The following is a 127,776-nucleotide window of genomic DNA, read 5'->3' on the forward strand; positions in this document are numbered from 1 at the left end:
GTGTTTGTGCGCACCAGTGGCAGTCGGTGCCGTTTAAGATTAGGGAGGACGTTTTTTGTTGTCGATAGGTTTAGGCTACTACATGATACTTGAATTTGCCCTATACCCATCACAAATTAAAGTTTATAATACAGGTGCGTAGGTCGAGAGACAAACTGGAGTAATCAAGGTGACACATTCAATACTGCTTTGCAGTCTTGCCTGCATCTAGCTGATCTGGCAGTAATCATTAGTCCAAACAGTTAGTCCAAACACTGCAAGTTCATACTAAAACGAGAGTTTCAAATGGAGAAATTCAGGTAGGTCCCTCCCGGTTTCGTTCCGTTTGCTTCTATTTAAGAAATGTTTTGCAACAGAACCTGCGGAATGAATACAGCCTGATCACCCGCACGCAGTTCACTTTCATAGCAGCCACACACCATTTGTCTACACCATGGTGCTACCTTCATGTGTTTTAATCAGTTAGTTTTATCTAAGAAGGATCATTATTTCATTTTTTGTATTTTTATTAAATTCACTGAGTAGGATGGTCCTCCCCTTACCCCTCTGAGGAGAGCCTACACTGGTCTCCACCTGTGTGTGTAATGTATGCGTTTGTGCATGTGTGTACGTGTGAAAACCTCAATCCCTTCACTCAGACTGACAGAACTGAGACCGCAAGGCTTTGGACCGAGCCGCAGCAGGGTATCCTCCAGATGGGCCAGGGAGAGCCGATCAATCACCCCTGGGCTGCCACGATGCCGCTCCACATCCAAGACCAGAGAAAACACTTACAGAGCATCTGTGGTGAAATTGATAGCAATGACAGGAGATGGTGTTCCTTCCGACAGGTTACACCACCTGCACTGCTGGAAGGTTCTGACATGAAAATACACACCGGATCTGAGAACAGAACAACCGCTGAATTTGCACATCTCAGTACTGTCTACATTGTATAAAACATTATTTAAATGAGCCATAAGCCAGCACATATCGCATTTGTCAGTCAGATTTTTAGATGGAAATATCCTTGGATCTTAGTTCTTCTGCAGATGGGATATTTGACACACGCACCTCCTCTGTAATAACCCTTTCTGATGTGCCTCCACATGGCGCTGTACAACCACTACTGCAATAATACATGACGCATGGTGCCCCACACTGACTACTTGAACGGTAAGAGTTAAAAACGTTGCACTGGCTGAGGTGCTCTGGCTCTTGGATCGAAATGTCCCAAACTGCCCCCTGCTCTACACCCAACCTTTAAGGCAGTCTACAGAGGCTGCATTGCTACTGGTTAGAGCGTTGGACTAGTAACCGGAAGGTTGCAAGTTCAAGCCCCCGAGCTGACAAGGTACAAATCTGTCGTTCTGCCCCTGAACAGTTAACCCACTGTTCCTAGGCCGTCATTGAAAATAAGAATTTGTTCTTAACTGACTTGCCTGGTTAAATAAAGGTTAAATAAATAAACACTGGGGTTTGCTGAGCAGGAATGCAGCAGTGGATGTTTCATGTGACATCCTGGTTATCATTTAGGCTACTACTGGGGGGAGGGTGAGGTGTTCTACTAGTAGGCTACTACTGTAGTGCTGCATTTCCTTCCACCTAACACACCAGGGTGTCTGTCGCTAGTGTTGTATGTTACTGTCAGCTCTAGTGTAATTGTGTTTCCATCAGCAGTGTGACACTAAAGACTTGGGTAGTAGAATCAACAACCTCTGCATTATGAAGCCAGTTACTTTGTGAGAAGGTTTTCAAGTGCACAGTTATCCATTGTTATATATATGCCTGCTGAAAAGTACCAGTGGCCTGACTTTGGCCCCAAGTAAGACCAGGTCTGCCGGAGCCATGGCCCAGTAAGTCATGGGTGCCGGCCTGCGTAGATGGAAACAGAAAAGTCTGAGCCTTTTCGGTAAAAACACTTTGGTATACCTCAGATGGAAACTCGACATACTGTGTCGCTCATTTACAGTACCTCACCTCAAGCTCCCCTGTCCTCACTTTAGTAGACCTGCACTGCCCCCTGGTGGTGGAAACGTGCAAAAACATATTTTTTTTAAGTAAGCACTTGCAAAAAAACTTGACAAATGACAATAATAGAAAGATAAAGGTGTATGGATGATGAACCAATCCAAGGGATGAAGGTAGCATATGGAACTCAGGTGGAGAAGGCAGGAAATAAGCTCTGGCATCTGAGAGGGAGGCCAGTGTCTAAATAGGAAAGCAAAGAATACATGAATTGAGAGGGTAAAGTGTGGTGGAGCAGCATATATGCCAAGTCAGTTGAAAGAATTCAATCTGAGAAACAGAACAGAAAGATTAGGAGTTAGAGTTTCACACATTAGTAGAATTACATACTGTTGACATTTGACAAGCAACTATGGAAAAATATACATAGTAGTAAAAAAAATTTAAGTTACTCTCAGATAATGTACATACTGTACCTTTTCTGCCATATGCTCATGCATACTCTGTGAAGTCCTCTGTGATATTCTCTGTGAAGTCCTCTGTGACATTCTCTGTGACGTACTCTGTGAAGTCCTCTGTGACATACTCTGTGAAGTCCTCTGTGAAGTCCTCTGTGACATACTCTGTGAAGTCCTCTGTGACATACTCTGTGAAGTCCTCTGTGACATTCTCTGTGAAGTTCTCTGTGAAGTCCTCTGTGACGTACTCTTGCTGTTGGTCTTCACACACCTAGCCAATCTCTCAGACCATATTGTTATCTTTTGGCATCCCACCTCTCATACCTCTCCTCCCTGCTCAGTTCGTTTTGGTCTTTCTTTCTGTCCTTCTTCTCAGCTCTCTCCCGCTGAATTTTTTTGCCAGGCCTTTTCCCATTTCTGCCTCTTCTCCTCCTCCCTTATATGCTACTTCCTCTTCTCCCTCTTTCATTCCACTCTTGTTTTTCTGTTGATTCCTGACAGGGGAAAGAAACGGTTGATATACAGTACCAGTCAAAAGTTGTGATACAAATCAAATCAAATTATATTTGTCACATGCGCCGAATACAACTGGTGTAGGCCTTACAGTAAAATGCTTACTTATGAGCCCCTAACCAAAAATGCAGTTTAAAAAAAATACAGATAAGAATAAGAGATAAAAGTCACAAGTAATTAAAGAGCAGTGAAATAACAATAGCGAGACCATATACAGGGGGGTACCGATACAGAGTCAATGTGTGGGGGCACCGGTTATTTGAGGTAGTATGTACATGTAGGTAGAGTTATTAAAGTGACTATGCATAGATGACAACAGAGTAGCAGTGGTGTAAAGAGGGGGGGGGGGGGGGCGGCACTGCAAATAGTCTGGGTAGCCATTTAACTAGATGTTCAGGAGTCTTACGGCTTGGGGGTAAAAGCTGTTTAGAAGCCTCTTGGACCTAGACTTGGTGCTCCGGTATAGCTTGCCGTGTTGTAGCCGAGAGAACAGTCTATGACTAGGGTGGTTGGAGTCTTTGACACGTTTTAGGGCCTTCCTCTTACACCGCCTGGTATAGAGGTCCTGGATGGCAGAAAGCTTGGCCCCGTTCGCACTACCCTCTGTAGTGTCTTGCGGTCGGAGGCCGAGCAGTTGCCATACCAGGCAGTGATACAACCAATCAGGATGCTCTCAATGGTGCAGCTGTAGAACCTTTTGAGGATCTGAGGACCGTTGCCAAATCTTTTCAGTCTCCTGGGGGGGAATATGTTTTGTTGTCCTCTTTTTCCCTGCAGTCCACAATCAACTCCTTTGTCTTGATCACATTGAGGGAGAGGTTGTTGTCCTGGCACCACACGGTCCTACACCTACTCATTCAAGGGTTTTTCTTTATTTTTACTATTTTCTACATTGTAGAATAATAGTGAAGACATAAAAAATATGAAATAACACATATGGAATCATGTAGTAACCAAAAAAGTGTGGCCATCCTTTGCCTTGATGACAGCTTTGTACACTGTTGGCATTCTCTCAACCAGCTTCATGAGGTAGTCACCTGCAATGCATTTCAATTAACAGGTGTGCCTTGATAAAAATTCATTTGAGGAATTTATTTCCCTCTTATTACGTTTGAGCCAATCAGTTGTGTCGTGACAAGGTAGGGCTGGTATACATAAGATAGCACTATTTGGTAAACAGAAGTCCATATTATGGCAAAAACAGCTCAAATAAGCAAAGAGAAATGACAGACCATCATTACTATAAGAAATAAAGGTTTTTATTTATCCTTTATTTAACTAGGCAAGTCAGTTAAGAACAAATTCTTATTTTCAATGACTGCCTAGGAACAGTGGGATAACTGCCTGTTCAGGGGCAGAACGACAGATTTGTACCTTGTAAGCTCGGGGATTTGATTTTGCAACCTTCCAGTTACTAGTGCAATGCTCTAACCACTAGGCTACCCTGCCGCCCCAAGGTTAGTCAATCAGGACCATTTCAAGAACCTTGAAAGTTTCTTCAAGTGCAGTCACATAAGCCATCAAGCGCTATGATGAAACTGTCTCGCATGAGAACCGCCATAGGAAAGGAAGACCCAGAGTTACCTTTGCTGCAGAGGATAAGTTCATTAAAGTTACCAGCCTCAGAAATCGGCAATTAACTGCACCTGAGATTGCAGCCCAAATAAGCTTTACAGAGTTCAAGTAACAGACACATCTCAACAACTGTTCCTGAAGAGACTGCATGAAACAGGCCTTCATGGTCTAATTGCTGCAAAGAAACCACCACAAAAGGACACCAATAAGAAGAGTCTTGCTTGGGCCAAGAAACACGAGCAATGGACATTAGACCGGTGGAAATCTGTCCTTTGGTCTGATGAGTCCAAATTTGAGATTTTTGGTTCCCAACCGTCGTGTCTTTGTGAGACGCAGAGTAGGTGAATGGATGATCTCTGCATGTGTGGTTCCCACCGTGAAGCATGAAGGAGGAGGCGTGATGGTGTGGGGGTGCTTTGCTGGTGACATTGTCTGTGATTTATTTAGAATGCAAGGCATACTTAACCAGCATGGCTACCATAGCATTCTGCAGCGATTCGCCATCCCATCTGGTTTGTGCTTTGTGGGACTATCATTTGTTTTTCAACCGGACTGTCACGTTCATCGTAAGGCTCGAACCAAGGCGCAGTGTGGTATGCGTACATATTCCTTTTAATAAATATACACCGAAGAAACCAACTAAATAGAACAAATGTAACGCTATACAAAATAGTGCTGACAGGCAACTAAACATAGACAAGATCCCACACCAGAAAGTGGGAAAAAGGGCTGCCTAAATATGATCCCCAATCAGAGACAACGATAAACAGCTCTCTCTGATTGGGAACCATATCAGGCCAACATAGAAATACAAAACATAGAAAACTAGAATACCCACCCTAGTCACACCCACACCCTGACCTAACCAAAATATATAGAAAAACAGGGATATCAAAGGTCAGGTCAGCATGACAAGGACAATAACCCAAAACACATCTCCAGGCTGTGTAAGGGCCAAGAAGGAGAGTGATGGAGTGCTGCATCAAATGACCTGACCTCCACAATCACCCGACCTCAACCCAATTGAGATGGTTTGGGATGAGTTGGACCGCAGAGTGAAGGAAAAGCAGCCAACAAGTGCTCAGCATATGTGGGAACTCCTTCAAGACTGTTGGAAAAGTATTACAGGTAAAGCTAGTTGAGAGAATGCCAAGAGTGTGCAAAGCTGTCATCAAGGCAAAGGGTGGCTACTTTGAAGAAGCTCAAATATAAAATCTATTTTGATTTGTTTAACACTTTTTTGATTCCACATGTGTTATTTCATAGTTTTGATGTCTTCATTACTATTTTACAATGTAGGAAATGGTCAAACTAAAGAAAAACCCTTGAATGAGTAGGTGTGTCCAAACGTTTGACTGGTATTGTATATTGAAACAATACCTAAGTCATGACATTTTTACGTCCTTTCTCAAAAAAGGAACGTAATTAACTATTGTTAGGTTCTTCTTTTTCAGAGTAAATAACTCAAGGACACTAGAGAAGCTTTAACCAAGTTGAATTCTTCCCAAAGGTTCTGTACAGCTGTAATTCAGACAACCCAACATTTCTCCCATCCAGATATATATATCCCACTTAAGACACTCCTCCTTCTCTCCAATCCTTACATCTTGTGGTTTAATAACAGGAAAAGAGTAACAAAATACTAAACCCTTATTACTCCCTTCAGGGGACTTGTCCTCACCTCCTGACCTCAACTAATCCACAGATGTCCATCTGTCTCCCCTGTATTAACACATTGCTCTCCTCTTGTCCACCCAACACATTCCACAGCTATCTGTCTTTCTACAGAGACTCAGTCTCTTTCACTCCTTAATATACTATGCATCTGATCTATCATGTCTTTAATATCTCAATGTTCAAAATGTCGAATCCAACACTATAAAGTATTTATACAACGGGTGGTTCTAATCCTGAATGCTGATTGGTTAAAACCGCATTCCAGACCGTGTCTATTCCACAAGTTACCACCGGCTAAATCTATGACGTTAAAATGCCTATTTACTCTGTTCCATCTGACAGCGCAATCCACTGTCTCATCAGCCCAGCCAGGCAATTTATAAACTTGATCTCCACTATAAAAAGCATCTAGACATTATCTCACATTTCTTTTAGACCAACATTTCGTTTTCAACAGCGGAGATTTGTATAAATCTTGCTGTCTGTCTCAATATTCAAATTCAATCTCCAGCTGTCTCATAGTAATGAATGTGTCGGTATGAGACAGACAGGCAGGCAGCGTTTCTCAGCCAGTCGAAATCATGAATCAGCTGGCATAATTTGCATGGATGTATACAAAAAAATGTCAATTGAAAAATGGTCAAACGAAACGAAGTGCAGCTCATTTGCAGTCTTTCCAGCTTCACTTTGAAGTGATTGTGTTAGCTGTGTTGTTGGCTAGCTCCTCTGAACAACAGTTTCCTGACGAGAGAGCACATTTTCTGTGCCAGGGCGAAATCGCGCCTCAGCTCATTGTTATGGATGTATCCAAATAAATGTCACTAGAAAACAGGTTAAACAAATGCAAATTCAGCTACTGTTGTTATTCTGGCTGACTGTAAGTTATCCGTAGTTGGCTAGCTAGCAAGAAAGGGATGAGAACGTTGCCAGCCAATACGGCAATGGACCATTTAGAACAAATGACTGGGTCATAGACACAGAACAAAAAGAGTGAACGACTGGGTCGCATCTCTGGCAACCGATCCGATAGAACGAACGACTAGCCAGCTTGGGTAGCAACCCTAGATTTGTGTCGGGACTATATGTTGTGTAAGGATGAAATAGTATTAATAAATTAATCAAAATTAAGTTTTTTATGAAAATATGTAAATCACTATTTAAATATGTTGATCACCCGTTGTATAAAATTGATAATGCCCTCGAAGCCAGTGTTTGAAGGTATATTGGCACGGTTTGCCGGTCATCGACTTCATCTCGGGCCAAACAACACCCATGCCAATATATCCTCCAAACACCAGCTTCTCTGGCATTTTGACTTCAGTGGAAGAGATGGAAGCAACTAACTTACCTATGCTGTATTACTTAGTGTCATGACGTTGGCCTGGGGGTAGGTTTATGACAGTCATAAATACCTCTTCCCCCCTTTTTCCTCTCTCTACCCTACTGATGTTACATTTGCAAAACCCTTGGTTAACATAGAGATTCTGGGAACATCAGAAGGTGGGGGGAAATTAACTATATTCTGGTAATCCGACCAATTGAACATATGCGGTGGTACTTAATGAATATGATGTCAGTTCGGTTGTCATCTGAGACATTCTCATCAATGATAAGATGACAAAAACATTACAGTGGAAAGTCTACACATCAGAGTTATCGGATTCACATGGAATTGTTGTTCAATATAAATGTTTGAATATGAAATTATTCGTGATGGGATGAAATGTGATTTTAGCTTCTAAAATGTGAGATTTGGGTTTTCATAAGGTAGGGAGGGCTCTGCTCAATCAGTGGCCCGTCCCTGTGAAGGCTATAAAACTTTTCAAACACGCCTCCTCTCCCTTCCTATATAAAGCCTTGATGACAATGTAACCTCCTGTTCTGAGGATGTGAGGACAACGGCCCGATGTCAGAATGGTTCAGATAATAACTACAGAACGAAGCCAACATCAGTGTGAGCTTTGGTTGCAAATGGTATGAACTTTTAACTCTTATTCACTACAGAAGTGATACCTCCTAGCCGTTGAGTTAGCAACAGCCGCTGCAAACGAGGGTTAGGAAGGAACAGACAGAGTATCCCGTCTATCACACAAAGACGTTACTACAACGTATCCAATTGACAACCAGAGACATTCTTCAAAGGACAAAGGACTTGGTTGGGCAACACGGCCTTCCATCTACCACCAACCTACCGAAGCGCAGCTCAGAGTAAATATTTATTGCATTTTCTTTTTCCAAATGGGCGGTAATTTAGAATGCATAAGATACTGTATTTACGATAGCACAGCTTCGCCCATTATTCCTCAGTCTTCCCGCTCTTTCACTCAAACCCAGCCCTTTTCTTTTGTGTAACCAGCTGTCATATCTGTTCCGCCCACTAGGGATGTTTTCCTTTATGACGTAATTTGTAATCAAGTTATGATTTAATTATGTGTATGTGTAATTCTGTGTGATTAGTTAGGTATTTAGTAAATAAATAATTAAACCCAATTTTGCATTGCTGATTCAACTTTTTAGCCAGGGTTCATGCAGATAATCAAGAATTTACAACTTTCAGATGAGACTGAATTAAGATGACGATTAATATTGACTGCTATTGATGTAAAATATTACTAGGTCTTTAAGAGTATATTCGGAAGATAACAGCTCTATAAATATTCCTTTGTGGTGCCCCGGCTCTCTAGTTAATTACATTTACATGATTAGCTCAATTAGGTAATATTAATTACGGAGAAATTATTTTATAGAATAGCATGTCATATCACTTAATCCGGCATAGCCAAAGACACGACATTAGTTATCACCTTCCTCCTCTGAAAAGTTCTCTCGATTCTCAGTTTGTTTCTTTTTTCGATCTAATAATTTCCCCAGCTGATTATCCTCCTGACGCTTTTTCTTTTTCTCTTTATTATTGTTTCCCTCAACATCTTCCTTACTCTCTTCTGTCCTCATTTCCTCTTTGCTCTGCCACTCCATTTTCTTTACTCTTTTGTCTTTCAATCTGTTCTTGTCTTTCTTCCTTCTCTCTCTCCATCTTCCTCGCTTTCTCTAATGCTCCATGTTTCTTTGCCTCTTGCCTGTCTTGCCCTATTCAACTGTTCTTCAAACTGTTCTTCAAACCTTTTAACTCTGCTATTTTTTCCCCATCTCTGTCTCCATCTTCCTCTGCTGTTTTAATACCAGTGTTAAATAATACTGTTTTTCTGCCTCTATACACAATTGAATTGTATTGCTAACTGTGTAACCTCTGCTCTCCAATTCCCCTCCTCTCTGATTCATTTTGCACCACTTTCTCTCTCTTTTCTCTCCATCTATTTGTTACCCTCATCCTCACATCCTTTTATTTTCCTCCTGTACTCGCTCTCTCGTTCTCTCCCTTGCTTTTTTTAGTTCTGTCTGGGTTTTTTTTCTTCATGACCAATCTGTTGTTGTCTTTCCTGCATTTCCACGTCAGTTTCTTCTCCACTTTCTGGATTTTTCCTTTTCTCTTCATCCATTTGCTGAGTAGTTACCTTCCACCTTTCTTCCTCTCATTGGCTTGACTCTGCTGTTCCCCACAATTTATTTAGCTTGTTCTCTCTGTATTTTGAATTATAATACTCTCTGTTTCGTCCTTTACCCTTGCCATCCATGTATCCTCCTTTCTCTGGACTGTCTCCCTCTCTATCTGTTTTTGCCTGTCATCCAGCTCTCTTTGGACTTCCTTTGTTCTTCTACTATTTGTCTTGACTCTTCTCTTTTCCTCTCCAAGTAAATGAGCTTTTCTTGTTCTTTCTGTTTGTTTCTCCTCCTCTTTCTGGATTCTCACTCACTCTCCATTGCCTTCATTTTCTTCCGCTCTATCTCCCTGTCTTTGTCTATTTTTTGCATCTTGAAAGCTTTTAAATTCATGTAGCCATGCTGTCTTTTCTGTTATTCTGTCTGTCTTTATCGCTCTTTCCTCCCTCCTCTGTCTCCAATTTCCCCCCGTTGTCATCACAAGATAGCTCTTAAGTGGTTTGTCCCTTTTTCTTTGTTCCCTGATGTTTGAAATTGTTTCCCTCTCTGACTCCATACCTCCTCAATTATCAATGTATCTACTGTTGTATCTTCCTTGTCCAGGCTGTATCACATCTAGCCGTGATTGGGAGTCCCATAGGGCGGCGCACAATTGGCTCAGCGTCGTCCGGGTTTGGCCGTCATTGTAAATATGAATTTGTTCTTAACTGACAGCCCTAGTTAAACAAGCTTTTCATTAAATATGTATGTTTTACTCTCTTCTCCTGTCCTCTCTTTCCTGCCCAATTTCTCTTCTATCCGCCATTGTTGTCACTTCCTTCTGTCTTTGTGTCAATGACCCTCTCTCTCTCTCTCTCTCTCTCTCTCTCTCTCTCTCTCTCTCTCTCTCTCTCTCTCTCTCTCTTCTTGTCACTTTCATTCAGTTTGATCTGTCTTTCCTCCTCCTCTCTCTCCTCTTTCCCTTTTGTTGTCATGACTTTGTCCACATCACTTTTCACTATTGTTTTTAGGTAATGCTCAAGTGTTATCTCTGTTTCTTTTTTCTCTGATATTCTATATTTTCAATTCTCATTGTTGTTTCTTTGTCATCGTCCCTAAACATGCTTTGTATTAGATCGTTTTTTTCTCTCTTTTATATCTTACTGTGCCTTCTGTTTTTCTGTCTCTCTTTCCTCCCACAATTTCCTCTCCTCCCCCCCGACATTTTAGTCTTTGTGTCATTGAACCATTGTCATTCTCTCTCTCTCTCTCTCTCTCTCTCTCTCTCTCTCCCTCTCTCTCTCTCTCTCTCTTCGACACTTTCATCCAGCTTGTTTGTTATGTTTTAATTCTGTTTCTCAGTTGTTGAATTTGTATTTCTCTCTTTCTCCATGTTTTGCCTCACCTCTCTAATCTCCTGTCTTTCCTATAATTTATTTTGTTCTTGCATCTCCATGTTCCATCTTTCTTTGCGTTTTCAAATCCATCCTATATCTCGTGCCTTTGTCTCTGCACCTTCCTCAATAATGGATTAAGTCTATCTCCTTCTGCATCACTTCCATCTCTCTTTCTGTTCTGGCCAGTGTCTCCATCCCTTTCTGTTTCTCTTCATCACCCTTTCTCACCTTCTCTATGAGTCCTTCCATCTCCCTCTCCATCTCCCTGGTTTCCCTCTCCATCCTCCATGGTTTTTTCTGACTTTCCACCATTCTCTAAACCTCTTCAAGCGGAGGCCTCAATGGGTATGGCGGTCGCCATAACCTAGCTCAACACCAACCATTTAAAATAGGCTACTAAAATCATTCCAATCCCGATTGAAAGGCAAACCAGTGTAGCAATATTAGTAGCATGGCTTTAGGACCATGCGGGCGGTTCAGAGCAGGGCGGGAAGGCTGGACTTTGTTACTCCTTAAATACACACCACTTTGATACAGCTACGAGCGGAGTGACTTTTAATAGCAGGTTAGAAGTGCATTTTCCTAACCTTAACTTCATTTTCCTAACCTGCTACGTTAATTCTCCGAACCTGCTACGTAAGTTCTCCTAACCTGCAACGTAAAAATGGAACGTCCGGTCGTAGCTGTATCGAAGTGGCATGTGTTAAGGGAATATCGACTATGGACAGCCAGAGAGGAATAGGCGAAGTGACAGGGTTTACTCAAAATCTGTCCACAATAAGCAGACCAATAACCAGACTGCCTGTCTTCCCGCCTTTGGGACAATGACTCCCATTGTTTGGGCAGAGACAAGACCGTCTCGTCATTATATACAGTATCTCTGGGACAGCGCATCGATGCAGCTCTGCAGTGAACAGCGCAACTTTTCTCTCAGTGCAGAGGTGGAAAATGGCTGTAGATAGGTAACTGTTGTTTGACTTGACATGAAACTAACCTAGAGTTTTTGATCCCGGTGCTGAACTAGCGCGTAGCAGTTAATTGCTGTATGACTTGGTTACCGCAGCCAAGGTGATAAGGGCGGGAGTAGGAATGCAGTAAATGGGCTTCACTTTGCCCATCCCTACGTATAGCTGAAATGACGCCCCTGTCTCCAAGTCTCTCAATCTCTCTCTGCATATCTTCCTTCTCTCTCTCCATTTGTAGCAGTCTATCTATCTCTTTCTGCATATCTTCCTTCTCTCTCCATTTGTAGCAGTCTCTCTTTCTGCATATCTTCCATCTCTCTCTCCATTTGTAGCAGTCTCTCTATCTCTTCCTGCATATCTTCCTTCTCTCTCCATTTGTAGCAGTCTCTCTATCTCTTCCTGCATATCTTCCATCTCTCTCTCCATTTGTAGCAGTCTCTCTATCTCTTCCTGCATATCTTCCTTCTCTCTCTCCATTTGTAGCAGTCTATCTATCTCTTTCTGCATATCTTCCTTCTCTCTCCATTTGTAGCAGTCTCTCTATCTCTTCCTGCATATCTTCCTTCTCTCTCTCCATTTGTAGCAGTCTCTCATTCTGCATATCTTCCTTCTCTCTCTCCATTTGTAGCAGTCTCTATCTCTTCCTGCATATCTTCCTTCTCTCTCCATTTGTAGCAGTCTCTCTATCTCTTCCTGCATATCTTCCTTCTCTCTCCATTTGTAGCAGTCTCTCTATCTCTTTCTGCATATCTTCCTTCTCTCTCCATTTGTAGCAGTCTCTCTATCTCTTCCTGCATATCTTCCTTCTCTCTCTCCATTTGTAGCAGTCTCTCTTTCTGCATATCTTCCTTCTCTCTCTCCATTTGTAGCAGTCTCTCTTTCTGCATATCTTCCTTCTCTCTCTCCATTTGTAGCAGTCTCTCTATCTCTTCCTGCATATCTTCCTTCTCTCTCTCCATTTGTAGCAGTCTCTCTTTCTGCATATCTTCCTTCTCTCTCTCTCCATTTGTAGCAGTCTCTCTTTCTGCATATCTTCCTTCTCTCTCCATTTGTAGCAGTCTCTCTCTTTCTGCATATCTTCCTTCTCTCTCTCCATTTGTAGCAGGCTCTCTTTCTGCATATCTTCCTTCTCTCTCTCCATTTGTAGCAGTCTATCTCTTTCTGTATATCTTCCTTCTCTCTCCATTTGTAGCAGTCTCTATCTCTTTCTGCATATCTTCCTTCTCTCTCTCCATTTGTAGCAGTCTCTCTTTCTGCATATCTTCCTTCTCTCTCTCCATTTGTAGCAGTCTCTCTTTCTGCATATCTTCCTTCTCTCTCTCCATTTGTAGCAGTCTCTCTTTCTGCATATCTTCCTTCTCTCTCCATTTGTAGCAGTCTCTATCTCTTTATGTATATCTTCCTTCACTCTCTCCATTTGTAGCAGTCTCTATCTCTTTCTGCATATCTTCCTTCTCTCTCTCCATTTGTAGCAGTCTCTATCTCTTTCTGCATATCTTCCTTCTCTCTCTCCATTTGAGGCAGTCTATCTCTTCCTGCATATCTTCCTTCTCTCTCTCCATTTGTAGCAGTCTCTCTTTCTGCATATCTTCCTTCTCTCTCTCCATTTGTAGCAGTCTCTCTTTCTGCATATATTCCTTCTCTCTCTCCATTTGTAGCAGTCTCTATCTCTTTCTGTATATCTTCCTTCACTCTCTCCATTTGTAGCAGTCTCTCTTTCTGCATATCTTCCTTCTCTCTCTACATTTGTAGCAGTCTCTATCTCTTTCTGCATATCTTCCTTCTCTCTCTCCATTTGTAGCAGTCTCTATCTCTTTCTGCATATCTTCCTTCTCTCTCTCCATTTGTAGCAGTCTCTCTTTCTGCATATCTTCCTTCTCTCTCCATTTGTAGCAGTCTCTATCTCTTTCTGCACATCTTCCTTCTCTCTCTCCATTTGTGGCAGTCTCTCTTTCTGCATATCTTCCTTCTCTCTCTCCATTTGTAGCAGTCTATCTCTTTCTGCAAATCTTCCTTCTCTCTCTCCATTTGTAGCAGTCTCTATCTCTTTCTGCATATCTTCCTTCTCTCTCTCCATTTGTAGCAGTCTCTCTTTCTGCATATCTTCCTTCTCTCTCTACATTTGTAGCAGTCTCTATCTCTTTCTGCATATCTTCCTTCTCTCTCTCCATTTGTAGCAGTCTCTATCTCTTTCTGCATATCTTCCTTCTCTCTCTCCATTTGTAGCAGTCTCTCTTTCTGCATATCTTCCTTCTCTCTCTCCAATTGTAGCAGTCTCTCTATCTCTTTCTGCATACCTTCCTTCTCTCTCCATTTGTAGCAGTCTCTCTATCTCTTTCTGCATATCTTCCTTCTCTCTCCATTTGTAGCAGTCTCTCTATCTCTTTCTGCATATCTTCCTTCTCTCTCTCCAATTGTAGCAGTCTCTCTATCTCTTTCTGCATATCTTCCTTCTCTCTCCATTTGTAGCAGTCTCTCTATCTCTTTCTGCATATCTTCCTTCTCTCTCCATTTGTAGCAGTCTCTATCTCTTTCTGCATATCTTCCTTCTCTCTCTCCATTTGTAGCAGTCTATCTCTTTCTGCATATCTTCCTTCTCTCTCTCCATTTGTAGAAGTCTCTCTTCCTGCATATCTTCCTTCTCTCTTTCCATTTGTAGCAGTCTCTCTTTCTGCATATCTTCCTTCTCTCTCCATTTGTAGCAGTCTCTCTTTCTGCATATCTTCCTTCTCTCTCTCCATTTGTAGCAGTCTATCTTTCTGCATATCTTCCTTCTCTCTCCATTTGTAACAGTCTCTCTATCGCCTTCTGACTTTGGCCATTTCTTCCCCTCTCTGTTAGTCTTTATCTTCCTCCGCATGTCTTCCATTTCTCTCTCCATGTGTATTAGTCTCTCCGTCCCTCTCAGACTCGCCCCCTTTCTCACCGTCTCTCTAAATATCTTAATCTCCCAGTGCATCTCCTCCATTTTTCCCTCATGCATCCCATCTATCCTCTCTGCCGATGTCTTTAATTCCTGAATGTCCTTCCCTGTCTCCTGATGTTCTCGCAAAACTGCTTCCATTATCGCCATCTCTCTCAGTCTCCCCTGTTGCCTCTCTGTAGACCTGTGTTTTTCTTCCCCTCTCTGTTAGTCTTTATACACATGGAGAGAGAAATGGAAGACATCTATTTGTTCTTTCTCTTGGTCTGAATGTCCCACTCTCGCAGGATAGATTCATTAGTTTGAGTTTTCAATCCCTTGCCTTTGTTCTGAAATACAAAGTGAATGTGCTCATAAGATGCACTACATGACCAAAAGTATGTGGACACCTGCTCCTCGTGCATCTCATTCCAAATCATGGGCATTATGGTCAGGTACTGATGTTGGGCGATTAGGCCTGGCTAGCAGTCAACGTTCCAATTCCTCCCAAACATGTTCGATGGGGTTGAGGTCAGGGCTCTGTGCAGGCCAGTCAACTTCTTCCACACCGATCTCGACAAACCATTTCTGTATTGACCTCGCTTTGTGCACAGGGGCATTGTAATGTTGAAACAGGAAAGGACCTTCCCCAAACTGTTGCCACAAAGTTGGAAGCACAGAATTGTCTAGAATGCTGTTGTATGCTGTAGCGTTAAGATTTCCCTTCACTAGTACTAAGGGGCCTAGCCCGAACCATGAAAAGCAGCCACAGACCATTATTCTTCCTACACCAAACTCTACAGTTGGCACCATGCATTAGGGCATGTAGCGTTCTCCTGGTATCCAAGAAACCCAGATTAGTCCGTCGGACTGCCCGATGGTGAAGCGTGATTCATCACTCCAGAGAAAGTGTTTCCAATGATCCAGAGTCCAATGGCGGCGAGCTTTACACCACTCCAGCCGACGCTTGGCATTGCGTATGGTGATCTTAGGCTTGTGTGCGGCTGCTCGGCCTTGGAAACCTATTTTATGAAGCTCCCAACAAACGGTTATTGTGCTGACGTTGCTTCCAGAGGCAGTTTGTAACTTGGTAGTGAGTGTTGCAACCGAGGACAGATGATTTTTACGTGCTTCACCACTCAGTGGTCCCCTTCTGTGAGCTTGTGTGGCCTACCACTTCACGTTGTTGATCCTAGATATTTCCACTTCACAATAACAGCACTGACAGTTGACCGGGGAAGCTCCAGCAGGGCAGACATTTGTTGGAAAGGTGGCATCCTATGACGGTGCCAAGCTGAAAGTCACTGAGCTCTTTAGTAAGGCCAGTCTACTGCCAATGTTTGTCTTTGGAGATTGCATGGCTGTGTGCTCGATTTTATACACCTGTTAGCAACGGGTGTGGCAGAAATAGCCAAATCCACCAATTTGAAGGGGTGTCCACATACATTTGTAGATATAGTGTACTTATGGCTACAGAATTGAATAGATCAAATAATTATAGGATCCTCCGTGCTTATGACTTTCTATACATCAATGGTATTGATTATACAGAACTTGTCACGCCCTGGCCTAAGTTATCTTTGTTTTCTTTATTATTTTGATCAGGCCAGGGTGTGACATGGGTGATTTATTGTGTTTCGTCTTGTCTAGGGGTTTTATTAGATTAATGGGGTTGTGTTCAGTTTAGTTGTCTAGGGAAGTCTATGGTTGCCTAGAGTGGTTCTCAATCAGAGGCAGGTGTTTATCGTTGTCTCTGATTGGGAACCATATTTAGGCAGCCATATTCTTTGGGTATTTTGTGGGTGATTATTTCCTGTGTCAGCGTTTGTGCCACACGGGACTGTTTAGGGTTTTCACGGTTCTTGTTTTGTAGTTGTGTTCATGTTGAGATTTTCTTATTAAAAGAACCATGGACACTTACCACGCCGCATATTGGTCCTCCGATCCTTCTCGCCTCTCTTCAGATGAAGAGGAAAACCGTGACAGAACTACTGAAACTGTGTCAATCACTCTCAACTTTCTCACAGGATGTTCCTGTCTCCAACTGCAAACTTTCTTCTTTGAACCCTTCGTCTCTTTTTGCCTGTCCTCTTGAGATCTCATCTCTTTTTTTAAATGTTGTACCTCCTGAAAGTCCAAACAAATAACTCTAACCTGCTCATATTTTATCACAGCTCAGCCAGCATTACATCAAAGTCATAGCCCATTTGTTCTGAAACAACAACCACTCAAATTAAAACTTGTAAATGCGTCCCCAATACTTATTTGGTTCCTGGATCGGTAATGTAAACACTATTAGGTTGTTGCACAACTAGTTGATTCAGGAACCAATGATAGAATTGTTCTGCTCCAACCCAAGTGGCTCGTCTGCCGCTGAGAAACAAACATACTGCATCATGTTTTTAATCCCAATGCCTGATTATAGACCAATAAACCATTCAGTCCTCCTGTCCCAACATACTCATACCTTTGTTCAATGAAACTATTGGGCTAGCCCATTCCCCTCTGCCATGCTCGTTCATTGTCATGGCAAACAGACTGTTATCAATGTAAGTTAATACAGTTGAAGTTTACATATACTTAGGTTTGAGTCATTAAAACTAGTTTTTCAACCACTCCACACATTTCTTGTTAACAAATGATATTTTTGGCAAGTCGGTTAGGACATCTACTTTGTGCATGACACAAGTAATTTGTCCAACAATTGTTTACAGACAGATTATTTCACTGTATCACAATTCCAGTGGGTCAGAAATGTACATACACTAAGTTGACTGTGCCTTTAAACAGCTTGGAAAATTCCAGAAAATGAGGTCATGGCTTTAGAGGCTTCTGATTGACATAATTGAGTCAATTAGAGGTGTACCTGTGGATGTATTTCAAGGCCTACCTTCAGACTCAGTGCCTCTTTGCTTGACATCATGGGAAAATCAAAATAAATCAGCCAAGACTAATAGTATTGTAGACCTCCACAAGTCTTGTTCATCCTTGGGATAAATTTCCAAACGCCTGAAGGTACCACATTCATCTGTACAAACAATAGTACGCAAGTATGAACACCATGGGACCATGCAGCCGTCATACCGCTCAGGAAGGAGTCGTGTTCTGTCTCCTAGAGATGAACGTACTTTGGTGCGAGACGTGCAAATCAATCCCAGAACAACAGCAAAGGACCTTGTGAAGATGCTGGAGGAAACAGGTACAAAAGTATCTATATCCACAGTAAAACGAGTCCTATATCGACATAACCTGAAAAGCCGCTCCAAAACCGACATAAAAAAGTCAGACTACGGTTTGCAACTGCACAAGGGGACAAAGATCGTACTTTTTTGGAGAAATGTCCTCTTGTCTGATGAAACAAAAATAGAACCGTTTGGCCATAATGACAATTGTTATGTTTGGAGGAAAAAGGTAGAGGCTTGCAAGCCGAAGAACACCATTCCAACCGTGAAGCACAGGGGTGGCAGCATCATGTTGTGGGGGTGCTTTGCTGCAGGAGGGACTGGTGCACTTCACAAAATCGATGGCATCCTGAGGAAGGAAAATTATGTGGACACATTGAAGCAACGTCTCAAGACATCAGTCAGGAAGTTAACCTCTCTGATCTCCCAAACCCGGATCCGGTATCGTGACTACAGCCTCAAGCTCATTACCATAACGCAACGTTAACTATTCATGAAAATCGCAAATGAAATGAAATAAATATGCCATCTCGCAAGCTTAGCCTTTTGTAAACAACACTGTCATCTCAGATTTTCAAAATATGCTTCTCAACCATAGGAAAACAATAATTTGTGTAACAGTAGCTAGCAAACAAAGGATTTAGCGTTAGCATTAGCGTTAGCATCAAGCACGCAACATTTCAACAAAAACATAAAAGCCTTCAAATAAAATCATTTACCTTTGAATAACTTCTGATGTTTTCAATGAGGATACTCTCAGTTGGATAGCAGATGCTCAGTTTTTCCAAAAAGATTCTTTGTGTATTAGAAATAGCTCCGTTTTATACATCACATTTGGCTACCAAAAAAAACCCGAAAATTCAGTCCTCAAAACGCGAACTTTTTTCCAAGTTAACTCCATAATATCGACTGAAAACATGGCAAACGTTGTTTAGAATCAATCATCAAGGTGTTTTTCACATATCTCTTCATTGATACATCGTTCTTGGACACATGCTTTCTCCCCTGAATCAAATGGTAAAGTACAAGCAGCTGGCAATTGCGCACCGAATTCCACGCAGGACACCAGGCGGACACTTGGAAAATGTAGTCTCTTATGGTCAATCTTCCAATGATATGCCTACAAATACGTCACAATGCTGCTAAGACGTTGGGCGAACGACAGAAAGTGTAGGCTCATTCCTTGCGCAATCACAGCCATATAAGGAGACAATGGAAAACAGAGCTTCAGAAATTCTGCTAATTCCTGGTTGATGCATCATCTTGGTTTCGCCTGTAGAATGAGTTCTGGGGCACTTACAGACAAAATTTGCAGATTTGCAGATTCTGAAACTTCAGAGTGTTTTCTTTCCAAAACTGTCAAGAATATGCATAGTCGAGCATCTTTTCGTGACAAAATATAGCGCTTAAAACGGGAACGTTTTTTATCCAAAAATGAAATAGCGCCCCTAGAGATCTAACAGGTTAAAGCTTGGTCGCAAATTGGTCTTCCAAATGGACAATGACCCCAAGCATACTACCAAACTGGGGCAAAATGGCTTAACCTTTCTGATCTCCCCATCCCGGATCCGGGATCGTGAATACAGACTCAAGCTCATTACCATAACGCAACGTTAACTATTCATGAAAATCGCAAATGAAATGAAATAAATATGCCATCTCTCAAGCTTAGCCTTTTGTAAACAACACTGTCATCTCAGATTTTCAAAATATGCTTCTCAACCATAGGAAAACAATCATTTGTGTAAAAGTAGCTAGCTAGCGTAGCATTTAGCGTTAGCATTAGCGTTAGCATCCAGCACGCAACATTTCAACAAAAACATAAAAGCCTTCAAATAAAATAATTTACCTTTGAAGAACTTCTGATGTTTTCAATGAGGAGACTCTCAGTTAGATAGCAGATGCTCAGTTCTTCCAAAAAGATTCTTTGTGTATTAGAAATAGCTCCGTTTTGTACATCACATTTGGCTACCAAAAAAACCCGAAAATTCAGTCCTCAAAACGCGAACTTTTTTCCAAATTAACTCCATAATATCGACTGAAAACATGGCAAACGTTGTTTAGAATCAATCCTCAAGGTGTTTTTCACATATCTCTTCGATGATATATCGTTCGTGGAAGTGTGCTTTCTCTCCTGAATCCCAGGAGAAAATGCCCGCACCTGAAGATTACGCACAAATTTAGACAAAGGACACCGGGCGGACCCCTGGAAAATGTAGTCTCTTATGGCCAATCTTCCAATGATATGCCTACAAATACGTCACAATGCTGCCGACATCTTGGGGAAACGGCAGAAGGTCTAAGCTTATTCCTGTCGCATTCACAGCCATATAAGGAGACATTAGAAAACAGAGCTTCAGAAATTCTGCTCATTTCCTGTTTGACGTATCATCTTGGTTTCGCCTGTAGAATGAGTTCTGGGGCACTTACAGACAAAATCTTTGCAGATTCTGAAACTTAAGAGTGTTATCTTTCCAAAACTGTCAGAATATGCATAGTCAAGCATCTTTTCGTGACAAAATATCACGCTTAAAACGGGAATGTTTTTTATCCAAAAATGAAATAGCGCCCCTAGAGATGCAACTGGTTAAGGACAACAAAGTCAAGGTATTGGAGTGGCCATCACAAAGCCCTGACCTCAATTCTATAGAAAATCTGTGCGAGCAAGGAGGCCTACAAACCTGACTCAGTTACACCAGCTCTGTCAGGAGGAATGGTACAAAATTCACCCAACTTATTGTGGGAAGCATGTGGAAGGCTTCCCGAAATGTTTGACCCAAGTTAAACAATTTAAAGACAATGCTACCAAATACTAATTGAGTGTATGAAAACTTCTGACCCACTGGGAATGTGATGAAATAAATAAATCATTCTCTCTATTTTTCTGACATTTCACATTCTTAAAATAAAGTGGTGATCCTAACTGACCTGAGACAGGGAATTAAAATTAAAATTAAAATGTCAGGAATTGTGAAAAATGAGTTTAAATGTACTTGGCTAAAGTGTATGTACACTTCTGACTTCAACTGCATATTGCTCAGTAGAATAGAATAAATATTTTAGCCTAAGCATAATACAGGAAGGCACAATTTATAGTCCACAACTTACACGTGTTTTGGGGAAGGGGGGATTGAGGGGCAAGTGTTTGAAGTAGTGTGCAGTATTTAGCAATCATAATCGGAGTCCTCGATGGAGTCCAGTGATGTTCGGGGCCGTCTTCACCACTCGCTGAAAGGCCTTGCGGTCATGGACGGAGCTATTCCCCGTACCAGGCCGTGATGAAACCGGTCAGGACGCTCTCGATGGTGCAGCGGTAATATTTGGCGTGGACCCAGGGTTGCATGACAAATTTCTTCACCCGCCTTAGGAAGTGGAGGTGCTATTGCACCCTCTTGACAAGAGTGTTGGTGTTGGTGGTCCATGACAAGTCCTCGCTGATGTGGACATAGACAGCAGAGGAATTTAAAACTGCTGACTCTCTCTACTACAGTCCTGTTGATGTGGATTGGGTCATGTTTCCTCTGCTTCCTGAAGTCAACAATCAACTCCTTTGTTATATAATGCATGCATGTTCAAGATATCATGCATAAGTCATCGCAGGTCTGTGGAGATATTCAGAATTTCTGTAATAATCTGTGCAGAATCTCAAACGGCATTGATCACTTGCACCATGTACTTTTAATGTAATCTCAACTGAAATCCAGGTCATTCGGTTCTGCTATTTGAGCTTTGCTGTGCTTATAAATGTTTGAAACCATAGTGACAACATGTTGGAAATTCAACTAACTTTTGGCTGTCTTTTTGAGTGTATGAGGCTTCAATTGTACCCACATTACACAACACACAGCCAATAAAGCCAATGTTTTGTGATCAATAAGTGCTGTAACAAACAGCTAATGTGTTTTAAGCTTAATGATGCAGCCATATGACATTACTGCGTTTTATTTAATAGCCTATATTGGACAGTGTGACCATCCATGTAGCCTATTGTAACATTGCCATTACCACTTCTAACTAGCCTAATTATGAAGTTCCATCTGAGAATAATGAAGCAATGCTCTATTCAGTATTCAATTAAATTCTAATCTATTCTATTGTATTCTATATCTCACGTCCAAGACATTCGGAGCCATGACTAAATATTTTAGGCATATACACTACCGGTCAAAAGTTTTAGAACACCTACCAATTCAAGGGTCTTTCTTTATTTTTACTATTTTCTACATTGTGGAAAAGTAGTGAAGACATCAAAACTATGAAATACTTTGGGAAATTTGAATACAATCCAATGGTAGGTGCATGTTTTACTCTGTTCACACTGGCGTAATGCAGTTTCTCTGGACCCCCGCAAGGTTGGAGGCCAGAGACCTCGAATGTGTCAGCCAGACAGACAGCCACTCACAAAGTATATACTACCGATCGCTATCCATGGCGCTGAAATTGTGACACGTCTATGTATGTGGTTGCATGCCTATCGAATTGATGGTAGGCTTTCTGTAGTGCTAGCAGGGTGCAAATTACGGGGGAGTCAGGGGGGGTTAAGCTCCCCTGAATTAGACATTAGCTCCCCTAAAAGCAACAAAGTCCAACTTTGGAGGATCTCTAAAAAATGCACATTTATCCATTCCCTATTTGTTTAAACTATAGTGGTAAATATGTTTTACAGTGGTAAATATAAAAATAAAAGCTTCCAAATTAAACAAACACCCCCACCTGTCTGTTATGGTTTAAACCATGTATTTCTATGTGGCAGTTGCTGTCCATTTAGTAGTGTTGAATTTCGGCCTCGAGCTGAACTCCTTTATGCATAGATTTCCTTTGTACCTCGTCATTTTCACCATTTGTTTTCCATGCATCCTTGATTAAGGGCCTTGGTTTCTCTAATGACTGCCTCGCCTGGTTCACCAACTACTTCTCTGATAGATTTCAGTGTGTCAAATCGGAGGGTCTGCTGTCCGGACCTCTGGCAGTCTCTATGGGGGTGCCACAGGGTTCAATTCTTGGACCGACTCTCTTCTCTGTATATATTAATGATGTCGCTCTTGCTGCTGGTGAGTCTCTGATCCACCTCTACGCAGACGACACCATTCTGTATACTTCTGGCCCTTCTTTGGACACTGTGTTAACAACCCTCCAGGCAAGCTTCAATGCCATACAACTCTCCTTCCGTGGCCTCCAATTGCTCTTAAATACAAGTAAAACTAAATGCATGCTCTTCAACCGATCGCTGCCTGCACATAATTTGATATACAGAAGAATATACATAACTGTCTTATGATTTATATTATCTTGTTTGATATTGTAAATTGAATTACTCTACTCTGGACGGCTCTGACTTAGAATACGTGGACAACTACAAATACTTAGGTGTCTGGTTAGACTGTAAACTCTCCTTCCAGACCCATATCAAACATCTCCAATCCAAAGTTAAATCTAGAATTGGCTTCCTATTTCGCAACAAAGCATCCTTCACTCATGCTGCCAAACATACCCTTGTAAAACTGACCATCCTACCAATCCTAGACTTCGGCGATGTCATTTACGAAATAGCCTCCAATACCCTACTCAACAAATTGGATGCAGTCTATCACAGTGCAATCCGTTTTGTCACCAAAGCCCCATATACTACCCACCATTGCGACCTGTACGCTCTCGTTGGCTGGCCCTCGCTTCATACTCGTCGCCAAACCCACTGGCTCCATGTCATCTACAAGACCCTGCTAGGTAAAGTCCCCCCTTATCTCAGCTCGCTGGTCACCATAGCATCTCCCACCTGTAGCACACGCTCCAGCAGGTATATCTCTCTAGTCACCCCCAAAACCAATTCTTTCTTTGGCCACCTCTCCTTCCAGTTCTCTGCTGCCAATGACTGGAACGAACTACAAAAATCTCTGAAACTGGAAACGCTTATCTCCCTCACTAGCTTTAAGCACCAACTGTCAGAGCAGCTCACAGATTACTGCACCTGTACATAGCCCACCTATAATTTAGCCCAAACAACTACCTCTTTCCCTACTGTATTTATTTTATTTATTTATTTATTTAGCTCCTTTGCACCCCATTATTTTTATTTCTACTTTGCACATTCTTCCACTGCAAATCTACCATTCCAGTGTTTTACTTGCTATGTTACGATCAACTAGGAGTGGTGGGTGGAATCAGGCGCAGAGAGCAGGGTTCAGTTGTTTGTTAAATTTATTCACCAGCGCAACAAAAACAGTCACGCCAACACAAGTTGCACAATACAAGTTGCCAGTCCAAACAACAGGACAAAATAGTCCGGAGAATAAAGACACGAACAAATCACACCATCCAACACAGAGTAACAAAGACAAGCCCGCACAAATACCCAGCGGGCCTAGTGCCCTTAAACACCCTACAAACAAACCCTAATACAAAACAGGTGTACCCAATTACCCAATAACCAAAAACAAACGGAAAGGGAATCGATGGCAGCTAATAGGCCGGCGACGACGACCGCCGAGCGCCGCCCGAACAGGAAGAGGCACCATCTTCGGCGAGGTTCGTGACAGCTATATTGTATTTACTTCGCCACCATGGCCTTTTTTTTGCCTTTACCTCCCTTATCTCACCTCATTTGCTCACATCATATATAGACTTGTTTATACTGTATTATTGACTGTATGTTTGTTTTACTCCATGTGTAACTCTGTGTCGTTGTATGTGTCGAACTGCTTTGCTTTATCTTGGCCAGGTCGCAATTGTAAACGAGAACTTGTTCTCAACTTGCCTACCGGGTTAAATAAAGGTGAAAAAAATAAAAAATAATAAATAATAATAAAAAACAACCTCTGCCTTTATTCCAATGCATTAGATTGATCTGTTGCTTTATCATTGGTTGCTGTTGTCAGTCAGCTGTTTAGAGCGTTCAGGTGTGCGCATATGTTCTCTGTGCCATCCGTGGCCAGAAGTAGTAAACCCCTTATTTAGCTCTATTTGTTTTCTTTCCCAGATCAGCTGATGATGGTCCACAATATCACTAGACAACTAGCCTACAGCTAGACACCGATGCGCATCCAATCCATCCAACAAGTAGCCCATACATAATGACAGTAAGGTGACTCTTTCAGGTTAGAAGAATTTAAAGTTAGGTTAGAAGCATTCGATTTTGTAATGGCATAGGACTACATTATTTTAAATTTGTGTGCCCATGAGAACTGTTTCCACGGTGAAACATAATGAAATGATACATTGCCATAGTTACATTCACAGTGTATTTTTCGAGATCTCCAAGGTCCATGACTCATACAGGGTTTAAGTTCAATGTTCTAATTCAATTGTTAAATGCTTGATAATGACAATTATACAATGGGTGGGTCTAATCTTGAATGCTGATTGGTTAAAACCGCATTCCAGATGGTGTCTATTCCACAAGTTACCACCGGCTAAATCTATGATATTATTAAAATGCCTATTTATTCTGTTCCATCTGACTACGCAATTCACTATCTCATCAGCCCAGCCATGCAATTTATAAACTTGATCTTCACTATAAAAAGCATCTAGACATTATCTCACACTTCTTTTAAACTAACATTTAGATTTGTATAAACTTTGCTGTCTGTTTCTCCGACATTTGCAACATTGTTTCAATATTCAAATTTGATCTCCAGCTGTCCAATAGTAATGAACGTGTCGGGAGTTGGGACGAGACAGACAGGCAGGCAGCGTTTCTCAGCCAGTCGAAATCATGAATCAGCTGGCATCATTTTTATGTATATATATACAAAGGAATGTCAATTGAAAAAAGGTCAAACGAAACGAAGCTAGTTTGCAGTCTTTCCAGCTTCAGTTTGACGCGATTGTGTTAGCTGTGTTGTTGGCTAGCTCTGAATAACAGTGTCCTGACGAGAGAGCACATTTCCTTTGCCAGGGCGAAAACGCGCCTCATTAGCTCATTGTTATGGATGTATCCAAATAAATGTCACTAGAAAACAGCTTAAACAAATTCAAAATGTGGCTACTTTGCTGTTATTCTTATTCTAGCGGCACTGTTTGACATGACTGTAAATTAGCTGTAGTTGGCTGGCTAGAAAGGGATAAGAATGTTGCCAGCCAGTATGGCAATGGAACCTTTAGAACGAACGACTAGGGCGTATCCATAGATATAGAACAAAAAGACTGAACGACTGGGTCGGGTTCATAGATACAGAACAAAAAGACTGAACATCTGGGTTGGGTTCATAGATACAGAACAAAAAGACTGAACAACTGGGTTGGGTTCATAGACACAGAACAAAAAGACTGAACAACTGGGTCAGGTTCATAGATACAGAACAAAAAGACTGAACAACTGGGTCGGGTTCATAGACACAGAACAAAAAGACTGAACAACTGGGTCACGTCTCTAGCAACCGAGCCAATAGAATGAACGACCAGCCGGCTTGGGTAGCGACCCTAGATTTGTGGCCGGACTATATCTTGTGGAAGGATGGAATAGTATGAATAAATTCCTCAATATAACGTTTCTAATGAAAATATGTCAATCGTTATTTGAACCTGTTGTATAAAAGTGATAATGCCCTCAAAGCCAGTGTTTGGAGGACATATTGGCACGGTTTGCGTTTCGATCTGTGAAGACTCCAAGCATTAATTCATGAATTATGGACAACTCATAAACCAGGGTGTAAAACATGTTTTGAGTAAACTCATGTAGGCTATTATATTGTATGTAGGCTACTTGTTCTGTGTGTGTTCATGTGTGTTACAGCGTGTGTAAAATTACCTCGGCTGAGAGGGTAGGCTATCGGCAGTGCTGTAGACCTACTGGAGGGTAAGCGCAAGTTTTACTCACCTTTTTCAGAAAAATGCATTGAAAGTACAGGGAGCATAACTTCTTCTTTTTTTTTACCGTGACCGTCAATAAGAGTTTACCTACCAATTGTTTTACCACTACATCACTGGTTACCAGTATGCCTATTAGAAGTTCATGGTAATACGCATTGTAGCCTGGTCTAGTAAATTGACCTAAATTGATCATGTGTGTTAGGGTGACCATCACGTTTTTCCCAAGACAGTTTCAGCCCCATTTCAGATGTCCCAACTTTTCAGGCTGCAAAAAAGGTCAATTTGTCAGCAAGATGCATCAATTAATGTAGGCCTAATCAATGGCAATCGCCGAAAGTCATTAGGCACAATTTTTGTTTGTATAGCTTTGCTACAGCTAATGGATAAAGGTTTATTTGGTCGTCATTTTCTCATGTTAAGCCTAACATTTCACGAAGCTATATACAGTGTCCTAATGCTGCCATTTTTAGACTGCCGGCTGGTGGCAATAATGCCATTACTTGTTCAGTAATTAAAGTTGCTATTGTAATAGCATACTAATCAGTTACAAATTGATTTTTTTAAATTTACAACTGTCCTGTATAGGCTACCTGAACCTATACACCCTCAAGCCGATACCACGATAGCCCTCAAGGAACTACAATGGACTTTATGCAAACTGGAAACCACATATCCTGAGGCAGCATTTATTGTAGCTGGGGATTTTAAGAAAGCAAGTTTGAGGAAAACGCTACCGAACATTGACTGTAGTACTCACACTGGTAAAACATTGGACCACTGCTACTCTCCCTTTCAAAATGCCTACGTGGCCCTCCCACGCCCTCCCTTCGGCAAATCAGATTATGTCTCCATTTTCCTCCTTCCTTCCTATAGGCAGAAACTCAAACAGGAAGTACCAGTCCTAAGGTTTTTCAATGCTGGTCCGACCGTATACATGAACACGGTGACTGAGTTCATCAAATCCAATTTTATTGGTCACATACACATGGTTAGCAGATGTTAATGCGAGTGTAGTGAAATGCTTGTGCTTCTAGTTCCGACCGTGCAGTAATATCTCACAAGTAATCTAACAATTTCACAACTACCTTATACACACAAGTGTAAAGGAATGAATAAGAATATGTACATATAAATATATGGATGAGCGATGGCCGTGCGACAGAGGCAAGATGCAGTAGATGGTATAGAGTACAATATATACATATGAGATGAGTAATGTAGGGTATGTAAACATTATATAAAGTGGCATTGTTTAAAGTGACTAGTGATACATTTATGTGGAGATGGTTGTCCTTCTGGAAGGTTCTCCCATCTCTATAGCACTCCACCAATCAGGCCTTTATGGTAGAGTGGCCAGATGGAAGCCACTCCTCAGTAAAAGTCACATGACAGCCCGCTTGGAGTTTGCCAAAAGACACCTAAAGGACTCAGACCATGAGAAACAAGATTATCCCATCCCAAAACCCCAACAAGGAACAGGTGAAAACAATTAGACAAAAACAAACGAAAAGGAAAAAGGGATCAGTGGCAGCTAGTAGACCGGCGACAACGACTGCCGAGCGCCACCCGAACAGGAAGGGGAGCCACCTTCGGTGGTATTCGTGACAATGGTGGTGGCAGCATCATGCTGTGGGGATTATTTTCAGAGGCAGGGACTTAGAGACTAGTCAGGATTGAGGGAAAGATGAACAGAACAAAGTACAGAGAGATCATTGATGAAAACCTGCTCCAAAGCGCTCAGGAACTCAGACTGGGACAAAGGTTCACATTCCAACAGGACTACGACCCTAAGCACACAGCCAAGACAACGCAGGAGTGGCTTCGGAAAGTCTCTGAATGTTCTTGAGTGGCCCAGCCAGAGACCAACCAAGTTCAATGTTAGCTAGCTAACATTAGGCTATAACTAGCAAGGAAAATCTGACAAAATTAGAAATGTGTATTATCTGAAAATGTATGCCTGTGCAGAATCATATTTCAGACACATCAGATGATATAGTGTCCCGTTAAGCAGAATAGGCATCTTCTAAAGTAAACAATCCCAGATCCCCTTTCTTGTAATCTAATAATTTTGACCTGTTGCACTGACATAATATGTCCTGTACTGACTGTCCCTGTGACATAAACTAGCCAAAATATGAAACCTGTTGTTTAACTAATGTGCTAGGTCCTTCAAAAAGTTGGTGCTGGCTTTATTCGGTACTAAAAACATTTACTTGGATCTAGTTCAATTTTGGGCACAGTTCCACATAATGGAAACAGATTATTGTTTAAGATGACGTTACCTTCAGTAATAATAGTTGGAAATGGTCAAAAACGTCTCTTATTCAATTATTTATACCTCTGCCTAAATGTCCCACTGTGTCCCTTAGAGCCTGTTTGAGTTCAGTGAGTACCACTCATTTTCACAGGCTGCTTATCTATTTGTCCACAGGAAGCTTATATCTAACCCAAACACCAGATGGCAGCCTCTAATATAATCAGTCCCAAGGCTCAATCCCTCTGTTCTTCATGTGACCTTATATTGAAACATTTACTTCTTCAAATTACTAAAGTATTGCATTATTAGAGTGTTATCTGAAAGCCACGGATATTACCATTCAATTTGTTACCTTCACTATTGTCCATATCTGTTTCCTTCAACTAGGAGTCTTTCTTCCCAGTAGGCAGACCCTCTCAATCACTACTGCTATTAAACACGGATCACTCTCAAACGATGTTCTTCTTTTACCCTTATTGTAATGTCAAATAACTAAACAAACATGATAACATTATCATTTCTGTAAGGCATTGTTTTCATTTTAGTCTACCCTAACAATATTACTCTATATATTTATTACAAATCTCTGTTGGATATCCACTTTCTGCTTCACACTTATTAAAAACCTCTATGGGATTGGTGTCCCAATACTGGGACGGTTGTTGTTCAATTTGTGTAGTGGGGTTATCTTCACTGGATCAGTCTGAAACTTTGCATACACACTGCTGCCATCTTGTGGACAAAATCTAAATTACACCTATGATCCTATCTTAATTTTTTATTTTTTTTAAATTCCACAACACAAGTCAGATAATAAGTTACATGGACTCACTCTGTGAATCACACTTTGGATGGTGTATCAATACACCCAGTCACTCAAAGATACAGGTGACTCAGTGTACAGAGAGGAAGGAAACAACTCAGGGATTTCACCATGAGGGCAATTGTGATGTTAACCCAGTTACAGAGTTAAATGGCTGTGATAGGAGAAAACTGAGGATGGATCAACAGCATTGTAGTTACTACGCAATACTAACCTAAATGAAGGAAACCTGTACAGAATGAAAATATTCAAAAACATGCATCCTGTTTGCAATAAGGCACTAAAGCAATACTAGAAAAAATGTTTTGTTCTGAATAGAAAGCATTATTTTTGGGGCAAAGCATGGCGGTGGCTGCATCATGTTATGGTATGCTTGTCATCGGCAAGAAACAAGGAGTTTTTTTAGGATGAAAAGAAATAGAATGAAGCTAAGCACAGGCAAAGTCAGAGAGGAAATCCTGGTTCAGACAGTGGGAGACAAATCATTGGACAGTTGGAGACAAATCCACCTTTCAGCAGGACAATAACCTAAAACGCAAGGCCAAATATACACTGGAGTTACTTACCAAGACAACATTTGAATGTTCCCGAGTGGCCTAGTTACAGTTTTGACATAAATCGGCTTGAAAATCTATGGCAAGACATTAAAATGGCTGTCTAGCAATGATCAACAACCAACTTGGCAGAGCTTCAAGAATTTTTTAAAGAATAATGGGCAAATATTGTACAATCCAGGTTTGCAAAACTCCTATAGACTTACCCAGAAAGACTCACAGCTGTAATCTCTGCCAAAGGTGATTCTAACAAGTATTGACTCTGGGGGTTGAATACTTATCTAATATATTTTCCATTAATAATAATATAATTTTTAATTTTTCTTCCACTTTGACATAAGAGAGTATTTTTTTGTAGATCGTTGACAAAAGGGGTGTGAATCATTTCTGAATGCACTGTTCATGTGACCACCACAAAGTTCAAACTTGCTTTACTGACCATGTTGATACTTTTACACAAATGTGCTTATGAAACGAATAAATAATGACAAGACAGGCTAATGAGATAATTTAGTAGAAGCCTGAACTAGATAATTAGGCCTAGATCATTATCGTCATTAATAACCACACTGCAATTGAGCTCATTCTACTTAAAATGCTTCCACATTCCATTTAGTAGCTTATCTTTTCATCACCCTTGTACTGTATGCGTTGAATCGCACATCCAACTTGCTGTGCTGAGATGTTCATTTGGTTAAGATTGACAGCAGGAAACTCATTTCAGGACATTAGGTTACTGTAATGCGTCATGTTGTAGGTAGATTCTGACTGTGTCCTCTAAGCACCCATAATAAGTAGCCTAGCCTTTTGTTTTTTTATGTACAAATAAAGATTCTTAACCAATCCATTATTTGTCTCGTAAGTGGTTTCCACTGGGCACACACTGGTTGAATCAACGTTGCTTCCACTGGTTGAACCAACATGGAATAGACAGTGAATTGACATCTGTGCCCAGTTGGTTGTACTTTCTGGTGTTTGAAAAAAAAACAATGTTTTTAAAAGAATGGCAAACAATATCAACATGAGCTAACCTTATCCGCTGTAAGCCGCTGTTCTTGATGTTTTGTTCTCTATGTCCTGCCCTCTATGTTATTTTAGTCTGTATTGGCTTCTAAAAATTCCCTCAAGGGAAAATACTGTACTTTGCATCGAATTGAAGTACTGTCTGTTAGTCAGTTTGTCCCTCGATTTAGAAACACTGCCCAATCTACTGCAGAGTAGACAACATTATATTCTCACATTCTATTCTATTGTGGTGTCAAACCTCATTATTAGCCTACATGTTTTGTAGCCATGATAGAACACTCAGGACAACACATTCTTATATTTTAATAGGCATGCAGCTAGTATTCAGAGTTTCTTACATGTTCTAATTCAATATTCATATTATAAACTATAATAATTAGGCATAATTCACATGCACACGCGCACAGACAATGTGGGAGATGTGTCAGGTAGCCTAGCGGTTAGGAGCATTGGGCCAGTAACCGAAAGGTCACTGGTTTGAATCCCCAAACTGACTAGGTGAAACATCTGTTGACATGGCCTTAAGCACAACCTGGTCTCAGAGGATTTTGGGTTATTCTGTACATAAATCCGAACACTCCATTTAGTATTCGTTTGTGGATATCCATTTTGTATGATATGTCATGTTTTACAATTCGCACAATGTTTGCAAAACGTACAATATGTTACGAATTTGCAAAACACATGATTTGTTGCGCTAGGTGGCCAACGCTAACATTAGCTAGGCGTTAGGGTTAAGGTTAGGAGTTAGGTTAAAGGGCTAAGGTTAAGGTTAGGAGAAGGGTTAGCTAAAAGGGTTAGGATTATGGTTAGCCAACATTCTATGTAGTTGCAAAGTAGCTATAAAGTAGTGAGTAGTTGCTAACTAGCTAAAATGCTAAAGTTGTCCTTGATGAGATTCAAACACGCATCGTTTGCAACTTCTAGCAATCCAAAGGTTGCATATTAAAATCTTATTACAGACAATGTTATCTAATTAGTAACTTTGCAACTACTTACTACTTTGTAGTTACTTTGCAACTTCTTAGCATGTTAGCTAACCCTTACCCTAACCCTTTTAGCTAACCCTAACCTTAACCTGTTGCTGTATGTTCACATTATATGCACACTCATCCACCTTGACCAACCACCCTCCTTTCATTTTTGCCTCAAGTAACCTTCTGTCTTGTGTAACATATCATACTAATTTTAGCATCCCGGATTTACATGTAATACATCTAGTCTATGAGACCAGGCTTTTGAGCAAGGCCCTTAACCCCAATTGCTCCTTGTAAGTGTCTGCTAAATGACAAAAAAAAATTGTGTTGTGTCTGGTCTGCCGCTTGCATGACCCTCATGCAACACTGATTTACAACACATGGTGCCAGTAGAGAGATGTAAACTTAGTTTTAACTAAAGACAGTTAATTATTGACTCAGCCCATACCTGTTCTTATGAGAACATCATAAAAACACACATCATGTTATTTCACTTCACCAAAAATGTGTAGAGGCTATAAAAGATTCTATACAATTTGTGCTTGGGTCATAATAACACCCTACATCAGTTATGCTATCAAAGATAGCAGGCAATTTCTGTTGATGTCAGACAATTATTATAGGTTAGGTTACTGTTCTTTACTTTGCTGTCCAGGTAATATATCTAGTCTAGGTGGTTGCATGCAGAAAAGTGGGCAAACAAAAACAACAGCACACTTGATGTGACACCACCCTAGTTTGACGTAAAAGAAAATACAGCTGTAGCTCTGTGCGCGTGCGCAAAATTGCGGGACTTAGAGAGCAACTGAAGGCGTGCACTAACCTTGTTGAGACCATAATCGATACGAGGGTTCCTCTGGGGGGGAACTATTAGCCCATTGAAAATATTACGAGATGCCGCTTGCATAAATGTTATGGACTTGCGTTGGAACAAATTAAAACACATTATTGAACGGGTTGCAACGGAGCCAACGATATCCTCTGTATACCAACAAAAACACCCAGGCGTGCCTTCTGTTTTTAAGGTGGATATGTTTTGCTAGCAGCTAGCTTACATTGGGGCATTGTGTCTTTGTAAACACTGCGTCAGTTGTGTAAGCTAGCTAGCTACCAAAACAAAAAAAACATGGGACTCGCATATTGTTAAAAGGAGGCTGACTCCTTTCCATTCTTTACCTAAACATGAGAGAAGAAAGTCGTTCTTTCTTAAGAAGGCAGTTCATGGCAATTGAAAGACGGGGTGAACTTTCCTGCTGCCCCGACTTCACGGAGGAGAAAGGGACTTCCGAGAGAGGAGATATGCGACCGTGCAACGCTTGTAATTTTACTTCAAAATAAAACCCCGAGGTTCTGGAGCGATGGAGACCGTGGGGAAATTCGAGTTCAGCAGGAAGGACTTGATAGGACACGGTGCATTTGCGGTGGTGTTCAAAGGCAGGAATAGAGAGGTGAGGGAACGATGTGGCAGTGTCATTGTGTCAATCTAGATTGTGTAAATGTAGCTATTATCCAAATGAAATAGTTACGTCTGAATTGTTATCATTTTTATGTTATCGTACGACCTTAATTTGGACATGGCAGCTGAAAGATGCAATCATCGGGTTTGAGGATGAAAAATATGAACAGCCATTTGCAGATGAAATATGAGTAATAATTTATTACAAGTGAATTATGAACCTAAATTACAATATTTGCCTTTCACAGTTTTGGTGGGTGTGTTTGTGATGGGGATGGTCGAACATCTAGCCTATTATAATTCTATGTTGGGGGGGGGGGGGGGGGGGGGGGGGGGCTTTTGTCTATTTCAAAGGTCTAAACTTGACCATTGATCACAATGGCATGTTGAGACATGTTTGTCCAACAACAACACACTTTATGCTGAGGAGGGAGAATTCTGGTCCCATGGGGAAAATGGAAAGCCAGGCAGGCCTACCTTATTCATTCCACTGTATGTTGTTACTAGTGATGGGGGGAGATACAGTTACATATTGGGATATTATTTTTTGATGATATTGTATCGTTTTGACTATATCGCCAGATTATTTTAGCGCTAGTTGGCTGCACCTGTACCAGTATTTTGTTTAATTCATAGCTTGTTCTCCATATTCTTTTTAATAGGGAGACAATTTGTTAAGTAATTTTCTTATTTCCATGCTTTATAAAAACGTGTTTTCGCATGGCTCTCTCCTGTCCCTCTACAGCAGATATATGGTGCGCAATATGTTTGGAACATCAAATCGCAATAAAATCACAGTATCGAATCCCTGCCAATTCCCAGCCCAAGTTGTTACCAATGTTCCCTCAAAAAAATTCAGCACTGAGCAAATTTCAGGTCTGCTGAGCCAAACTTGAAAGTTGTGAAAATTCTGTGCAACTTCCAGTGTGCATTTACTGTGAACACTGAGGCTGTACCTACTTTAAGTTACAGTTTTAACAGTGGCCATGCAGACTACTGTGGCTATTTGATCAGAGTGGCCTACCATCAAAAACAATGGAGATAATGCATTCAATAACAATTTAACATGGCAATCAATAGCTGTTCTGTCATTCAGCCTACAGTAGCAGCCAATGTGGGGTGTTCAATGTAGGCCTACATTCCATGATACTTTTTCATTCTCTCATTCACAACTTGACAAACACTTGATAATGCCTCAAATTCCCTGGCGGCATCTTCTTTGTGTGGCCTTAATGTCCCTTAAAAAAATCCATGCCTTTTGTAGCCAGTGGTCGTTGTGACCTTGGGCTAAACATAATAATGATAATTCCCTGCTGCGTGCTCCAAAGCTCCTCTCACTCAAATGGCTCCTTCACGTGATTGGGTTTTTCTCACGGGCTACAAGTAAAGACTGACACATCAGGGACGAGGCGCATATTAAGGATCTTGGAAGAACTGTCCACATTTAATTTTCGTCAGCCAACAAGATGAGTAGGCCTAACTAACAGCAAAAGCACTAGCCTATTCCCCATAGTACAAAGGTTTAGCTATTATATTCTGTGCGAGAAAGAAATTCCAAACAGTCTGGGATAGTTGTGGGATAGATCCCAAATGAATTCAACCACTAGCATCAACTTTTTGTGAGGCTGACACAGATCAGAACATTTAGCTTAAAATATTGATAAACTATTAGGCTATTTCTTCACATTATGCAGAAATGCTCACATGACAGCAGGCTATAAGTGCAAATGTTCCACAATGCGATTTATGTATGTAATGCTTTTATTCTAAAGGTGCATTTTTATGGTGAAAATTATCTTCCCCAAATGTAAAATTCACGTGCTGTGTATGTATGCCAGTTAGGCTCTAAACCTGTTGTAAAGCTGATTTAATGTGCTTAAGTTTAAGAAGTTATTTGGCCACTTTAGTTGTGATGCAAACCTTATCAAAACATATAGGCCTATTGGCTAGACTTCATGAGGAGTGCGGCTATGATTAGAAAAGGAATGCTTTACTTGCATTACTACACACAATCTGGGCATTATTCACAAGCTATAGGCTAATTTTGTCACCCATCGGACTAATCTTGATGTCTTTACATATACTAAATAATATACAGTACCGGTCAAAAGTTTGGACAAACCTACTCATTCAAGGGTTTTTCTTTATTTCTTTTTACCTTTTTCTACATTGTAGAATAATAGTGAAGACATCAAAACTATGAAATAACACAAATAACACAGCTTTGCACACTTGGCATTCTCTCAACCAGCTTCATGAGGTAGTCACCTGGAATGCATTTCAATTAACAGGTGTGCCTGCTTTGCTTGAATTGCATTGTTGTTTGGGCCATTAAAAATATATATTTCTGGCCTCCCGGGTGGCGCAGTGGTTAAGGGCGCTGTACTGCAGCGCCAGCTGTGCCATCAGAGTCCCTGGGTTCACGCCCAGGCTCTGTCGTAACCGGACGTGACCGAGGTCCGTGGGGCGACGCACAATTGGCCTAGCGTTGTCCGGGTTATTGGTCGGTGTTGGTCGGGTATTGGTCGGTATTGGTCGGGTTATTGGTCTTTGTCTCCAGCGACTCCTGTGGCGGGCCGGGCGCAGTGCGCGCTAGCCAAGGTTGCCGGGTGCACGGTGTAGCCTCCGACACATTGGTGCGGCTGGTTTCCGGGTTGGACGCGCGCTGTGTTAAGTAGCAGTACGGCTGGTTGGGTTGTGTATCGGAGGACGCATGACATTCAACCTTCGTCTCTCCCGAGCCCGTACGGGAGTTGTAGCAATGATAGTAGCTACTACAACAATTGGCTACCACAAAATTGGGGAGAAAAAAAATACATATATACATATATATACATATATACATATTGCCTTGCCTTGCGAAAGTATCCGGCCCCCTTGAACCTACAAAGTGTTGACAGTGCTGAGTAAGAACTTTAAATTTGAACTTACTCATTACAGCATCTGCTGTATTCGTTGACTGTCTTTCTTTAGTCATGAATTTTCACATTTCAGGCTATAAAACTGTATTTTTTTGTGAAGAACAAGTGGGACAAAATCACATTTATTGGAAATTTCAAACTTTTTTAAAAAACTGAAAAATTGGGCATGCAAAATTATTCAGCCCCTTTACTTTCAGTGCAGCAAACTGAAAGCAAACTCTCTCCAGAAGTTCAGTGAGGATCTTTGAATGATCCTCGTGTCGTTCCACTTCATGATTGTGTCCCACTTGTTGTTGATTCTTCACAAAAAAATACAGTTTTATATCTTTATGTTTGAAGCCTGAAATGTGGCAAAAGGTCGCAAAGTTCAAGGGGGCCGAATACTTTCGCAAGGCACTGGCAAAATGATCACACTTGTAGATCTGTTGTTGTATTACTTGTGAAGCACAGCTAAGTGAGAATACATTTAAATAATGTACTTTTTATTTTACTGGGCTGATGGTGCCGCCTCTCAACATCCCTCCGCTCTCCCTTTGCTCCACTGACACTGACCAAAAAAGGACACTGTCTTCCAGCTGATGGCCAAACTCAAGTCGCACCACATAATTTGCGCATGAGGCAGAAATAATCTTTGTTACTCCTATGAACAGAGAAAGTGAAATATTCCACAATATTAAAAAAGACCCAAGCCGCTAATAATAATAATAACAATGCAAGCCTACAGATCCACTTTCCTACTCATTCATTACTGCTGCAGTGCTTGTTGTAGCGCTCAGTGGAAATAGGAAGAACGTGCATTTTATGGCTTATACAAGTGTTGAATAGCCTACAAAGTGTTGACAGTGCTGAGTAAGAACTTTAAATATGAACTTACTCATTAAAATAGCATCTCTTTGCTGTATTCGTTGACTGTCTTTCTTTAGTCATGGTTTTATACATTTTGAAATCTCACAGTATCAACTTTGCTGTAGCTTTCTTTTATGCCTGCTACGTTACCTCGGACACGGTAATCTGAGCCATCCGATTAGCCAGCAGTAGACCTAATATGGCACTTGATTTACTCTCTGGACCGACCGGTAAGGCAGAGTTTGTACCCTCAGACACATGAAATGGTTACAAATGGAAATAGTTCTCCTACCCTGCATGCAGGGCAGCTGAATCGATTGCACCTAAAGTCAACAGCCCGACACCAAAACAATTAAAGTAGGAACACAAGGTTTTATAGTTAGTTTTTTTTACAGAAATGTTTGCAGATTGACTAGGAATGCCTTGGCTGATATTTCTGTGGGCTGTCCCAGGGACCTGGCCGCGCAGGGGCGCAGTTTAGAAGGAACATAGATTGTTACCGTGGTTACGGTCCAAACACTTAAGACACACCCTATCCCCTCAGCCCTCAATTAAGGGGACACTTCTGAAGACGTATCAGGACGTCTAACGAGTATACACTGGCTGGAAATTGGACAACCTTTGGCTGGAAATTCTTCACTCGTTCATCCCGCGATGATTGTGTTTTCAGCCACCAGTAGCTTGTGGGTGCTTTGCTACAGTCAATTATGAGTGCATGTCTACTTATATTGAATATGTAATTATTAATATATGCCTACTGTATTATAGCTAGCAAATTAATTCGCTAACTAACGTTAGCCTGCCTAGCTGGATCTTCTGAAGAAAAATGTTTTCTTTCTGCAATTTCCAAAGGATAACCAAACAAAGTAGCATAGTAGCAACATTTCTAACTTATTTGCATTCGTTTTTACTTAAACTTGTATGTTGACTTCTCCAGCGATTTTGTTTTGAACTTTTCGCTGACTTTTCTTAGCAGATGTGCAATCGTCGCGAATTGAATTATGGGGAGTTTCAGGCCCCGGAGTGTACATAATTGTACACTCGCAAAGCCGACTAAAAACGAGGCCTGAGGGGCTTACGTTGCAAACTTTCCTTGCATGGCTAATCATTTGGACCACCCTCCAAGATGGCGAGGGGGATTCCCCCAAGGGCATAATGCGAGGGTAAGTGGACGAGGGTGTGTCTTTAAGTGTTTGGACCGCAAGCCCATGTCTTAAGGCGTCTGCATGCTTTGCTTTTCATCCGGAACAGTTTGCATATATTATGACGCCAATTACATTTTGTGAGGTTTTGGTTTTCAGCACGGGTTTTTGCGGCTGTTCGTGCACACATTTTTTTCACCGAGGTAAGTCGAAGTCTGTAACCGAAGTCTATGCCCCTTCGTTGGTGATTGGTTAACATTAGGGATTATTCAATGAACTGTTTATCATACAACGAGAGACGAATAGTTTTCACTTCGTTTTTTTTCACTTGAGATATACTGCACCAAAGATGTTAGATGTAAAATTGCGCGACTAAGAGCTCCTCTGCAAAAAAAACGTCAAAATGAATTATATTTCTTGAGTTATCTTAGATTGATTCAGACTATTTTGAGGAAGTATATACTGGCTACGATGTCTCAAGAATGTCAAACAGTACTATTCCTGCTTTTTTCTCATTTTTCAAACAAAGGTCTTTTAAGGGAGTATGCAAGTCATACTCATTCGGTTTGCCTAGCCACCAGCCGAACCAAAGCACGCATAAGGCTTTATAGTAGGCTACCTTTCCACTTCCTTATGTTCCATGCTTTTTAACGATAAGCATTCATTAAACGGCAGCCAGAAAACATTGGGAAAAATGTGTATTATAATTTTTCATAATTATTTTTGTTTGTCTATAGAAACACGACTGGGAGGTGGCTGTGAAATGCATAAATAAGAAAAACTTGGCAAAATCTCAGACCCTTTTGGGAAAAGAGATCAAGATACTCAAGGTAAGACAACCAGTTTTATTATCGATAGTGTATACAGTAAGACTTTCAATTTGAATAGCTGTAAACTTGCATTTCCCATTTATTTTCCCCAGGAACTAAAACATGAGAACATTGTTGCATTACATGACTTTCAGGTATGTATTAAGCCAAATCCTTAAAGGTGCAATATGCCGAAATCTCTCCACCATATCATGTTTGCAAAAATTTGAATAGTTCACCTAATTTCAGTTTGTGACAAGTGTAGAGAATTATTGTACCATCTACTGTGAAAGACATTGTCAATAACCAAAAATATTGTATTTTCAGCTGTATGAGAAGCAGGTGTACAAAACCAAAACTTGAGAACTGGAGGCATAGAAATAGCGCACATAGAACATATCTACCCCTTCTTAGACTTGATGAGAATGACAACTCTATAACTCAAATTTGATTGTCAATTTGGAAGCAACAACATGTCATTTTTTGGACAGCCTGACCAAATTCACACAAATGTCAGTTATAGATCTGTCATTCTCATTGAAACCAAGTCTGAAGTGGTAGATTTGTTCTATGTACCTATTTATATGCTTCCTGGTCGTAAGTTTTAATTTTGGCTTCTTTTACTTTCATTTTATTACACCAGCTTCAAACAGCTGAAAATACAACATTTTGGGTTACTGAAAATATATTTCACAGCTGTTTAGATGGTACAATGATTCTCTACACTATACATTGCTTGTTTTGTCACATAAACTGAAGATAGGCAATCTATTCATTTTTTTTGCAAGGGGGAGGGGTGAAATGCATATTTTGACCCACTTTTGTTTCATGTTATCTTTGTTGCATTACTTGCTGGTTGTTACACAAGTTTGTTGTTCTGTACTGAGCTTCTCTGTACAATTCATTTATCAATCATTATACGACAGGTGGCACTAATCCTGAATTGGTTAAAACCGCATTCCAGCTGGTGTCTTATCTCACATTTCTTTTAGACTAACATTTAATTTTCAACAGCGGATGTTTGTATAAACCTTGTTGTCTGTCTCTCCGACATTTGCAACATTGTTTCAATATTCAAATTCGATCTCCAGCTGTCCTGTAGTAATGAACTTGTCGGGATGAGGCAGGCAGCGTTTCCCAGCCAGTCGAAATCATGAATCAGCTGGCATAGTTTTTATGGATACACAGTGCCTTCGGAAAGTATTCACACCCCTTGACTTTTTCCACATTTGATAGGTTACAGCCTTATTCAAAAATGTATTGAATTGTTTTTTTTTTCTCATAAATCTACACACAATACCCCATAATGACAAGGCAAAAACACGTTTTTAGAAATGTATAATTGATTGAAAATAAAAAAACATAAATATCATATTTACATAAGTATTCAGACCCTTTACTCAGTACTTTGTTGAAGCACCTTTGGCAGCGATTACAGCCTCGAGTCTTCTTGGGTATGACGCTACAAGATTTGCACACCTGTATTTGGGGAGTTTCTCCCATTATTCTCTGCAGATCCTCTCAAGCTCTGTCAGGTTGGATGGGGAGTGTTGCTGCACAGCTATTTTCAGGTCTCCATAGAGGTTAGATTGGGTTCAAGTCCGGGCTCTGGCTGTGCCACTCAAGGACATTCAGAGACTTGTCCCAAAGCCACTCCTGCGATGTCTTGAGAGGAACCAGGCTCTGACGGGTGGCCAGTCCTCTTCTGGCTGTGCCAGGAGGAGATTATAACATTACATGGCCAAGATGTTCAAACGTTCATAGACGACCAACAGGATCAAATAATAAAAATCACTTTGGTTGTAGAGGGTGCAACAGGCCAGCAACCCAGAAGTAAATGTCAGTTGGCTTTTCATAGCCGATCATTCAGAGTTAGAGACAGCAGGTACGGTAGAGGGAGAGAGTTGAAAACAGCAGGTCTGGGACAAGGTAGCACGTCCGGTGAAAAGGTCAGGGTTCCATTACCTACAGTGCCTTGCGAAAGTATTCGGCCCCCTTGAACTTTGCGACCTTTTGCCACATTTCAGGCTTCAAACATAAAGATATAAAACTGTATTTTTTTGTGAAGAATCAACAACAAGTGGGACACAATCATGAAGTGGAACGACATTTATTGGATATTTCAAACTTTTTTAACAAATCAAAAACTGAAAAATTAGGCGTGCAAAATTATTCAGCCCCCTTAAGTTAATACTTTGTAGCGCCACCTTTTGCTGCGATAACAGCTGTAAGTCGCTTGGGGTAAGTCTCTATCAGTTTTGCACATCGAGAGACTGAAAGTTTTTCCCATTCCTCCTTGCAAAACAGCTCGAGCTCAGTGAGGTTGGATGGAGAGCATTTGTGAACAGCAGTTTTCAGTTCTTTCCACAGATTCTCGATTGGATTCAGGTCTGGACTTTGACTTGGCCATTCTAACACCTGGATATGTTTATTTTTTTAACCATTCCATTGTAGATTTTGCTTTATGTTTTGGATCATTGTCTTGTTGGAAGACAAATCTCCGTCCCAGTCTCAGGTCTTTTGCAGACTCCATCAGGTTTTCTTCCAGAATGGTCCTGTATTTGGCTCCATCCATCTTCCCATCAATTTTAACCATCTTCCCTGTCCCTGCTGAAGAAAAGCAGGCCCAAACCATGATGCTGCCACCACCATGTTTGACAGTGGGGATGGTGTGTTCAGTGATGAGCTGTGTTGCTTTTACGCCAAACATAACGTTTTGCATTGTTGCCAAAAAGTTCAATTTTGGTTTCATCTGACCAGAGCACCTTCTTCCACATGTTTGGTGTGTCTCCCAGGTGGCTTGTGGCAAACTTTAAACAACACTTTTTATGGATATCTTTAAGAAATGGCTTTCTTCTTGCCACTCTTCCATAAAGGCCAGATTTGTGCAATATACGACTGATTGTTGTCCTATGGACAGAGTCTCCCACCTCAGCTGTAGATCTCTGCAGTTCATCCAGAGTGATCATGGGCCTCTTGGCTGCATCTCTGATCAGTCTTCTCCTTGTATGAGCTGAAAGTTTAGAGGGACGGCCAGGTCTTGGTAGATTTGCAGTGGTCTGATACTCCTTCCATTTCAATATTATCGCTTGCACAGTGCTCCTTGGGATGTTTAAAGCTTGGGAAATATTTTTGTATCCAAATCCGGCTTTAAACTTCTTCACAACAGTATCTCGGACCTGCCTGGTGTGTTCCTTGTTCTTCATGATGCTCTCTGCGCTTTTGACGGACCTCTGAGACTATCACAGTGCAGGTGCATTTATACGGAGACTTGATTACACACAGGTGGATTGTATTTATCATCATTAGTCATTTAGGTCAACATTGGATCATTCAGAGATCCTCACTGAACTTCTGGAGAGAGTTTGCTGCACTGAAAGTAAAGGGGCTGAATAATTTTGCACGCCCAATTTTTCAGTTTTTGATTTGTTAAAAAAGTTTGAAATATCCAATAAATGTCGTTCCACTTCATGATTGTGTCCCACTTGTTGTTGATTCTTCACAAAAAAATACAGTTTTATATCTTTATGTTTGAAGCCTGAAATGTGGCAAAAGGTCGCAAAGTTCAAGGGGGCCGAATACTTTCGCAATGCACTGTAGCTCCCCGACACATAAACTATTGCAGCATAGTTACTGGAGGCTGAGACATGAGGGATCAGGAGACACTGCCACTGTCCGACGATAACCCGGACGCGGCCAACCAGGTAGGATATAACCCCACCCACTTTGCCAAAGCACAGCTCCCACACCACTAGAGGGATATCTTCAACCACCAACGTATTACCCTGAGACGAGGCAGAGTATAGTCCACGAAGATCTCCCCCACGGCACGAACCCGAGGTGGGGCGCCAACCCGGACAGGAAGATCACGTCAGTGACTCAACCCACTCAAGTGACGCACCCCTCCTAGGGACGGCATGAAGGAGCACCAGTAAGCCAGTGACTCAGCCCCTGTAATAGGGTTAGAGGCAGATAATCCCAGTGGAGAGAGGGGAATCGGCCAGGCAGAGACAGCAATGGTGGTTCGTCGCTCCAGTGCCTTTCCGTTCATCTTGACACCCCTGGGCCAGACTACCCTCAACCATAGGACCTACTGAAGAGATGAGTCTTCAATAAAGACTTAAAGGTCGAAACAGAGTCTGCGTCTCTCACTTGGATAGGCAGACCATTCCATAAAAATTGAGCTCTATAGGAGAAAGCCCTGCCTCCAGCTGTTTCCTTAGAAATTCTAGGGACAATAAGGAGGCCTGCTGCGTCTTGTGACCGTAGCGTACGTGTAGGTATGTATTGCAGGACCAAATCGGAAAGATAGGTAGGAGCAAGCCTATGTAATGCTTTGTAGGTTTGCAGTAAACCCTTGAAATCAGCCCTTGCCTTAACAGGAAGCCAGTGTAGAGAGGCTAGCACTGGAGTAATATGGTACATTTTTTATGTTCTAGTCAGGATTCTAGCAGCCGTGCTTAGCACTAACTGAAGTTTATTTAGTGCGGGTAGCCGGAAAGTAGAGCATTGCAGTAGTCTAATCTAGAAGTGACAAAAGCATGGATACATTTTTCTGCACCATTTTTGGACAGAAAGTTTCTGATTTTTGCAATGTTACGAAGATTGAAAAAAAAGGTGTCCTTGAAACAGTCTTGATATGTTAGTCAAAAGAGAGATCAGGGTCCAGAGTAACGCCGAGGTCCTTCAGTTTTATTTGAGATGACTGTACAACCATCAAGATTAATTGTCAGATCGAACAGAAGATGTCTTTGTTTCTTGGGACCAGAAACTAAGATCTCTGTTTTGTCCAAGATTGCCGCCATCCACTTCCTTATGTCTGAAACACAGGCTTTGCGGGGAGGGCAGTTTTGGAGCTTCACCATGTTTCATCGAAATGTACAGCTGAGTATTGTCTGCATAGCAGTGAAAGTTAACATTATATTTCCGAATGACATCACAAAGAGGTAAATATATAGTGAAAATAATAGTGGTCCTAAAACGGAACCTTGAGGAACACCAAAATGTACTGTTGATTTGTCAGAGGACAAACCATCCACAGAGACAAACTGATGTATTTCCAACAGATAAGATTTAAACCAGGCCAGAACTTGTCCATGTGGACCAATTTGGATTTCCAATCTCTCCAAAAGAATGTGGTGATCGATGGTATCAAAAGCAGCACTAAGGTCTAGGAGCACGAGGACAGATGCAAAGCCTTGGTCTGACTCCATTAAAAGGTGATTTACCACCTTCACAAGTGCAGTCTCAGTGCTATGATGGCGTCTAAAACCAGACTGAAGCATTTCGTATGCATTGCTTGTCTTCAGGAAGGCAGTGAGTTGCAGCGCACCAGCTTTTTCTAACATTTTTGAGAGGAATGGGAGATTCGATAGAGGCCGAAGGAATTTTAAATTTTCTGGGTCAAGCTTTGGGTTTTTCAAGAGAGGCTTTATTTCTGCCACTTTTAAAGAGGAGACCGTAATTTGCTTTCTAATGATCATGATCTTTTCGTCAAAGTTCATGAATTTATCACTGCTGAAGTGAAAGCCATCCTCTCTTGGGGAATGCTGCTTTTTAGTTAGCTTTGTGACAGTATCAAAAATACATTTTGGATTGTGCTTATTCTCCTCAAGTTGGAAAAATAGGATGATCGAGTAGCAGTGAGGACTCTTTGATACTGCACGGTACTGTCTTTCCAAGCTAATTGGAAGACTTCCAGTTTGATGTAGCGCCATTTCCGTTTCAATTTTCTGTAAGCTTAATTCAGGGCTCAGGTATTTTCTGTATACCATCGAGCTTGTTTCTTATGACAAATGTTTTTTTTAGGGGTGTGACTGCATCTAGGGTATTACGCAAGGTTCGATTTAGTTCCTCATTTAAGTGGTTAACCGATTGTTGTACTCTGACGTCCTTGGGTAGGTGGAGGGAGTCTGGAAGGGCATCTAGGAATCTTTGGGTTGTCCGGGAATTTATAGCAGATTATTTGTTGCAATAGCAAATGTAATAAAAAGGTGGTCCGATAGTCCATGATTATGAGGAAAAACATTAAGATTAGTGATGCACCGACATTACATTTTTGGCCGAAACCAATATCTGATATTTTCCTGTTCTGGCCACCCCTCAAAGGTTTCTAGGTTTCTTCCTAGGTTCTGGCCTCTAGGGAGTTTTTCCTAGCTACTGTGCTTCTACACCTGCATTGCTTGCTGTTTTGGGTTTTAGGCTTTGTTTCTGTACAGCACTTTGTGACATCAGCTGATGTAAGAGGTGCTTTATAAATACATTTGATTGATTTGTGACATGCGCCGAATACAACAAGTGTAGACTTTACCGTGAAATGCTTACTTACAAGGCCTTAACCAACAGTGCAGTTCAAGAAAAATAAAATAATGTAAATGTAAATTGTCCGGTGGCGATTTTATGAATTGTTCAGCAGTCTTATGGTTTGGGGTAGAAGCTGTTGAGGAGCCTTTTGGTCATAGACTTGGCGCTCCGGTACCGCTTGCCATGCGGTAGCAGAGAAAACCGTCTATAACTTGGGTGACTGGAGTCTCTGACAATTTTATGGGCTTTCCTCTGACACCACATATTATATAGGTCCTGGCAATGCTGAGCAGTTGCCATGCCAGGTGGTGATACAACCGGTCAGGATACTCTCGTTGGTGCAGCTGTATAAATCATTTTCAGGATATGGGGACCCATGCCAAATCTTTTCAGTCTCCTGAGGGGGGAAAGGTTTTGTCGTGCCCTCTTCATGACTGTCTTGGTATGTTTGGACCATGGTAGTTCGTTGGTGATGTGGACACCAAGGAACTTGAAACTCTCGGCCCGCTCCACTACAGCCCCATTGATGTTAATGGGTGTCTGTTCGGCCCACCTTTTCCTGTGGTCCACGATCAGCTCCTTTGTATTGCTCGCATTGAGGGAGAGGTTATTGTCCTGGCACCACACTGCCAGTTCTCTGACCTCCTCCCTATAGGCCGTCTCATCGTTGTCAGTGATCAGGCCTACCACTGTTGTCGTCAGCAAACTTAATGATGGTTTTGGAGTCGTGTTTGGCCACGCAGTCGTGGGTGAACAGGGAGTACAGAAGGGGACTAAGTACACATGCATGAGGGGCCCCAGTGTTAAGGATCAGTGTTGTTGCCTACTCTTACCACCTGGGGGTGGCCCATCAGGAAGTCCAGGATCCAGTTGCAGAGGGAGGTGTTTAGTCCCAGAGTCCTTAGCTTAGTGATGAGCTTTGTGGGCACAATGGGGTTGAACGCTGATCTGTAGTCAATGAACAGCATTCTCACATAGGTGTTCCTTTTGTCCAGGTGAGAAAGGGCAGTATGGATTGAGATTGCGTCATCTGTGGATTTATTGGGGCGGTATGCGAATTGGAGTGGATCTAGGGTGTCCGGGAGGATGCTGTTGATGTGAGCCATGACCAGCCTTTCAAAGCACTTCATGGCTACCAACGTGAGGGCCGTGGGGTGGTAATCATTTAGGCAGGTTACCTTTGCTTCCTTGGGCACAGGGACTATGGTGGTCTGCTTGAAACATGTAGGTATTACAGACTCGGTCAGGGAGAGGTTGAAAATGTCAGTGAAGACACTTGCCAGTTGGTCTGTGCATGCTTTGAGTACACGTCCTGGTAATCCGTCTGGCCCAGCGGCTTTGTGAATGTTGACCTGTTTTGTTCACATCTGCTACCGAGAGGGTTATCACACAGTCATCCAGAACAGCTGGTGCTCTCGTGCATGCTTCAGTATTGCTTGCCTCGAAGCAAGCATAAAAGGCATTTAGCTCATCTGGTAGGCTCGTGTCACTGGGCAGCTCGCGTCTGGGTTTCCCTTTTGTAGTCCGTAATAGTTTTCAAGCCCTGCCACATCCGACGTGCATCAGAGCCGGTGTCGTAGGATTCAATCTTAATCCTGTATTGACGCTTTGCTTGTTTGATGGTTCGTCTGAGGGCATAGCGGGATTTCTTATAAACGTCCGGATTAGTCTCCCGCTCCTTGAAAGTGGCAGCTCAAGCCTTTAGCTCGATGCGGATGTTGCCTGTAATCCATAGCTTCTGTTTGGGATATGTACGTACAGTCACTGTAGGGACAATGTCACCAATGCACTTATTGATGAAGCCGATGACTGAGGTGGTGTACTCCTCAATGCCATTGGATGAATCCCGGAACATGTTCCAGTCTGTGCTAGCAAAACAGTCCTGTAGTGTAGCATCCGCATCATCTGGACACTTCTGTATAGAGCGAATCACTGGTACTTTCTGCTTTAGTTTTTCCTTGTAAGTAGGAATCGGGAGAATAGAATTATGGTCATATTTGCCAAATGGAGGACGGGGAAGAACTTTGTATGCTTCTGTGTGTGGGAGTAAAGGTCTAGGATTTATTTTCCTTGGTTGCACATGTGACATGCTGGTAAAAAGTTGGTTAAACTGATTTAAGTTTGCCTGTATTAAGGTCCCCGGCCACTAGGAGTGCCGCTTCTGGGTGAGCATTTTCTTCTTTGCTTATGGCCTTATAGAGTTGGTTGAGAACGGTCTTAGTGCCAGCTTCGTTTTGTGGTGGTAAGTAGACGGCTACGAATAATACAGATGAAATCTCTCTTGGTAGATAGTGCTGTCTACAGCTTATTATAAGGTACTCTACCTTAGATGAGCAAGACCTCAAAACTTTTTAAGATTAGACATCGCCCACCAGCTGTTATTGACAAAAATACACACCCCCACCCCCATACCAGAGGTAATGTCTCTGTTCTGCCGGTGCATGGAAAATCCTGCTAGCTCTGTATTGTCCGTATCTTCGTTCAGCCGCGTCTCGGTGAAACGTAAGATGTTACAGTTTTTAATGTCCCATTGGTAAGATAATCTCATTTTATTGTCCAATGATTGCACATTAGCAAGAAGAATGGAAGGCAGTGGGAGTTTACTCGCTCGCCTCCGGATTTTCAGCAGGATGCCCGATCTGCGAACCCTTTTCTGGAGTCTTTTCTTCACGCAAAAGCCGTTGATCTGGGCCTGTTCCAATGCAGGCAGGATATCCTTCTCGTTGGACTCGTTAAAGGAAAAAGTTTATTCCAGTCCGCGGTGAGTAATCGCTTTTCTGATGTTCTTTTCGGTCATAAGAGGCGGTAGCAGCAACATTATGTACACAATAAGTTAAAAAGTAAGTAACACAAAATGCCAAAAAAAATAAAACAAAATAGCACAAGTGGTTGGGAGAATGTAAAATGTCAGCCATGTCCTTCGGCACCGTCCTTTACACATAACACTACACAACACATAACCCAGTCCGGTCGAGCCTCACTAGCCAGATGAAGCTAGCTGGCTGCTTATAAATTTAGCTTTGAGAAACAGGGTTAAGTAGCTGGCTAGCTATTTATTTTCATGAACTGAAGTTCCATTTCAATAGGCAAACAACAAGTGGCAACCTAGCTAATACTTACTCACAAGGATTCCTAAATCATTGCTAAGAATAATGAAAATGACTGCAGTTTCTACTGGTCATTGTTTTTAGGCTGGGCAGCTAGGTACCAAGCTAAAGCTAGCTACCCCAGAAGTTGCGGTGGAACAAATGATGCTTATTACCAATGCAGTATTGTAAACCCATCAGTGTTTGCTTGTTTGCAGACTTTTTTTGTACAGCTTTGACAGTGCTACTGTATCTTTTTTGACACGCAAAGACCCAAACAATGTTCCATTGAATGTATGTTGTGAAGCTCATGGCAGTGGCACTATTACTTTGTTACTCCGGTAGGGCAACATCTGAAAAATAGCGCACTTGGTAGTGTGTACCGGTGCTCAACCAGTCGGCGAAAGCCAACATCACCCACGACAGAGAACGATTGATCGTCAAGGGAAATTAATTCCATTATCTTGGCTTTAATGGATTTCGCCTTTGAGTTGTGTCGCTGAAATTTTCTTACTCTTTCAAATGACTGCTCGACTTGTTGACTGCTTGATCTACACAGCAGACGTTGAAGGCTGGAATGCTGTGTTGCACATGTAGCGCAAAAGTTTACGTGGCGTCATTACGTCACATAGGTATGCGCGGTAGCTTTGACATCGGTTTTTAACATCCGCGTTAAACTAGACATCGGGCCGATACCGATGTTGGCATTTTTAGCTAATATCGTCCGATTCTGATAAAAAAAAGTCTGTGGACTTTTCCATGTGAATATTAAAGTCACCAAAAACTTGAATATTATCTGCCATGACTACAAGGTCCGATAGGAATTCAGGGAACTCGGTGAGGAACGCTGTATACGGCCCAGGAGGCCTGTAAACAGTAGCTGTGAAAAGTGATTGAGTAATGTGTGTAGACTGATGAGGACATTGTTTTTGTTTAATCCATTTTTAGAATAAGGCTATAACGTAACAAAATGTGGAAAAATTGAAGGAGTCTGAATACTTTCCAAATGCACTGTATTTGAAAAAATATAAATTTTAGAAACAAATGAATTGGTTGAAAGAACAGACGACTTTCAGTTTACCAATATTTTTTCCCGCCGGACAGAGTTCCCACACTCTTGCAAGGGTACGAACTAGGCTAGGGTAACAGTGTTGTGCAACGGGAAGCTAACCAAAATCATGAGGCCTACTTTGTGGGCAAACAGAGTGAGACCTATTTGGAAGGGTCCAATTAGAGGGGTAGTGTATTGTCCTACTCTACACTCCAGTTGGTGAGCTCTGTCAATCACTAAAGTGTTAATATGTCCTGTTATCTTGTGTACAGTATCTCAGCCCCTGCAGGATTTTAGAGCAGGGCAGTTTTATCACCTCCCTGGCTGGCATGTAGGCCTACACTTTTCTCGGCACGTAGCATTGGGGAGGAGCGCTGCTTGATTTTACACAGCTGACACTGTTCGTGCTCTGTTATAGGCTGGTCGTCATAAACAGGAGATGTTACCAGGTCAGTAAGCCAAAACCACCTCGGGTAGACAAGTATGTCTGGCCCTGCCTGCCTGGCAAAGCACAATGGAAACCAGACGGCTGGCTTGCTGGCTGCAATCACCAACATGGCCAAAAAGACAACTTCAGAAGCGCTGACTCTGCAGTAGTTAACTCTAGGATGAGCCATTACTCAGCTCTGATTGGCTGTTGAAAGAGACCTAGAGAGGGAGAAAGAGCAGAGTCATCTGTTGCTATTTGATAAGAGGGCGTTTAAGTGGGCTGCACTGTCTTGTTTTTGTAAGGCCTGTGCTATGGCTGACATGCTGTTGGTAAAAATGAGAGAGACACAATGGTTGTTTGGGCTCAGTAATGCCCAATTGTTTTCAGTGGCAAAAAGCAGCCTAGCTTCTGAGGTTGGCATAATATGGTGTGTGACTCAGGTTTATGACTCTGTTTGTTTATGCTCTCTCGAAGAGCATTAGTTGTGGTTTCAGAGAACAGACTTGTACCCTCTCTTAAACAGTGAACCTCCCTGGTGATCCAATATTTTGCCTTTGTCAGCCAAGTCGAGCTGTCCCCCCCCACCCACCACAAAATCCAATTAGTTGTAATGCAGACTCAGCCTGATGTGCCAACTTGTAGCTATGGGCGACGACTGGCCTATTAGTTCTGAAAGTGTCATTTTCCTGTTTGTCATGCACCCCCCCATCTTGTTTGCTCTTGATATGGCTCTGTGGCCTAATCCTTGCTCTCAGTATGATGTGCGATGAGCTCAGTTCTATTGTTGTAGAGAACCCTGATATTGATCCTCTTTACATTTAGCTGAGTGAGTGTGAAGACTCAGACAATCCCTTTAGCTTTAGCATAGTTCACACTTCAGCCGGCACAGCGGGGAGGTTTTGTGGCCTCTTGACCACTCCTGTTCAGCGCTAACCTCCGTGACTTCCGAGCAGACATGGCCCATACCTTAACCCTGTTGACTCAGCATGGATGACCCAGAGATTTAGGCTAGCGAGTAGCGACGTGTCATTAACTCTTTACCTCCGGGTTGAGCTCAAACCACTTGAAAGGTCAGTAGTCATTATAGTGGATGATTTCAAATAAGATGGGAACATAAGTTCCAGTGAGGTAGACTTTTATTTGACGAACATCAACTTCTAACTGAACATATCTTTCTCCTGAAGTGTCCCTGTTCACAGTAGTCATCACTTTTCATTTACCTCTCCTACTTCAGGGAAACGGTAACCATCTAGTTATGTCACCGAGCACAAGTATGTATGTGCCTTCAACACCTCCTGCTCTATAACACACAGTCACAACATTCCTATTGTAAGTGTTGACATGCTAAAACCCCAGACACCTGTATTGTTGTTTTTCTCTTGTCGTCTGCCACAACCCTGACTTGCGTTTGTTTCTCTCTCTCTAGGAAACGGCCAGTTCTGTGTACCTGGTCATGGAGGTAAGCTACTGGTGTCAATTCTGTCTTTGGCCCTTGTTTTGGTGTCAGGTTCAACACACACACTCCTGCTCCAACTCAGTGGTTCTCATCCTGGTGGCCGCAAGAAGGTTTTGATAGAGGTCGCAAGTGTGAAGCTATATATGTTAATAGGCTACATATACCTATTTTATATTTATGTCTTTGCCTATTCTATTTGGTAACTAACATAAGCCTATGGTATTGCACCAAATTCTTGTCTCAAAGACATAACTTGCTTCAGAACCAAAATGTGTGTCTTGACTGTTGACCAATGACCAGTCATCAGCATTGGCGCGCAAAGGCACTTATGCAGAAAGCACTTGTTTTATTTTCTCCGGTTTTGTCTGGCAAAAACAGAGTAGGCCTACACTTATATTCTCCATGTAAAATACAGTTTAGCAATCTGCTACTGACGCATCTTTACCAGAACAATAGGCTACCTGTTGATTTCATTGATTATTTTCATATTTCAGATAGGCCTTGTTTGGGAGGCTACTGGCTATATACAGTGCATTTGGAAAGTATTCAGACCTCTTGACTTTTTCCACATTTTGTTATGTTACAGCCTTATTCTAAAATGTATTAAATTGTATTTTCCCCTCATCAATCTACACACAATACCCCATAATGACAAAGCAAAAACAGGTTTTTAGACATTTTTGAAAATGTATTAAAAAACTTAAATATAGCTTTACTAGGTAAAGCTTTGTTGAAGCACCTTTGGCAGCAATTACATTCTCAAGTCTTCTAGGGTATGAAGCTACAAGCTTGGCACACCTGTATTTGGGGAGTTTCTCTCACTCTTCTCTGCAGATCCTCTCAAGTGTCAGGTTGGATGAGGAGCGTCGCTGCACAGCTATTTTCAGGTCTTTCCAGAGATGTTTGATCGGGTTCAAGTCCAGACTCTGGCTGGGCCACTCAAGGACATTTAGAGACTTGTGTCGAAGCCACTCCTGTGTTGTCTTGGCTGTGTGCTTAGGGTCATTGTCCTGTTGGAAGATGAACCTTCGCCCCAGTCTGAGGTCCTGAGCGCTATGGAGCAGGTTTTCATAACGGTTCTCTCTGTACTTTGCTCCGTTCATCTTTCCCTCAATCCTGACTAGTCTCCCAGTCCCTGCCGCTGAAGAATATCCCCACAGCATGATGCTGCCACCACCATGCTTCACCGTAGGGATGGTGCCGGGTTTCCTCCAGGCGTGACGCTTGGCATTCAGACCAGAGAATCTTGTTTCTCATGGTCTGAGAGTCCTTTAAGTGCATATTTGGCAAACTACAAGTGGGCTATCATGGGACTTTTACTGAGGAGTGGCTTCTGTCTTTTTTACAAATATTTTTAGGCACCTCAGTTAAGAACAAATTCTTATTTACAATGACGGCCTACCCCGGCCAAACCTGGATGACGCTGAGCCAATTGTGCACCACCCTATGGGACTCCCAATCACGGCCGGATATGTCACTCTACCATAAAGGCCTGATTGGTGGAGTGCTACAGAGATGGTTGTCCTTCTTGAAGGTTCCACAGAAGAACTGTGGAGCTCTGTCAGAGTGACCATCGGGTTCTTGGTCACCGCTCCCTTCTCTCCCGATTGCTCAGTTTGGCCTGGCGGCCAGCTCTTGGTGGTTCCAAACTTCTTCCATTTAAGAATGATGGAGGCCACTGTGTTCTTGGGGACCTTCAATGCTGCAGATGTTTTTTGGTATCTTTGCCCAGATCTGTGTCTCAACACAATCCTGTCTCGTAGCTCTTCGGGCAATTCCTTAGACCTCATGGCTTGGTTTTTGCTCTGACTTGCGCTGTCAACTATGGGACCTACAGTTGAAGTCGGAAGTTTACATACACTTTAAAACTCGTTTTTAAACCACTCCGCAAATGTCTTGTTAACAAACTATAGTTTTGGCAAGTCAGTTAGGACATCTACTTTGTGTAAGACAAAAGTAATGTATCCAACAATTGTTTACATACAGTGAATTCTAAGGGAAATAATCAGTATCACAATTCCAGTGGGTCAGAAATGTACATACACTAATTTGACTGTGCCTTTAAACAGCTTGGAAAATTCCAGAAAGGGATGTCATGGCTTTAGAAGCTTCTGGTGGGCTAATTGACATCATTTGAGTCAATTGGAGGTGTACCTGTGGATGTATTTCAAGGCCTACCTTCAAACTCCGTGCCTTTTTGCTTGTCATCATGGGAAAATTAAAATAAATCAGCCACAACCTCAGAAAATAATTGTAGACCTCCACAATTCTGGTTCATCCTTGGGAGCAATTTCCAAACTGCCTGAATGTACCACGTTCATCTGTACAAACAATAGTATGCAAGTATAAACACCATGGGACCACGCAGCCATCAAACCGTTAAGGAAGGAGACACGTTCTGTCTCCTAGAGATGAACGTACTTGTGAAGATGCTGGAGGAAACAGGTACAAAAGTATCTATATCCACAATAAAACGAGTCCAATATCGACATAACCTGAAATGCCGCTCAGCAAGGAAGAAGCCACTGCTCCAAAACCACCATAAAAAAGCCAGACTACGGTTTGCAACTGCACATGGGGACAAAGATCATACTTTTTGGAGAAATGTCCTCTGGTCTGATGAAACAAAAATAGAACTGTTTGGCCATAATGACCATCGATATATTTGGAGGGAAAAGGGGGATGCTTGCAAGCCAAAAAACTCCATCCCAACCGTGAAGCACGGGGGTGGCAGCATCATGGTGTGGGTGTGCTTTGCTGCAGGAGGGGCTGGTGCACTTCAAAAAATATATTTTATTTATTTAATTTTTACCTTTTATTTAACTAGGCAAGTCAATTAAGAACAAATTCTTATTTTCAATGATGGCCTAGGAACAGTGGGTTAACTGCCTTGTTCAGGGGCAGAACGAGAGCTTTTTACCTTGTCAGCTCGGGGGTTTGAACTTGAAACCTCTAACCACTACGCTACCCTGCCGCCCCAGATTGCATCATGAGGCAGGAAATTCTGTGGATATATTGAAGCAACATCTCAGGAAGTTAAAGCCTGGGTCTTCCAAATGGACAATGACCCCAAGCATACTTCCAATGTTGTGGCAAAATGGCTTAAGGTCAACAAAGTCAAGGTATTGGAGTGGCCATCATGAAGCCCTGACCTCAATCCCATAGAAAGTTTGTGGGCAGAACGGAAAAGGCGTGAGCGAGCATGGAGGCCTACAAACCTGACTCAGTTACACCAGCTCTGTCAGGAGGAATGGGAAAAAATTCACCCAACTTATTGTGGGAAGCTTGTGGAAGGCTACCCAAAACGTTTGATCCAAGTTAAACAATTGAAAGGCAATGCTACCAAATACTAATTGAGTGTATGTAAACGTCTGACCCACTGGGAATGTGATGAAAGAAATAAAAGCTGAAATAAATCATTTTCTCTACTATTATTCTGACATTTCACATTCTTAAAATAAAGTGGTGATCCTAACTGACCTAAGACAGGGAATTTTTACTCGGATTAAATGTCAGTAATGGTGAAAAACTGGGTTTAAATGTGTTTGGCTTAGGTATATATAATCTTCTGACTTCAACTGTATATAGACCGGTGTGTGCCTTTCCAAATCATGTCCAATCAATTGAATTTACCACAGGTAGACTCCAAGTTGTAGAAACATCTCAAGGATGATCAATGGAAACAGTATGCACCTGAGCTCAATTTCGAGTTTCATAGCAACGGTTCTGAATATTAATGTAAATAAGGTATTTCAGTTTTTTATTTGAAATACATTTTCAAAAACGTCTATACACCTGTTTTCGCTTTGTCATTATGCGGTGTTGTGTGTAGATTGATGAGTAAAAAAATATATTTTTATCAATTTTAGAATAAGGCTGTAACGTAACAAAATGTGGGAAAAGTGAAGGGGTCTGAATACTTTCCGAATGCACTGTATGTCTCCTAATGTCTTTTTTATTATTTTTTATCTCCCTCTCTCTCTAGTACTGCAATGGTGGGGACCTGGCGGACTATCTGCACTGTAAGTGGACTGTGTCATTGGTCAAACGCCCAGGGAAGCTCTTGGGTCTTTCTTGAATTAAGGTGGCATTTGTGCATGGCATTTTGGAGAAAAAATTAACTGTCGTCTTCTAAATCAACTTATCTGGTAGCTCAATGACTTCAAATAATATGTTCCATTATGATTACATTGTGTCACCAGTAGGAGTACTAACTCCAATGAGACGTTTTAGGTTTGTGAGAATTTTCTGAAATGGAGGGAATGTTCTAAGGTCATTAGTGAGATGATTAATCATTTTACTCACAATGTTATTTACTTTCATTTAAATGGAGTAACGCCAAGTGACACTTTGGATTTAGACACCAAATTATCAATGGAATCTTACAAATAATGACATAATAAAAGGGTTGTGATTAGCTAATAATTTTCTTTAATGTAGACCCCTCCCCCAATACGTTTGCCACAGGAGAGAATACTCAAGGTCCTAAATGTTTGTAATGAGTGATTTTCAAGGCGGTAACACCAATGACACATTATACTAGTAAAATAAATAGGTATTTGAATAGCCTTTTTTTCTTGATCTATACAATATATTAAATACTTTTTTTCACTTTCTAGCATTCAAGATAAACAGATAGCTCTCAAGCAGGACACACACGCATAGGATTGTCTACCAATCGCCAGCCAAGGGTAATTAGCACCACTGAACAGTGTCAGCAGTCAATCTCTTTTGTGTTCACACAACAAAGACCTTGAAGTCGTCAGCCACAAAGCTGTGTTAAAATACTCCAAACCATAAGGTGGCAGAAGCGTTGTTTGGCAATGCATGTCTGTGTTTGGCAATGCATGCACGTGTTGCTTAGTTTATGGTCTAGATTCCAATGTTGGCTAGCTAGCTGAGCTAATGTTGCTATTTTGTAGAAAGCCCTTGTTGAGACTAGCCAGATGGCCACAGCTAGATAAATACCTAGTAAAACGAAGAAGAAACTTTTTTGAATCACTCTCCATAATCCCATACTCCCAGTGCCAGGCCATTGCCAAATGTTTAAATAACTAGCTAATGTTAGCATATTCACTTGCTACCACAACATTATGTACTAGCTAGCTAGAAAATGTGTTTACTTCCCTGTTACTGAGTATTTTTCCTTTGCCAAGATAATCCATCCACCTGACAGGTGTGGCATATCAAGAAGCTGATTGAACAGCATGATCATTACTCAGGTGCACCTTGTGCTGGGGACGATAAAAGGCCATTCTAAAATGTGCAGTTTTGTCACACAACACAATGCCACAGCTATCTCAGGTTGCCCAGTAATCTGAAATCAATAGATTAGGGCATAAATTAATTTATTTCAATTGACTGATTTCCTTATATGAACTGTAACTCAGTAAAATCATTGAAATTGTTGCATGTTGCGTTGAAATTGTCGTAGGGCTCCCGAGTAGCGCAGCGGTCTAAGGCACTGCATCTCAGTGCCTGGTTCGAATCCAGGTTATATCACATCCGGCCGGGATTGGGAGTCCTATAGGGCGGCGCACAATTGGCCCAGCGTCGTCCGGGTTTCGCCGGGGTAGCTTCAGCTTGGAGAAAGTATGTGTGTTTTGTGCATTGCGTCTGTGCACCATCACATAGCCTACATTGCATATGAAGTGCGACTGGCTCATGAAAATGCCCTATTTTTTTTCCCCCTTTTTGTTGTCACTCCTGTTGGCTCCCTCACCTGGAGCGGGTTGGTGTTCTCTGATTGGCGCAAAATCAATTTTTTACCCCACTGACAAGCATTGCAGAATTTGCACGTTTGTCGCTACAACCGGGTCGGCACACAGCATGGACCAATTTGTTTTAACAAGAGAAGGAACGGAGGCCGTTCTATGTTTTATGCTTAAATGCCCAAAACATATCACGACAACTCTACATATCACTACAGGGACCCTAAGTACCTTAAACAAAGCATTGTTACGTAATGTTTTGCAGTATAAAGGACTTCCATTATGTTTTATCATTGATAAACAGTTCAAAATAAAAATATGCCACTGTAATTCAAGGACAACCCTCCCATTAGAATTGCTTGCTAGACATTCCTTAATTTGGGCCTCTGTGGCACATAGTGGGGCAAACTCAATGGGGGAAGGTTTCAGAGCGCACCATGACTGGAGCTGGCTTGTGTGGTTAAAGCCTCGGTCAATTGAAAGTCACCTAGAGCATTGAGGCAAACTATCAGAATAAGGGTATGTTAGCAAAGTGAAAATGAAAGCCAGGATAATGTAACATTGGATAATGAGGGTGTGGGTTGAACCAACCAGGTCCTGAATTTACCACAGAAAGTTTAGGCCTTGTCTCCATGGGCTGCTTATTTATTTAGACTACAGTCCCAGGCTTCAGAGAAGCTGTGTTTTCATAGGTTGCCGTGGAACAGGAACAAGTCTAATGTTTCTGTTAGTATAGTTTGTTTTATTTTCCTTTACTGACTGTCCTGTCCTACCCCTCCACCCCTGTTTCTCCCCTAGCCAAGGGCACCCTGAGTGAGGACACCATCCGGGTGTTTCTGCAGCAGATAGCTGGAGCCATGAGGGTGCTGCAAGTCAAGGATATCATCCACCGAGACCTCAAACCCCAGAACATCCTGCTCTCCTACCACACAGGACGCAAGTCCCACTCCACCAACACCTGCATCAAGATAGGTGTGTGTGTGCGCGCAGTGCATTCGGAAAGTATTTAGACCCCTTGACTTTTTCCACATTTTGTTACGTTACAGCCTTATTCTAAAATGGATTTCATTTTAAAAACAATCTATCAATCTACACGCCATGTCACATAATGACAAAGCAAAAACTGTTTTTAGAATTTCTTGCAAATGTATTAAAAATAAAAAAACAAATACCTTATTTACATAAGTATTCAGACCCTTTTCTGAGACTCGAAATTGAGCTCAGGTGTATCCTGTTTCCATTGATAGTCATTGATGTTTTTACAACTTGATTGGAGTCCACCTGTGGTAAATTCAATTGAATGGCACACACCTGTATATATAAGGTCCCACAGTTGACAGTTTATGTCAGAGCAAAAACCAAGCCATGAGGTCAAAGGAATTGTCCGTAGAGCATCAAGACAGAAATGTGTCGGCACAGATCTGGGGAAGGGTATCAAAAAATGTCTGCAGAGGGCCTCCCGAGTGGCGCAGTGGTCTAAGGCACTGCATCACAGTGCTAGAGGCATCACTACAGACCCGGGTTTGATCCCGGGCTGTATCACAACCGTTCATGATCGGAAGTTCAATAGGGCGGCGCACAATTGACCCAGCGTTGCCCAGGTTAGGGGAGGGTTTGGCCAGGGGTGCTTTACTTTGCTCAATGCACTCTAGCGACTCCTTGTGGCGGGCCGGGCGCTTGCAGACTGACCTCGGTCGTCAGGTAAATGGTGTTTTCCTTCCGACACATTGGTGCCGCTGGCTACCGGGTTAAGTGAGTGGGTTTTAGGAAGCGGGGTTTGGCGGGTCATGTTTCGGAGGACACATGACTCGACCTTTGCCTCTCGAGCCCATTGGGGAGTTGCAGCGATGAGACAAGATCAAAATCGGGGAGGAAAAAGGGGCTGGTAATAATAATAAAATGTCTGCAGCATTGAAGGTCCCGAAGAACACAGTGGACACATCATTCTTAAATGGAAGAAGTTTGGAATCACCAAGACTCTTCCTAGAGCTGGCCGCCCAATCGGGGGAGAAGGGCCTTGGTCAGGGAGGAGATCAAGAACCTAATGGTCATTCTGACAGAGCTCCAGAGTTCCTCTGTGGAGATGGTGGCCAGACCGAAGCCACTCCTCAGTAAAAGGCACATGACAGCCCGCTTGAAGTTTGCCAATAAGACACCTTAAGGACTCTCAGGCCATGAGAAACAAGATTCTCTGGTCTGATGAAACCGAGATTAAACTGTTTTTGGCCTGAATGCCAAGCATCACGTCTGGAGGAAACCTGGCACCATGGTGGTGGCAGCGTCATGCTGTGGGGATGTTTTTCAGCGGCAGGGACTGGGAGACTAGTCAGGATCGAGGGAAAGATGAACGGAGCAAAGTACAGAGAGATCCTTGATGAAAACCTGCCCTGGAGCGCTCAAGACCTCAGACTGGGGCGAAGGTTCACCTTCCAACAAGACAATGACCCTAAGCACAAAGCCAAGACAACACAGGAGTGGCTTCGACACAAGTCTCTGAATGTCCTTGAGTGGCCCAGGCAGAGCACGGACTTCAACCCAATCGAACGTCTCTGGATAGACCTGAAAATAGCTGTGCAGCGACGCTCCCCATCCAACCTGACAGAGCTTGAGAGGATCTGCAGAGAAGAATGGGAGAAACTCCCCAAATACAGGTGTGCCAAGCTTGTGTAGCATCCTACCCAAGAAGACTCGAGGCTGTAATTGCTGCCAAAGGTGCTTCAACAAAGTACTGAGTAAAGGGCCTGAATACTTATGTAAATGTAATATTTCAGTTTTTTTTTTTATTATTTTATATATATATATATATATATATATATATATATATATATATATATATATATATATATATATATACATACATACATACACATATATATATATATACATACATACATACATACATACATACATACATACATACATACATACATACACACATATGCAAACATTTCTAAATACCTGCATTATGGAGCAAATTGATTAAAAAACAATTGAGTCAATTTCAGAATAAGGCTATAATATAACAAAATGTGGAAAAAGTCAAGGGGTCTGAATACTTCTCGTGTGTGTGTGGTGGTGCATGCACGTGCACTAATGCATCATATAAATTATAGCGACAAGAGTTCCATCTTTCCACCGAATTAATTGACACTCATGTAATAGCTGATAATCACACTTGTGTGAAGAATGAATTAGTGCAGGGCTGAAGACAAAAGAGCAGTATTTTTTTGTATGGGTTTAAAACTCAAACAGATATCTCTCAAGGTGGCATTTATCCTGCAGACAGAATGTATTGCCTTTGTGAAGGCTGAAGCATACCTCAGTGTTATAATCCTCATGCCGCTGTTGAAAGTTCCTCAGCTCCAAGATCACCCACACAAACTCTTAGAGCTGCAATAAGTTTGTTTTTGGGCGACCCAACAAAAAGCACATAGAAATGTGAGTTATTGGTCTGTCATTCTCATTGAAAGCAAGTCTAAAAAGCGGTAGATAACCAACAAAAGTAATTTATTTTGTCTCTTGGTTTTGTACACCAGTTTCAAGTAGCTGAAAATACAATATTTTTGGTTATGGAAAATATATTTTACAGCTGTTTAGATTCTCTACACTATACTTGCTTGTTTTGTCACATAAACGGAAGTTAGGCAAGCTATTAGAATTTTAGCAACCAGGAAATGGCAGAGGGATTTCTGCATAGTGCATCTTTAAACAGTTGTGTGTGTATCACTCACTTTGAAAGGAAGTTAACAGTGCAACACTGTAGTTAGTTAGTGGTGATGATGACGACATGTGTTTTTGTGTGGATATTTCTCATTGCCCATTGATCTTGAATGTTAGCTAAAAAGGCTATCACTGGTGATTTGTTTTCCCTGTGACCGTGTGATATTCTGAAGTAGGACCGTTACTAATATAATTTAAAGGTGTTCCAGTGCCTGTCAATTAAGAGTAAGATGACAGGTTTCAAAAATCTCTTACAAAACTTCCAGTCACTGGTCCTCTTGGTGGCTCAGTGGAAAATCAATTGAGTTCTCTCTCCACTGTAACCTCTCCAGTCGTTCCCAGCTGGTATTACATTTTTCCACTCATTGCAAACATTTTGTGATCGCCCCAAGGTTTTGCTGAGTATCTGAGGGCACAGCTGTGGTCTCCACTTGTACATTGCTATTTCATCTTATTTTTTTACCCCCCCCCCCTTGCTGTTCTTCCTCTATCCCTCTTTCCAGCTGACTTTGGGTTTGCCCGCTACCTTCAGAACAACATGATGGCTGCCACTCTGTGTGGGTCCCCTATGTACATGGTGAGCACCTCTAGTTACAGCCTGACCATAGGCAGGCAGAGGGTGTGTATCTGTCCCATTAGGTACCGTGTCTGACATGTGTCGTGTGTGCATCTCTGAAATGTTTCCCCCATATCCACCAGGCACCTGAAGTCATCATGTCTCAGAACTATGATGCCAAGGCTGACCTGTGGAGCATCGGTACCATTTTGTTCCAGTGTCTGACTGGGAAAGCCCCGTTTCAGGTGAGCACCATAGTCCTCATGATAGAGGACTCAAATCATACCCATATATACCGATCTCAAATGCTTAATCAAAGGGGCTGTGTTTGAATTTTTAAAATGAATCCACTCGATGCAGAAAGGGGTCATTCAGCGAGAGAGTTTGTTTTTGACTTGTCATACAATATTTAAGACTGGCGTGACGGCAATCAGCTTTGGTTTTCTCTTAGGTTTAGCCCGAATAGACTGGCTTTTCTTTCCACATAATGTGAGAGATCGCAAACTGTAGACAAGCTAGAGTTAAAACAACAAGACTATTTATCCAGCCTTTCCTAAGGCTCTTAGGAAAGCAAGTAACCCAAACTGGCCAGACAGGATCAGCTGACTGTGTTTCTTCTTCAGATCTTTACACTCCCTTTTTAAACTAACTTGCGTGCATGCGAACACTGAAGTTTGCACAGTTCATTTGTTCTGTTAACATTTGTGTGTATCTGTCTGTGTGTGCTACCCACAGGCTAGCAGTCCCCAGGACCTCCGGCTGTTTTATGAGAAAAACAAGAACCTCAGCCCCAAGTCAGTGTTGATCAGCTCTCATAGTTGTGTGTGTTTTTAGAGATAGAGAGTACAGATTCCTTTCACATGAGTGTGTATTGAATGGTGCTTCCATGTTAATTAACTAATGCTGTGGTAGACTGGATTTGACCACAGGATATGTTACAAATGACTTATGATTATCATAGTCTCACGCACTGCTTTTAACATTTGATTAGGATCAGCTACCACAATCCTAACACGAACCATTTGTGGGGAAATGCAAAACAGGCCCCCGATCAATTGTTACAGCAGGAATGAAGTGTGCAGTACCATCATGCATTCATGGTGACTTTTGTCTCCCCACCCAGCATCCCCAGAGAGACCTCCTGTCACCTGAGGAATCTGCTGCTGGGTCTTCTGCAGCGCAACCACAAGGACCGCATGGACTTCGGTCAGTGGGGCCACACTCACAGGGGTCATACCAGTGCTCATTATTTAAAATTGAGGAGCAAGTTCCTCACTTTCAATCTTTATCTCTTGTCATTGTAGAGGAGTTCTTCTGTCACCCCTTCCTAGAGACGAGCTCGTCCATGAAGAAGAGTGAGTAACGGTCCTTATGCAGCCATCTTCTCAACCCTAATTGAAACATCCGAACCAATCTGTCATATGACGAGGACAGTGTGAGAAATTAATGAATGTATTTATTATTTAGAGAATTTATATTGATATGTTTCTTTGATACAGCTCCTGCTGTGACCATGACATGCTTTCCCAGCTCTGCTTCAGCAAGCTCCTGTAGCAGCTCTTCCAACTCACATTTAGCCTCCCCACCGGTGAGTGTGTGTGTGTATACATGCTTGTGTGCATGCTATACACTTTCCTAATATTAATTTGCATCCCCTTTTTCCCTCAGAACAGCCTCGATTCGTCGGGACATGGACTCCACAAGGTGTCGAAAGCATTCCACAGGGATGTTGGCCCATGTTGACTCCAATGTTTCTGACATGTGTGTCAAGTTGGCTGGATGCTCTTTGGGTGGTGAACCGTTCTTGATACACACAGGAAACTGTTGAGTGTGAAAAACCCAGCAGCGTTGCAGTTCTTGACACAAACCAGTGCGCTTGGCACCTACTACCATACCCCATTAAAAGGCACTTAAAACTTTGGTCTCGCCCACTCCCCCTCTTAATGGCACACATACACAATCCATGTCTCAATTGTCTCAAGGCTTTAAAAGTCCTTCTTTAACCTGTCTCCTCTCCTTCATGAAGTGGATTTAACAAGTGACATCAATAAGGGATCATAGCTTTCACCTGGTTAGTCTACAGCAGTGGTTCCCAAAGTTGATATAGTCCCGTACCCCTTCAAACATTCAACTTCCAGCTGCGTACCCCCTCTAGCACCAGGGTCAGCACACTCTCAAATGTTGTTTTTTGACATCATTGTAAGCCTGCCACACACACACACACTAAACATTTATTAAACATAAGAATGAGTGTGAGTTTAGTCTCAACCCGGCTTATGGGAAGTGAGAAAGGGCTCTTATAGGAACAGGGCACAAATAATAATAATCAATAATTTTGCTCTTTATTTAACCATCTTACATATAAAACCTTATTTGTTCATCGACAATTGTGAATAACTCACCACAGGTTAATGAGAGGGGTGTGCTTGAAAGGATGCACATAACTCTGCAATGTTAGGTTGTATTGGAGAGAGTCTGTCTTAAATAATTTTCCACACACAGTCTGTGCCTGTATTTAGTTTTCATGCTAGTGAGGGCCGAGAATCCACTCTTACATAGGTACGTGGTTGCAAAGAGCATCAATGTCTTCACAACGCGATTTGCCAAGGCAGGATAATCTGAGCGCAGCCCAATCCAGAAATCTGGCAGTGGCTTCTCATTAAATTCAATTTTCACAGAACCGCTTGTTGAAATTTCGATGAGGCTCTCTTGTTCAGATATCGATAAGTGGACTGGAGGCAGGGCATGAAAAAAATTACAGGCCTCATCTTTTTAAGTGGGAGAACTTGCACAATTGGTGGCTGACTAAATACTTTTTTGCCCCACTGTACAAGTGGTACTTCATGTCTTGCATAGTAACGTGAAAAATTGCATCAAAGCGTTGTTTTTAATTTATCACATCGAAAACATATTTACATATTCAAATGAATAGAATTGAATTCACAAATTGTTCACAAATTCAACAAACATTTCACCTAACAACAACATGTCTTATTTTTATGGTGCAGATAAAACAATCTGGTAATAGAAAAAAAAGTACATGAGACTTGAAAGATAAAAAGTAACATACCTCCAGGACAGTGTTGGGCTTCTTGTCCTCCCAGGTATTCACAGCGGCATCCCAGTGCAGAGTTGTCATCAGTAGCACGTTCTTCTTTTTCTTTGGCAGTAGGACACAAGAGTGTGTGTATCGGTGAAGGCACATTTAGAGGAAAAAAGATCCCTGTCTTTGGTAGTGAGTAAGGCAGGAGGCAACTCAGGCGTGTTCCTTCTGACCGTCCCCACCATGGTCATTTTCTTCTGGAGCTGCTCCTGACCAAAACCATATGAGGTGACGAAATTGTCACATGTTATGTTGTGCCCCTGGAGACCTGCAGTCATTTCCAGGACTACCCGCTTCCCCTGGTTCCTTTTGGGAACACCGTCAGCAGGTTTCCTGGTGTAAACCTGCATGTTCCAGGCATAACTTGTCCTGGCATTACATGCTGCCCATATCTTTGGCTTGGCATGTACTGTTTGAATGGGCAGCTTCCCCTAAAAGCGACCAGATGCTCATCCACTGTGATGTCTGGACTTGGGTTATAGATGAGTGGCAGGCGCTCCACCCACTTGTGCCAAACCCCTCTGATCGCTGCCAGCTGTCTTGTTGATGGCTGGCCTGGTCTTGCATCACAGTTGTCGAAGCGAATCACCCATGAAAACACGTGAAATGTCTGGAGACTCCGGGATGCTGGCCTTCTAGGCAGAGTTGTAAATCAAAAGCAATTTCACTGGCCAATAAAAATAAAAAATTAAGATGGGCAAAAGAACACAAACACTGGACAGAGGAACTCTGCCTTGAAGGCTAGCATCCCGGAGTCGCCTCTTCACTGTTGACATTGAGACTGGTGTTTTGCGGGTACTATTTAATGAAGCTGCCAGTTGAGGACTTGTGAGGCGTCTGTTTCTCAAACTAGATACTCTAATGTACTTGTCCTCTTGCTCAGTTGTGCACCGGGGCCTCCCACTCTTTCTATTCTGGTTCGAACCCGTTTGCTCTTCTTTCAAAAACAAGGACATTTCTAAGTGACCCCAACCTTTTGAACGTTAGTGTACTACCGGTAGTGTACTATATAGTGGGTTGTTCAGTGTCAGTGCTGTGGTCATAGCTTCTCTCGCTCTCGCTCTGCAGCAGTCTCTGGCTGAGGTCCAGCAGCTCCGCGCCAAGACCCTTGCCTCCCCTACCGAGGATGCCCCTGGCCTTCTCCTCAAGGACTCGTCTGGAGGTGGCTGCAGCAGCAAGAACTCCTCTTGTGACACAGACGACTTTGTAATGGTGCCCGTCCACTTTCCCAGTAAGCGCATCCTCATTCCTCAACCACTAAGTGGTGTTCTTGTTGCTCTTCAGTCTGTAATGTGTATAGAATCCAGAGGTTGTGAGAGAAGTTGTTTTGATAACTTTCATTCTGAAGGTATAATAGCAGTGTAGTCCACTTTCTGAGATGATTATGAGGTTCATCAGTTTGGCTGTATGGTCATTCCTCTTTGACCTGTTGCTATGGTTTCTCAGCAGGTGAGCTCACCTGTGACGGGCCTACTGGGAAGGTGTTCCACGACAGTCTGATGAACAGCGGGTGAGTTTAATGGGCATGGTCTTTAGAGATGGGGGCAAAAATCGATACAGTTACACATCGTAATATTATTTAGGATGATTTTACACTGAACAAAAATATAAACGCAACCTGCAACAATTTCAAAGATTTTACTCAATCAAGTCACTTGAAATAAATTAATTAGGCCCTAATCTCATGATTTCACATGACTGGTAATACAGATATGCATCTGTTGATCATAGAAACCTTTAATAAAAGGTAGGGGCGTGGATCAGAAAACCACTCAGTATTTTGTGTGACCACCATTTTCCTCTTGCAGCACAGCACATCTCCTTCACATAGAGTTGATCAGGCTGTTGATTGTGGAATGTTGTCCCACTTCTTTTCAATGGCTGTGCAAAGTTGCTGGATATTGGCTGGAACTGGAACACGCTGTCGTACACATCGATACATAGCATCCCAAACATGCTTAATGGGTGAGTATGCAGGCCATGGAAGAACTGGGACATTTTTATTTTTTAGGAATTGTCTACAGATCCTTGCGACATGGGCCTGTGCATTATCATGCTGAAACATCACGTGATGACGGCGGATGAAAGGCACAACAATGGGCCTCAGGATCTTGTCACGGTATCTTTGTGCATTCATATATGAAATCGGTTTCATATTGCCATCGATAAAATGTAATTGTGTTCGTTTTCCGTGGCTTATGCCTACCCATACCATAACACCACCACCATGGGGCACTCTGTTCACAACTTTGACATCAGCAAACCGTTCGCCCACACGCCACCTGCCCGGTACAATTGAAACCAGGATTAATCTGTGAAGAGCACACTTCTCCAGCGTGCCAGTGGCCATCAACAGTGAGCATTTGCCCTCTGAAATCGGTTTCGAATTACGATGTTGAACTGCAGTCAGGTCAAGACCCTGGTGAAGACAACGAGCGTGCAGATGAGCTTCCCTGAGGCGGTTTCTGATAGTTTGTGCAGAAATTCTTCAGTTGTGCAAACCCACCGTTTCATCGGTTGTCAAGGTGGCTCGTCTCAGGCAACCCCGCAGGTGAAGAAGCCGGATGTGGAGGTCCTCGGCTGGCGTGGTTACATGTGGTCTGTGGTTGTGAGACCGGTTGGCCGTACTGCCAAATTCTCTAAAACGATGTTTGGTAGAGAAATTAAATTATCTGGTAACAGCTCTGGTGGACATTCCTGCAGTCAGGGTGCCAATTGCATGCTCCCTCAACTTGAGACATCTGTTTCATTGTGTTATGGCCTTTTATTGTCTGTGTAATGATCATGTTTTTTAATCAGCTTCTTGGTATGCCTCACCTGTCAGGTGGATAGGTTATCTTGGCAAAGGAGAAATGCTAATGTTAACAAATTTGTGCCTAAAATTTGAGAGAAATAATATTTTTGTGCATATGGAACATTTCCGGGATCCTCTGCTCATGAAACATGAGACCAGCACTTTACATGTTGCGTTTCTATTTTTGTTCAGTGTATATTGATACTTTTATTCCAACTATCGATTTGTTAAAAAAAATATATAGATATAAACTCAGCAAAAAAAGAAACGTCCTCTCACTGTCAACTGCGTTTATTTTCAGCAAACTTAACATAAATATTTGTATGAACATAACAAGATTCAACAACTGAGACATAAACTGAACAAGTTCCACAGACATGTGACTAACAAATGGAATAATGTATCCCTGAACAAAGGGGCGGTCAAAAAAAAGTAAGTCAGTATCTGGTGTGGTCACCAGCTGCATTAAGTACTGCAGTGCATCTCCTCCTCATGGACTGCACCAGACATGCCAGTTCTTGCTGTGAGATGTTACCCCACTCTTCCACCAAGGCACCTGCAAGTTCCCGGACATTTCTGGTGGGAATGGCACTAGCCCTCACCCTCCGATCCATCAGGTCCCAGACCTCAATGGGATTGAGATCCTTCCTGAAGACATTCCTGTCTTGCAGGAAATCATGCACAGAACGAGCAGTATGGCTGGTGGTATTGTCATGCTGGAGGGTCATGTACCACATGAGGGAGGAGGTAACGCACAGCGTTGAGATTGCCTGCAATGACATCAAGCTCAGTCCGATGATGCTGTGACACACCGCCCCAGACCATGACGGACCCTCCACCTACAAATCGATCCCGCTCCAGAGTACAGGCCTCGGTGTAACGCTCATTCCTTCAACGATAAACACGAATCCGACCATCACCTCTGGTGAGACAAAACCGTGACTTGTCAGTGAAGAGCACTTTTTGCCAGTCCTGTCTGGTCCAGCGACGGTGGGTTTGTGCCCATAGGTGACGTTGTTGCCGGTGATGTCTGGTGAGGAGCTGCCTTACAACAGGCCTACAAGCCCTCAGTCCAGCCTCTCTCAGCCTATTGCAGAGAGTCTGAGCACTGATGGAGGGATTGTGCGTTCCTGGTGTAACTCGGGTAGTTGTTGTTGCTATCCTGTACCTGTCCCGCAGGTATGATGTTCAGATGTACCGATCCTGTGCAGGTGTTGTTACACGTGGTCTGATGATCAGCTGTCCATCCTGTCTCCCTGTAGCGCTGTCTTAGGCGTCTCACAGTACGGATATTGCAATTTCTTACCCTGGCCACATCAGCATTCCTAAGGCACGTTCACGCAAATGAGCAGGGACCCTGGGCATCTTTTGGTGTTTTTCAGAGTCAATAGAAAGGCCTCTTTAGTGTCCTAAGTTTTCATAACTGTGACTATAATTGCCTACCGTCTGTAAGCTGTTAGTGTCTTAACGACCGTTCCACAGGTTCATGTTCATTAATTATTTATGGTTCATTGAACAAGCATAGGAAATGATGTTTAAACACTTGACAATGAAGATCTGTGAAGTTATTTGGATTTTTACGAATTATCTTTGAAAGACAGGGTCCTGAAAAGGGGACTTTTCTTTGCTGAGTCTATCTATCTATAGCTCAGCTGTTCCTGCGCCAAAACTCAGGTATCTTTCATTCTGTAGCTTTTTCTTCTTTTTAAATAGTAAGCCATGTTTTCAGCACTTTTATTTCCTGACTGATCAAAATGTTTTTTCCCATGCTATCTCTTGTCTCTCTGCAGCAGGCTTATACTGAGCAATATGTTTGGAACATCAAATTGCAATAAAATCGCAGTATCGAATTGCTTTACATATGGAATCGTGGGAATCGCAATACATATCCTATTGGCACCTAAGTATCGCAAGGTCCATGGCAATTCCCAGCCCATTGGTCTTATGTGGGCACCTGTACACAATGCTGTTGGGAAATGCCAATGTGAAACCGGCTTAAGAACAATCCTACTTATTAATAATATATTAGAGCCACTAAACTCTTGTCTCCTCCTCCTCAGCTCTCTATTGGCCTCTGGTGGCCTGGGCAGTCAGGGCAAGACCCCACCCCACTCCCCCTCCTACAGTGGCTCCCGCAGTCCCATCAGGTAAGTTCTGATCACACTCTTACTGGAAAGGGATTCACTTATTCTCAGTGTTCAGACATACTAAAGCCATGACATGCTAATGCCAGTTCCCTCACTCTGGCAGCTGGGTGAGTCAATGTGTATTGTGCACTGGAAGCCCAGGCCAATGATACCCTTCTAGAGTAGGGGGATTCGTTTGTAAGGCTTGATGACAAAAATATGTTAGGTCAGTAGTAGTGATGGGTGACCAGATTACCGCCACACCGGCGGTCACAAGTCATGACCGCAGTCAAATTCCACGTGACCGTTTAGTCTCTGATGCTGCTGATGGTCAATTAGTAGCCTACCAAACTTGCTAATTGCCTGGTACTCAGCTCTCTGTTGCTCTAATCACTCTGACATCAGCAAATGTAGTCTTATCAAACACTTCATGTAAGCCCATGAGCTCATGTTGCGCAACATTTCTATAGGCAATGCATTTGTGTGAGAGAACAGAGTTTTGATGGCCTTAATTAAAAAGAGCAGGATCCCATCTCTACAGGCTAGGCCTACTACAGTGCATTAGGGAAGTATTCAGACCCCTTGACTTTTTCCACATTTTGTTACGTTCCAGCCTTATTCTAAAATGTATTAAATTATTTGTTTTCCTCATCAATCTACACAGCAAAAAATCTATATATTTTTTAAATAGTGAGCCAATATTTCAGCTCTTATTTCCATGACTGATTTAAAACTACTTTTCTCTCTGCAGCTGTGAGCAATATTTTTGGAACATCAAATAGCAATAAAATTGCATTATCAAATCGGAATCCATATAGAATCCATATAGAATCCATATAGAATCCATATAGAATTGTGAGAATCGTGAGAATCACAATACACATAGTATCAGCACCTAAGTATCGTGATAATATTGTGTCATGAGGTCCCTGGCAATTCCCAGCACTATTCAGTAGGTCAATCTCCCCTCTCTACCAAAGCAATCACAAATCAAGGGCTCTATCTTTCACTCTCACTATTACATAATGTTTTGTCTGTTAATATTCTCTCAGTATTTTTGCTGTTTCACTCTCTTTGTTAATGCATTGATTAGACAGGGAATGGTTAAACGTAGCTCCCGCTTTCTCTCTTCTTTCAGTCGGCCAAGTGAGTTCTCTGGCAGTAACTGTGGTAACTATGGCAACTACGGTCAGTCGGTGCCCATTCCCGTTCCCACTCAGGTCCCCAACTACCAGCGCATGGAGCAGAACCTTCATTCCCTCAGCCATGATGGCTCCCCACAGTCAGTATATACATACACTGAGTGTACAAGACATTAAGGACACCTTCCTAATATTGAGTTGCACACACCCCCTTTTGCCCTCAGAACAGCCTCAATTCGTCAGGGCATGGACTCTACATGGTGTCGAAAGTGTTCCACAGGGATGCTGGCCCAAGTTGTCTGGATGTCCTTTGGGTGGTAGACCATTTCTGATACACACTGAAGCTGTTGAACGTGAGCAAACCAGCAGCGTTGCAGTTCTTGATGGCGCCGGAGGAGATGGCTGCCGTTTTACGGTCCCCTAACCAATTGTGCTATTGTGTGTGTTTTTTCGCGTTATTTGTAACTTATTTTGTACATAATGTTTCTGCCACTGTCTCTTATGACCGAAAAGAGCTTCTAGATATCAGGACAGTGATTACTCACCTCGTACTGGAAGAAGATTTTTTCTGTAACGAGTCTGACGCAAAGGATTTATTTCAGACCCCGACAAGGCCCCCGTCATTCGCAGGAGAAAGAGACAGATATCGGGGACGTAGGCCCAGGTGCCTTGTAAGGATCCGACGGCGAGTGGGTAATCTGCCTTTACCGTCAATCTTATTAGCCAACGTACAATCATTGGATAATAAAATAGACTAACTACGATCATGTATTTCCTACCAACGGGACAATAAAAACTGTAATATCTTATGTTTCACTGAGTCGTGGCTGAACAACGAGATGAATAACATACATCTGGTGGGTTTTACGCTGTATCGGCAGGATAGAACAGCCGCCTCTGGTAAGACAAGGGGTGGCGGTCTATGTATATTTGTAAACAACAGCTTGTGCACAAAATTTAATAGTAAGGAAGTCTCGAGGTTTTGGTGGAGTATCTCATGATAAAGATCTCATTCGTCCTCCATTTTTGGCAAATCTGACCATAATTCTATCCTCCTGATTCTTGTTTACAAGCAAAAACGAAAGGACGTGTACTCCGAGCATGCGCTGACCAACTGGCAAGTGTCTTCACTGACATTTTCAACCTGTCCCAGACTGAGTCTGTAATACCAACATGTTTTAAGCAGACCACCATAGTCCCTGTGCCCAAGAACACTAAGGCAACCTGCCTAAATGACCACTGACCCATAGCACTCACGTCTGTAGCCATGGCTCACATCAACAACATCATCCCAGAAACCTTAGACCCACATAATTTGCATACTGCGCCGACAGAACCACAGATGATGCAATCTCTATTGCACTCCACACTGCCCTTTCCAACCTGGACAAAAGGAACACCTATGTGAGAATGCTATTCATTGACTACAGCTCAGCGTTCAACAGCATAGTGCACTCAAAGCTCATCACCCTGGGACAAAACACCTTCTGCAACTGGATCCTGGACTTCCTGACGGGATGCCCCCAGGTGGTAAGGGTAGATAGCAACACATCTGCCACGCTGATCCTCAACTCAGGGGCCCCTCTGGGGTACGTGCTCAGGCCCCTCCTGTACTCCCTGTTCACTCATGACTACATGGCCAGGCACGACTCCAACACCATCGTTAAGTTTGCCAATGACACAACAGTGGTAGACCTGATCACCGACAATGATGATCAGAGACCTGGCTGTGTAGTGCCAGGACAACAACCTCTCCCTCAACGTGATCAAGATTGTGGACGACAGGAAAAGGAGGACCGAGCACTCCCCCATTCTCATCGACAGGGCTGAAGTGGAGCAGGTTGAGAGTTTCAAGTTCCTTGGTGTCCACATCACCAACAAACTATCATGGTCCAAACACACCAAGACAGTCATGAAGAGGGCACACCAAAGCCTATTCCCCCTCAGGGGACTGAAAAGATTTGGCATGGATATTCAGATCCTCAAAAAGTTATACAGCTGCACCATCAAGAGCATTCTTACGGGTTGCATCACTGCTTGGTATGGCAACTGCTCGGCCTCCAACTGCCTGGCACTACAGAGGGTAGTGCATACGGCCTAGTACATCACTGCGGCCAAGCTTCCTGCCATCCAGGACCTCTATACCAGGAGGTGTCAGAGGAAGGCCCTAAAAATTGTCAAAGACTGCAGCCACCCTAGTCATAGACTGTTCCCTCTGCTAATGCACGACAAGCGGTACCGGAGCATCAAGTCTATGTCCAAAAGGCTTCTTAACAGCTTCTACCCCCAAGCCATAAGACTCCTGAACAGCTAATCAAATGACTACCCGGACTATTTACATTGCCCCTCCCCTCTTTTACTCTGCTGCTACTCTCACTTTGTACACTTTGTACATGTACACATTACCTCGACTAACCGGTGCCCCCGCACATTGACTCTGTACCGGTACCCCCTGTATATAGCCTCGTTACTGTTATTTTACTGCTGCTCTTGAATTATTTGTTACCTTAATTCTTTCTATTTTTTTTTTACTTAAACGTTTTTCTTAACTGCATTGTTGGTTAAGGGCTTGTAAGTAAGCATTTCACTAAGGTCTACAGCTGTTCTATTCGGCACATTTGACACAAACCTGTGTGCCTGGAACCTACTAACATAGCCCGTTCAAAGGCACTTAACTCTGTGCTAGAGGCGTTACTACAGGCCCTGGTTCGATTCCAGGCTGTAACACAACCGGCCGTGATTGGGGGTCCCATAGTTCGGCGCACAATTGACCCAGCGTCGTCCGGGTTAGGGTTTGGCCGGGGTAGGCCGTCATTGTAAATAAGAATTTGTTATTAACTGATTTGTCTAGTTAAATAAAGTTTAAATAAAAAATACAATTCATCTACACTGATTGAAGTGGATTTAACAAGTGACATCAATCAGGGATCATAGCATTCACCTGGTCAGTCTGTCATGGAAAGATCAGGTGTCCTTAATGTTTTGTACACTCAGTATACATTGCCATGCATTACTTACACACACAAGCTTATATAAACACACAGTCTCTTCTGTGGCATAGTAGTAACATTGCTAGCTTGGAGATAACAGGGAATATTGTCTTATTTTGTGACTATGTTCCTCCTCCCGCCACAGGCTGTGTACGCTGGTGCGCGGCTGCAGCAGCAATAGTTCACTGGGATTCGGAAGGACTGGCCCATCGCCGCCTTACCCAGGAGGCCACGGGACCTTAGCTGGCCCCTGCAGGCTGTTTGTAGGAGGGGCCAGACCCTTCCAGCTTCCTCATCAAGGTATGTCTGCCAGAGTGCATTGATGTGTCAAAATGTCCCCTCTTCTTTCTTTCCCCTCCTTTTTTGTTGTTCCCCTCTCTCATCTCCCTCTGTGTCTGAAGTGGGCACCATCCCTGAGCTGCCAGGGCAGCGGGGGGTCGCGGGGCGGAGGTGGGAATCCGGGGTTGCCCTCCCTCCTTCCCTGTCCGTCGCACCAACTTTTGGGCTGACTGTTTTAGTGTTTTGTTAGTGGTGGAAATGGTTAAACGGGTCAGTGGCATTGGGGAGTTGCTCTGTGGTAGACCAAGACTATTCACTTCCTGTTGTCTTGATCAGAGGGGTTTTAACCTGACTTAAAGGAACCATCACCTTTAGATGTTTTACTTCCCTGTGTCTTTCCTTCAGCTGTATAGTTATACTCATCTTGATAATGTAAAGATAACATTGTGCTGTAACTTTTAACCCCTGTCCATCTCCAGCTCTCCAATTCCCCGACACACGGCCTCCCCCTCAGCAGCAAGGCCTGGGCACCCGGCTCCACAGCGCCCCCTGTCTCCTGGAGGCCACGAGTGGTGGCGGCAGGCAGAAGATCAGGAAGCAGCACTCTGACCCTGTGGTGGCCAACCTGCAGGCAGGCATGATGGCTATGCGGCCCCTGCACTCCTCCCCCAGGCTGAGTGAACTCATGCAGCGCAGCCCCCTCCCCACCATCCTGGGATCCCCCTCTAGAGTGAGTTCATGTTTTGGACACAGCTAGTACAACGCCTGTGTTTTAGAGGAAACTGAACTATTCAGCAATTGTACTATTGCTTTAAACAATCAATTCCACTGTCTATAGTCTCTCGACTCTACTTTGCATCTGACACTGATACCCTGTCCACAGGCCATACCACCCTTTGAGTTCCCCAAACCTCCCAACTCCCCCAACCTGGTGACTTTCTTGGCCCAGCAGGGTCTGGTTCTGGCCCCGCCCGGCAGCAAGGCTGCCTCAAACCACAGGTACCCAGGACAGCCTCCTACTGTCCAGCTTGGGCAATACAGCCAGAGGACTACAGAAGACAACAAAAGCTTCGGCAGGTCTCAGAGTGCAGGTCGTCTGTCTGACATGCTGCTGATGGCTGCATTTGGAGGACCGCTGGGGGAGCACGGCAGCAGTGAGAACCTCAGCTCAAACAGAGACATCACAGGTGAGCATAGTAGACCTATTCACCAAGTTTTACCCTTCAGTCATTGTCTACCTGCATGACTAAAGCATAAAGAGCTGTTCTGTTCACCAGCCGAGGTTGACTAGATAGGAAAAACCGAGTCAGTCACTGTGATATTAACTTTGTATGGATGTGGGTCACTCCGTATAGATCTGTTTGGGGGTTAGAATTTGGAGCTTCCAAGGTCAGCAGAGCTGTGCATATTTCCTTATTTTTTAGACTGGGGTCACAGTATCAATTGGGTGAAGTTCCACAGGAGTCAATTCCAACACAAAAACGTTTTAATGGGTGACTGCGCTTCCTGATTTGACCTTGTGTTGATGGTTCATTAAGAAACGCGGCCATGACTGAATGCAAACAAGTTGTCTTGGGGATGTGGTTTGATGTGGGTGTGTTATGTTCGAATATCGTATCATGGCAGGTACTGTTGTTTGTCCCTACTGAATCACCGTAGCAACAACATGGCCAGCCACTTCCTCGAAATAATAACTTCCTTCAAATCTATCATGAAGGGAAAGTCTGGCTGCGAGCTGAAAAACTGTTTTCTGAGAACAATAACATGTCTACAACTTCATCTGCAAGCTGCCAAACTATCTTAAATAAAGCACAAGCTGCGCACTGTTTATCAGTGCCCAAAATCAAGTTCCAGCTAGCTAAGTTCCAACAGACTCGAGTGATTGGCACTATCAAACATCAGCAAGTGAGCACTCCATAAAGGGCTTATGGGTTCTTTCAACATAACATTGGTGAGGTGTTGTCTTATGTAAACAAGCCTGAGGCGTCGTGTATTGGGCAGGTCTGTCTCACTGTCTGGAGGTTCTGGCTGCTATGATTGGATAGAGCACGCACAGCGCAATCAGCACAGCTGATTATCTCATATTAGTGGGCATGGGCAAATGGGCATGATTGTAATCCATACCCACCCCTCCAATAAGTCGTGACAAACTCACTGACAAAACTCAGTTTTAGATGAGACTGACTTTATGACCAAAATTAACCTATGTACACTTTGTCGTCAATTTTGACACTATTTTCGGACTCATATCGATGCCATATAGAACCAACTTCTCTGGTTTTAAATGGCCTAAGGTGCTGAGGACTGTTGTATTATTTAAAGAATTATGTATTCTTTTTTGTTTTCGCTCAATCTGATTGGGTGGGCCTGGAAGGGCCCCATTTGGTGGGGCTGTGTCCACCCAGGCCCACCCAAGCCTGCTCTGCTCTAATGGAACATTCCCTTTTTCTATAGGAACTGAAATGTGTTTCTACAGCTCTGGACTTTTTAAAGCAGTAACACTAACTACCAGGGTAAATTACCAACTTGCTCCACTGCATGTAGCTAGGTCATTACTGTGATTCATCCTCCCTGTGTTCTGTCTCTCTGTCCTCAGCACCCTCTGGTGGTGGAGCCATGGCAGCAGGCTCAGCCCTCCCAGCTCAGGTGGTGTTCACTGTGGGCTCCCCACCCAGCGGCAGCATCCCTCCACAGCCCTCCAAAACCAGACAGTTCTCAGGTGAGTTGATTGACTCAGCAGCTAGGTGTCATTGCTCCGCACAGCATCCAAATACATTATAGTGTCCTAGGGATGCTGATCTTAGTGGCAATGATATTCACAATACACTACTCTGTGTCAGTTGAACGACTGTCAGTTTAGACTAAGTGCCATCAAGGGCCTGTTCTGAGGTACTTTCCATGCTCTAACCACAAAACACTTATTTCTATAGCAGGCTCCTCCAGCTCCATAAGCCCAGTGGGTTCTTTTACCAGCCGATTTCAGACAGGCACCTATCTGGACGGCTTTGAGGGTCCTTCCAGACCATGCTACAGCTTCACAGACCCAATTACGGCCAACATGGGGGGACCTGTTAGCTTCCTGGCCCCTGAGCTGCCAGAGGAGACACTGATGGAGGTGAGAGTAGGGGTTGGGATGTGGGGTTGCTGCTGTCTGTTTCTCTGAGTTTGTCTCTGCATGTTTTTTTCTGTCCATCTCTGTCTCTGTTTTGAAGAACACCCATCTCCCTGTAGGCTATATTTTATGACGTCCGATGTGCGTGACCTTGTCTCTCTCCCTCTGTCTGTCTGAGTGCAGCAGGAGCACACAGACACCCTGAGGAGCCTGCGCTTCACCCTGGACTTTGCCCGCTGTCTGATGGAGGTGGCAGGGGTCAGGGGGGCTGGGGCGAAGCACGGGGACACCTCTCCGCCCTCTCTCCTGCAGCAGCAAAGCCTAGTGGCTGACCAGATCAGCTCCCTCAGCCGGGAGTGGAGGTGAGAGCCACCAGCTAGTGAAGCTATTCCATTGTTACTGAAAGAACTTTGTCTAGAGTCTTTCCTTTTCATGGAATATGAGATCTTTACAAATGGATGATAAAAGCGAGTCAGACTTGGTTACTGTTCACTTTGAGATTGAGAGACACTTTGCAATGACTGTAGCGTCAGCTACAAAATCATGACTCTGATCTGTGTGTGTGTGTGTGTCAGCTATGCGGAGCAGCTGGTGTTGTACATGAAGACTGCAGAACTTCTGTCGTCTGCCTTGCACACAGCCATGGAGCGCGTCAAACAGGGAAAACTGTACCCCTCTGCTACTGTCAAACAAGGTGAGACCCAACAACTTAAGAACACGCTTGATTAAAAGCCAACGTTTACAGAAGGATATAACATTACACTCATCTGGCAGATGTATCATGAAAAAAAATGTATTGAGCCCAACCCTGCTGTGGAGTAGGACTTCTCTCTCTCTCTCTCTATTTCCAACGTGAACACTGCTCCACTCTCAGCCCTCTCCTCTGTGACTGTGTGTTTAGTGGTCAAGAGGCTGAACGAGCTGTACAAGTCCAGCGTGTCGTCCTGCCTCTCCCTCAACACGCGGCTGGCACATTTCTTCTCCCGCAAGCACCGTCTCATGGACCACGTCAATACCATCACCGCCGAGAGGCTGCTGTTTAGCCACACTGTTCAGATGGTGAGGGAGACACTGTGTTTAGCATCTTGGGCCATGTGTATCAAGCTTCTCAGAGTAGGAGGGCTTATCTAGGATCCGGTCCATGTAATCTTATTCATTGTAACCTAAAAGGCTAAACTGATCCCAAATCAGCACTCCTACTCTGAGATGCTTTATACGGCCCCTGATCTCTTCTTCGCCCTCTACTCGGCTTGCAGGTGCAGGCTGCTGCTCTGGATGAGATGTTCCACCAGGGAGAGGCGTCGGTGCTGCGCTACCACAAGGCCCTGCTGCTGATGGAGGGCCTGTCCTTGCTCCTTACCGAGCAAAACGACATCCTCAGCGTCAGCAAGTGTGAGGCACCTCAGAACTTTCACCTCTGTCCCACCACATCCATTAAGCCTGAACTGCAGTAGCGTATCTGTTGTTGTTTTTTACATTTTACAATGTAGTAATTTTGCAGACTCTTATCCAGAGCGACTTACAGGAGCAGTTAGGGTTAAGTGCCTTGCTCAAGGGCACATTGCCAGATTTGTTCACCTTGTCAGCTCGGGGATTTGAACCTGCGTCCTTTATGTTAATCTGTGTGGCCTAACACTCTAACCACTAGGCTACCTGCCTCTAGGCTACCTGCCTCTAGGCTACCTGCCTCTAGGCTACCTGCCTCTAGGCTACCTGCCTCTAGGCTACCTGCCTCTAGGCTACCTGTATAAAGCATGACTTTATTTCCATGACTACACAGGTAATTACAAGGTAATTGGACACTTTTGGCTGTTCTTTTTTACTTACTGGTAGCTTAGTGAGTTGTCCCTTTCACAACATCAATCAATCAATGAATAATACTACTTCTACTTTCTCTCTCGGCAGGTAAGGAATGCATTGAGCGTCGCCTCACAGCTCTACAGTCAGGGCTATGTGTTTGAGGACTCAGCTCAGCACCCTTGATGCTGCTATGCTATGATGTCACTCATTCTGGACCGGCACCACCATGCCCATTCAACCTCCCAACCAACTCTGTATCTTTCCCCCACCCTCTAGTTTCCATGGAGATGTCAGCCGGTGGGGGGTATGTGTGTTAAGAAGGGCCTATAGTCTGGACAGGGTAGACTCTGGACTGGTGGTTTCTGTGTCTGCCCCACCACCAAGCACTCTTAGGTGAACTGATGTTGGAGATGAAGGGCTTGTGGGGGGGCAACTACACACTCCTCTGTGTGTCAGACAGGACCCCACTAAACGGACTGACTCTCTGCAGAGCCACACACACACACAGCCCCTTACCGTCTGGAACGATACCCTGACCAATCACAGTCAAGCTGTCTGCAGGACGATGCTACTGCAGTCACAGTCTCGCTCCATTTAATCCTGTCAGTAATTCAGCGCAAAGCAATCACAAATGAAACTTCACTCCTAAGACATGAAGTCTTACTAAATAAGAAGCCACTCAGTGTAAAAATATAATATAGATCTTTTTTTGGTGTGTTTTTCAGGGAAACCACAAGAGTTTAAGAACGTTATCCCAATTGCATGGCCTGTCACAGCCCACTGGCCTGTTTGTGTACATTCTGAGTTGTATGTAGAAAATAAGTCATTTTAAGTTATGGACCTTACCTGTGATAGATAGAACAATATATAGGTGCTGTTACAGAAGTGTTTTACCTTATTTATCCCTGTCTGACACTTTATTGATGCTTCATTTGCCATATTAAGAATGAGAATGTTGCCCAGTAGGTAGATTGTTGGACCATAGACAGGAGAATCTAGAAAGGTTTGCTGTCTGTGCCACTGGGCCTTTGACAGGATGTTAAATATGGACAGGAAATGGGCCTCGCTGAGCATTTCCTTTTGACCAGCCATGTTGGAAGAACAGCTGGAACCACATACTCCCCATTCAGCTTTTTAGTCAGAGTGCTTGAGATGAATCATCATCTTATTATTATTTCCTAAAGTTGTTCTTAACCAGTAAAAAGCCAGGAATATCACTTTGTAGACAAATTAGACAAAGGAATATTACCCAAATTGGAAAAGAAACCAATTGCCACTGATCTCTAACCAAATAGGTGAGATTTAGTTGAGCTTAATTTCTTTCATATTTTCCCATTCAAACCTCTTTGTCACAATCAGTTTCAATGTAGGTCTGCTTGTAAAACTTGCAGTAGAGTTGCCAGACTGGACTACACCTGTCAATGACTACTGGTGTTATTGCACTGTGTTGAGGTTTATCAGTACTGTACAGAAAGAACAAGGCGGGGGGGGGGGGGGGGGGGGGGTGAGTTATAAGATGTACATGAAACATATATGTTCTGTTTTTCATGTACATGCTTGGAGACAATCTTGTTTTGGGAGTTATTTCTATGGTTTTTATTGTAGTTTTAGGCAGTTTTGTGTTTTGTTTATTCGTTGTCAGATGTTGAAGTGTGATGGTTGTCTTAATCTTGACAGGGAAATGTCATAAGCTATTAAACTTTGAAAGGTGCCTTTTTGAAGAAGAAGGAAAAAAATAAGAAAAATGCTAAATGTGTAACTGAAAAAATATTTTTGTTGTATTGAGTAGCCAAAATGAGGACTGATGCTTGTGTTGAATTTTGAAAAGCAGTACAGTTTATTGAATTGTAGTGGATCGGTTGTGGAATTTATATTAGAGGTGGGTGGATATTTCCCTAACCATAGCTTGTATCCTCAGTAATAACCAATAGGGGATGGACAAAATATCTCACTGTGCAATGGACCGGTGGTTAGAGGCAACCTCTACCCACTCGAAGAAGCGTGTGTGTTTTGTGTATGCATTTGTGTGAAACTGTTTCAAAGAGTGAATGAATGACTTTTATTTCCTCACTACAGGGAACTAACAGAAACAAGAGCAGGGGAGCATTTTCCCCTGTGGAGATTGTCTGAATATTCTGGTTTGCCCATAGATGCTTTCTTGCCTTTTCACCAGTCAGCAAAATGTACAACAAGCATACAGAGTAAATGTCTAGTTTATATCATACATCCCAGATGAATGATGTGGTCAAGTCTAGTGACTCAAAATGTACAACAAGCATACAGAGTAAATGTCTAGTTTATATTATACATCCCAGATGAATGATGTGGTCAAGTCTAGTGACTCAAAATGTACAACAAGCATACAGAGTAAATGTCTAGTTTATATTATACATCCCAGATGAATGATGTGGTCAAGTCTAGTGACTCAAATGGCTTTCATCACCTGATCAGTTGTTATAAAATGGGAAATGTTCAATGAGTGGCAGGTAGCAAGGCAATGGTAGACCTTTTATTTTATACGTGTCACTTGTTTAGTTTCTTACGACCAGTAGCCTAGCAGCCATCCTAATGTTGTGTAAGAATCTAAAGCAACCTATGTCATGTAAGTCACTCTGAAGAAGAATGACAACTTCTTGACAACAAGGCGGGTTGATTGAAAAGGCCCATGAAGTAAAAGCTTGATCTGCACTCCAGTGCTTATGTGACACTAATGATACCCACTATTTCCATAATGGATATGACTGAAAACAAGGTTTTGCCAACTTAAAGACGTTTGCCGTTTTTCTTTTGGCTTTATAAATGCAGTACACCTGAAAGTTTCTTCCACACTGCTGATTTGAATATTGACCATACTATCGCAGTATCACTTGTACATAAGGATAGTAAATGAAGTTATTTCTCTGAATGTGTGTATATTACAAAGCATGGACAGAATTTCCCCACCCATCCAAAGAAAAGTATTAGAAATAGAAACTTTCCCTACTATCAGTTTTAGACTGTTGTTGGAGCTATATCTCTGACTGTACATTTAAGCCTGTAAAAAGGAGGAAAAAACGACACACTATTATTACAATGTCTGTGTGAACATTTCTGGTTTGAAAGGCACTGCAGAAATAAAATTGTGAAAGGAATTAGATTGTGTATGTTGATTTTTACTGGTGGTTCTTTCTTGAAAATAAGAGTTTCATACTTCTGGAGGCGAGGTACAAAATGTCATTTATTTGAAAGGATGTTAATAGCTTACTTCTACAATTATTATGTTGATATGCTAATTGTAACCATTGGCATGTTACAATTTCAAGGTGTCTTTAGTGGTAGCCATGCAAACAGCACTTGTTTGCGCTTGCACCAATGACCGTATGGCAGAGTTCATCAACTACAGTAGATTCAACTGCGGGACGCTTTTTTTTTTGTGGCATATTTTCAGGGGGCCGGAACATAATTACAAATTATACAAATTGACCACAAAAAGGCCAAACAGATATACACTGAACAAAAACAGAAACACAACATGTGAAGTGTTGGTTTCATAAGTTGAAATAAAATTTCCCAGAAATGTTCCATTTGAACAAAAAATGTATATCTCTCATGTTGTGCACAAATTTGTTTACATCCCTGTTAGTGAGCGTTTCTCCTTTGCCAAGAAAATCCATCCAGTTGACAGGTGTGGCATATCAAGAAGCTGATTAAACGGCAGGATCATTACACAGGTGCACCGTGCAGTTTTGTCACACAACACAATGCCACAGATGTCTCAAGTTTTGAGGGAGATGATGAAACTGGGTTTGCACACCCGGAGAATGTTTGCACAAACTGTCAGAAACCATCTCAAGCAAGCTCATCTGCTGCTCGTCGTCCTCACCAGGTTCTTGACCTGACTGCAGTTCGGTGTCATGACCGTCTTCAGTGGGCCTTCGATGGATTAATCCCAGTTTTAACTGTACCGGGCAGATAGTGTGTATGGCGTCATGTGGGCGAGCGGTTTGCTGATGTCAGCATTGTGAATGGTGTGCCCCGTGGTTTCTGTGGGGTTATGGCATAAGCTACAGACAACGTACACAATTGCATTTTATTGACGGCAATTTGAATGCACAGAGATAATGTGACGAGGGTGAATGGGCAGAGACAAAAATATAAATGCCTTTGAACAGGGTATGATAGTGGGTGCCAGGTGCACAGGTTTGTGTCAGGAACTGCAATGCTGCTGGGGTTTTCATGCTCAACCGTTTCCTGTCTGTATCAAGAATGGTCCACCATAGAGACTAACATGGGAACAGGATCAACAGTCTACAGTCTACAGTAGGGATCATCAACTACATTCCGCCGCAGGTCATTCTTTTTCTTGAGAGGATTGTCAGGGGGCCAGAACATAATGAAATAATAATTTGTAGACAAAAAATTGACCACAAAGTCCAAAAAGATAAATCTTGCTTACATTTGTATAAGATCACATATATCTCTCTTGTGTGTGGGAATACTTTGGATGAGATTTCCTAAATTAAAGTGTTTTAACAGTCCTTTCTGTCTACCATTTTATTTTAATTATAAAAAAAAAGAAGTAGTGTTTTGCCCAGAAAATGAGGGGCCAAATAAAATGACCCTTGGCCCAAATTCAGGCCATGGGCTGCCAGTTGGAGAACCCTGGTCTAAAGGAACAGGCAGTACAGTATCAAATACGTTTTTGGGGCGGAAATATGTCATGTGTGGAGCATTATTGGTTGCTCCACGAATGATCAAATAGGCTACAGCTGGGGGAAAAGCGACCTGAAGCGGCATAGCAAGCCCACTTGTTCGCATATTTAGCTAAACCTAAACCTAAGCCATCTGAGGTGAAGAGTGAAATAAAACCAGACTGACATGTATTTTTTATGTTCATGTTGTTAATGTATTGTAAATGTTCATATGTGGCAATACTCAGCTGTAGGCTACAGATTTATGCCGGTGCTGTGCTGAGCAGACCATCCTGCTGGGGTCTCTGTCCTCATCCAGCCTTAATCGATATACATTTAGGTAATTTATAATGACCAAAAATGTAAAGGCAACATGCAACAATTTCAAAGATTTTACTGAGTTACAGTTCATATAGGGAAATCCATCAATATAAATAAATCCATTAGGCCCTAATCTATTGATTTCACATGATGCATGGATGCAGCCATGGGTGGGCCTCGAGGACATAGGCCCACCCACTGGGTAGCCAGCCCCACCCACTGGGGAGCCAGGTCCAGCCAATCAGAATGAGTTTTTCCCCACAACAGTGTTTTATTAAGGACAGAAATACTCCTCAATTTCTGGGATTTTTTATTCCAGCTCATGAAATGTGGGACCAACACTTTACATGTTGTGTTTATATTTTTGTTCAGTGTATAATACCCTCTTATCCAAAGTGACTTAGACCTACAGTCAGTGCATTTAACTAAAATAGGTGAGACAACCACGTATTACAGTTGCATATGGCATTACTGAAATTATTTTAAATACTTCCTAAACCAACAGCCTACATATTTCTACGTGCAAAAATGAGCACGGGATGGGACTGGATTGGTTTTTATCAGGAAGGAACAAGAAAGTTCTGAAGTTATAGAAATGTTGCGGGATCAGGACAGAACAGGAAAACAATTGACAGGACAGTAATGAATTTTCACCCCGTGTCAACCTCTACTCCACCACCCAAAGGACATCCAGCCAACCTGACACAAGTGCATTCGAGTCAACATAGGCCTGTGGAGCGCTTTCGACACCTTGTAAAGTCCATGCCCCCCAACCAATTAAGGCTGTTCTGAGGGCGAACTGATGGTGAACTCAATATTAGGAAGGTGTTCCTAATGTTTAGTGTACTTGGTGTATATCTATATTAGGTGTGGGAATACTTTGGAACCGATTTACAACATTACAATCACTTGGAGATTATTTGCTTGTGTTTTTTTACAGTCTTATGTACAACAATAAACCACATCATAAACAATTTGTTTTGCTCAGAAAATGTTCGGTCAAAATAAAATCACTCGCACAGTTGGGTAACCCTGATGTAGGCTTGCACCTCCCTCTCTCTTGACGAGTAGGGCGCATGCGGTGTATGGGGATGTTGCTAGCCTAGCTGTCGGAAGCTGTGCCTCTCTGTGTGAAACGATCAACTAATAAGGCCTTGTTGAAACATCGGTAACAAGCTAGCTAGGTCTCTCTCTCTCTCTCCAATTCTTTGTTCTGTTATATTTTATGTTAGAGGCAGTTCAGGTCGTTGTCTTTATAGGTAGGCTAATCCACATAAAATGACCGATCAATCATCCCTGTTGCTTCGAAAACAACTGGCAGGTAAGCAAGCACCTAACGTTAGCTAAATTAAGCCGAGTTGAACAAGTGTAGTAGTTACCTGTAACTTGGCTAGCTTGTAGTCAAATAATGTTTGTTTTACTTGTATTTAAAATGTCAATGTAGCTACGGCTAGTACGCAATGCAAATTCCCAGCTGGTGTATGTTTAGCTAGCTAACGCGTGACATACCATTTTGCTAGCTAGTTAACTAGCGAAACACAGCAGTGGTGGTAACGTTATGTTCGCTAGCTAAGATTTGTAGAAGTGTGCCATTTATTTTAATCGTAGCCACACGTCTAGGTAATTTCCTCAAGCTAAATAACATCCCATGTTCATTTTCACTGGTCCGTTAGCTGAATTCTAGCTTGACAACACGCATGACATGGCATCAAGTAGATCACACGCTCAGGGGTGGGTATTGGGTAATAATGTCCGCGTGTTTGTTTACCCCTTTTTAGAGCTCAACAAGAACCCTGTGGAGGGATTTTCTGCCGGTCTCATAGACGATGATAACATCCATCAGTGGGAGGTGGTTGTTATTGGCCCTCAAGATACATTATTGTGAGTGTTTTACAAATCTCCTCTGTTTGTTGAAGGAATAACCTGGAGACCCCACGTTGAATTGCATTGGATGCAACGTTGTTGGGGGTAAATTAGCGTTAGGATCAGCAAAGTTTCCTCTCACGACCTCTACAAGCCAGAATATACTTTTTAATGTACTTTACCAGTTGTCCATGTGGTTGGTCCTTTTGCATGTAAGAATGAGACAATATATCCACATGAAAGAATAATTCCAACTTTTGTAAATGTGTTCAGATTTTCTATCACCTGAAGCATGTGCACAAGATGAAAAATACATGCACTAGGCATGCATACTTGCTGAGCTGTGCACTTTGTTTACATGATTCTGCCACATGCTTCTTCAGGTGATGTAATTCTGAACTCACTACCAGCCCATACAGTGCATTCAGAACGTTTTCAGACCCCTTCACTTTTTCCAAATTTTGTTACCTTACAGCCTTATTCTAAAATTGATTAAATAAAATAAATGCCTCATCAATCTACACACAATACCCCACCTTATTTACATAAGTATTCAGACCTTTTGCTATGAGATTTGAAATTGAGCTCAGGTGCATCCTGTTTTCATTGATCGTCCTTGAGATGTTTCTACAACTTGATTGGAGTCAGCCAGTGTTAAATTCAATTGATTGCACATTATTTGGAAAGGCACACACCTGTCTATATAAGGTCCCACAGTTGACAGTGCATGTCAGAGCAAAAACCAAGCCATGAGGTTGTTGGAATTATCTGTAGAGGTCCGAGACAGGATTGTGTCGAGGACCAGATCTGGCGAAGGGTACCGAAACATTTCTGCAGCATTGAAGGTCCGCAAGAACACAGTGGCCCCATAATTCTTAAATGGAGAAGTTTGGAACCCCCAAGACATTTCCTAGAGCTGGGCGCCCGGCCAAACTGAGCAATCGGGGAAGAAGGGCCTTGGTCAGGGAGGTAACCAAGAACCCGATTGTATTCTTGGTCCAACAGGACAATGACCCTAAGTACACAGCCAAGACAAGGCAGAAGTGGCTTCGGGACAAGTCTTTGAATGTCCTTGAGTGGCCCAGCCAGAGCCCGGACTTGAACCCGATCGAACATCTCTGGAGAGACCTGAAAACAGCTGTACAGCGACGCTCCCCAACCAACCTGACAGATCTTAAGAGGCTCTGCATAGAAGAATAGGAGTAACTCCCCAAATACAGGTGTGCCAAGCTTGTAGCGTCATACCCAAGAAGACTTGAGGCTGTAATCGCTGCCAAAGGTGCTTCAACAAAGTACTGAGTAAAGGGTCTGAATACTTATGTGAAAGTGATATTTCAGTTTGTTTAATCCATTTTAGAATAAAGCTGTAACGTAACAAAATGTAGAAAAAGTCCAGGGGTCTGAATACTTTCCCAATGCACTGTATGAATAGCTTTCATAATGTTTCCCCTAAGGTTATTAGCCTACCTCCTCTTTCTCTCTCATTTCTTCATTCCTTCCTCGCTTTCAACAGTTAAGGACAACAACTTATTTCATGTATCTTCATCATTCTAATGACATCCTTGAATAATATAGGACTAGAATTAGATGCAGGAGGCTTTCACTTCTCTTCCAGATTGAATGGTTATGGGTCTGAATAAAGAACTGCTGTAGCCTACCGTGCATTCGCTTTTCTTTCATACTGCCCGTGAGTTTTATTGGCTGCTGTATTTAACATTCAGCAAAAAAAAGAGATTGCGTCCCTCTTCGAATAGCCTGTCGGTATAATACATGCAAAAAACAAATGTCCAGCAAGCTATTCTAGTCTAGCTAGTTCTGCATGGGACTCTGAGGTAAGGGGTGTTTTTTAAGGAGAGACCAGCAGATCACAGGCACTTGCGTATAGCGCAAGAGACAGAGGCTATAAATGAGGTTATTATGCATAACCCATCTTTAATTGGCTAAATGTAAAGCTAATATTGCATTGAGTTTATTACCTTAAGAGGCTAGGCTAGGAGAGCGTGATCGCATGTGCACAGATTTTAAAGCAACGCTATTCGAGTGAAAGGCTGTTTTAAAACTCTGCATCTGCAATTTAAAAAAGTTATAATCTTTACAACAAAAAGAAACGTGACCCCCCCCCCCCCCCCGAAAGCCAGATGGAGATGGGTATATTAGAAGCTCATTCGATCTTTATATTACTGTAGCATAGACTATGCTGCAACAAATGCAGGCCTAAAAAGTTACCTTCATGAGATGGTATGTCTACGTGCATTGTGACCTGCGCTCCATACTGAGATGGGCAGTCTGTCCCCACCCTGAGCTGTGCTTCATCATGCAGAGGCCGTAGAGAAACCTGATTTAGACATTGCATATCATTTAACAGCTCCATTTCACCCCATGCTGTTCATATAGATCATTTATTATAATTTACCAGTTTCTCGCAGTTATTTATCCCGGGAATGGGACTGGTTTTGGGTGGTAAATCTGTGTAACCGGGTACCTGCCATTCAACCCTATTATCTATGTTACCAGAGCTTCACCTTAATCTCGTCAAACTGTTGGTGGATTCGCGGCCGCAATTGATGGAATATGCCAAAACTTTGGAGATAGGCCAGTGGTTACCATCAGTGGCAAAATTTTCCCGAAATCAAAGCTTGTGACAAATACAGCTCCAGAACCAGACATAGACCAATTCATGAGTATGTATAAGTAGACTTCGTCATTCTTCGGAGGTAGAACCTAAATGTGCATTTCATCTCTAGGACAGGAAATTAAATAGTGGTGGCAACTTCCTCTGGGGGTGGGAGGGGCCCTTTTTTAAGGAGAGCAATTATATAAATAGGTGGGGTTTACTTTGTGTCTGTGGTAAATAGTGACTAGCACTTAGCACCTCCTATATGAGTGACACTCATTTTCTCATCTTGTCTCTTTACAGCGAGGGTGGTTTCTTTAAAGCCTACTTGACCTTTCCCCTTGACTACCCACATAGGCCTCCGAAGATGAAGTTCATCACAGAAATATGGCATCCCAATGGTAAGTGGTTTCATTGATGAATCACCTTCATCCCTTTTTGTGCTATTTATTTACTCTAGGCCTTGCCATGGCATACCTCCTGCCTTCATCTCCTGCTCTGTGCTTAATCTCCAGGTGGTTCTAGGCCTTCCTCTTTAGTGTTTGCCTTGTGGGTTCCATGTTGGAGCCTGTTTTGTGATTGATTAGTGTGTCCTATCCAGCTCCACTTCCTTCTCTCATTGTGCTTCCTATTGGGTCTTGTTTTGTAATTTCCCACAGCCTGATGTTGCTGATGTATTCTGGGAGTCTACTGGCCAGACACCATCTGAGACAGTGGTTAATGAATTACTTTAGTTTGTTCAGCATGTTCAAAGGGTTCTCCATGTTTCAGATCCATACAGAAAAATTGATTTGACATTTGAGTTGAAGATCTTCAGTTTTGTTCGATATGCTATACAGCTGACGACAAAAGACCTGTGTGTCAACTGGTCAGCAGTTTGATTCCTGTACTCTTCTCTTTCAGTTGCAAAGAATGGTGACGTGTGTATCTCCATCCTTCACGAGCCCGGAGAGGACAAGTTTGGCTATGAGAAGCCTGAGGAGCGCTGGCTGCCCATTCACACTGTAGAGACCATCATGATCAGTGTCATCTCCATGCTGGCCGACCCGAACGGCGACTCACCCGCCAATGTGGACGCAGCCGTAAGTCCCAGACATACACCCTCGCAGACGGGGGAATTCTATGAGAAAAAGCTGAAACGATGGTGCTGTTATTTTCTTGTTTTTATGGCCTCAACGAATTTACAGAAACAAGTGAAATGTCAGTGCTCATAGTTTTAGAATTGTGTTTTTGTAGAACAACATTTTTGATAGTAGTGAGGGATTATCCACCAGTTTAGTTGATTGTAGTGCTTGTGAAGCTTGGGTTTTTAATGTACAGTTGTGCCCTGCAGAAAGAATGGAGAGAGGATCCTTGTGGAGAGTTCAAGAGGAAGGTGGCTCGCTGTGTACGAAAGAGTCAGGAGATGGCGTTTGACTAGGCTCCACTCCCCCACCATTGCCACACACCCAGTGAGTACCATTCTGGATCCACACAGCGCTCAGCTATAATCTCACACTCACGTTGCAGAAATTGAGACCCATTCAGTGCCTTGGCTGGATAGTACATCAATCGTTTGTTTCCCTATCAGTCTTGATGCTTTGATTATCGTTTCCCTTGATTTATATTTTGTCTGCAAGCTAATTGTTTTTTTGTTTTTTTAGCTAGAATTTTAACATCGGGAGATCGATCATGTCACTCTTCAATAAAGACTTTTGCACCCGTGCTCTGCTCTTAGGAAGATGTGGAATAAAAAGCCAGCCCTTTTTCTTTAGTTGTAAATAGGGTTGTCTTGTTTCTTCTGTGGATGTATGGAGGAAAAAACATCCCCTCATACTTATTGCCCAGTTCTCACCTTAGACGTATTTATTTAAATGAGAATTATGACAACTCAAGATGCATGTTTTTGTTTTGAAGAGCTTCTTTATTTTCAACCTGCCACTGAGCCATCTACTTTTGACTTGTCTCTTATGCAATTGTGGTCAATGAAGAGATACCAACCAACAATGGCTATCGTTGCCCCCGTTCTTTACCTATGGAAGCCCATTCCTTCCAAAGTCCTTTCTCTCAAAAGGGTTAATACACTCTGCTGCCTTAAGTTGTTTCCCTGTGAGCTAAGGAAACTGTCTCCCGTGATGTCTGTTTTCTTCCATTTTTGATCAATCATTTTTTGGGGATAAACAAACCTAAGAATATTAGCATGAGGAAAATAATATTTTTTGTAATAAAGATCACAGCTCTAATTGTATGTAAATATTATGTACTGTATCATAGCTCAAGTTATGTCTCTTGGTTTTCCCCTTCATGTGAAGTTTGTATACTTGAGTTTCCTTTCTAGGATATTTTTCAGGGACGTGTGTTCAGTGTCGTCTATCCTTGTGTGAATAATTATTTAAGCTTTGGTCACCTGTGAACATCTACAGAAAGAGAAATCACATTTCAGATGGTTGTCTTTTGTTTAAAAGTAGTTTGTGTAGTCTCAAGAATGTGAATAAGGTTAAGCCAGTTCTGGTTGAATGTCCACACCAGTATTGCCATTTTCACCTGTGGAAGCAGATTACACTAGCCCTTTGCAACAGCACAATTTCTATCTACGAGGAGATGCTTTTGAGTCTTACGCAAGTTATTCATGCAATGCAAAGGATCAAAATAATGAAAGTGGTGATGAATTGTTAGAACAAGCAATAAGACTTGTAGCTCGATAGTTCCAATAGTCATTCACCTGTGTGGAGTGAAGACTGGCATGAGTTCTGAAATCACAGGTTTTTACACCCACATTGTTTAACTTGAGTCCAATAAAGTTTTTAAAACAGTAATATTTTCTTGATTGTGTAAGAGACCAACTGAGACATGTTTTCAGAATTGTTTTATTGCATTAAGCAATCGCTTAACATGATCAAAGAAGCCACCTGACAACAGTATGTCCATGTACTCTTCAGTATAAAATCTCAGCCACACAAATGGAGGCACAAAAACGAAACAAACATCTGCCTTGCAGTAGTTTAGACCCGAATTGTCTACTGTCCAGGAGCTGACAGGCTTTTGTTCATGAACTGTTTCTTAACAAAGCACACCCACCACTGAAAAAGAGGTCACAGTCAGGGTTAGTCCATCAATCCACTAAAAACAATTGTGACAGGAGCGGTCAGATGTCTCACCTTGCTGGGTTTGTCTGTCTGGGGGTCAAACACACGGTCACACAGCCTCAGCCCCGTCTCCTGGCGGATCTGCTGCAGGTACGCCCTCATGGTCTCTGATCAGGAAAAACCATGGGAGGTATTTAATTAGGATCCCCATTAGCTGTTGTGAAAGCAGCAGCTACTCTTCCTGGGGTCCACACAAAACAGATCTTGACCAAACGTAATCACAACTGCTGGTACTACTGAATACTACACAGTGCAGCCTAAAACACTAATGTACGGTTGGTGTGGCACCTCTATCAGTCTACTCAATAGTGTTACTAATACTGAAAATAAATATTACTGTAGTTTCCTTACCTTCTTCCTGCTTGTTGCTGGGCTTTGCATACATGGCGTTGAGAGGGAAACCAGGTTCTCCAGGGATGGGGAAGTTGGTGATGCCCAGGGTGTACATCTCCTTCTCTCCCTGACCCCTGGAGCTGCACTGCAAGGGGAGTTCACCATACAAAACAAATCATGTCTTTGAATTGTTCAGAGGACCCAACATTCCATATCACTAAGGGGGGAGGGGGGGTCATTTGGAATCAATAGCTATTTGCTTTATTAGAAAAGCCCATTGGCAATCAATTAATTTCATTTTGTTACCTTCTGTAGCTTCTTCAGGCATTCAGAAATGTACAGGGTGACGTAGATCAGTGTCCTGTCTGCCTCGTTCTGGGGAGAAAAAAAAAGAGGTTGATAACTCCAATGATACACCAAGCCTTGTGACTGACAGACTTAAGTCCATGGTAATGAGAATTCTGTTGTCTAATGTCAACATGCTGTGTCCAGGGTTGTCTCGGGTAGGAGTTTGCAGACACTCAAAATACTACTAACAGAAAACAAATTCAAAGGGTTCTGTGGAATAAGTTTAGAGCAATGGTTTTCAAACTTTCAGCTTGAGACCACTTTTTCCTGCCAGAATTTCTGGCAGACCCCATTTTCCACATGACCCTACCACACCCCAAATATGACAACCTAAAAACAGTACATTTATATTTTTACATCAGCAAATAACTGTCAATTCATTACATTTTAATCTCTTACCAAAATGAAAATAAACCTTTCACTGAATCAAATTTTAATTTTTCAAATAAATTACAAGTACATATTGTTCCTCCACTTTTAGCTTGTGGGCACTACTTTCAGAACTACTGCCTAGAAAGTATACAAAAGTACTGGAGAATCCCTTTAACCCAGGGCAAAATGGGCCTAGGAGGCTCACAGGGATATTGGTATCCACTAGAATACTCCAATTATACATTTGATGACAAAATTAGTAGAATTGCAGGAAATTTGCAAAAGGTTTTCTATGGCAAAAGGCGGGCTTTTAAAATGTTCCTTCCCGCGACCTGAGACTTGGTTTGTCCGGCCATGCACAGCCGAAGTCATAGTAAAACTCCTTATATTCGCTCAAGTTATGTTCCAAATATGAAGGGTCCCTGTTGAATTTGCTATCAAAAAGTTTGAGTACTCTTTGTCTATGGGTGTATGAGAGCAGAACCTAGTTTCAGTCACTGCCTAACTAAGCACTGCTAACAGAGCTATGAGAATACTGTATTGCCAAGGGCAATATTCAGAGAAGCAGGCTGGGGCATGCGGGATACCACAGGCCAAGCCACTGTAGGAAGGGGGAGGTACTGTAAAAACATTAACTTCCTTATAACATGTAGTCTACTCTATTATACTCAAACAGACAACATTCCACAAATAGCAGGTGACCACTTCCATTTTTAACAGTCACCATTTTGCTAAAAAAAAAATAATTCACATTTCAATGTTGCCTTACCTTGATTTCATAATTCTTAAAGAAGACATTAGCTTTGAAATAGTAGATGGCCTCCTCAATGATGTCTGAATCTTTGGCTGAAATAACAAAGATGAGTTGAAAATAGAGGAAGTTAGGGGATGCTGGTCAAGTACTTAAAAATAAAGAGAATAAACACTTGAGTGACTCATGGCACCTAATAAGTAAGCAACATGCACCACCAGGCAACCACAGTCAAGTGGAATTTAAGAAAATGCACAGGTTGAAAGATAGATATCCTACTTATGATCGAAACCTTGTTCATATCAAACAAGAACTTTGTACATTCTTGTAGGCTATTTTCTAAACCCGATGGGTGGAGTATGGTAAATCGGGCAAGAAAGTCAACACCAGCTCTTTAAAAAGTGTGTCAAATTGTTAAGTTTGCTAGCTGAAACATACTCTCTTTCGCTGCAGGGCCCTTGAATTGGGTTTTTAGTGGCAGCATAGCCATGTTCCCCACCATCTTGGTGTCCCCATCCATCAAGCCAGAGTGGTACGCCTGCAAAGGAAAATGAAACAGTTGATGCAAATATATTGATGACTATGCGATGATCTTTTTGACAAAATGAGAATGCCAGCACTCTACTGTACTGGATAGCGGTCAGCGTTATAGCTACTAAACTAGCAGATTAGCTAGCAGCTAAACCCACCAAACTACTAACTCCATTGGCTGCATAAATTAACATGTCCCTTTTTGACCGGTTTTCATTCAATTGGCAACTACAGACTAATATCAAGCAATATTTTTACAATTTCGTTGCCACGTTATTTTTGGGTGATCCAAAGCATTTTTGTTAGACTGAAATGACTAACGTTAGCTAACTAGAAAATGCTATGGTCGATACAGATGGGGGAAGATACAAATATTTACATTACAGAGAACACACTTAAAGGTTGTTAATTTAAGAGGAAGTCATAATATTTTAGTTACTTACCGGCATTTTGAGAGACTAATGTAAATATTTCAGCCCCAGCAAACTAAAAATGTAAGCGTTTGTAAGGACACTACTGCTACTCGCGCTGCTGCTGCTTCCGCCTGTCCCACCCAACAGAATTGACAGGAAATAGACCAACGAATAGAGACGCGGTGTGGACAATATATGAATGACCACAGGGTGGCGCAATTGATCACCATTTTCATCGCAATAAATGTCCAAACGTTGTTTTACAATAGTTTAATTACAAAAACATAATCCAGATATTCAACAAGAAACGTCTTCTTAATTTCCATTAAATTCTGCTTACAGTCAAAAATCAACAGGTCACGTGGTGGAGCTTCACAGACAGGGATGGGGAGGAATTTGGGTGAAATTGAGAACACCTTCCTAATATTGAGTTGCATCCCCCTTTTGCCCTCAGAACATCCTCAGTTCGTTGGGGCATGGACTCTACAAGGTGTTGAAAGCATTCCACAGGGATGCTGGCCCATGTTGACTCCAATGCTTCCCACAGTTGTGTCAAGTTGGCTGGATGTCATTTGGGTGGAGGACCATTATTGATACACATGGGAAACTGTTGAGTGTGAAAAACCCAGCAGCATTTCAGTTCTTGACACAAACTGGTGAGCCAGGCACCTACTATCATAACCCCCATTCAAAGGCACTTCCAAATGTTTTTTCTTGCCCATACACCCTCTGAATGGCACACATACACAATCCATGTCTCAGTTATCTCAAGGCTTAAAAATCATTCTATTACCTGTCTCCTCCCCTTCATCTACACTAACTTAAGTGACATCAATAAAGGAAGATAGCTTTCACCTGGATTCACCTGGTCAGTCTGTCATGGAAAGAGCAGATGCACTTAATATTTTGTAATGTATATCATCTCAGTCCTCTTCTTTGTCCTGGAAGAAATCATCATAATTTGTGTTGTCTGGCTCCTCGTCAGGTTCCTTAGGAGAGAGGAAAAAGGAGAATGAGTGAAAGGTTTTGGTTAGTTGGAGAGTCGACTTAGTAACTTAGTACATTATTTCCCAAAATAGAGTTAGTCTGCTCTACTAAACTCTAGGGCTAAGCATACATTTTAGTCCACAAAGTAGTGGATTTGTTTTGTATTTACCTTTGGCTCTTTGAACTCCAAGTCTTCTCCGTACTGTATGGAAAAGTCGATGTGCTGAAGCACTATGTTGATGCCTTCCTCGTCTGTGCGATCAAAAGGCAGGAATCTCACCATGCTGTAGTCATCAATCTAGAAAACACAAACTAGGGGTCATGACTTATTTATGGACACCAGTGCTGCCTTCTCTCTATGCACGGTTTTGTACGGCATAGGGCCGTCAAACGATAAAAACATTGAATTGAGTTAATAGCACATGTGTGAAATAGGACCAATTACCCACTGAATTATTATTATTTGTCAATTCTGAATTTGCTCAAATTAAGCTGGAATTGAATATTCTTCATTAAAAAAATGTTACAAGACCCTTGACGTCTTGATTTTGTCGAAAGGAATGATTAGCAAAATTAGGTAAATTGAGAAAGCATACTTTCTTTAGCTTCAATGTCAACTTGTTTTTACATTGCATTGTTGTTTTTAGCTGTATAGATCTATTTTATGATGTTTTCAGTGTATTTTGAAAGCTTTCAGACAATGTGATTAATTACAATAAAACTTACCAAACCACAGATGGCTTTGGTCAGCTTCTTGAACTTCTTGCTCCTAATGGTGACAGAGTTGTCCTCCATCATTGAGTACATGTCAGGGTCCAGGTACCTGCATGGAGAGAGCGGGATCTGTCAGTGCCAGCCAATACAGATCTGCTAAGCTTGTGCATAGGATGCATTCAGATCCAAACACACACACAGACATAAAACCAGATGGACATAGACCAAGGCAACAGATTCACATAAAAAGGAGGAATTCCAAAATTCTGACACCTACTTTTCTATTTCCTTCTTGGCCTTGGGACTGAGCAGGTCCATTTTGGTCATGATGTTGACTGTTGGGATCTCCAAGGACACCATGGCACTCAACGCAGCCATGATACCAGAGATGAACTAGGTTTTTGAGACACTTGTTTTTCAATTAACTTAAAATACAACTGTTATAGCATATTATAAAGCCTGTATAAAAGGCAGCGTGGGATTGGAAATAAGATGTGTTAGCAGAGGACATATTACCTTGAAGGTCTCCACCATGAACTGTGAGTCCACCAGGAAGATGCCACAGACACGGAATTCCCACTGCTGGAGCTGCTCTACCAGCTGCCTCATCACAGGGAGGTGTGTGTAGAGCTCTATTTGGCCTGCAGACACCACTAACACCGTCATCATCGTCGTCAACACCATTCTCACCACATCACCTTCAGCACAAACCTCTCAACCGCCATCACCATCATGGTCAACATCAAAATCAGATCCATATTATGCACTTCATCTCCACCATCATCATCATCATCATCATCCAGGCCACGTTCCTTGCCCTGCTCTATGAAAAGCACCTTACCTGGACAGTCAAACAGTATGTAGTCATCCTCCACGTGGCCCAGGCTCTCCTCCAGCCAGTCAAAGTTGTTGGCAAAGTACTCCATGCAGAACACCAGCCCTCCATTTGGGCCGAACCTCAGTGACTCATCCTCCATTACGTCATCCACCATGATGAGCTCCCGGATATCTGAGGGTAGGAAAACAGCCATCAGTGGCACTCAATGTTAGAGAAACAGGACTATCACAGTATCAGAACTCCTAAGAGGTTTTCTTACCTGCCATGACCGGGTAATCAAAGTGTTCAGCGGCTGGGTCTAGGTTGACCACCTGTACAGAGCGGTTTATGGCTGCCGCATGCTGGATCAGTGTAGAGCAGTAGGTACTCTGAGGAGAGGCGGGAGATATATAGAAACCACAGCTGACTTTAATATCGGTGGCAAAAACATACATGATGATATGAGAACATTTAATAGGATAAATCAAGTAACAGCTACAGTACAACCACATTATTAAAGTGCTAGAACTGCATTTCTGAAATGGCAACGGCAGTGCCTGTAAGCAGTTTAGACCTTGAAGTTGCAACCAATAGTGTATATATAAATAATTGGTTGCAACTCTATTAGCTAGCCCACTAACAATCTAGCAAGTGGTATCGCTAGATATGTTAATAATGTGTGAATTGGCATTAATTGTAAAACATAGCCTAGCCCTGCTCATTTTGGAATCCACATGGAACAACCAACAAACACCTATTTAGTTAGCTAGTTTAATAGCTAACTACCCACTGAAAATAACGGAAGCATTTCAGCACCACAGGCTGTGTGGATAAATAACGTTACTTAGCTAACGTAGCTATAATCTAGTAGCTACCTTTCCACTTCCCGCGGGGCCCATCACCAGTTGAGCATAACGAGGCATTTCTGCTATCCTATCCCGAAAACTACATGGACTGAAATGACAAAAAAAAAAGTGTCGCTTAATTCTTCAAGACTAATATTGCAAAACAATGACGGCGAGTAAATGCGCAGCCAACATGCTTGCAGACAGAAAACTTTCACTAAATACGGGTATCGTTTCGGGACAAAAGATACCGTTCGAATCAGGGCAAGAGGTATACTTTCACGCATGCGCACAAACAATTGTGCCTTTTGTAGCGGCAATACAACTTTTACTTTTTTACATTTTTTATGTAACATTTATTTAACTAGGCAAGTCAGTTAAGAACAAATTCGTATTGACAATGTCGGCCTACACCGGCCAAACCCGGACGACGCTGGGCCAATTGTGCGCCGCTCTATGGGACTCCCAATCACGGCCGGTTGTGATACAGCCTGGATACCTATTTGGATGAAGTCCACCAATAACACCTAAAAGAAGGAGAAAAATTGCACCTGCGCGCCGATATCTAAATATAAACGCAACATGTAAAGTGTTGGTCCCATGTTTCATGAGATAAAATAAAACATCCCAGAAATGTGCCATATACACACATTTTGTGCAGAAGTTTCTTTACATCCCTCTCTGTGAGCATTTCTCCTTTGCCATCAACCTGACAGTGTGGCATATCAAGAAGCTGATTAAACGTCAAGATCATTACACCTTGTGCTTAGGACAAATCCAATTTTATTTTAGAATGCTACACCACGGGACTGTTTTGCTAGCACAGACTGGAATTTATTTACATTTTATTTTACTTTAATTTAACTAGGCAAGTCAGTTAAAAACAAATTCTTATTTTCAATGACAGCCTAGGAAAGGTGGATTAACTGCCTTGTTCAGGGGCAGAACGACAGATTTTGGGGATTCGATTTTGCAACCTTTCGGTTACTAGTCCAAAGCTCTAACCACTAGGCTACCTGCCACCCTGCGATTCACCCAATGGCATTGATCGGCTTCATCAATAAGTGCATCGACGAAGTGCACACACAGTAACTGTACGTACAGATCCCAACCAGAAGCCATGGATTACAGGCAACATCCGCATCGGGCTAAAGGCTTGAGCTGCCGCTTTCAAGGAGCAGGTACTAATCCGGCGCATATAAGAAATCCCGCTATTCCCTCAGACGAACAATCAAACAAGCAAAGCGTAACTATAGGATTAAGATTGAATCCTACTACACCGGCTCTGAAGCTCGTCGGATGTGGCAGGGCTCTAAAAATATTACGGACTGCAAAGGGAAACCCAGACACGAGCTACCCAGTGACGTGAGCCTACCAGACAAGCTAAATGCCTTTTATGCTCGCTTCGAGGCAAGCAACACTGAAGCAGGTACCAGCTGTTCTGGATGACTGTGTGATAACCCTCTCGGTAGCCGATGTGAACAAAACCTTTAAACAGGTCAAGGTCAGGTTAAACAGGACGTGTACTCAAAGCATGCACAGACCAACTGGCAAGTGTCTTCACTGACATTTTCAACCTCTCCCTGACCGAGTCTGTAATACCTACATGTTTCAAGCAGACCACCATCGTCCCTGTGCCCAAGGAAGCAAAGGTAACCTGCCTAAATGATTACCGCCCCATGGCACTCACGTCGTTAGCCATGAAGTGCTTTGAAAGGCTGGTCATGGCTCACATCAACAGCATCCTCCCGGACACCCTAGACCCACTACAATAAAATCGCCACCAGAAAATGTACATTGACCCCTCCCCCATCCCTTTTATACACTGCTGCTACTCACTGTTTATTATCATGCATAGTCACTTCACCCCCACCTACATGTACAAATTACCTAAACTAACCTGTACCCCGCACACTGACTCGGTACCGGTACCCCCTGTATTTAGCCTTATTATTGTTATTCTTATTGTGTTACCTTTTAAGTATTGCTTTTTATTTTAGTCTACTTGGTAAATATTTTCTTAACTCTTCTTGAACTACACTGTTGGTTAAGGGCTTGTAAGTAAGCATTTCAGGGTAAAGTCTACACTTGTTGTATTCGGGCCCATGTGACAAATAAAGTTTGATTTGATTTGAACCACGTGTAACCACTCCAGCCCAGGAACATCCGATTTCTTGACCTGCGAGATCGTCTGAGACCAGCAACCCGGACAGCTGATGAAACTGTGGTTTTGTACAAACTGTCAGAAACCGTCTCAGGGAAGCTCATCTACGTGCTCGTCATCCTCACAAGAGTCTTGACCTGACTGGTCAGGGGTTTGCTGATGTCAACGTTGTGAACAGAGTGCCCCATGGTGGCGGTTGGGTTGTGGCATTTGGGATGCTCCCGATCGGCATGTAGACGTGTAGAACAGCGTGTTCCAGTTCCCACTAATATCCGGCAACTTTGCACAGCCGTTGAATAGGAGTGGGACAACATTCTCCAGGCCACAATCCACAGCCTGATCAACTCTGTGAGAAGGAGATGTGTCGTGCTGCATGAGGCAGATGGTGGTCACACCAGATACTGACTGGTTTTCGGATCCACGCCCCTACCTTTTTTAAAGGTATCTGTGACAGATACTGAACAAAAATATAAACGCAACATGTGTGTTCCATGAGCTGAAATGAGAGATCCCAGACATTTTCACTTCGCACAAACATTTTGTGCACAAATTTGTTTAAATCCCTGTTAGTTAACATTTCTGATTTGCCAAGATAATCCATCCACCTGACAGATGTGACATATCAAGAAGCTGATTGAACAGGATGACACATGCACCTTGTGCAGGGGACAATAAAAGGCCACTCTAAAATGTTCAGTTTTGTCACACAACACAATGCCACAGATGTCTCAAGTTTTGAGGGAGTGTGCAATTGGCGTTCTGACTGCAAGAATGTCCACCAGAGCTGTTGCCAGAGATTTTAATGTTCATTTCTCTATCATCTTCCGCCTACAACGTCGTTAAAGAGAATTTGACAGTACGTCCAACCGGTCTAACAACCGAAGACCACGTGTATGGCGTCGTGTGGGCGAGTGGTTTGCTGATGTCAACGTTGTGAACAGAGTGACCCATGGTGGGGTTATGGTATTTGTATTCGTATTTATTAGGGATCCCCATTACTCTTCCTGGTGTTCAAACACATGAAGCCACTTACATTACATATAAAACAAAAAATAAAACAGTATATCATAACATTAATACACATCTACAATACAAAATTTATAATACCCGGCACAGCGAGAAGAGGACTGGCCACCCCTCATAGCCTGGTTCCTCTCTAGGTTTCTTCCTAGGTTCCGGCCTTTCTAGGGAGTTTTTCCTAGCCACTGTGCTTCTATACCTGCATTGCTTGCTGTTTGGGGCTGGGTTTCTGTACAGCACTTTGTGACATCAGCTGATGTAAGAAGGGCTTTATAAATAAATGTGATTGATAATACCACCATACAACAATATTACAATATACGTGTGAAGAGTGCGTGTGCTAGTGTGCGTATGCGTGTGTCTGTAGCTTTGTGTGCGTCTCTTCACAGTCCCCGCTGTTCCATAAGGTGTATTGTTACCCGTTTGTTTTTTTTATCTGATTCTGCTGCTTGCATGAGTTACCTGATGTGGAATAGAGTTCCATGTAGTCATGGCTCTGTGTAGTACTGTGCGCCTCCCATAGTCTGTTCTGGACTTGTGAAGAGACCTCTGATGGCATGTCTTGTGGGGTATGCATGGGTGTCTGGGGCTGTGTGCTAGTAGGCTTAACAGACAGCTCGGTACATTCAGCTTGTCAACATTTCTTACAAAAACAAGTAGTGAGGAAGTCAATCTCTCTTCCACTTTGAGCCATGAGAGATTAACATGCATTTCATTAATGTTAGCTCTCCGTGTACTTTTAAGGGCCAGCCGTGCTGCCCTGTTCTGAGCCAATTGTAATTTTCCTAAGTGTCTCTGTGGCACCTGACCACCCGACTGAACAGTAGTCTAGGTGAAACCAAACTATGGCTTGTAGGACCTGCCTTGTTGATAGTGTTGTTAAAAAGGCAGAGCAGCGCTTTATTATGGACAGACTTCTCCCCATCTTAGCTATTGTTGTATCAACATGTTTTGACCATGACAATTTACAATTCAGGGTTACTCCAAGCAGTTTAGTCACCTCAACTTGCTCAATTTCCACATTATGCATTACGAAATTTAGAAAAGGTTTAGGGTTTAGTGAATGATCTGTCCCAAATACAATGCTTTTAGTTTTCAAACTATTTAGGACTAACTTATACCTTGCCACCCATTGTGAAACTACACTTTGTTAAGTGTTGCAGTCATTTCAGTTGCTGTAGTAGCTGACGTGTATAGTGTTGAGTCATCCGCATACATAGACACACTGGCTTTGCTCAAAGCCATTGGCATGTAGTTAATAAAGATTGAAAAAAGCAAGGGGCCTAAACAGCTTCCCTGGGAAATTCCTGATTCTACCTGGAATATTTTGGAGAGGCTTCCATTAAAGAACACCCTCTTTGTTCTGTTAGACAAGTAACTCTTTATCCACAAGATGGCAGGGGGTGTAAAGCCATTATGATTGACTGAAGTCTAACAAAACAGCCCCCACAAACTTATCATCAATTTCTCTCAGCCAATCATCAATCATTTTGTAAGTACTGTGCTTGTTGAATGTCCTTCCTTATAAGCATGCTGAAAGTCTGTTGTCAATTTGTTAACTTTAAATTAGAATTGTATCTGGTCAAACACAATTTTTTCCAGAAGTTTACTTAGGGTTGGTAACAGGCTGATTGGTCTGCTATTTGAGCCAGTAATGGGGTTATGGGCAGGCATAAGCTACAGACAACAAACACAATTGCATTTTATCGATGGCAATTCGCGACGAGATCCAAAAGCCCATTGTGAGTTATTTTATGATATCTGTGACCAACAGATGCATAAATGTATTCCCAATCATGTGAAATCCATAGATTAGGGTCTAATGAATTTATTTCAATTGACTTATTTCCTCAAATGAGCTATAACGCAGTAAAATCTTAGAAATTGTTGCATGTTTTGTTTAATAATTTTGTTCAGTATATATACACAGACCCAGTCAAAAGTTTGGACACACCTACTCATTCAAGGGTTTGCCCATCTTTGTCACAGCCTGGAGGTGTGTTGGGTCATTGTCCTGATGAAAAACAAATGATAGTCCCACTAAACGCAAACCAAAAGGGAAGGTGTATCGCTGCAGAATGCTGTGGTAGCCATGCTGGTTAAGTGTGCCTTAAATTCTAAATAAATCACTGACATTGTCACCAGAAAAGCACCATCACACCTCCTCCTCCATGCTTCACGGTGGGAACCACACATGCGGAGGTCATCCATTCACCTACTCTGCGTTTCACAAAGACAATTCTCAAATTTGGACTCAAAAGACCAAAGGACAGATTTCCACCAATCTAATGTACATTGCTTGTGTTTCTTGGACCAAGCAAGTCTCTTCTTTTTATTGGTGTCCGTTAGTAGTGCTTTCTTTGCAGCAATTTGACCATGAAGGCCTGATTCACAGTCTCCTCTGAACAGTTGATGTTGAGATGTGTCTGTTACTTGAACTCTGTGAAGCATTTATTTGGGCTGCAATTTCTGAGGCTGGTAACGCTAATGAACTTGTCCTCTGCAGCAGAGGTAACTCTTGGTCTTCCTTTCCTGTGGCGGTCCTCATGAGAGCCAGTTCCATCATACCTTATTTACATAAGTATTCAGACCCTTTGCTGTGAGACTTGAGCTGTACCTCGACACAATCCTGTCTCGGAGCTCTACGGACAATTCCTTCGACCTCATGGTTTGTTTTTTGCTCTGAAATGCACTGTCAACTGTGGGACCTTATATAGGAAGGCGTATTCCTTTCCAAATCATGTCCAATCAATTCAATTTACCACAGGTGGACTCCAATCAAGTTGTAGAATCATCTCAAGGATGATCAATGGAAACAGGATGCACCTGAGCTCAATTTCGAGTCTCATAGCAAAGGGTCTGAATACTTATTTACATAAGGTATGTTTTTAATAGATTTGCTACATTTCTAAAAATAACTTTTTGCTGTCATTATGGGGTATTGTGTGTAGATTGCTGAGGAAATTTGGTAATTTAATCCATTATCGAATAAGGCTGTAACGTAACAAAATGTGGAAAAAGTCAAGGGGTCTGAATACTTTCCCGAAGGCACTGTATGTTTGAAAGCGCTCAGGGCATTTATTGAAGCTTTAGTATTGCACAATTTTTGTTCTAACCTAAATTATGCCATGTTTACATCTGTGCCTTTGTCATCTGGGTTCAACCAATGGGAAGATGACCTGGAGTTAGAGGAGATGAGTGAATGCATGAGATCACTGTTCATGGGGGAGATGACTAATTCACTAACTTATCGATGCAACGCTCATTTGTTGTCACAGTGTTTTTACATGTGGTGACATTTTCTATAGCTGTTAGTCTTACAATTTAATAACAACAAGTGGCTGAAAGAAAGTGAAATTGGATTTTTATTGTGGGGAAAATGAGTGAGAGAAGGCCCACTACAGGAAGATAAAGGCCATGGAGTTACATGTACTTACAGGACATTTTACATCCCAATACGTAAAATTAAAAATATTTATTTTAATGACATTACGCAAACTCATGATCTTATTGCATTCTCTACAGACACCAGATGGTGGGTCGAACACAAGCAAATGCTGATGAAATATAAACAATATTGTACATTTCTTTATAGAGTTAAGTGGCAAACAGATATGGTGCAGCATTAGCATTGTGGTGACCAGTGCTTGACTTGGATTGAAATAGGTTCCAGTACTCATTGTGCGCTGGTACTCTTTATATTTAGGCGCAGGAGCTCCACAATACTTTGGCGCTATTATTCTATAAGAGGAACAGGAGCTCAAGCAGTAGAACATTTGAGGTGCAGATACTCAGCTCTGGTGAGCTCCTGCCCAAGTCAAGCATTAATGGCGACGTAGTTGGAGCTGCAGGTACAAAGGAATGAAACGATACGCTAAGTGAACAACAGAGCCCCCTACTTCAGTCCTGGTTTTAGGATTTCTTGTACTCAATCCTCTCCACTTTCACGTCATCTCCGATGAGCTGGTAGACATATGTCACCACTGTGGATGCTTGGATGTCCATCAATACAAAGGATGGGATGATGTTGCTGAGGAGAAACCAAACAAAAGAGAGGAAGGCTCAGATTAATGCTAGCGGTTAGCAACTTACCAAGTCACCTGCTAAATGACCCAATAAATATGTGAACGGCTTAATCTGTAAAAATGCCTCCATTACCTTTCCAGTGCGTTGTAGGCTCCAGTTGCTGAGCCGGGGTTGATGTAGAACTTGTTCTCGTTTTCGAAGGCCTCGAACTTGTGCGTGTGTCCAGAGATGAGGATGTCGACGTCAAGCTGCCTCTGCAGCAGGGCCAGGCTTGCCATGTCCCCCCAGGGGATCACCTGGTGCCCATGGATCAGGCCGATCTTAAACTGACCCACTGTCACCACCTTCTGCTCCGGGTAGTTCAGGTTCTGTAGGGCAGAGAAGGCCAAAAACACACTACAGTTCATGCACTGTTCTAACCCATTAAAGGTTTACATATAAGTTTCAAGATAATGGATCATGTAATAAAGCAGAAGGGAAGCAGAGACAAAAACCTCATCAAAGTCTCCCCTAACGATGTGTACATCCCCAGCCAGGGTCTTCAGGTAGTCATAGCTCTCCTTGGTGCAAAGGTTGCCTGTACAGAGGATGTGCTGGATTTTTCCTGGCACTAGCAGCTTCTTGAACTTGGCTGGAAGGGTATTGCATCGGTGGGGGATGTGCAGGTCACCTAACACCAGGACCAACTGTCATCAAACAATGGACGGAGAGTTATGTTAGCAACAGTATTTATGTTAGCAACAGTTACGAGAGGGGGCTCAGTCATACTTACGAAATGTAGGCTGTCAATTAGGGTGACATTAAGTTTGGAATCTATACCATTTCAGCTCAGTCAACTCAGGAAATTAATTGAAATTCAACATGTGACTTGCACATTTTCAACAAGTCTGTTGTATTGAATGTCAATTCATCATAAAAAAATAACACAACATTGGTCATCGAGTTGGATGATCACTTTTTTTGCTTTACTATAATTGTATGTTCTCTTAGGTAGGGTATATCAATACTCCATCGTAATTAGCGCTGGAAGAGAAGATTGTGTTCTGCCAATTTGGTCAAGGACTAAAGCTTCTTGTCCCCTTAGGGACAAGGCTATCCCCACGTTTGGATCAGTTTGTCTGACCCGCGACTAATCAAAATAATCCTAGTTTCAGACAAACAAGAAAAGTGGTTTATTTTTGGTACTTTTACCTCTTTTTCATGATAGCCAATTGGTAGATACAGTCTTGTCCCATCCCTGCAACTCCCGTACGCACTTGGGAAAGGCAAAGGTCGAGAGCCATGCATCCTCCGAAACATGACCCTGCCAAGCCGCCCTGCTCACTTAACCTGGAAGCCAGCCGAACCAATGTGTCGGAGGAAACACCGTCCAGTTGGCAACCGAGGTCAGCTTGCAGTCTCCCGACCTGCCACAAGGAGTCCCTAGAGCATTATGGGACAAGTAAATCCCGGCCGGCCAAACCCTCTCCTAACCCGGACGAGGCTGGCCCAATTGTGCGCCGCCTTATAAGTTTCCCGGTCACGGCCAGCTGTAACACAGCCTGGGATCGAACCCGGGTCTGTATGACACCTCAAGCACTGCAGTGCCTCAGACCGCTGTGCCACTTGTTACGCCCAAACAAGAAAAGTTTATTGATTTTTCCACACCACAATCAGACATCAGAAAAGTCATCCTACATCACCATGAAACCAGCCCAAAAGGTCAGTGCATCCAAACTCCATAATCACAGACTATAGCTCCAGTTGAAGTCAGATGTTTACATACACCTTAGCCAAACACATTTCAACTCAGTTTTTCACAATTCCTGATATTTAATACTAGTAATAATTCCCTGTCGTAGGTCAGTTAGGATCACCACTTTATTTTAAGAATGTGAAATGTCAGAATAATAGTAGAGAATTATTTAATTCAGCTTTACTTTCTTTCATCACATTCCCAGTGGATCAGAAGTTTACATACACTCAATTAGAATTTGGTAGCATTGCCTTTAAATCGTTTAACTTGGGTAAAATGTTTTGGGTAGCCTTCCACAAGATTCCGACAATAAGCTGGGTGAATTTTGGCCCATTCCTCCTGACGGAGCTGGTGTAACTGAGTCAGGTTTGTAGGCCTCCTTGCTCGCACAAGCTTTTTCAGTTCTGCCCACAAATGTTTTATTGGATTGAGGTCAGGGCTTTGAGATGGCCACTCCAATATCTTGACTTTGTTGTCCTTAAGCCAGTTTGACACAACTTTGGAAGTATGCTTGGGGTCATTGTCCATTTGGAAGACCCATTTGCGACCAAGCTTTAACTTCCTGACTGATGTCTTGAGATGTTCCTTCAATATATTCACATAATTTTCCTGCCTCATGATGCCATCTATTTTGTGAAGTGCACCAGTCCCTCCTGCAGCAAAGCACCCCCACAACATGATGCTGCCACCCCCCTTCTTCACGGTTGGGATGTGGTTCTTCGGCTCGCAAGCCTCCCCCTTTTTCCTCCAAACATAACGATGGTCATTATGGCCAAACAGTTCTGTTTTTGTTTCATCAGACCAGAGGGCATTTCTCCAAAAAGTATGATCTTTGTCCCCATGTGCAGTTGCAAACAGTAGTCTGGCTTTTTTTTTATGGCGGTTTTGGAGCAGTGGCTTCTTCCTTGCTGAGCGGCCTTTCAGGTTATGTCGATATAGGACTCGTTTTACTGTGGATATAGATACTTTTGTACCCGTTTCCTCCAGCATCTTCACAAGGTCCTTTGCTGTTGTTCTGGGATTGATTTGCACTTTCCGCTCCAAAGTACGTTAATCTCTAGGAGACAGAACGCGTCTCCTTCCTGACGGCTGCGTGGTCCCGTGGTGTTCATACTTGCGTACTATTGTATGTACAGATGAACGTGGTACCTTCAGGGATTTGGAAATTGCTCCCAAGGATAAACCAGTTTTGTGGATGTCTACAATATTTTTTCTGGGGTCTTGGCTGATTTCCTTTGATTTCCCCATGATGTCCAGCAAAGAGGCACTGAGTTTGAAGGTAGGCCTTGAAATACATCCACAGGTACACCTCCAATTGACTAAAATGATGTCAATTCGCCTATCAGAAGTTTCTAAAGCCATTTTCTAAGCTGTTTAAAGGCACAGTCAACTTAGTGTATGTAAACTTCTGACCCACTGGAATTGTGATACAGTGAATTATAAGTGAAATAATATGTCTGTAAACAATTGTTTGAAAACGTACTTGTGTCATGCACAAAGTAGATGTCCTAACCGACTTTCCAAAACAATAGTTTGTGGAGTGGTTGAAAAAAAGAGTTTTAATGACTCCAACCTAAGTGTATGTAAACTTCCGACTTCAACTGTTGGTTTCCATCCAATTAGTGAAATTGTACTGGAACTTCCTGTTTCCATCACAGCTGTTGTGATTTCTCTTTTAATATACAGTATGACTTTACTCGCATAAAAACAGGATGGAAAAGTGGGTCCTAGCTAGGTTTCCTTCCAATTGGCACAGATTTTCATGTGAATATTCTAAAATCCGCATAAAGAAAATGATACGCATTTTTCCACCAGTTGTGTGTTTCCAACAAAATTCAGTGTGTGACTACGATCACATTTTCAACTATACTGATAGTTTTGTCACAAAAACTGTTGTGTTAAATAGCAAATGTGCCTAGTCTGGTTTTAGCACCAGAGCTCTTGCCAAAAGCTCACAGATACAGTGCTGGTAGGATAGCCTACATGATGAGATTATTATGGATAATGGATACTTGTATTTGTCTTTATGCAACTGAGGCACAAATAATTGTCTTTATTTTTAACACCATTTTTTATTACCTGATACCATTAAAAAATATGTATATTTCAGTGCATTCTATAAATAAAAAAGTGAAATCTGACAATCCCTTGAAAGCCATTCATTATTTGTCCGTGCCAGTAAACATTGTGTGTGCTATAATTCAGTAAATATCTGATGGGTTAAAAACAATTAAAACGGCTTGGAGTATCTTTACCCATTATCCAACTATTGCATTTATTATAATTATTTTAAAACCTTTGACAATTTTGATGACCCATTGCTACGTTACTCGCATAAAAACTGTGGATGGAAACATGGTTACTGATAAATAAATACAAATCAGAATTGCTCAATATTCTCACCTGAATGGAATGCAGCATTCTAAGTGTCTATGTGTGTTAATGGATGAATGCAATAAATTAATCTATATTTGCTATTAGGGCATCATTATAGGCCTAACCTGCAGAGAATAGTGAGGTGTGGAGTGTTACTATGACAGCCATCTCACCCCCGCAAAACAAGACTACAGAACGGGCAGAAGACAAGCTCCAACACAGAGAACAGGGCACTTACCCGGTGAACAGCCTGAATACAAGCAGAGGTTGATTGGAGACAGGGAGTGGTGGGAGGGTGGGAAGGGAATGGTGGGTGAAAAGGGGTGGAAAGCAAGATGTGCGTGGAGAGATTTACATGAAGCATGGTCAAAGATTGGAAAGGAAAAAAGAACAAGGGACAAGAGTGAAAACTGAAATTATAAATTAAAAGTGGATGAATAAAGTCATGAAATATTCATAACAAATAAGAAGTGTTAGCTAGGTGACAATAGTAAATAGCCTTAATTGTTAGTGGGTTGCAGGTTATATCAAACTAGAGAGTGTGAGTGATGAAGTGTCCCTACCAAGCAGTAACGTTTGGTTGGTGCACTGACACAAAACGTTAAAAAGGGCCATAAAGTTCAAATCAAACAAATACAAAAACTCACATTACTGAATTTATATTCGTAGATAACTGCGATGTGTAAAGCACATGGTGTGGTAACGTTAGTTAAACCAGATTTTGTTTTTGAAAAGCACACGCTAGCTAGCATTTCTGACTAGTTAGCTACTGTCTAAAGCTTGCTAACAATTTGAGAAGGAAATTAAATAACGTTAGCTAGCTACTCGAGCAAGCTCATCACACCGATTTGTAAAAACGAACAAATAATGACAAACTTAAAGTACAACCGAATACAGGCGGTGTTTTGATGCTTATTCAGATCACATTTTCAACTGTCATGTGATCGTAGCTAGCTAACTTAGCAGACCAACAGACTTCACAAGTTTTATTTACCGGGATCTAGAGGTAGATTTTACGGTAACAAGGCTAGTGCTCACGTCTTCATACAAGTAATGTTCACGAAACATAAATAAGCCTCGAAATCTAATATTTACTGTCTTTCCAGACTTACCATCTTCTATTTTGCTGGATCTGCTAAGCTTCAGGAAGCAGCTACGCGTATTGACGTAAGCAGTGACAACGATCATGCAATCAGCCAATGAATGCCGGGCAATCCTACGGATTCCAATGTAGGACATACGCTCATGTGACTCTAATCTAATGCAATACGGCTTTCGAAAGATATGGACCTAATCTTTCAACAGCGAGAATGAATAATTTAAATAAAAAAATATACACGTTCTGTAGCAGTTTTGCACAGATTCATACAGCTATGGGTGCCTTCCTCCTCCGGTACACTAACTCTGTAAAAGTGGGTATCAATTTAACCTTTTGTTTTCTGAAAATGATTTGTGACTGATATGAAAGACACGGCGGTCCTTATGTGTTCTTAACCGTACTGCAAGTTTTGTGCATTGATGTTGAGACCAAGCATCTGAGCGCTTAACAAAACTCCCCTGTACAGAAGACGCTTAATGACTGTGTAATGTAATGTAACAGAATCATGATCAAACTCTAGGTGGATTTCTGACATTTCTGAACAACTTCATTGCCTTATTTTTATATCTTAATGCGCCCATTGAAATGCATTATAAACATGGTGCATAGAGTTGTGAATATATCTTTTAAGTGCAACTCCCTGCCTGTCAAACTTTATATGACTTCTGCTTAAAATGGTTATAGATATTGCACACATGCATACCAATGTCAACATCTACAAAACATTGTAAATCTTATCTGACAATAAGCCTCAATATTAAACACAGCGCACAGTTTCCTAAGGTTTATATTTTTTATTGAACCCTTATTTAACTAGGCATGGCAGTTAAGAACAAATTCTTATTTACAATGACGGCCTACCCCGGCCAAACCTGGACGACGCTGGGCCAATTGTGCGCCACCCTATGGGACTCCCGATCACGGCCGGTTGTGATACAGCCTGGGATCGAACCAGGGTCTGTAGTGATGCCTCGAGCACTGAGATGCAGTGCCTTAGACCACCACCGCGCCACTCGGGAAACACACATGATTGAAGTACAATGAATCCCAAACAGAAAACAAGAGAAAAATGTGGAGCTGAAATATAAAGGGGATATTGGAGAGAGGACCAAAGACCTGGGTGTATGAATGTCCTGGTGCTGGTTGTCTCTACTCTAGAGAGAAGTGCAGGCCCAGTACCCCCACTCCTCCAGTAGCTTGATGGCAGGGTCAAACTCCAGTGGCACAGTCTTGCTCTGCTTCAGGTCCTGCTCCATCTGCTATGTGCACAGACATGGAAACACATTCCAACAATAACATGGTGACAAACACCAATATAAATATACATGCAAAGAAATGATAACAAAGAAAGAATCCACACCAGACATTATATCCTAACCAACCAATAAAACCTCACCTCACCTCATAGGTTGATAAATCCAGGACCTCGCTGATGTCATCCTCCTGCTGTGACAGGGGCTTGTTGATCGCCATGGCAGCCTTGGCCACATCAGGCTGGCAATGCTTCAGAAGAGTCTATACTCAGTAGGAAAGCAAGAGTAAAAAGTTAAGAGCAATGAGTGAGATTTCATTGTGTTCATCTCTATGGATCATGTGTGTTTCTCTGGATATCCCTACATACCTGTAGCTCACAGGCTGCTTTCCAGGGCATGGCACTGGGTGGGGTCCTCCTCCTCCATCAGGTAGGAGTCAACACAGGCTTCTGTTCAAGCACACACACATTAAATGACAAACAATCTGCTGTCTATTGGAAAGCCCTTTGAGACTTTGAGACTTTGCCTAAATGTAAACCCACCACAACATTATAATCAGTATCTAATTCATTCCCATCTCCAGACAGGTGAGTGTATGGGGTGAAATGGGAACATCTGCTGCACTGGGGCGGTGAGTGAGTACTCGGCAGGCAGGATGGAGGCGGATCAGGTTGTAGATGAAGGGCAGTACCATGAGCAAGGCAGCAGGCAGGGCCAGGTGGGACAGACCCTTGGCAAACGCTGCTACCAAGTAGACTGGCAGGTGACTTTGAGAGAAAGATGAGACACAATGGACAAAAGGTGTTGTTGACTGTTAACAAATTTACAGCAAATGTGAGGATGAAATGCCAGTCATCAATAGTTAATGGAGTAAACATGAAAGAGAGGTCTACTCTCTTTCAGTACAGCATAGCATCCACTCAGATTGTCTTCTATAGAACAGTCTATGAAAACAGACGATGGAAACCCAACTCGCCAACATCATAGGCTGCAGCCAGGAAGTCGATCGTCAGTGTGGGATTGCTATGTGGGGCAGGATGGAGTCACAGAGGATCACCAGCACCTTCTTGTACATGCTGTTGGGTAACTACTGGGGGCGACAGACAGACATGAGAAGGAAAATGTCATTCTGGGCTGCAGACTCCAGTCCGAACAAGGTGGTCTATATGTTATAGTTGACCTTATACTTCAGAAACCCAAGCCACGACCGCTCAAAGGCAGTGTGTCTTCCTGATGGGAAGGAGAGATGATCATTACATTCACACTTACAGCGATACAAATACTTATCACCAGACACAAAAATGCAGTTTCTTGTAATTGATAGGAGACTTTGCTTACTTTTAGTTTGGCTGCTTTCCAGTCTTCGTGTTTAGCTGTAGAATGAATCAAGGGGCAATAAAATCACACAATCAGTTAAGGCTAAGGCTGAGGCTGCGCGACTGAAGGTAACCGCCATGCTCCAAAGTAGTCTAGCCCAAATCCAACCAAATGTGCAGGCAATTATTTTATAAAGACTTACATATGCTATTGAAACAAGTAGCCTTTTTCTCCCAACAACTTTCTTTCATTGTCCAGTAGCCAAAGGCATAATCCTAGTCATATTAGCAAGCAACCCATGCTCGTTGTTGCATCTTTAGATCTCCCTCCTTTCAACATTTCTATTAGATATTTTCATCTGTCACATGAAACCGCTCACAATGGTGTTTTCCCGTTAATTGCATTATGGAATGAACATTTGTGAGTATCCTACTGCCTTGTGCTCTGCTTTTTATGTGAATAAATAATTTTGGGGTGTAGCCTAGGCCTACTGGTTGTATGAATTTGGGATCTATCATCCCACAACTGTACCAGAGTCTGTTTGGAATAGGCCTTTTCTTTCTCGCACAGAACGACAAGCTGACCAATAGGTCAACTTTTCTACTATGGGGGATAGCAGATTGACATATGCTAATGATTTTGCTGTTCATTACATCATTTAGGCTAATAATATAACTTAATCATTGTTCGCAAAAAAGACTGCATGTCTGTGTCGTGCTTATATTTGTAATTACCTACTGTTACGGACAGAAGTTTGTTCTATAACGTGTCGAAGTTTATAGGCTACACAGACAAAGACATCCGATAATGGCCGCGGGGAGGAAGGAGCAGCAGCTACGTAAAAAATGTCAGAATCCCACACATGCCCCGAAGCTTCAGGTGTTTAGCTATTGGGAAGAGGCGTCCAGAGAATTCGGCATCTCTGCCACTCTGATAAGTTAATGGCACCTTTGCACTCTTGAGCCCCTTGCAGTAACAATGGAATAACATGGCCAATTTCTAATTGTTGCATACAAGTTACAAAAAATGATTTGTTATATTTTAATATATAGTACAAGAGCACAACAGCAGGCTGGAAGGGACTGACCTTCCTGTTAAACCAGGAAGTTGGTGAGTTCTCACTCCTGGCTAGGCCTGTTAACATTGGACAGTAGAGTGAAAACGTTGTTCTGGTAAATGGGCATCACTGCCTGAAGAGACAAGACCATTCTAAACCAACAACATCAGTGAGACAACACAGTCCAACACTTGAGCGAAGGTGTGGAGCACAGGTCAACCGAGGTGATGGAAGAGAAAATTATGTTTTACAATAGATAACCGATAACAACTAAACAAGCTACGATAAACCATCTCATTTAGAACCTCCACTCACAGACACCAGTCCTATTGGGGCTCACCCCTTTGTTTCTGTCCATCACCCTGCTCACGTTCTCGCGGACGGAGCTCAAGACGTAGTGACGCACATCCTCCATATCTAGGTAGTCCTGAAATCTGGAGACAAGAAGTGCCATATCGTCCTCCTGTGAGAGCAGCCACTCCACCACTGCCTGTTCACAGAGCAATGGATTGCTACAGACGGACAAAATCTAAACGTTTCAGGTGTGGCTCTGTTAGTAGAGCATGGCGCTTGCAACGCCAAGAATCATGTGTTCAATTCCTGCTGGGGCCACCCATACTAACAATGTATGTACGCATGACTGTCTGCTGAACAATTATGTATATAATATCATTGCTGCTAAATGGCATAAATACAGGTGGGTCCAGTTTCAAACTTGCCTCTTTGGTATACCAATGAACCCTAATGACCTCTTAAATGGTGTAACATTCGCGCAAGGCAACTAACATGTAGTGTTTCATTGAACCCCCTACCTGAATGAGTTTCCTTGGGAAGCTGTAGTGTTCAATCCAGTCCAAGTCATGGAGGGGGAACTTCCCTTCTGTGGAGGCAAACTTTATCAGTGAACACAGGGCACTCTCCTGCATTGGAGCTTTTTGACCAAGAAGGAGAGTGATGGCATGCTGCAACAAATGACCTGGCCTTCACAATCACCCGGCCTCAACCTAATTGAGATGGTTTGGGATGAGGTGGACCGCAGCGTGAAGGAAAAGCAGCCAACAAGTGCTCAGCATATGTGGGAACTCCTTCAAGACTATTGGAAAAGTATTCCAGGTGAAGCTGGTTGAGAGAATGCCAAAAGTCTGCAAAGCTGTCATCAAGGCAAAGGGTGGCTACTTTAATTAAAGAAAAATAAAATATGTTTTGATTTATTTAACACTTTTTTGGTTACTACATGACTCCATGTGTGTTACTTCATAGTTTTGATGTCTTCACTATTATTCTACAATGTAGAAAATAGTTAAAACAAAGAACAACTATTGAATGAGTAGGTGTGTCCAAACTTTTGACTGGTACTGTACAGTTACTCTGTCAGAATTTCCTCATGGGTGAGGATATTGTACATTTAATCAAAGCATATTGACTTATTTTTAACTAGAACAGAATAATGTATTACTGACCTTTTCCAACATAACAAGTGGATGTGCAGTACTTATGTCTTCTTTGGGCAGTTGCCCAACATACAGGGGGGGGGGGGGGGGGGGGGTCAGTGCCCCTGTGACAACAATTTTGGACCCCCTTGTGGCCCCCCTAAATGTGGAGCATGAAATCATTTTTACATAACTAATGCCTGCAGTGAAGAAAACAATATGACAACAATAACGTCTAATGTAACTGGCCCCTCTAACAGTACAACTGGCCAAAACTTGGCCCCCCCAATTGAAATGGTCTAGAACCGCCACTGCTAATGATGAGCAGAACAGCTTACTACAGCCATTGATCGCACAAACAACTTTCTTCTCTTTGACTGAGGATGAAAGTGAAGAATGTGCATTGATATCGAATATGGATCGTCAATAACCAATGCAACTATCAGGGCAAAATTAATATGGGGGTCTGATTAACTAGCTTTCAAAAAGCAACTAACATGGGCCACATAGAACGTTTCTGTTTAGTTACATACCTGAAGATACTCAAGAACGTCTTACACATCGTTGGCATGTTTCCTGCTCTAAATAATAATGTGTCTCTATTTGGGGTGTTTTTATACCATCTTCCGAACTCATCTTGCGCCTCCGAAGTTGTCCTCGTTTTCAGTTGTGGATCCTATAGACGTACTTAGTTCTAATATCGCACCCTTGCGGTCGGTGGGTATATCGTGCTGGGCATGGCCAAATCATATTCCAAGTATCTCAAATATTCTAGAAGTACTGTAATGAAATATACTTACATAATTGATTAACATTATTGTTATCAAATACCACAATTCATTTCATGGCATCCCATCATAGACCTGTCTGTCTTCTCAAGCTGTGTTTGTTTTATGAATGCTTCCAGCTAACAAATCCTCCAAAATACAATGTGTTAAAGATTACCACTGGAAAGGATTCACACTCAAAGGTTTAAATTAAAGAACAAAATGTTTATTCAAACGTATGAATTTAAAATCAGTGGCATTATTGACAATGCATTTCCATAGCAAAACAAAAGCTCATTCTTGAGAGATACAGCAAAGGGTGTCTTTCTACTTGCTGGAGACTTCAAAGTGCAGAATCTGAACCATTACCCTCATCCTCATCATCCTGAAAATTGAAACATTTTATGGGTTAAAGAAAAAGAAAAAAAAGAGGGTGATGGCATCTCCCAAAAAGACAGCAGTTTTATGACTCCTCAGTGTGAACTGCTCCTAGTTAATGATTAAGCTACTAATGTTGAACATTTTGTTGGTCTTAAAAAAACAACCACTGACAATTGAACTGGCAAATATTATTCTGTTGGATTCACCCACCTGCCCCCTGTCCTTATCCTGAGCGCCTTTTGCAGTGGCCATAAAGTCGTGTATGGGCAGTGTGGCCATCCAGCTGGCCATGGACCCTTCCTGGCACTCCGTCTCCACAATGCTGGGGTAGATGTGTTCCTCCTTGAAGGCCAAGATAGCCTGCTCCTCTTCAGTCCACTCCAGGCACTCATGGAGGCCGTCCCCGCCGAAGCGCTTGTTGTACCTGTCAAAGTGCACCTTCTCGAGCACCAGGCCCAGCCCAGGGGCCTTGGGTACATCCACCTTCTCCTCACCCCAGCTTCGCTTGAACACCTCATCCCCAGAATAACCCTTCACCACAGCTATCACCAGGCCAATCATTTTCCGGATTTGATGCATCATGAAGCTCTGGCCACGCACGGTAATCTCAGCAAACTCAGCGCCGCCACGCACAAAGGGCTCGCCACAGGTCATCTCTGTGATGTAACGGCGGGCGCTGGGGTCCCGCGCGGCCTTCTGGGAGGTGAAGTTGTGAAAGTTATGCGTGCCCTTGTAGCTGCCAAACAGACAATTTACTCTCTGCAGTGTCTCTGGCTCCAGGCGGAATGCAATAGAATTCTCAGTGCTATAGTCTTTTGGGGCGAAGGCCACAGTGGGGAGCATGTAGGAGTATGTGCGGGCATCACAGCTGTTTTTAGAATTGAAGCCCCCAGTCACTCGTTTCAGACCTACAGGGACAAAAAGAATATCACAAACTATGTGGAACCACACTGTTAACCAAAGCGACATAAGTTATTTTTTAGATAATATATATATTTTAAATAAAAAAAGAGATATATATATATATATACACACACACACACACTTTTTTAGAATAATAAACAGAATAAACAGCATGAGACAATTAACAATTCCATTGTCATCCCACGTCCAACATATTTTCACAAAAAGTGGAATCAATGACTTCCCAAAAGCAACCACCTAGACTTCAAGAACGTATTCTTAATTCTGACACCATGGGCTTCCTTGTGAAGGGTTTAGGCTTATCTCCAACACTTTTAACTGGAAGCAGTGCGATCTCACCCAGCACTCGGATCTGTGGTGGAAGATTGGAGTTGAGCTTTTCCTTTATGTCTTCAATCATCCATAGTTTTAGAGAGACCACTTGACCTGCTGCAGAAACACCCTGACAAAACAAATGGTGCTGATCACAAAGCAAGGTAATAATCCATTTGTGTTTGAGGCCACACACAGTGCATGTATTATCCCGTGCATTCCATTACTTCAGGTATAAAACACAGGTATGTAAGACTACTTTGCTCAAGGGACGCATTTGTGCTGACAGAAACTAAGCCCTTTCCATGTTTGTCTCCCATACCTTGTCCGTTCTTGCACATCTTTGGAATGACATTTTTTTCATATCATCTCCATGGTTGTCTGGGATGCACCCAGACTTAATCAGTGCTGTAACCAGCTCATCCTCAATGGTTTTGAACTGGGAAGATCCAGCATTTCTCTGAAACACAAAACAGATTAAGAATTTAGAAAGTAGCAATTTTGTTTAAAAACACATGGGTTACGATTTATGGAAAGATTAAGAGGGTTAATACCAACCTGCATACCGTAGTAACCTTTGCCTGAATACACCAAAAGCAGGACCACTTTTCTTTTGGGGTGTTTCCTCTCATCGCCAGTCTGTTCTACATCAGACTTAAGTTTCTTTCTGATGTGCTCACCCAACTCGCCACTTCCCTCCTCCACTCGTTTCAGTGGCTTGTTCTGCACATTCCCTGACTCTTCACTCATTATCCACCTTATCCCTGCACACTTGTAAAGCCAACCTGATAAAAACACAAACAAATAGCCAGTGAGTGAAGGGATGTATTTCATTCAAGTTATGACATTTCAGCCCTGTTCATTCACTACCAGGGTCGTGTGCACTCACACCTAGTTATTCCACGTATACAATTCCTTGATCTCAGATATGATTTTCAGATTAGGGGAGTGAAGATAACCAGACGGGAGGGAACAACTTTCTGAAATTAAATCCAGCCTTGGGCTGAAATCAATACTTGTAACCTTCACCATAGGTACTATGGTGAAGGTGGATCAGTACTAATCTAAAAGGTATGGATATGTAAATACAATACGGTTCATCACTACAGGTGACATCATTCCAATAATGTCAGATCTACAGGACTAACGTTACCTGGAGGAGGTGCCAACAAATGGTCATCATTACTTGACCGCTTAACACGAGTTAACGTTAGAACGCCAGCTACTATAATATCGATGACATACTCAAATCGACTTTCCCTCGAACTAGTCAGCTAATTTTGCTAAATGGGCTTACCGTTGCTTTTGAAACTCGACACTCGTGGACTTGCTATCAAGGCTCGAATTTTCTGCATTGCTCATGTCTTCATTGAATGTTAAGAAATTTAACAAGCTTTATGATAATGTTAAAGTTCTGAAGATCAAAATTAGGAGATAGCTAGCTGAATCACTAACGATAGCTAGCTAACTAAACTAGCTTCATCACAAGACATTTCCTATGGTTAGCTAGCTAGCTACCATGACTAGCAATAACACTTTTGCTATAAGATTAAACAAATCATGTGCAGGAGACTCACGAGTGATCCACGAACAATCGTTAAATACACGCCTTGCTTATAGCACAAAGTCGGGAGTTTATCCAGTTACGACATTTGTACAATCACAAAAATGCAAGATGAACCCCTTTTACAAGTAGCTAGCTAACTACCGCTGACCAACACATGGACAAGATCAACTTTGACCTTTCTTCTTCGTGTGGCTTTCGGGCAAACTGGACTCCTTCTTCTTCTTCTTCTTCTTCTTCTTCTTCTTTGGGATTTGCTTGGCAGATCGCGTCCAACTTTTAGGTTGCATACACCACCACCTACTGTACTGGTGTGTGGGGCCATTAACGGTCTAGCTACATTATATTCTTTGATATGATAATACAAAAATTGCTCTGGCATCTATTACTCCTCTCAACAACAACAAAAACGCCACCCACCTCACTATTCAACCCTATCTAGTCCTACTCCAGATTGAGAGGACATAACACAACCACTCAACACCCCTTGCAGATGTTCTGCAGCAAATCCTTGCAATCCCAAGTACTTCTCTGCTGCTGCCACCACAACCTCTATTTCTGTGACTTTCGCTTAATTTCTACAGTACAATTGACAACCATGGCTATAAATGCTAAAACTTACTGAAGCACATGTTATTCCTATCACTCTCTATTGACTTCGGCCTACTCACAGGGATGCTCTTAGGATCCCTCCCCCTGGACCCATCTTCCACTACTTCTCTCTTCCCTGCCTCAGCATATGACACCTTCTGCACTACTCTGATCCTAGCAACCTCAACCTGCCTTTCTCTCACTGGGCACCTCGGACCTCCAGCACCATGGGTATCCCTACAGTTTACACCAGAGATCATCAACTAGATTCAGCTGCAGTCTGATTTTTTTCTTGAGCGGCTGGTCAGGGGTCTGGAACATAATTACAAATAACTTGTAGAGGGCAAATTGACAGCAAGAAGCACAAACAGATATAATGTTTGTCTAAAACATAATCATTTCAAACCGTGCTTACATTTGTAAATGATCACGTCTTTATTATGCGTGGGAATACTTGGGGACGGACTTCTTTAAAAATAATTCAATTGGAGCTGAATTCCTGCTGTTTTTAGTCTATTGTGCCTCCCCTCAAAAAAATGCTAATATATACAGTGGGGCAAAAAAGTATTTAGTCAGGCACCAATTGTGCAAGTTCTCCCACTTAAAAAGATGAGAGGCCTGTAATTTTCATCATAGGTACACTTCAACTATGACAGACAAAATGAGAAAAAAAATCCAGAAAATCACATTGAAGGATTTTTAATGAATTTATTTGCAAATTATGGTGGAAAATAAGCATTTGGTCAATAACAAACGTTTATCTCAATACTTTGTTATATACCCTTTGTTGGCAGTGACAGAGGTAAACGTTTTCTGTAAGTCTTCACAAGGTTTTCACACACTGTTGCTGGTATTTTGGCCCATTCCTCCATGCAGATCTCCTCTAGAGCAGTGATGTTTTGGGGCTGTTGCTGGGCAACACGGACTTTCAACTCCCTCCAAAGATTTTCTATGGGGTTGAGATCTGGAGACTGGCTAGGCCACTCCAGGACCTTGAAATGCTTCTTACGAAGCCACTCCTTTGTTGCCCGGGCGGTATGTTTGGGATCATTGTCATGCTGAAAGACCCAGCCACGTTTCATCTTCAATGCCCTTGCTGATGGAAGGAGCTTTTCACTCAAAATCTCACGATACATGGCCCCATTCATTCTTTCCTTTACACGGATCAGTCGTCCTGGTCCCTTTGCAGAAAAACAGCCCCAAAGCATGATGTTTCCACCCCAATGCTTCACAGTAGGTATGGCGTTCTTTGGATGCAACTCAGCATTCTTTGTCCTCCAAACACGACAAGTTGAGTTTTTACCAAAAAGTTATATTTTGGTTTCATCTGACCATGTGACATTCTCCCAATCTTCTTCTGGATCGTCCAAATGCTCTCTAGCAAACTTCAGACGGGCCTAGACATGTACTGGCTTAAGCAGGGGGACACGTTTGGCACTGCAGGATTTGAGTCCCTGGCGGCGTAGTGTGTTACTGATGGTAGGCTTTGTTACTTTGGTCCCAGCTCTCTGCTGGTCATTCACTAGGTCCCCCCGTGTGGTTCTGGGATTTTTGCTCACCATTCTTGTGATCATTTTGACCCCACGGGGTGAGATCTTGTGTGGAGCCCCAGATCGAGGGAGATTATCAGTGGTCTTGTATGTCTTCCATTTCCTAATAATTGCTCCCACAGTTGATTTCTTCAAACCAAGCTGCTTACCTATTGCAGATTCAGTCTTCCCAGCCTGGTGTAGGTCTACAATTTTGTTTCTGGTGTCCTTTGACAGCTCTTTGGTCTTGATAACAAGTTCAAACAGGTGCCAATAATACAGGTAACGAGTGGAGGACAGAGGAGCCTCTTAAAGAAAAAGTTACAAGTCTGTGAGAGCCAGAAATCTTGCTTGTTTGTAGGTGACCAAATACTTATTTACCACCATAATTGGCAAATAAATTCATTAAAAATCCTACAATGTGATTTTCTGGATTTTTTTTTCTCATTTTGTTTGTCATAGTTGAAGTGTACCTATGATGAAAATTACAGGCCTCTCTCATCTTTTTAAGTGGGAGAACTTGCACAATTGGTGGCTGACTAAATACTTTTTTGCCCCACTGTATGTATGTATATATATATATAACTGGACACTATATACAGTGCCTTGCGAAAGTATTCGGCCCCCTTGAACTTTGCGACCTTTCGCCACATTTCAGGCTTCAAACATAAAGATATAAAACTGTATTTTTTTGTGAAGAATCAACAACAAGTGGGACACAATCATGAAGTGGAACGACATTTATTGGATATTTCAAACTTTTTTAACAAATCAAAAACTGAAAAATTGGGCGTGTAAAATTATTCAGCCCCCTTAAGTTAAATCTTTGTAGCGCCACCTTTTGCTGCGATTACAGCTGTAAGTCGCTTGGGGTATGTCTCTATCAGTTTTGCACATCGAGAGACTGACATTTTTTCCCATTCCTCCTTGCAAAACAGCTCGAGCTCAGTGAGGTTGGATGGAGAGCATTTGTGAACAGCAGTTTTCAGTTCTTCCACAGATTCTCGATTGGATTCAGGTCTGGACTTTGACTTGGCCATTCTAACACCTGGATATGTTTATTTTTGAACCATTCCATTGTAGATTTTGCTTTATGTTTTGGATCATTGTCTTATTGGAAAACAAATCTCCGTCCCAGTCTCAGGTCTTTTGCAGACTCCATCAGGTTTTCTTCCAGAATGGTCCTGTATTTGGCTCCATCCATCTTCCCATCAATTTTAACCATCTTCCCTGTCCCTGCTGAAGAAAAGCAGGCCCAAACCCTGATGCTGCCACCACCATGTTTGACAGTGGGGATGGTGTGTTCAGCTGTGTTGCTTTTACGCCAAACATAACATTTTGCATTGTTGCCAAAAAGTTCCATTTTGGTTTCATCTGACCAGAGCACCTTCTTCCACATGTTTGGTGTGTCTCCCAGGTGGCTTGTGGCAAACTTTAAACGACACTTTTTATGGATATCTTTAAGAAATGGCTTTCTTCTTACCACTCTTCCATAAAGGCCAGATTTGTGCAATATACAACTGATTGTTGTCTTATGGACAGAGTCTCCCACCTCAGCTGTAGATCTCTGCAGTTCATCCAGAGTGATCATGGGCCTCTTGGCTGCATCTCTGATCAGTCTTCTCCTTGTATGAGCTGTATATATATATATATATATATATACAGTGCCTTGCGAAAGTATTCGGCCCCCTTGAACTTTGCGACCTTTTGCCACATTTAAGGCTTCAAACATAAAGATATAAAACTGTATTTTTTTGTGAAGAATCAACAACAAGTGGGACACAATCATGAAGTGGAACGACATTTATTGGATATTTCAAACTTTTTTAACAAATCAAAAACTGAAAAATTGGGCGTGCAAAATTATTCAGCCCCTTTACTTTCAGTGCAGCAAACTCTCTCCAGAAGTTCAGTGAGGATCTCTGAATGATCCAATGTTGACCTAAATGACTAATGATGATAAATACAATCCACCTGTGTGTAATCAAGTCTCCGTATAAATGCACCTGCACTGTGATAGTCTCAGAGGTCCGTTAAAAGCACAGAGAGCATCATGAAGAACAAGGAACACACCAGGCAGGTCCGAGATACTGTTGTGAAGAAGTTTAAAGCCGGATTTGGATACAAAAAGATTTCCCAAGCTTTAAACATCCCAAGGAGCACTGTGCAAGCGATAATATTGAAATGGAAGGAGAATCAGACCACTGCAAATTTACCAAGACCTGGCCGTCCCTCTAAACTTTCAGCTCATACAAGGAGAAGACTGATCAGAGATGCAGCCAAGAGGCCCATGATCACTCTGGATGAACTGCAGAGATCTACAGCTGAGGTGGGAGACTCTGTCCATAAGACAACAATCAGTTGTATATTGCACAAATCTGGCCTTTATGGAAGAGTGGCAAGAAGAAAGCCATTTCTTAAAGATATCCATAAAAAGTGTTGTTTAAAGTTTGCCACAAGCCACCTGGGAGACACACCAAACATGTGGAAGAAGGTGCTCTGGTCAGATGAAACCAAAATTGAACTTTTTGGCAACAATGCAAAACGTTATGTTTGGCATAAAAGCAACACAGCTCATCACACTGAACACACCATCCCCACTGTCAAACATGGTGGTGGCAGCATCATGGTTTGGGCCTGCTTTTCTTCAGCAGGGAAGGGAAGATGGTTAAAATTGATGGGAAGATGGATGGAGCCAAATACAGGACCATTCTGGAAGAAAACCTGATGGAGTCTGCAAAAGACCTGAGACTGGGACGGAGATTTGTCTTCCAACAAGACAATGATCCAAAACATAAAGCAAAATCTACAATGGAATGGTTCAAAAATAAACATATCCAGGTGTTAGAATGGCCAAGTCAAAGTCCAGACCTGAATCCAATCGAGAATCTGTGGAAAGAACTGAAAACTGCTGTTCACAAATGCTCTCCATCCAACCTCACTGAGCTCGAGCTGTTTTGCAAGGAGGAATGGGAAAAACTTTCAGTCTCTCGATGTGCAAAACTGATAGAGACATACCCCAAGCGACTTACAGCTGTAATCGCAGCAAAAGGTGGCACTACAAAGTATTAACTTAAGGGGGCTGAATAATTTTGCACGCCCAATTTTTCAGTTTTTGATTTGTTAAAAAAGTTTGAAATATCCAATAAATGTCGTTCCACTTCATGATTGTGTCCCACTTGTTGTTGATTCTTCACAAAAAAATACAGTTTTATATCTTTATGTTTGAAGCCTGAAATGTGGCAAAAGGTTGCAAAGTTCAAGGGGGCCGAATACTTTCGCAAGGCACTGTATATATACAGTCCCAGTCAAAAGTTTGGACACACCTACTCATTCAAGGGTTTTTCTACTATTTTCTACTTCAGACTAAAGGACAGATTTCCACCGGGATCATGCTTCTTGGCCCAAGCAAGTCTCTTCTTCTTATTGGTGTCCTTTAGTGGTGGTTTCTTTGCAGAAATTTGACCATGAAGGCCTGATTCTCCTCTGAACAGTTGATGTGTCTGAACTCTGTGAAGCATTTATTTGGGCTGCAATTTCTGAGGCTGGTAACTTTCAGGAACCTATCCTCTGCAGCAGAGGTAACTCTGGGTCTTCCTTTTCTATGGCGGTCCTGATTAGAGCCAGTTTCATCATTGTGCTTGATGGTTTTTGCGACTGACCTTCATGTCTTAAAGTAATGATGGACTGTCATTTCTCTTGTATTGAATTTGGTGGGGCAGAAGAGGGAGGTAATTTTAAGGGAGGATAGAGTTCGAAAGACCTGGCAAAAAATGCAGCGGTAGACAGCCGTGGAGAAAGCCAGGAGGAAAGAAGAAAAATTATGTAGGAGAAAACAAAATGGCATCTCGCATCTTGGTTCAGGAAATAGAAAATAGATAAAAGAGGATCTCAATAAGCTGCACTGATTTTTGAGAGAGGAAGCGGATGCCAGGCTTGGAGGTGGGGCACAATGTCAACTGGTTGGTAGGAGTGGCTAATGAATCCATAAGCAGGAAAGACAATTCTAAAGAGAACTACAAGGCTAGTCATTGGTTGTATGGGGAGATTGATGGTGAGCTACAAGAATAAAGCATAAACCTGGGAGGATCAGGGTTTGTCTGAACTGGGAGGTGTCCTTTATGGTCTTCCACACAAAGAGCACCTCCATACTTTAAAACCTAAAATACTGAGCCTATACCTACTTATTTGGAAGATATATTCATAGACCTAGTTCTATACAAAGCTGAACCAATGAAGATCCTACCATTAAAGGTTTCTGCAAAGGAGGAAAATGTGTTGGTGAACTGTGATGACTTGTGTTATGGTTTGGATTGTTTCGCCCATCTCCGTAGAAGGGATGTAAAATCCCAATGGATTTGTTGTTTTTGTTATTGTTACCTTTGAATATTTTACAACCGGTATGTTCACTTCAATATTTGTTACAAAACAGTTTAAACAAAAGCATCTTATTAATAAATGTTTATTTGCCAGTACACACATTTTGGATGCCTTATTATTCCCTATTTTAATGCACTATCTATGTCCACTAGAGTGCAGTAGATTAGCACAGATATATGCCCATTGAAGAGTTAGGGCCAGAGGGCTCAATTCCATCAAACGTGCATGGCAGCAGTCTATGTACATTTCTTCCCGGAGTCAAATACAATCACATAAAGGTTTTCGATAATGTTAGAATGCAAAGTAAACTCACCTAACAGATGGCAATTGTTTGTTGAGATAATGGCCATGACATGATATTTTACTGTGATGTGAAATCTACAACAGTCAGCGTGTCTGTGTCTCTCAAAACTGATCCTGGGGACTCACTGTTTATGATTAATTTCCCTCCATTTGAACATCAATAAGACACCAATAACCTTTAGCTTTTAATTAACCTTTACATTGTATTAAGTAATGTGCATTAAACATCTACTGCCATTTCAAAAAGGGTCTGGGACAAGTTAATTGGCAGATCGCCATAACAACCCCACATCAGCTGAACCATGTCACAGTATCTATAAATAACCACAATCTCAAGCAGACAATAGCCAGCTGCAAGAGACAGAAACCATCTCTTACTACAGTCCACACTCCTGTATAACTCACAACCAGGGACCAATGTCAATCATCACTGCTTAACTTTTCAAAGGCGATATTCTCACACACAACATTCTGTACAGACTAGACTTCTTGGGGCAGTTTCCTGGACACAGATTACGCATAATCCTGGTCTAAAAAGCATGTTAAATTATGTATTGATCTTGCTTTTTATTCCAGGACTAGGCTTAATCTGTGTCCAGGAAACTGCCCCCTTGTGACAATGAAACAGAATGAAATAGAACTTTACAGGACTCTGCAACATAATTTCAGGTATTATTTTTAGCTGCCTGCTAATAGACACTGATATGGCCATAGATAGCCTATGGGTAATGGGGTGACCTGTGCTGAATCTATGTCCATATCTATCAGGCCATGGTACTTATCTCTCACAGCCCTAATAATACCAGTATCTGGGGGGAATCCATTGCAGACAGAAAGGCTAGTGATGTCATGACGACAGTGAGGCTCCAAGACACCTAAATAACTACATACAAGCCCCCACACGTCATATCCTACTCCCTAATGAACATGTACTACCAACCAAAAATACTATCCACTGCTTGCTTTGTGTTGAAAGTGGGTTACTTTGTGCAAGGTAGCTGTTACTGCATCCTCTACACTCTCTGACTATCATCTTCCTGTAGAGTAGGGGTTTCATCCAAGCCATTTACTATTGGTGGTCTGAACATTACAGTAGGAGCCAGCACATAGTGGCTCACACTGGGGAGGCTGAGGAACTATTTAACATCTGACTGACGTGACCTTGAATGGAGGAGGCAGCCTCTCATGTCCAGGATTGACAGAACAACTATTGTGAGTGAGGGAGAAGTGACAGGTCAATGATTCACATGAGCAGAGTCAACGGTTTACATTTTTGTTAATTTATAGGGAATAGGGGACTCTTTAGAGGGATTCTCAAGAAAGAAAACAAGTAGGCGGCCAGTACGATGCAGAACACTTTTGTTAAATATTTACAGATAACATTGACAAAGAATACATATACTGTAAGTAGGAGCAGATCAGCCCATGGTTTACATAACATCAGGACATACAACTGCAACGCGTTTCAACTAC

The 127,776-nt window shown here is 42.3% G+C and overlaps 6 protein-coding genes and 1 pseudogene across 25 annotated transcripts; 2 read left to right on the forward strand and 5 right to left on the reverse strand.

Annotated features, from left to right (window-relative positions):
* Positions 1-33,299: 33,299 nt before the first annotated feature.
* LOC110509735 (serine/threonine-protein kinase ULK1) lies at positions 33,300-82,502 on the forward strand. 12 transcript variants are annotated; one of them, XM_090227016.1, is made up of 27 exons: positions 33,316-33,986; positions 39,641-39,733; positions 39,826-39,867; positions 50,571-51,853; positions 52,009-52,041; positions 56,024-56,060; positions 58,548-58,721; positions 61,973-62,046; positions 62,169-62,270; positions 62,761-62,819; positions 63,149-63,231; positions 63,330-63,380; positions 63,525-63,613; positions 66,197-66,359; positions 66,575-66,638; positions 69,983-70,069; positions 71,187-71,330; positions 74,326-74,480; positions 74,939-75,189; positions 75,343-75,646; positions 77,056-77,178; positions 77,390-77,574; positions 77,755-77,933; positions 78,147-78,265; positions 78,473-78,630; positions 78,828-78,963; positions 79,477-82,502. In XM_090227016.1, exons 5-27 carry the CDS (start codon positions 52,036-52,038, stop codon positions 79,530-79,532), a joined length of 2,799 nt encoding a protein of 932 aa, XP_090083142.1. In that variant the 5' UTR covers positions 33,316-33,986; positions 39,641-39,733; positions 39,826-39,867; positions 50,571-51,853; positions 52,009-52,035; the 3' UTR covers positions 79,533-82,502. The 12 variants fall into 12 exon arrangements, with proteins under 12 accessions (XP_021446482.2, XP_021446484.2, XP_090083140.1 ...); XM_090227017.1 differs by having other exon boundaries at positions 33,323-33,986; positions 51,817-51,853; XM_021590807.3 differs by lacking the exon at positions 50,571-51,853 and having other exon boundaries at positions 33,300-33,986.
* Positions 82,503-85,374: 2,872 nt separating this feature from the next.
* LOC110509734 (ubiquitin-conjugating enzyme E2 G1) lies at positions 85,375-91,634 on the forward strand. Its single transcript, XM_021590806.3, has 6 exons — positions 85,375-85,683; positions 86,141-86,243; positions 89,143-89,240; positions 89,743-89,921; positions 90,173-90,290; positions 90,483-91,634. The coding sequence occupies exons 1-5, from the start codon at positions 85,641-85,643 to the stop codon at positions 90,257-90,259; spliced, it is 510 nt and encodes a 169-aa protein (XP_021446481.1). The 5' UTR covers positions 85,375-85,640; the 3' UTR covers positions 90,260-90,290; positions 90,483-91,634.
* Positions 91,635-91,677: 43 nt separating this feature from the next.
* On the reverse strand, positions 91,678-94,854 carry arpc3 (actin related protein 2/3 complex, subunit 3). The gene is made up of 7 exons (NM_001160601.2): positions 94,743-94,854; positions 94,207-94,306; positions 93,787-93,863; positions 92,604-92,672; positions 92,316-92,442; positions 91,977-92,071; positions 91,678-91,898 (listed from the first exon to the last, which is right to left on the reverse strand). Exons 1-7 carry the CDS (start codon positions 94,746-94,748, stop codon positions 91,836-91,838), a joined length of 537 nt encoding a protein of 178 aa, NP_001154073.1. The 5' UTR covers positions 94,749-94,854; the 3' UTR covers positions 91,678-91,835.
* Positions 94,855-94,967: 113 nt separating this feature from the next.
* LOC110509733 (GPN-loop GTPase 3) lies at positions 94,968-98,378 on the reverse strand. 2 transcript variants are annotated; one of them, XM_021590805.3, is made up of 8 exons: positions 98,106-98,378; positions 97,511-97,619; positions 97,255-97,422; positions 96,930-97,054; positions 96,691-96,806; positions 96,426-96,522; positions 95,869-95,997; positions 94,968-95,701 (listed from the first exon to the last, which is right to left on the reverse strand). In XM_021590805.3, the coding sequence occupies exons 1-8, from the start codon at positions 98,151-98,153 to the stop codon at positions 95,636-95,638; spliced, it is 858 nt and encodes a 285-aa protein (XP_021446480.1). In that variant the 5' UTR covers positions 98,154-98,378; the 3' UTR covers positions 94,968-95,635. The 2 variants fall into 2 exon arrangements, with proteins under 2 accessions (XP_021446480.1, XP_021446479.1); XM_021590804.3 differs by having other exon boundaries at positions 96,930-97,066; positions 98,106-98,331.
* A 6,228-nt stretch (positions 98,379-104,606) lies between these two features.
* On the reverse strand, positions 104,607-110,656 carry LOC110509732 (vacuolar protein sorting-associated protein 29). Its single transcript, XM_021590803.3, has 4 exons — positions 110,509-110,656; positions 105,780-105,971; positions 105,418-105,653; positions 104,607-105,289 (listed from the first exon to the last, which is right to left on the reverse strand). Exons 1-4 carry the CDS (start codon positions 110,509-110,511, stop codon positions 105,172-105,174), a joined length of 549 nt encoding a protein of 182 aa, XP_021446478.1. The 5' UTR covers positions 110,512-110,656; the 3' UTR covers positions 104,607-105,171.
* A 767-nt stretch (positions 110,657-111,423) lies between these two features.
* On the reverse strand, positions 111,424-115,048 carry LOC110509337 (nucleolar complex protein 4 homolog; annotated as a pseudogene).
* A 1,475-nt stretch (positions 115,049-116,523) lies between these two features.
* Positions 116,524-120,244, reverse strand: LOC110509731 (pseudouridylate synthase 1 homolog). Of its 8 annotated transcripts, XM_036967971.2 has the most exons (7): positions 119,514-119,720; positions 119,234-119,300; positions 118,495-118,721; positions 118,259-118,396; positions 117,964-118,066; positions 116,911-117,608; positions 116,524-116,704 (listed from the first exon to the last, which is right to left on the reverse strand). In XM_036967971.2, the coding sequence occupies exons 2-7, from the start codon at positions 119,289-119,291 to the stop codon at positions 116,663-116,665; spliced, it is 1,266 nt and encodes a 421-aa protein (XP_036823866.2). In that variant the 5' UTR covers positions 119,292-119,300; positions 119,514-119,720; the 3' UTR covers positions 116,524-116,662. The 8 variants fall into 8 exon arrangements, with proteins under 8 accessions (XP_036823866.2, XP_021446475.3, XP_036823867.2 ...); XM_021590800.3 differs by lacking the exon at positions 119,234-119,300 and having other exon boundaries at positions 119,679-120,244; XM_036967972.2 differs by lacking the exon at positions 119,234-119,300 and having other exon boundaries at positions 119,514-119,748.
* Between the last annotated feature and the right edge of the window lie 7,532 nt (positions 120,245-127,776).

This window comes from Oncorhynchus mykiss, chromosome 29 (genome assembly GCF_057628025.1).
Source record: "Oncorhynchus mykiss isolate SJ-2025 chromosome 29, ASM5762802v1, whole genome shotgun sequence".
In the NCBI taxonomy this organism is placed as follows: domain Eukaryota; kingdom Metazoa; phylum Chordata; class Actinopteri; order Salmoniformes; family Salmonidae; genus Oncorhynchus; species Oncorhynchus mykiss.

Coding starts and splice junctions, on each gene's coding strand:
- LOC110509735 (XM_021590807.3), top strand. CDS start 33,897: ATGGAGACCGTGGGGAAATTCGAGTTCAGCAGGAAGGACTTGATAGGA. Junction 56,061..58,547: donor CCTGGCGGACTATCTGCACT/GTAAGTGGACTG, acceptor TTTCTCCCCTAG/CCAAGGGCACCCTGAGTGAG. Junction 77,575..77,754: donor CAGAGGAGACACTGATGGAG/GTGAGAGTAGGG, acceptor GTCTGAGTGCAG/CAGGAGCACACAGACACCCT.
- LOC110509734 (XM_021590806.3), top strand. CDS start 85,641: ATGACCGATCAATCATCCCTGTTGCTTCGAAAACAACTGGCAG. Junction 86,244..89,142: donor GGCCCTCAAGATACATTATT/GTGAGTGTTTTA, acceptor GTCTCTTTACAG/CGAGGGTGGTTTCTTTAAAG. Junction 89,241..89,742: donor AGAAATATGGCATCCCAATG/GTAAGTGGTTTC, acceptor CTTCTCTTTCAG/TTGCAAAGAATGGTGACGTG.
- arpc3 (NM_001160601.2), bottom strand. Junction 92,072..92,315: donor CAGCAACAAGCAGGAAGAAG/GTAAGGAAACTA, acceptor TTTCCTGATCAG/AGACCATGAGGGCGTACCTG. Junction 91,899..91,976: donor AGACAGACAAACCCAGCAAG/GTGAGACATCTG, acceptor CCTCTTTTTCAG/TGGTGGGTGTGCTTTGTTAA.
- LOC110509733 (XM_021590804.3), bottom strand. CDS start 98,153: ATGCCTCGTTATGCTCAACTGGTGATGGGCCCCGCGGGAAGTGGAAAG. Junction 96,523..96,690: donor GCCAAGAAGGAAATAGAAAA/GTAGGTGTCAGA, acceptor CTCTCCATGCAG/GTACCTGGACCCTGACATGT. Junction 95,998..96,425: donor CCAAAGCCATCTGTGGTTTG/GTAAGTTTTATT, acceptor TGTGTTTTCTAG/ATTGATGACTACAGCATGGT.
- LOC110509732 (XM_021590803.3), bottom strand. Junction 105,654..105,779: donor TTAGGGGAGACTTTGATGAG/GTTTTTGTCTCT, acceptor TCTGCCCTACAG/AACCTGAACTACCCGGAGCA. Junction 105,290..105,417: donor GCCTACAACGCACTGGAAAG/GTAATGGAGGCA, acceptor GTTTCTCCTCAG/CAACATCATCCCATCCTTTG.
- LOC110509731 (XM_090226204.1), bottom strand. CDS start 119,790: ATGCAACCTAAAAGTTGGACGCGATCTGCCAAGCAAATCCCAAAGAAG. Junction 118,722..119,678: donor AAGCCACACGAAGAAGAAAG/GTCAAAGTTGAT, acceptor TGTTTTTATCAG/GTTGGCTTTACAAGTGTGCA. Junction 118,397..118,494: donor AAGGTTACTACGGTATGCAG/GTTGGTATTAAC, acceptor TTTGTGTTTCAG/AGAAATGCTGGATCTTCCCA.